At 40.1% G+C, this 144,179-nt stretch overlaps 3 protein-coding genes across 5 annotated transcripts; 1 reads left to right on the top strand and 2 right to left on the bottom strand.

Moving 5' to 3' along the window:
- Positions 1–45,953: 45,953 nt before the first annotated feature.
- Positions 45,954–90,295, bottom strand: VTA1 (vesicle trafficking 1). Of its 3 annotated transcripts, XM_076333733.1 has the most exons (9): positions 90,126–90,186; positions 80,799–81,023; positions 75,295–75,389; positions 72,030–72,157; positions 71,282–71,357; positions 66,259–66,370; positions 56,337–56,510; positions 54,420–54,500; positions 45,954–47,105 (listed from the first exon to the last, which is right to left on the bottom strand). In XM_076333733.1, the coding sequence occupies exons 2-9, from the start codon at positions 80,890–80,892 to the stop codon at positions 46,960–46,962; spliced, it is 906 nt and encodes a 301-aa protein (XP_076189848.1). In that variant the 5' UTR covers positions 80,893–81,023; positions 90,126–90,186; the 3' UTR covers positions 45,954–46,959. The 3 variants fall into 3 exon arrangements, with proteins under 3 accessions (XP_076189848.1, XP_076189846.1, XP_076189847.1); XM_076333731.1 differs by lacking the exon at positions 80,799–81,023 and having other exon boundaries at positions 90,126–90,295; XM_076333732.1 differs by lacking the exon at positions 80,799–81,023 and having other exon boundaries at positions 56,337–56,507; positions 90,126–90,295.
- A 4,201-nt stretch (positions 90,296–94,496) lies between these two features.
- On the bottom strand, positions 94,497–96,466 carry GJE1 (gap junction protein epsilon 1). The gene is made up of 3 exons (XM_076335516.1): positions 96,415–96,466; positions 95,589–95,771; positions 94,497–95,210 (listed from the first exon to the last, which is right to left on the bottom strand). The coding sequence occupies exons 1-3, from the start codon at positions 96,451–96,453 to the stop codon at positions 94,800–94,802; spliced, it is 633 nt and encodes a 210-aa protein (XP_076191631.1). The 5' UTR covers positions 96,454–96,466; the 3' UTR covers positions 94,497–94,799.
- Positions 96,467–104,434: 7,968 nt separating this feature from the next.
- On the top strand, positions 104,435–122,866 carry NMBR (neuromedin B receptor). Its single transcript, XM_076335515.1, has 3 exons — positions 104,435–104,850; positions 119,709–120,057; positions 122,465–122,866. The coding sequence occupies exons 1-3, from the start codon at positions 104,435–104,437 to the stop codon at positions 122,864–122,866; spliced, it is 1,167 nt and encodes a 388-aa protein (XP_076191630.1).
- Positions 122,867–144,179: the final 21,313 nt, after the last annotated feature.

Genomic DNA, 144,179 nt, shown 5'->3' with positions numbered 1-144,179 from the left:
CACCAAAGCTTTATAGACAGCTTTAATTCAGAATTGTAATAGAAGACCTAGTCCACCATCTGAACATGCTTAATTCATTGTGAAAGCTGAGCTAGATGCATATGTTTTCAATTTATTTTATTTTATTTTATTTTATTTTATTTTATTTCTTTTTCAACACTGCTGTGACTCTTATCATAGAAGCAAGACTGCACCTACTTGTACTGCAATGTGAATGTGCAGTGCCATGAATTTCCCATTTAGTGAGGGGTAATTAAGACTATGTGTGTAGGATGTGCTTATAACTTGTCATAGCCCAAGTCACACTTCATCTTTTTAAAATCTTTTAGATCCTTTGTGGAAGTTTATGCGTTTTCTTCAGTTTTTTAGAATAAGACATAGTAAAATATCCTAAAACACAGCCTCAGGAATTGAATTCACTTAATCTTTTAGTGTTAATTCTATGGAGCATGTGTTGGATGGTTATATCTATGTCTTCTTCTTTAATTTAAGGGAGAGTGCATAAAAAAACCAGTTGAGGTTGTATTTCTTCATGATTAATAAATAAGACCTGGAAAATTTTGTGGGGAAGGGGAAAGAAACAAGGAATGTCTACTTCCCTAGCTCGAAATCAGGGCTTCACAAGTCACAGAAAACTGTGCAAGGAGAGCAGAAAATATTTTCCATTTAACCCTGTGTAAAACTTTGGTGTTTCATTCTTACTACTACAAAATTTTTCCTACCCTCCTTTCCCCCTTCTTTCCTTCCTGCCCTGCTTCCCCTCCCTTCCCTCTCCCTTCTCCCCTCACCTCCCTCCCTTACAAGTATTTGATGGTAAAATTGTTTTAATTAGAGATTCTAAACTCAATGTTATTCAACTTAACTCTATATTAAGACCTACTTAAATGAAAAATTATAACATACCTTTTAAAGTATTAAAAATCTATATTTTGCATGTATTTTGAAAAATAGTGAGATTAATATATGTTTGCAGAAAAAAACCCCAAACCACAAACTCCAAGCTTGTATTAACTAGATATATTCAGTCATTTCCCTGAATTGTATTAAAATTTTCAAAACATCATAAAAAGAACAAACTGTATTACAGAACAAAGTCAGACAAAACCTCTTCCTTTAAAAAAAAAAAAAAAAGAAGAAAGAAAAAACTCTACCTCTAACTTTTTCATAATTTTTAAGCACTATTTTCCATTTCTCTTTGGGAAATATGCACCAGTCCTACCCTCAGTAGAGGCGTCTCCTGTAGTCTTTTGCTAGGACGCAGAGACTGTTTAAAGCATTACATTATACGTGGGTATACAAAATAGTCCTGCGGACTGTACCCCTGCCTGCCAGGAGGAGTTTAAGTGCGGATATAGCTGGCAGCGTAATCCCCCCCATACCACAGCCCTCTCCCCAGGGCTGCGGTTAGAAAGGCGCGGGACAGCGTTTCCCAGCGAAGCGACTGCAGCAAGAGCCCAAGGTTTACCCACAGCAAATTCCAGCCGGTGAGAAGAAATCACCCACTACTTACTGAAGCGAGGAGCAAGCTTTGCCCGCGGACCAGGACACAGGAGGAGAGGACAGATCCCACGGCACAGGAATTGTAGCTGCTCCTGTGTTCCTGTGGCTCGCTTCGTATTTCAGGCTTAAGGTCTAGCTAATCATGAGAGCTGCTACTACTTACGTGCTCTATGTGTTACATTATAGCATATATTAGGGTTACTGTGCTTCTAAGGTAAAAGGAATAAGCAAAATCTGCTCTTATTATTAATAACATTAATTACTGACTACTTATATACACTCTTAATCTCTGAAATCTATTACAATAAGCAGTGACAGAGAGAAACCATTGCAAATAATGTAAATACAGATACAAGCATAAATACTAAAGATTCCCAAAGTTTAAAGATGTTTGAATATCATTCCCATTCAACTTTCTTATTTTGCTATTTTAAATTGTTTTCATTAGAAATGGGCAATCATGAGAATGCAGAGGGTTAAAGAACAAATTCCAAATAAATCCCTTGTAATAAAACATCTGAACTTAGTTTAATGATCTTTTTTGATAATCCACAAAGATTAATTAAAAAAATACAGCAATTCTTTTGAAGTTCACCATTCTCATTATGATGTTGCAACGCCTTCCTGCAGCCAACCTTTGTCTAATCTATCCTGAACATACTTATTTATTTTTTCAAATAGCAAAGGAAATTCAGACAGTTGAGTGTTAGTGCTGCTTATTAATTTCACAACATTAATATTGTCAGTAATTTATCAAAGGAGAGGTATTTGGCGGACCAGTTAGTGACTCAGCAGCTCAAATATGTCCCTAAAGCAATGATCTAATATACAGGTTCTTTTATGTCCTAAGTTATTGGAGTCCGGTTCTCAATGACTCGGTTTTACCATCATCACGTCATAACTCTAAACATCTGCCTTGGGATCTTTATTTAAAGTCTCAGCGGAGAAGGGAATGGAACCGTGGTAAGGGCCGACCTCTCTCTTATGGTAAGTATATACCACTCAGTTTATGGACAAGACACGTTAGCTGAATGACCTGGGAAGGCAGCAATATCTACCCTGAACTCCTCCTATGAAAAGCTAGTCTGCAGCACCAGAGTCCCACTTTCAAATAACCGCCTTAGGGCATTTAAAGTAGCATGCTAGAAATATTAACGTATTAGTAGAGTTATTTTGTGTATCATTAAATGATCCTACTGTAAAAGGCTGCATTTAGATATTCAGAGTGGGTGTTCCTATGGGAACTGTCCTTTGTCTCTTCTTGTGAAACTTGCTTCCTCCCCGTCTCATCTCTGCCCTTATTCCCTCACGCGTTTTTGGAGGACGATGAAAAAGGAGACAGCACTGTGTCCACAGACCACAACAACGGCTCCCGAGTCATCTTTCTGCCCTCCAGGCACGCAGCACTCCCCCTCCACCTTCTCCTTGCTCAATAATAGGCAAGGGGATCACCCTGCACTGGAATTTCGCACATCATCTTAGCAAGTAAGGTGCATGTAAACAAAGGAGTGCAAACCCCTAACCACTACTGAGGAAGAAGGGTGGCAGAAGACAGACATCTGTGGGGTGATTAAGAAGATACAGGAAATCTCAGCAGGTGGGAAGTTCGGAAGGAAGATGCTGGGAAAATGGTAGAAGTGTTGAAGATGGATTGGTGGAAGAAGGCTGGAAGAATGAACCAAAGAGGTGATGAAGAGGTAGAGACAGGACCACCTAATGGAGAGAAGAGAAATGGAAATACTGCTACAGAGTGAAAAAAGGGCAAGAGAACTCATGGTAGTGAGAAGAGGAAAGAATGGAAGAAGGTAGAAGGAGGTGCAGAAGGAAAACAACAAATTAAATTGGAAAACTTGAAAAGTATGAAATAAGCATTAAGTTTATTAAAATTAAAATTATTAGATAAAAGGAAATGGGTGTGGAAAAGATGATGCAAAAACTTGGACCTGGAGTTCATACACCGCAAACTAGTGTTTTTGTAAACATTTTAACAATTTAACTGGAAATGCACTTTTCAGAGCACTGTTTTTAGGTATCACACATATTATGTGAGAATGTGTGTGTAGAGATAATGCCCGCTATACTAAATATTATAAGGATGAACAATCTAAATCATTAAAAGCCATGAATTTACAATCATTACATTCTTCCTCCATTTCCCATCCCTTTTTTTATGAACTTGAATGCAGACATCCATTAAGCTAATGAGGAAAATGGAGCTGAATTTGCTCTAGTCTGCCTGGAATGGCTCCCAATGCTGCTTGGTTCAATAGTCAGTAAGATTTAAATCTGACTTTTTGTAGAGCTTCCATAAATAACCAGCTCGGATTCAGAAAGGTCTGAACACCCTAAATTCCTACTGAAGTCAGTAAGAACAGTGTCTATTAAGCTGCTTTCCAAGTTTTGTCCCTTCGTCTTGTATCAGAACTTCCTCTACCATTAAAAACAATCTCCAGACAAAAACTAAGTATTTTTCCTGAGTTATAATGAATAAATTACCTTGTATTATTGACATAAACGTTTCAAAAGACGAGGAATCATTATGATGTCTCCAGTGATGGTTATTAATGACACAGTCTTTAGAAGCTGTACAGTTGTTCTTCATTTCTTTACTCTCAGTAGAGAAGAAAAAAGTCATTTGTCTGTTGTTTTTCTGGCAGCTGTTGCTACTGAAGCTTCTTAAAGCACAACTAAAAGAGTATAATAGTAACTTAAGACATCATCAACTTAGCTGTAGTGTTGGATCTCAGGACAGGTTACTGTTTTCAACCAGTACTTATAATGTAATCAGCAGTGGAAATAATTTGAAACTGCCCTGCCTACACAAGCAGAGCTGATTCCCCCTGAGGTCAAGGGAAAGGTTCCCACTGACTTCAACAGGCTTTGGATTAAGTTGTGAGTAAGGAGCTGCGCAGGGTAAATACTGGTGACAGAATCTGGGGCTCTGCCAGATAAACACAGAAAGAGAAACAGGGAATTTCAGAATGCTTCCTTCCTGGAAGACATGAGACTGTCTATCCTTTGTTTTTTAGCTCTAATTATTCCCCATCCAAAAAAGGTCAGGAGGAAAGAAACAGGAGAAAAGACTGAATTTTTCATTTGCTCTCAAATCTTCAACAGAATGTGAGTACATTCATGAGAAACCAATCTGTTCTAAATAGCCTTTACTCTACTAACAGTGACAACAACCCAAATATAGGAAGGTATGATCTAGGAAAAAAGTCAATGGCATTGGAACCCATGGACAGTTCTTCTAAACAAGGTTTTGGGTTAAATGTCAGAACGTACACTGGAGAATTCCATTGCTAGTCAGCGTCTATTTTGTGCTTGTTTGGAAACAGTCTGACGATTAATACTGGGACATCCTCTTCGATATAATAGATAACATTACCCCCCCCTCCTTTTATCTAATTTGGGAATATTAAGAGCCAAAGAATATCCCTTTTATTGAATGCTCTTTTTATTGAGATTATAGTAAGAAAACCCTCTAAAAGTTGATTTTGTGTGGGGACACAGCAAAAGTTCCAACTTCTATTGAGTAATGTTTCTCTTAATTTTCCATTGGTTTTCATATTTGTAAATTAGTTGTGTTAATGCCTTCTGAATTACAGTAGATTTAAAAATTATTACAAAGGGGGGACAACACCTTGAAAATAAATAATTTCATGACATAGGCTGGACATGTATTAAAATCATCGTATTAGGCACTGCAAGTGCTTAAACATTGTGTTCTTTAGATCATCAATGGATTAATCACTATTTTTGTCTTCAAGCACTTTCTGCTCAAGCAGACGTGCAGACAAAAGCAGCAAATGTGAGCACTGTATTAAATTTATTGCGGCACACTGGTGTTTTTAAGATATAATAAATAGATAATTTCTACCAGAAAACCAGGTTTGAACAAAGACTGGCGTAGGGAAGCAAGTTCATAAAGACTGTGAGCTTCCAGTACGGAGGAAAGCATTTGTCCTTTTCTGAGCCAGAAAGCACATTCACCTTTCCCAGTGTCAGCAGTGCAAATACGTGCAATTTACGCATTATTGTCTAAGCTTCTGAAAAAATGTGGCCCTTGAGGCTTTCTTCTTTAGAAAATACAAGTCTAGGTTCCCACTAACATTTTTTTGGTGGGAATCATGTAAAAGCAGTTGGGAAGCACAACTAAAAAATCCCTTGGCTGTAACCCATTCACCACACCCCCAAGCCCAAACTTAGCAGGAAAATAATGCAGTGATACACTTGGGTTGCCTTACCATGGCATGACTAAAAAAGTCATCTTGACAATTAGATTGTTAAAGCATGGGGTGAAATTCAGTGCAATTTTAGTTAATGATGCAAAAGTTGTTGCAGGCAAGTTGGATGCAATATTTTATACTCTACTTTTGTTAGTTGATGAAACAGGTATATGAATGAGCCTTGATGAGATTGCAGGTCCTCTGACTTGGGTCTCTTTTAGCCTGGAATAGGTTTTGTCTTTAAATGCACAATAGATCCAAATGGCTGAGGTTTTGGTTTTATTTTCCCTTGAGGTAATAGTTCCTTGGCAACTCACCGTGTCATTTCTACAGGCTTTGCATAAGAAACAGCAGGACAGTGTGAGTAGTTAATACAAAAGACTTCCTCTTCAGAGAAAATGTCGTGTGTCATGATCAAGATATATTCATAAATATCCTATATATACAAACACACACATATATATATGTGTGTTGACTAATAACTAATTAATTTATTGTCTGCATAGGGACTGAAAGAAACTGAGAATTCGTAGCTGCATGCTGAAAAAGAAGTGCTGTATTCAGAAAATAACATGGAAAAACAATCAGCTTGCTAATATGTATATTGCTCAAGTAAAATATTACCTTAATAAAGGCGCTAAGAACGCGCTTGTGTCTATATAGATGTAAATATATTCTAGTTTATTATTTTAGCTCTAGCTTATGCTAGAATTCCTCATTTAAATTACTGATGTAATAAAAACAAGTCTTGCACAGCCCAGTGAGTAAAATCACCAAGACAAGTTACCCTGCAAATGAGGGTAACACTGCCTAACCAAAAATCTATGTTCCCTCATCTAATGCTTCACCCATGAATTTCTGCTTGTATTTCAATCTGCTTAAACCATGGCAAATGCAGCCATTCCTCTCACAGCCATGATGCACTAAAATTTCAAAATTGCCTTCTGCTTGACAGATGCTGAACTGGCTCCCCGTGGTGTTGATACCCTAACAATAGAAAGCAGCCGCCTGGGAAAATTTTGGTACCTACAGCATGGTCTTCGCTCCAACGCACATACTGCCCACCTCTTCACAAAAGCCCCTTCCTCTCCTGACCCTCAGTGTGCCGTGGAGACCCCTGCCCTGCAGCTTCCATCACATCCCAACTAACCTCAGCACTGTTCCCTGTGGTGCTCAGGGCAATGCGAGAGGATACCAACCTCGAATCCTTTTCCCAGTCTGCTTTCCTCACCGTTGTGTTCATAAAGCAAATAATTTCCTGTACCGTCTTTTTTTCAAACCACAGCTTTTTACCTACATCCCTTTCCCTTTACACTTCCTCCACCCCAGCCTGCCTCACTGCATCCTCAGATTATAGAAGACCTGTTAAATGAGAGAGACAAACTGGCACGAGTCAGATGAAAGAAAGGTAACTGGCAGAATTTAACTCATCTGTGGGCTGTTCTTAGAGAAGACTGAATTAACCCCTGTGGAAGTGGGAAAGATGTCTGAGCCATTATGGAAATATCCATGTATGTAAAACTCTGAAAATAGCTCTGTGGCTATTCTCAACAGAAAGACAGAAGAAAAACAAATAAGCTAACACCAAGAGAAAAATCTGTGCCACTAAATTATACATTTCCTCACAATACTGATGGATATTTCATCTGTGGAAGCAGCGTGGATTTTATGATTCATTTTATAACTGATAACTGAAAACATAGAGTGGGATTCACTGAGCAGTTAAAAATGAAGCTATCTAGAAGATAGTGTATAGTCTAATACAGGTGTCTATGCTACCTCATTCATTATGGGAGACAGATGTAGAAGAGCCATTCCATGTCTTTTGGACACCGATAATCAGATGGGACAACTTTCTTGCTGAAAGACCACAGGAGTGAAGACAATCAGCTTACCGTGGATGCCTAATGAACTTGACAAATGTCAAATGAGATTAATCCCATACTTCCTCTGCAAATTCATCACGTTCTCCTTTCCCTTTTATCTCACCAATTCTTCAGAATCACCCAGTCAACTATCACATATTCTCCCGTAACTTACGGACCTATTAATTATGATATTTCATATTATTTCTCTATAGAGGATGTATGATATGTTCAAAACCATCATGGCTAATGTATTGGGTATAACTGGCAGGGTTTGGGGCACGTGGCAGCAGGGAAGACCTGTGTAGGACGAGGCCATGAGCTGCTTTGTGGTGTCTACAGCTGGGTCCAGCTGGCTCTGAAACCCACGTGGGCAACCCATCGTACTGGCTCTGAAACCTGTGTGGGTAACCTACTGCACACCACCGCAGGGGAGCACCCAGCACCTTTGCTTGGACATTTAAGAAAGAGCAGTTGGTGCTAGAGGCAGGAGGAACAGAGGAGGAAAGTGTGCTCCACAATGAAGGAGTTACGGCTTTGAGGGACTTTGGCTGTGGATGACCCATGCCAGGGCAGGGACACCCCAGAGGGGCTGTGACTTGTGAGTGACCCACGCTGGGGCAGAGGACAATGAGTAAGAAGTGAAGAGCAGTAGAGGAAAAAGAGTAAGTAAGGAGTGTCAGAAAGTAACCAATATGCACCAACTCCAGTTGCATGCACAGCCCTCTTGTACAGGCTTTGGGGCAGTCTGAGCGTAGCACGTGATGAAAATGAAAGGAGTTGAGACACTTGACTGAAGCTGAGCCTAGGAAAGGGGGAAGGAAAGGTGTTTCCCTTGGTGTTTGTTTAATTGTTTATGTTTTCTTTTTCTGAATCATTGGTTAGAAGTTTATGTTAACTACCAATAAATAAAATAAAATTGACACTGTTTTGCCCACAACAGTTTTAGAGTCCCCTTCTGGTATTTGTAAGCCATTGCAAATAATTTCTTCCCTCTTACCCTGGCTGTGCCTCTGTTATTACTGTGTCATGGCAGGCTGTAGCTACTTCTAAGCAAGAATGCTCCTCCTTATTTCAAAATAAGTCTAAGCATTTTTCAAAAAGTTACAGGTACAGCTGTGACCTTAACTAACATCATTAAAGAGAAATTCCAGGAGGGGCTAACTCACTGCTGATTTTATTAACCGTGTGAATGTCATTGATAAACACGTTGAGTTTCACATACTGAGACAACACAGGCAAAATCCTCCTCCCTGTAAACTGAGGCTTATTTTCATGAAAAGTCAGTTACATTTATATATACATATAACAAATATAACAAATTCCTATTATGCAACAGGCAATTTCATGTTTATTGGCTGTTTCTCAAAATAATGAGAAGCATTTTTAACTGATATGGCACTTTAAATGTAAGATGGTGAGATGTGAAGCAAATAATTAAATTCAGTACCAGAGAACTTGATATATAACTCTTGACATATCCTGTTATAAGCTTTAAGATAGGAAACTGCAATTTCCCAGTGCAAACACTTATTTTAGGCTTAATCTAATCAGAATGAGTGTAAACCAACGATTCACAAGTTTTACGTGTACACCCTTATTATGGTATACACACAAACATACTTAAGAAAAACTTAGAGTACGATGTTACACATTTACAAGAGGAGACTGAGGTAAACTCCAACAGAGTTTGTTCTCAGAGTCACAGAGTTCCTTTTACTCCAGAAGAAACTATTCTAAAATGATTTCCCATTTTGCATGTCAGCTTAGTTGATAGTCAAAAGATTGCCAGTATTTCTTCAGAAGATCCTTTCAGTAGCCAAGGGCGGTTTATGCTGTGTGCACAGAAATAAAGTGACTAGACTTTCCTCAAATGGCCATCAAATGAGTGAAGGAAAACCTTTTTGTAATGGTTGCCATGACCATTGATAATATTTGTTAGTTTGTCATCCACTTCTACTCTTTCCTTTATAGAATTACTAAAAAAGAGAATAGACCACAACTTAATTCAATCACAGCAAGCAAAGGATGGAAACAGACCCCACACAATTGCTGTATTTCCTTTCTCTCTTAAGAATGATACTGGCATCTGAACAAAGAAAATTTGAAGAGGAGAAGGAATCTGGCTTTCATTTTTGGAAAGTATAACAACAAGCCAACAACATGTTTATGGAGACAATCAATAACATATCCATCTCCACAATGGCTTTGGCAGTCATCCTTTGGTCTCAATTTCCCATTACAGTGTCAGAACTCAAGGTACAAATGCTCTCTCCACCTCGTCCAATCTCCCTTCCCCCCTGCCCTCCCAAAGCTTATTGCTTATGGTGAATGAAGTCTCAGCCTTCAGGAAGGTTATTTCCTAAAAGAAGTAATGCATAGTTCAGATTGGGCTATTCTGACTCCTTTCCCCACACTGCTCCTAGGAATCTGAGTGGTTTCCTGAGTTGTCCTCTCATGATCATACCCACTTGTATTAGTCTTAGCACAGCACCAGCTCACTAGATGCCAAGTGAGATCCCATTCCATCCTCCATGGGATTTCATCCACCTCCCTGGCTAACATCTGCTGCTGCAATGCCATCAGGCAGGGGCTGTGACTGGGCTTAAATCTTCACCTTGCCTCTCTTTCTGCTACTGAATCTGAGTTCCTCCTTCAGCTGGAATGAATATCGCTTAATCTTTCTCTCTACCAAGCATTTTTGTAACATGTTGGTTGTAGGTTTTTAACTGCATGTGGTAATCCTGCCACATTTACTGAAAGCTGCATAAGGCCTTTAAGATTTTGGCTGTTGGACTCTATGATGGGATCTCAAGACAGCCCAAACTTTTGTGGTGGATCTGCCTGCACTTCTTCCTGGAAGTGAGTGTACCAAACACCCCAGCAAGACCTTCTACCTATACTGGCATACTCAGAACACAAACTAGAACCAGATGACTCAAAAGAGAGGTCTTTAGATCTGCTAGATAAATCTGACAAAAATCAAAGCATTTGAAAAGAGATTTTCTCTGTTGCCTGCTCTTGTCTTTGAACGGCAAGACCGTTACTTAAGGCCTGATTTCTAGTCCAGCATTTTCCAGCAGCTTTCTGCACAGCACCGAGCACTGCACTGTTCCCCTTGGGTGTCTATGAAAACTACTTTCTTTTTATTATTTGCCTAGTCACTGCTTTCCTCATAGTGCTCCCAGTATCCCATTTGCGCTCTCCTTCACTCTTGTGTTGTGAACTTCTCCCTTGCTAAACTTGCTTGCTTTTAGCAATGTGCAATCTTTACTTCCTTCCGCAGGGTTTTCTGGGCTGAGGCAGCCTTGACAAGACAAGAAGGTAAGCTGCTTCCTTTTCTGCCTTCCAGCCACAGCCCCCTCAAGAAAACACACAGCACTAAGCGCTCTTGGGAAATCAGAACACCTTTCTTATACACAAATGTCTGTACGATCCAACAGTACAGAACGATTTTTTTTTCCCCAAGATCTGAAAGCATTAATGGGACACCGTCCTTACTCTCTGCAGGTCTTTCCAGAGGTAATGGGATGACAGCCACGTGCATATAATCTTCCACCACACGGTTTAAGAAATTAGAGCTATGGCTTTTGAAAGAAAGTCTGTATTACCCTTTCTTCTAGGCTAAACCTTTCGTATTGCCTTTCTCTTGAGATTAATTTTCTTGGCTGTTGCTTCAGGCTCGTTTACTCACAGGAGAGCTTCTAAAACTTTTGGACTTCCTTCCAAAGTCCTTTTGTATTTTGTCAGAATGACAAATAAATTAGCACATGGTAACAGAAAATTTACTTGATTTTGTCCTGTCACTGTGGGAAATTGTGCTCCTATTTTCTCTGTTGTGAGATAAGATTATGCCTTCTATCTGGATGCTCTCTGCATGTATTTGTCAGCAGGACCCGAAGTTTACAACACAACCCTTGCCTTGGTATGAGCTACAGAATACATCTGAGTGCTGTATCAATGAGCATTTCTATCCTGTCTTTTACCAGCCACATCAGCAAGAAACCTCCCTCCAACTTCAACTGGAAATACATTAATGATATAGCTGAGAAATATCTCTGGTTTCCATTATGCAAAGTGGAATAGTCAGGGTTCCAGCTGAAGGACGGTGGGACCAACATGAAAACTCTTTAGAGACCACACGTGCACATTTGTCCACTGAGAGGGCATACACCTAATGAAATGAGTAGAATATTGCAAGGACAAGATACGGAGGCTTGTCTTTGTGGCCTTTTTGAGGACTATGACCTTGTAACGCAAATAGTTCTCTCTGCAGGAAATGTAACTACCACTGAAGTTGGAAGATGCTGGGAGAATATGCCAGAATAAATGTGATTTTTTTCTTGATAGGTACTCAATGCTGAACTTGTCAGAGCAAGTCAGGGTGAGAATCACTGATAGTGGCACTTGGCATTTATATCTGACATAGAACACTCATCAATTAAGCTAAGATTTCAGTTTGTGAATGGGGTAGTAAATGATTGGTTGTCTGGCTGCATTACAGTCCACAGCTAGAAAAGGCCACCTTTCCAAAAATCTATTTACGTCTCTGTTCATGAAATAAAAAAAAAAATTCTTTGCCAACACATAAGTGTTCAGAATTAGAATTTAAGTTTTTAATTCTCCCCTAAAATGGCCCTAGGTGATGGGCCATTTTTCATTTAATGGACATTACAGAGCCATATGAAACAATTTATAAAGTGCACTTAATCACTCAAGCAACAAGTTCTTGAAGGTGACAGTATTTCACTTTTCAATAGATGCTATGCCAAATACAACATTTGTCCTGTAAGTAGCTATCATCCTCCTGTCCACATTTGAAGGCTTCCTTGACTTTTTTGCTCCTAATTGCTCCAAGTCAATGCTTCTGACATTTCTGTTCCTTTCCCTATTGCACACGAGAATTTCAAAGCTGAAGCTTTCCAATCCGAAATATTTTTATACATGGTTTAGTAGTTTGTGGAGCACATTTTAAGATACGGGAAAGGAACTTAACAATCAGCCTATGTAGACATAACCATGTTTTTTACAGTAGGTGGAAAGGGGCAGGGAGAGCACACACAGCGCTCCTTTTCATTAATTCATCTTGACTCATGCTGTCCCTCCTTTTGCTGGAACTCTTTTTAAGAATTGGAATTTCCTTTGGAAGAGCTTGCAGGTGGCTGTAGTCCTCACTAGTTGGCTATACTATTTTAGGCCTTTTTTGTTTACTGAAACTGCTTGCCAATTTGAAAGTGATTTGCAGTTTTTTCCACTATTGAGAATGCCTTGCGCAGTCTATTTCATATGGGCATGTACTGCCTGGCTTCCATTAGAAAAATATTTTATAGAGGACAGCACAATGCTTTAATTATTTTGTTGATTTCATTGCACTCCACTGGACGGATAGGATCCCTGTGCACATCTTATTTTTCATCTACTTCTTTGCTTTGTTGTAAAAGACATCTATTTTGGCTAGATGCAACTATCAGTCTATACCTGTTCATTAATTTGGTAGTTTCAAATTCAAAATGCTACACAGTATTATTCATTAAGATTTGACTAAAAAAAATAGAGAGATTAAATATAAGGATAATTCCAGAGGTAGAGAACACTCCCTAAAAAAATAAAAAAGGACATAGGCCTTCTTTGCACAGAGAGATTGTTGCACTTCATCAACTGAGAAAACTGGTGCAATCATACCCTTGCACTGACCTGTTAATACTGAAATAATTTACATTCATCTGGAGGGAATACTAAACTATGCTAGCAAAAAAGCATACTGATGCTCCCAAAAGGCACTGTATTGATGTAACTCCCTACATAGTTCTACCAAAACAGAAATCATACAGATCCAGCCCTGAGGTGTCACTGAAAGCTGTTACCAAATACTATCTAAACTACCCAAATCAGCTACAGAATTACCGGGTTTGATGTAGCAGCTATTCAATAAAAAACAGAGCCAGGACAACCAAGACACACTGATCCTCCCAATGTTAAAGTCTGAGAAACTGTACATAAAGTGAAGATACTGAAAGAGAAAGCTTTGCTATTGTCTGTCATTAACGACGCTCTAATTGTTACGGCCCTGAGCACCAAGATTTAATTAAACAGATTCAAACAGGCAGTCCCACAGTAGGAAGAGATTTAAGGAGCAGCACAGAGTCAATTTTAAGGAAGGTCTCATTTTTCATGCCTAATCTACTATTTCCAGTTATTGTTTACAATTCTTTCATGTCAGAGCACTGCCGTTAGTGAAACCATTTGTGTTTACTGCTTTTTGCAGGTCCCTCAAAACTTGACGTTAGTTATCTTCTCTAGAACTATTAATTATAATACTAATATACTAGTTATAAAGAGCAGGCTGCAGTCCAGACAAAGCCAGTTAAATTCAACTTTAGTTCAAAGGACAGCAGATAAAGGTTAACAGTGCAATGCTGCGCAACTAGGAAAGTCAGGCTCCCCTGGAAAGTAAAGCACGCGTTTACACAGCCTTAACAGAAGGTGAGCTAAGTGCAGCTGCGAACTACATCACCTAGCAGAGATTTAGGCAGTTCCTTCGAATTTTGTGGTAAAATCCTCTATCTTTCTCACTTTTTCAGGTAACGGTCAAATTATAATTACAATTCATCTTTTCTCACTTAATAAAAAATATCTTTTGCACTAGAATCAACTATGTTCTATATCTAACAGGTATTAGGGTTCCTCCTGCAGACTGGATACAGCTTCAGCAAAGTTTCCAGAATCAAATTGCTGACAGGGAACATATTATTACCTGGAACTGAAGATTAGAAGGGTACTTTAGGAAAGTTCACCTCCCTAGGATAGTTATCCACTTTGGTGGATAACCTTTTCCAGCTGTATATAGAGACGCAAACTAAAAGTCAGTGAGGAAAACATAGTGCAGCTTGTCATGGGAATATTCTGTATGAATTTTGCTAGTGGCTCATTTGGTTTCAGTGAATTTGAGTGGAATTTCAGCTGCACTGTGTTTGAAAATTGCATTTAGCTGTAGTGTGTCTATATGATAAGAAAATTACATTTATTATAATTACTTCTTTAGCACAAGTTCTGCATTGGTATCAAAGTATGAAAGGTCATGAAGACTTTTCTTCCCCCAAGACACGGTTCTTTTAGAAGTACCTTATCTGAAGTGTAGGCAATTCACGTGAAAACCTTACTTTAAAAGTACCTAAATATAAAAAGGAAACACTTTTTCCATTTCTGTTATAGGGATACACTAATGAAGTATAGCTGATGCCAAATACTTCTCTACATCTGATTTGTTAGTAGGGTTTTTGCATGTACCCTTTGAAAAACAGAAAACACTTGGGCAAATTAAATTTGATTTGGTATGGCTCCAAAGGTGTTTCAGTGTACATCAGTTTCAAAATAGAACAATTACTGTATAGCAGTAAAAAAGATCTTCAAAGGCATTTTGATCTGAGGAAAAAAGTAGAACATGATCAGTAGCTAAAGTTTCTGCACTAGTGGAAAATGCAGATTTAACGCATTAGAAATAATATTCCTGAAGTAAGCTCTTCCCCAGTAAAGGGCATCACCAAAATGCTTAATTTGACAGACGAAGGAGGAATTGAGGACACTGTTACTTCACCATTCAGAGGAACCTGTTTAACAGTCTAATTTAATGATTTAAGCATAATCTGAGTACTTAAACAGTAATGTACAGAGACTAATATTTTAATAAACACACGTCCAGAAAGCACCATAAACCACTTGTTGCAACCATCCACAGTACCGATGGCAGCAAAGCACCCCAACACAGGCTTCAGTTGCTGTACTAGCAACTAACTAACCTCAGGCCAGCAGGGACAACCAGCAGCACTGAAATCCAAGCTGCCACAATTTTGCTGTTAGCAGTATTTAAGATAACTTAGATACGGCTACTATTGCTGCAGTAACGCTCCTCACTTGAAGTTAAACAGCCTTCAAAAATATGTCCTTGCTTTGCCCGTGGAAACAAAGAGCTCCCTTTTGGCTTTATCAGTTGGTCTAAATATTCGGGATTTCAACAGCATGGGGAGTGGGAAAAGGATATTTACACTACCCAACTTTAAGCACTTCACATACTTCCTTCCCTCGCCTTGTCTCCAGTGTCTGCCAGGTTTACGTTTGCCGCAGCTATAGCACTTCTGCCTCCTCTGAGAACAAAACACCAGAAACGGCCTAGCACCTCTAGCTTTCTGATAAGCAGCAAGGAAACAGGATTTAAATTCACATGACAGGTACTCAGCTAATAATTTTTCATAAACGGTAGTGCTATTATATTAGATATTAAACAGGGAAAATGTGTTTGTGTGTACAAGCAGAGCCATTCATCTACTTCAAGTCATCCACAGAGAAATACTTTAAGGATCAGTTTCTCATTTACTTCATTGATTTTTTTCTCCACACACATTTACACAAGATTATGATGTAAGACAACAACATCAACGGTTCTGGTGAAATAACAACTGAAGAGAGATGTCAGAAAATACCACTTGGTTTTCAGCTATGCAAAGAATTTATCTACAGAAAACGATTAGTGTCATCAAAACTATCACTGAGATGAGGAATATTAATATCAAACCAGGAGCCTGCCTTTGGAATTAACAATGTTGGACTGGTAACTATGAAGACACCAGAGTTTATAAATATATGTCTTTCCCCAAATTTCCTACATTTACAACTATAGTTCTCATAGACCACACATACCTGAAGCCTCCTCACCTTGTCCCGAGAACCGCAGGGTTATATGGAAGTTGCTGCCTGGAACAGCTCTCCACCCGGGCGGACAGGTAGCTTAAACTGAACTGGCATCTGTCTGGTATTTTGAAAACAGAGAAGTTTTCAATAGTACATGACAATGAAATGCAAAGGTTTTGCATTTCTATGGGCATTTTAGAATGGGATATGATGATTCTAAAGTTTTATTCTATACTGTATCATGTTGTCATACATGGAACTATTAACCCTGCCCACTTGGATATAAGAAGAGCTGGAAATAGGAACAGTGACAAAAATGAAACTTCTAATTCTTGATTGGTGAAAATGTGCAGTAAATTCCACGCAGCCCCATACTGTTCCTTCAGCAGAAGAATTCACACTATGTCCTTACAGTTTATCCTTTTCTTGTACGTGCAGTAAGCTTAATACAGTCCTACTTTATGACATGTCACTTTGTATTTCACTATAGCTACTTCTCCCCAGTGAAGTCTTTAGTCATGAAAGAGAGAAACTAGAGGGCAATTAAAGCTCCTGCTTATTTGGTGTGTTTGAAAATAACTGTTACACTACCTGTGGTTATTCTCAGATTATGTTTCTGTGCATCTGTCCGGAATTTGTGTGTTAAAGAGAGGCGATTTTAATATTGACACTCTGAGACTTAAAAAGATATATTCAGAAATTCGTTACTTCACTTAGACAACACGATCATTCCTATTAAACCCATTTATTTGTTTACATACCATTGTCTGGTTTTCACTGTGATAATTTCCACAGTGTACGGTAGTACCAAGCCTAATTTATAACACCTTGTTCAGTTGTTCTCAGTCTAGGAGTTGTAATCGCCAGGCCGAAAGCACAGCTAAAACTCAAACATCAGCAGAACTGGAGTATGAAATTGGAAGTATGAGCGCTAATGAAAAGAAAGGGTTGGTTTAGACTTTTTAGAACGACCACACTCGTTGAATTCCAGGCATGATTTATTTTCTCTTTCTAGCATTTGGATAACTCGAGTGCCGCGTGGAACCAGCTGTGGGTCTCCTGTGTAGTCCCTTAATGAAGCTAAGTGCTTAGATCTTCTTCTGTAAGATCTAGAACCTGTAACAGGTTATGGAAAGTAGAATTTACCCAGATACCCTCCCTTCAAATTACTTGGACAGAATACATTGTTTCCCAGTTTGTTTCCCTTCTTCACCACTGGTGTCATTTATATTTAAATTATTGCACCAGCACACTTCAGGATCAAAGGTCTTGCATTTATACAAAATACATATTAGAACACGTTTCTTCAAGTTTGGCAGTACTACAGGAAAAAACCAGAAAAACACTGGAAGAGGGGATTAAAACAGAGAAGGCAGATTGGATCGTTCACTGGAGCAATCTATCATAGCGCTGGATACCAGCTCCAGCCAGACAAGCGAAATGGGTGCAGTCACTGCTCCGCTAAACCCAGAAGTCTGGTTAGACACAGAGGGAACGGTCCAAGCAGTATGTGACAGTCCCTGCCCCAACCACTACCTCTCTCATGCCTGCACCGGCATCCCCGCAGCAAGCATGCCAGGAGGGATCCTAAGGAAACACAGCTCTGAAGAACAGAATTTGTGCTGAAAATACTGTTTGCAATAGCACATTCTCATTGTGCATTTTAGGGCTGCTGTTTAAAAATTTATGAATAGCTTTTACTTGCACTGCCAGCCATCTTTGCAGAAAAGCAGAGAGATTGGTTAGGAAGTCAGAACCTCTCCAACACGTACATTCCTTATGGATGATCGAGGAACAGCCACAGTGGTGATCCCTCTTTTCTGGAGACAGATTATTTTAATCTTTTGTACACCAATGGCAAGTTCCTTTGGGGAGACAGTAAAATGTATTAGAACTTTATAATTAATAAATTTTATGATTAATAAATTGCATCAGGTGAAGTAAGAAGCACTTGATTGTTAAACCTTTTATGATTTTGGTTCCCCTCAATAGCAACTTTTCTTAAAATTTATCAGTTTTATTAAGCTTGTGCTATAGAAAACAGAAAACATGCTTAATAGAAGAAGGGCCTCTAGTTGAATGAGACTCATAAGAGTCATAAAAATTTACTTATGACTTTTCAATTCTCATAAGAATTTACTAGTAAAATAAAATAAAAATTAAAGCTCTAAACATTATAATAGAAATCCATCGCTGAATCAAAGTAAAGACTAGGTGTTTTTTTTTTTTTTTCTTTTGGTGCCAGTCCCATGTTAGGGATGGTTCATAAAGTAAGTAATCAAAGTTAAATGTAAAAAATGCACAGCTCTCCCTTTAGAAGTTCAGATTCATTAGGAAGGTAGGGAAGTCAAAGCTCTGTCTGATCCTCTTCCCTGCACGGCTCCTAGTTTTGCCAAGGAAGCAGTACACAATATCTGTTGACTCCAAATAGGCAAGAGTAGGAAGTCTAATAAGTCTGCTAAGAGATGGTTGTTCCTTTGTAGTCTAATTGACACCGGATATACTTCAACACATTAATACACTCCCATTTTTAAAAGAAGAAGGGTGCTTTGTAAAACTCTGGCATGCTTACATCCTGTTTCTTTCGTAATGCATCATACCGTGGTCAGAAGTACTGCTCTTGGATACCCATCAGAGCAGCTTCCAAGACAAAACTAATACATACTTAAATCTTATTTTGTTTTCAGACGGCACTCCTATTTGAAAGAAATTAGGACTAAAGGAAAAAAAAAAACCAGCACACCTGTTGAATAGATAAATCCCCCATACAGAAAACTGGCAGCTGTTATGCAGGGTAATGACAGCTAGTGATGCGAAGCTGAGGGATGCTGTTTGACACAGTGGTCTGCTTCCCACTCTCCTGCCTGGGTTCGTCTGCGTTTGTACCCTAAGGTTTTGTTATTCAAGAATCTTCCAAAAGACAAAGCAAAACTTGATCAAAATAGAGTCTGCACTGCAAAATACTGACTCACGCCCTTTTCCCCCTAAACTAGTCTTGGTTCACTGGACTGTAATTTTGGCAAATCTAGTCAAGTTCCACATCCAAAACTGTAATTAGAGAAAATAAACAGAGATGTATCCTGTTAAGAAATAATATGCTCAAAATTATAATGGAAAGAACAACTGAAAAAACAGTATTTGCCAATGTGGAATAAGGTTATATATTAAAAAATAATCATATAAAGTGATGTAATTTTCTCCTTCCAGTTTACAAATTTTTTGTCTTGTATAAGATGCTCAAGAAAAATACATTCAAGATTATCTCTAAGGAGAAAAAAAAAAAATCTTTTGTTAGTCTGCTGACTTTTAGGAGAGTTGGCAAGATACAGAAACAAGTGAATCCTTCCATCCAGAGCTAGGCTGCTTTGAACAAGAATGCGTATCTAAAACAAAAAGTAAGACATTGTGGAAACCTGTACCCTGGAAGAAAACATAAGGAAATTCTATAGCGTGCTGTGCTGGTTTCGGCAGGGATAGAGTTAATTTCTTTCTTAGTAGCTGGTACAGTGCTGTGTTTTGGATTTAGGGTGAGAACAATGTTGATAACACACCGATGTTTTAGTTGTTGCTAAGTAGTCCTTACACTAGTCAAGGACTTTTCACCTTCCCATGCTCTGCTGACTGAGAGGGCTGCAGGTGCACGGGGGGCTGGGAGGGGGCACAGCCAGGACAGCTGACCCAAACTGGCCAAAGGGATATTCCATACCATGTGACGTCATGCTCAGCATATAAAGCTGGGGGGAAGAAGAAGGAAGGGGGGGACGTTTGGAGTGATGGTGTTTGTCTTCCCAAGTAACCGTTAGGCGTGATGGAGCCCTGCTTTCCTGGAGATGGCTGAACACCCGCCTGCCGATGGGAAGCAGTGAATGGATTCCTTGTTTTGCTTTGCTTGCGTGTGTGGCTTTCGCTTTACCTATTAAACCGTCTTTATCTCAACCCATGAGTTTTCTCACTTTTGCCCTTCCGATTCTCTCCCCCATCCCACCAGGGGGCAGTGAGCGAGCGGCTGTGTGGGGCTTAGTTGCCAGCTGGGGTTAAACCACGACACATGCCAACGATGTCATGGCACAGGCAGAAAACTGCACTCTCCAGGAGTGCCCAGATGGGGGTATGTCAGCTGATAATTACACCTTCCATTCCCAAGCAAATCTTGGAAGTGGCAAATACTATAAAGGTACGAAGCAAAATATTTGAACAAATGTGACACACAAAAGCCTTCTCGTAACATATACATAGTTCTTTTTATACCATGTGCTCTACAGATGCCAGACCCTAGTATTACAAAGCAAATGGATAAAATCATGGTAGCCATTGATGACACTTAGACTGTATAAATTTTGAACCTGTGTTAAAAAACTTTAGGAGCACAGTTCAGTAGCTAAAACCTTCAGAACAAATTAAGCCCTAAACCTCTGAACTGATTCTTAGGAGCATTTTTCTGTTTCAATTATCTTTGCTTCCACCTAGGACAATCTGGATGTAAATTCTCCAGCATCCATGCAATCACATGTCACCAAAGAATATCTATACCTTCTCCAAGAACCTACCATTCCTGTAGCAATTATATGGATTCATGGAAATCACGCTTGCAGCAATGCATAAAATAGCATACGTTATGTACAAACATGCTCCACCTCAGGAGAACAAAGCAAGCCATTCGCCAGCGACTCACGTAATTTTTACAACATAATATTAATAAAAAAAAGCTACTGACAAGTCTAAAGTACCTGCCATTACTGTTGCCACATTGCAGGGGTGGGATTTGGTTTCTTTTAAACCATTTATGTGATTTGTTCATGACTCATGGCAACTCCAGGAACCAACAAGCTGGCTGCATGCATGAAACAGTAACTGAAAGCAGTCAGAGAGGTAAACAGGAAAAAAAAAAAAAGAATACTGTTTCTTGAACATAAATATTCATAATCTTCTCTGCACAGAATTCCACATACTTATTGACAGTTCTGATTTTGTCCCCAGGAAAGTGCTAATTTCATCATTTTAGTGAAAGATCTCTACGGCTCTAGATTCCTCCTCCCATAAGCAGAAAACTTGACATCTGGACATTAAGTTAGATATGATAGAATCAGACATTACTAATCTGGAGACCAATGTTCATATGCTGAATTTTATTAACTTTCCTTTCCTGTAGAATCTGACCAGGTCATTTTCTTCTCTCCCTGCCTTTTTGATGGCACTAATCAAAATGTCTTGTGCTGGGCAAGGGAACCACTGAAGAAATCTTTATTTGCATTCAACAGCTGAATGCTTGCAACAGATTCCAGGATTTAGTGTGATCATGAAGCATGCTGGCTTGTTTGCAAATGCCATAACGCAAGTTATGAACCTCCATTTGGTGGCAAGTGTAGCACTTAAAGAAGTATCAGATAAAAATGGATGTGCCATGCTAACTTTTAAAGTCACCCTTCCCAAGTGTGGAATATGTTTAAATGTCTATGAGGCAAAATACAAATTTGCATCAACATTTCCCAAACTGTTTACTTTGCCTCTATCTGGTCTAAAATACAATTTTAAGTACAGTAGTAGTTAGTTGAACACTTTAATTTAGTAAAAACTCTGGATACAAAATGTCTGCGCAAATCTCTCTCATTCTGGACAATCGAATGAATCTATGGTGTAACTCACTAATAAAAATACTTGAAGGATGAGTGAATTTTGCTGGGGAAGTTTCCTCTCCCACTTTTAGCCTCTCTTACATTTTACTATTTTGAGACTTGAAATACATAAAACCTCTGGTTTCAATTAAATCTGGCCAGAGACAAATATTAATGACATTAAAAACTATAATTTCACTTACACTTACAAGAGTTAAGCACATACTTATCTTATTATGATGTTCACATAGAATAAAAATAGAAGCTTACAGTATTGAAAGCAGAGATTAGCATACATGTCCCCAACCCCCCCACTGCAATAAAGATGTAAGTAGTTTAATTTTCAACATTTGTTTTACTTTAGAATCTGGGTCCATTTTTCTTTTTTCCACCCACTTCTGTGTGGAAATTTTTGTGTGGGATGTGCTTTCCAAATAAAGTCCTTTTACTGGGCACTGTGCAGAGCACAGCTGGAAAGAAGGATAAGTATGAGCGTCCACCCTAAATTTTCAATTATTTTATATTTTGCATGTGCATTAACTATATAATTTACATTGCATCTTCATCAACAATATCTTCTATGGTCACTTTAGTGATGAAAAGATGTCTTAAAAACTTGTATGAAAGAGATTAGTTACCTATAACTAATTCCTTCTAAGATATATTACCTACAGATACAGCAGCATTAGCTAGTGAATTTCCATTTTCAACCATCTCCATCCACTCCTTTACAATGGCACATTTCCAGCAGCATCTGCCCCATTGTCATCCATGGTTCTATCTCTTCCCACGTCACAGTCTACTGAGAGGACCTCCACACCACCTGCCAATTACTTGTAGACACAGACAAGAGGATGACCTGAATAAACCTTTCCTATGAACAGAAAATATGAAGCCAATATAGCATTCAGCTAGCCTCAGTTCTGTGAATAGGCTTACGGATGAAGACAGACAATTCAGAAAAAACTTATGGTGAATCCTCAAAGTAGCCTACTCCTCAAAAGATGTAGAACGTCAGGTCTGTACCCTAGAAACTGACTCTTTCCTACTCTCCCGACCAGATGGATAGCTAGTAGAAAAAGCATTTTTTTACAGGAGACGGAATAGCCCTTGGTCAAAAGACTGGTAAATCAAAAATACAAAGACAAGATTAAGTCACAGTAAGGGTCTTGGCTTTCAATAAAAGGAAAGGCCATCACCAAATGCTTCAAACGTAGTAGGAGAGAATATTCAGAAACCTGCAGCTACAACCACCAGCTGCACCTTGGCTTCTGTATTCAATGCTTGAGGCACTTGATCCATTGACTGACTCCCAGGAAAGTGAAGATGACCACCCTCTGGGACTATGAAGAGGACTCTAATCTGGAATGGTCCTGATCAGGTCGGATTTAACTGAGAAATATGAACCACTGTAGATGACATCTGTGATATTCTTCACTTAAAACTCAATGATATATTCATTTTTGATGACAAGAAATAATTGTAAATTTCCTTTCTCCTAGGCATATTCTAAGCCTGATTATATTAGCAAGTCTAATGAGGTAATGGGAGTCTCATGGGAGGAGTTCTAGAAGAGAAACAAAAGAACAAGAGTTTAAATGCAGTGAAGAAAAACTGTTTCATAATTTTGAGCATGCCTGAGGTTACCAGCTGTCAAACGCTGGAGATAAATGGCATCTAGAATGACATTAGGTCAAAGAGGCCAGTCATAGTACAGAGAGAATGAACAATTTGCATTGCATTCCACAAAAAGATCCCCAAATAATTCCTTTATAGCTAGAATGTGTAACGTCAGAGTTCATGCCGGTACCTCCATGGAGGTTCCTATAGGGAGTCTGCAGGAAGTTGCCTGTGTGGGATTTGGGAGACTGAGGGCAAGTGAGCATAGCATATACAATGGATTTACTCTTTTTTAGAGTGAAGGGATGTCCCCCAGAGACAAAAAGTATCAAGTAGCTATCCTTATCAAAATGACAACCTCACTGTAGAGGTGCTAAACATGGTTTCTTTCAAAGGATGATTTCTCATTGCAGGATAAATTTTCTTCAGGAATCAAGAGAGACACAGCAGACATTAATGTGTGTGCTCTGGTATCCTCCTGGGAGGCCCGGGGAGTCGTATGACAATAGCTTTCTGATACTAATGTATCAGAAACTCAGAAGAAATTATTTAGCAAATCTTCAAATGTTATCAAATTGTCAAGTGGTTGACAGTCTTCTACTATAAACAAAGCCACTCAGTTCTTGTTTGTTCACTCTTTTTGAAGGCTGCAGTAGACACGGTGCCTACTGCGTTTGGTCACATGAACAACACAAGCCTCTTCTGCAGCCTTCTGTACTTTTTGTCAAAGTTCCCAGATATTTGAGTATAATGTCAAGTATTTTGCACTTAGCCACCCAGTGAGTGCCGGTCAGCAAGACCTTTGTTTTGGAGTGATGATGGAGGAACCTACCAAGATGTAGACTGATTCAACATACTATCCCTGCAAAGTACTTCTGCCAGTTGCTTGCCAAAATCTCAAGAAACCACTTTAAACCAAAGCCTTAATAGACAAAGAGTTTCAGAAAAATGGCTGATACTCTCAGGTCTTCTCTAGAGTGCCCTACAAAGAGAAAACCTCTTCAGTCTCTAAAAACATTATGTCTGGAAAACTCAAGGTTCCCACCCTGTGTTTTGCATTTCCCTTTTCTAAAGGCTTGAATGTGAAAGAGCTTTTAAGTCAGGAGGCATAAACAGATGTTTTCTCTTGGGAACTGTCGAGTCCTTACATTTTGCATAGCTGAGGACTAAAAAGACAAGGAAGTTGACTGAAGATCAAGAAATTTCTGGACAGGAGACTAACAGAACACTAGTCATTGAGAGCGAACGCTTGTAGAAAGTCATCTTACTTTTAATCTAAGACTGGAGCTGTGTGAACCAAGGGGAAAAAAAAGTGGGCTGAGTGAGGCTTGTCCTGAAGATTTGCACAGTGCACAGATGTTTGTGGAAACATCTGTGTCTACAGTGACTGGAAAGACTGATCAAAAGGAGTCAAAAGAGGCAAGATGATCTCTGAAATGATGAACTGTGATAGAGGAAGAAGTTGTGGAATTTCAGTACACAGTAATCTTGATAGGTATTTCCATTGTCAGAAACTGAAGAAATTGCAGGTGCAAGGTGTTTAGCATACTACAATGTGCTTAGGTTCAAAGAGCTTAGTGATTTGACCAAATACACATGGATCTGTAAACCTGACATATATAGGTAGAAACACTTGCAAACAGATTACTTCACAGAAAGCTGACTGAACAGTACCAACAAATATTACACAGCTACTATGACAAGTGGCTGTAGAAAGAAACTTTCACATTTTACGCTGTTTGTATCTCATTTGAGCTTCAGCAGGGACAACTGCTAAGTACTCCAAAGAGTCCGTGGGAGAAATATCATAGAATCATAGAATCATAGAAAAGTTTGGGTTGGAAGGGACCTTTAAAGGTCATCTAGTCCAACCCCCCTGCCGTGGGCAGGGACATCTTCAACTACATCAGGTTGCTCAGAGCCCCGGCCAATCCGACCTTGAATGTTTCCAGGGATGGGGCATCCACCACCTCTCTGGGCAACCTCTTCCAGTGTTTCACCACCCTCAGCGTAAAAAAAATCTTCCTTCTATGTAGTCTAAATCTACCCCCCTTTAGTTTAAAGCCATTCCCCCTTGTCCTGTCGCAACAGGCCCTGCTAAAAAGTTTGCTGCCATCTTCTTTATAAGCCCCCTTTAAGTACTGAGAGGCTGCAATAAGGTCTTTCCAAAGCTTTCTCTTCTCTAGGCTGAACAATCCCAACTCCCTCAGCCTTTCTTCACAGGAGAGGTGTTCCATCTCCCTGATCATTTTCGTGAGCCTCCTCTGGACCTGCTCCAACAGGTCCGTGTCTTTCTTATGCTGAGGGCTCCAGAGCTGGACGCAGTACTCCAGCAGGTGGGGTCTCACCAGAGCGGAGCAGAGGGGCAGAATCACCTCCCTCGACCTGCTGGTCACGCTTCTTTTGGCACAGCCCAGGATACGATTGGCCTTCTGGGCTGCGAGCGCACATTGCTGGCTCATGTCCAGCTTTTCATCCACCAGTACCCCCAAGTCCTTCTCGGCAGGGCTGCTCTCAATCCCTTCATCCCCCAGCCTGTATTGATACTGGGGGTTGCCCTGACCCAGGTGCACTTGGCCTTGTTAAACCTCATGAGGTTCACACAGGCCCACTAGTTGGACTTGCAGCAGTCCAACAGAAAACTATTTATGCCCTTTTGGCAGGAAAACATCCAGTCTTTTCTCTCCTCTGGCCCTGAAAAAGCAACTTGCACAAAGTCTCCCCAGATATTGGCATATTCTTTTTTGAATTATCTTGGAACATTAGATGAGCATTTTTCTATTCAGCTTAATGACAGAATAAACACTATTAAATTCTGCTTTGCCTCTAAATGCACACACACACACACACACACACACACACACATACCAGTTTTGTTCCAAAGAGAGCTAGAAAGACAATATTATGTTCCTTCTGTGAGAGCACATTATCATGGCTATGCTATAAAACCGGACCTATGGGAATTAACAAACAAGTGGAGATATGAAGAGAAACACTCGGATAAGACATATTTATTCATTACTTTATCTGTACGTGGTATTGCTGTATTCCATTGGAACTTAACTGTCAGAGGATATGTTTTCATTCAGATCAGGGTTTCTATTTGCCTCCCTTGTACTTAATGAGACCTGCTGCTAACATTTTCCTTGCACCCTCCTTAGTAAATGTCTTCTTTTATCTGTGAAAAACAGAGAATGAAAGTGATTCCAAATTTTAGAACATGACACAATACTGTTTTTAACTTGCTATTTAATTTGTTTTAATTTAAGATAGTTTTTCTTAATAGGCTGGGACAGAATTTAGTAATGTTAACAGAAAGGCTTTCATGAGGACCATGGGACCAATATTGATAGGCCTGAGAAAACTTTACTCATTTAAATTGGAGTTAAAACATTTTCTGATTTTTTAAAATTGCTGGCTCATGGCCAGCTTTTCATCCACCAGCACCCCCAAGTCCTTCTTGGCAGGGCTGCTCTCAATCCCTTCATCCCCCAGCCTGTATTGATACCGGGGGTTGCCCCGACCCAGGTGCAGGACCTTGCACTTGGCCTTGTTAAACCTCATGAGGTTCACACAGGTCCACTTCTCCAGCTTGTCCAGGTCCCTCTGGATGGCATCCTGTCCCTCTGGTGTGACAATCGCACCACTCAGCTTGGTGTCACCTGCAAACTTGCTGAGGGTGCGCTTGATCCCACTATCTATGTCATTGATGAAGATATTAAACAGTACCGGTCCCAGTACGGACCCCTGCAGCACACCACTCATCACCGATCTCCATCTGGACATTGAGCCGTTAACCACTACCCTCTGTATGAGACCATCCAACCAATTCCCCATCCACTGGGCAGTCCACCCATCAAATCCATACCTCTCCAGTTTAGAGAGAAGGATGTTGTGCGGGACCATGTGTCACGACCCAGACTGGGTACCTCAGGGGGTCGTAGTGGTTTCGTGATTCCCTTGGGCTAAATTAAGGTGAAACGACACCAGACGATCGATCAAACGTTTTATTTATGGTAGAAGCAACCTGAACTTGAAAAGCGTCATGGCAGGTGGCATGGGTTCTATTGAGACATTTACAAGAAGAAAAAGGAAAAAGGAAAAGGAAAAAGAAAAAAGAGAGGGGGAGAGAGAGAGAGCTCACCACCCTTGGACCCCACAATGACGACTGCAGACGTGTCAGTCCTCTGGCGGTGGGCGCGCACGTGGCTCCTTGCAGCGGCACCTTTTATAGCCTAGTTCCCGCCTCTCGGCCGCGCTAGTCACGCCCCTCAGGGAGTTACGTAACTCCTGATGTCCTGCGCAGGCGCCACTGGGGGGTGGTCGCGAGAGGGTCTTTTGGGTGGTCGTGAGCCCCTTCCTCAAATGAGCTTGTATGACCTCAGACCATATATGGTGCGTTGTCCTGCCGGACCTGTCAGAACATGGAACTGCACACCCTCCGGCATGCCCTCCGCGTCCCCTACGGTGCCTCTCACCTGCTGTGCAGACCGCAACCTGCTTTGCCACAATGTTTGAGACATTAACTCTTTCAGTCTCTCACACCACGCCGTGGCTCAAACATTGTCCATATAATCTTCATCCAGGATGGTGATTTTCACATAACGGATAGAGGATAGAGAAGATAAAAGTCGTGAAATCATACACCTTACAATGGCAAGGCCAATCATCAAAAACAAGAATCCACAGCCCAACATCATAGCAATATTTAAAAGCCATTCTCCCCAACCTGTTAGTCCCAGTGAATTCAGGAGAGAGTTGAACCAAGATCCAGGGCTCCAGCCGTTAAACCGGTCCTTTGGCTGCATCGCTTGGAAGAGCTCTCCAGTCTGCTCCGACACCTCTCTCATCTCTGTCGCGCTTCTTCTACGGTGGTAGTTGCATTATGTATGGTAAGACAGCATTCTCCATCAGTGAGATTTAACATTCCACATACCCCTTATTTTAACAATAATATATCTAAGGCTAATCTGTTTTGCAAAGTCATTTTAGACACCTGTTGAATCTGTACATTCATTTCCCCAAAGGCCTGATTGGTCCAATTGCTTAGGACATGTACTTGCCAGGTCAGATTTTCTAAGACAAATTGGTGTCTTTTAAGGGTCACATATGGGGTAAATATATTTTCTAACATCAGAGATGTTGTCATGCCCCAGGTATAGTAATCGGGTACTCGGATTCCATGCACTGCCCACTTGGGTCGCGCCTGGGACCCATCACTTTCCCTGCGCCTTCTGTTTTGATGAGGCACTGAGAAACTGAACACTCTAGAAGGACACATTGTAGGAACTCCTATTCCACACTGTAATCCGGCATGTAGTCTCACATTAAGATAGGAATATAATTTTCCATCCGAGCATCCCCACACTGTGCCCCATGGGGACGCGTACCTGGCAGTAGCGCAAGTGTCCATCCTGCCGCTCCCTCCCCCACCGTTCACATATGCGGGATCATGGGAAAGGGGAATTCCACAAGTTGTTAGGGATGTACCTCGACCGGTTTTGTTCATTACTCGCTCACATAGATCTTGTCTTTGTTGTCGGAAACCATATATTGGATAACCCCAACACGTACACATATCCCGAATGCACGTTCTCAACTCTGGGCTATACCAGGTTTCCAGTGGGTCACCAGCCCCCATGGTACAATTTATCATTTGGGTACAATTAAATAATGGGGACTTGGTCCTACTCCTAATCCTCGAGCCAACTTCACCTAGATCATCTGGGTCCCCCTTTTCTCTGCCCAAAATATATCTCCAAGACCAGGCCCAGTGGTGCCAACTATGATTCCAGGTGCTTGTGTTCCCTTCTTGGCCCGGAATATCAATACACCACAATGGGTTCCATGGTATCTTATACTCATATTCAAAATAGCCACCGGTGAGGGTAGGCTTTCCCCAGACTATTTTCGTACAGGTCTGGTTAAATGTCTGAGTTTCATTTCTATATTCATTGCAACTTTGATTCCACAATTTTTTCCAGGAAAAATTGGTCGGAAGTTGATACCTGGTCCCCAAGAGATCAACCACTGTGTCGTTTTGTATTGTTAGGCGATAGCTGTCTAAGTGAAAGCTACTGTTTAAATCAATCATTGCAAATTTAAATCCCCCTTCTGTCGAGTCAGGGAGGGTAATACATACTCCTTGGTCCGTGTGATTCCACATACGTACAAATCCCTGTATCAACTCCCAAGCCAAATTGGGGGTACCACCCCGTGATCCCAGGATCCCAACAGTGATAAAAAGAAAATAGGTTTTCCCGTCCATCTTTCTCAATATAGTCACCAAATAATTTCCAATAAAATCAAGCCAATAACACAAACATCAACAACCCTGCAATTGTGAACGTAGAACCCGCGATGGTTTGTTCACAACCTGCAACATATACATGTATAGATATGCCAAACAGAGTATAACCAAGGAGACAATCACATATGGCTATAAAGGTTTCTGCGACGACCTGCAAATACATAGAACAAGAACAAAGCAGGTTCAAAAGGACGGCACAATCCATCTAGTATTAATTTGATAATCCCTTCTGTGGGTGTCGGTGGCTACCCAGGCATAGAGGTTAAGCGGAGTTTTCAGAGTTAAGGGTACTTCTCCTACCCTTGGTAAGTCTACCAAAACAGGTTGTCCTGGGTAGCGAAGTGCCTCTAACAGGTCCTTCGTTTCCCTCTTCCCCGGGAGCAGGGAGGGGGGTTTGGGGAAAAATGCGGTGAGCCTGGGACATCCATTTACCCCCCAGCGACTGTTCACTTTCGCTACGGCATTGGGGAGTCATGCAGGCCATCTGGAATTGTGGGGGCTAAGTACACGTTTCAGCAATCCATTTGTTCTTTCCCCTATCCCATTAGCTCAAGGATAGTAGCGGGGGTGAAATATCCATTGTATTCCCTCGCCTTTTGCCCATTCCTGAACCACCCGGGCAGTAAAGTGGCTACCATTATCTGATTGGATCGACTGGGGTTTAGGTAGATAACTAAACCATAGCTTCAACCCTTTCACCGTGTTATCCCCAGTTGCTCTTGCAACGGCCTCAGCCTGGGCAAATCCCGATACCACTTCCACCCCAACAAGAACATACTGCTTCCTGTCTCACTTTTTAAAAGGTTCTATGTAATCAACTTGCCAAGTCTCCCAGAGGCCCTTTCCATCCTGTAAGTGGAGAGGGGGTTCTTGTAAGGGATGCCTCTCTAATCTGGTACGGCACTGATTACAAGCAGAAATGATCGCGTTACACAGTTCCCGAGTAACAGGCCAGCCTCTGCCTCCGGCTTCTCTGAAAAGGTCTTTGACCCCCGAATGGCCATGTTTCACATGTAACCACTCTAACAGATATTCCCACTTTTCTTCTTCAGCTTCTGTTGCCATTGTAGCTAAACGGGTTAGCGAATCTACCTGGTTATTCCAAACATGACCTGGGTGATTCCCCCTTTGGTGTGCAACTACCCATCCCACCAAGAAAGTCCCCTGTTTAGCAGCATTTAAGATTTCCTCCCATTTTTCCCTTTGCCACACAGGTACCCGGTTAACTTCCCACTGATTTTGTTCCCAGAAGGGGAGCCACTCAGTACATCTTTTAAATACAGCATATGAATCCGTATAAATAAATGTTGGTTCTTTGCACTCAGCTTCTCTTTTTATCACACTCCAAACCGCTATCAACTCCCCTACCTGAGCACTTCCCTCCCCCTCCATGACAATTCGCTCCCCCAAATCAACATGTAAGGCTACTGCCTGGTATTTCCATACCTTTCCTTCTCTTTTTGAAGATGCATCAGTAAACCACACATTCTTCAAGTGAGGTTCGAACGGGTGAGCTGGTTTTATAAAGGAAGGGGGGGTGTCTCCTGGTTAGATTGGTTATTGGGTGACTCTTGTATCTGAAGTACCTTAGGTGCTCCTTCTATCTTACGTGCATCGCAATAGTGATCCAGTTGTGCATACCATTTTCTGACCGTTTCCCACTGTGCAACCCCTGTGGGGGGTGGGGTCCCAGCCAATACTGGTTTCAGGACCTTAAAGGGCCCTCTCAAAATAATTGATTGCTGCCTTATGATTTTTTCGGCTTCCTGTAGGGCTAGATTAACTATAAAAAGGCTCTTTTCCAAAACTGAGGATCGTTTTTCTGCATCTTTGAAACTGCATGAATAAAACCCAATGGGACGAGTCGGACCCTCAGGTCCACATTGTCACGTGTATTCATAGCCCGTGAATGGCAAAACCCCACTCGATATGGAGGGGATCAGTTGGATGTATCGTCCCTAAGGCCTGATATACCCCAGCCTCAAAAATCAGTAGTTTTAAGGCTTCCTCATGGATGGGGGTCCAATCCCAAGAGGCCTTTTTGCATGTCAGATCGTATAGGGGTCGGGCTATGATGGAAAAATCTGGAATGTGTTTCCTCCAAAATACCAACAGGCCTTAAGGCATGTTGGAGTTCCCTTTTGTTTCCGGGCATTCCCACTTGTTCAAGGGTAGTCAAGGTTTCGGGGGGAATACACACTGTCCCACCCCTCCACCCAGGAATTTTACCTCCGAGGATGGGAGCTGTACCTTCTCTGTCAGGATCTGGAGTTCTATACTCTCCAGGTGAGTGATTATTTTCATCTGGGTCTGTCCCACTACGTTGGTATCAGGGCCGCCAACCAATATATTGGTATATCCTAACTTCCTTCTCAGGGGTAACCCGGGCAAGCTCCTGTGCCAGTGCGTAGTGGGCAATGGTCGGTGAGTGGCGGTATCCCTGAGGAAGATGTGTAAAAGTAAACTGCATCCCTTCCCAGGTAAAAGCAAAACAATCTCTATCTGCTTCCTGCAAGGGAACCATAAAAACCATGTCTTTCACATCAATAGTTGCCAAGATTGGGTGGGCTCGTTCCTGTATGGTTGCAATCAGCTTGGCCATGTTAGGCACTGCAGCTGTTAAGGGACCTGTATTGGCATTCAGGCGCCGATAATCAATTGTTAATCGCCACTTTCTGTTTGGTTTACAGACTGGCCGCACAGGGGAGTTATAAGGTGAGTGAGTTGGGATAATTATCCCCTGTTCCCGCAACTCAGTTATTACAGGGGTAATTCCCTTCCTTGCCCCTAACGGCAAGGCATAGGGTTTCACATTTACTATCTTTGAAGGAGGGAGTGCAGGTGCCGACTGTAACAGTCTCACTGAGGCCGCAGGGAGTCCGAACTTCCATTCCCTTCCCTTTTGAGTCTACCCACGCTCTCCCCTTTAATAAGTCCAATCCTAGAATGTTCGTGGGCAATGAGCCTAATATCATTATGGTTTCAACAGGGGGTGCATCTCCTGGCAGCCAGCACCTGACTCAGGCAGTTGGCTGTGACTTAGAATTTCCAAAAACATCTGTGACGCAAATTTGTTTTTTGTCAGCAACTATTCCATGGTGGTTAGCAACATCCATCTGGAGAGCTGACATCTGAGCCCCTGTGTCTACTAAAAATGTGACTGGAGTCTTGAAGGGGCTTACAGGAAAGGTAATCAACAAGTCCCCTTTGTCACTTTCTGTGAGGCTTCTTAAATAGACCCACCGGCCGTCCCCCAGCTTACTGACTGGGGACAGCGGAGGGGGTTTCCTGACTCAGGGATGCTCAAATCGACTCAGTCTCCTGTGGGGCAGATGGGGTTATTATTCCAGGTTCCCGGGATAGGAGAGGAAGATCCTTGGGGTCCGAGAGAGATAAGGTTCCCTTTATTTTGTCCAGCTTTTCACCAGACTTTCCAGTTTGGAAGTGGGCAACCCGTTCATCACCTCCCTGGGAATCCCTTTTGAAATGCCCTCTGCCCATAGTGTATATGTTCTATTATCAGGGGGTTGCGTCGGCCTTGCCCAGGTGGGTCAAGGATTGCATGAGGGCGTAGCTTTTATTCCCCCATTCCCTTCCACCCTTCTAAGGTCCGCCTTGGATTTTGTCTCTCCCACAGTGGTAAATCCCATTTGTCTCCTGTAATTAATCAATTCCTGTGCTACTTCTCCCCATGTCATCTCCGGGGGACCTCCCCTTCTCCAGGGTCGGGGTGCCCTCAACCGATCTTGTAGTTGCACCGCATATAATTTCAAGGCATCGGGTAGTCCCCTTATAAGAGGGTGCAACCTGTCGGGGTCTGCCACATATTGCATGGGAGAGGGCTGTTGCGGAACCAGTAATGGGCCATGCATCAACTGGAGACACACAGTTTTCTGTATGCTCTCTAAAATGTGACCCACCATAGGTGTTTTAATTGAGAAGGGGTCTCCCCTTTCCATAGGATCTGGTCCACCTGCCCAATATGCTACCCTTTGGGTCAGGGACCAAGGCTCTCTATTGTCATTTGTGGTTATAAAAACCCCCAGTCCCCAATACCCTCTTGCCTCGTCCTCACTCAGCAAGATATGGTCACCCCCGCTAAGAGATACTCTCCGTACATATTCAGTTTCCGTTTCTCAGGGTCCCCGGGAATATTCTTCCTGAATTTTAGCCAAATCAGTAGGGGAATAAGGAACGATGCGGGTAGTAACTTGTGGGACTCCCCCTTGACCACCATCTACAGTCTCAGTCTTAATTAAAGGTCGCATTATAGCTTCCTTCCTTCCAAGGGAAGATATTTCTCTTACATGTTCTAGATCTTTACGAGGGTGTAACAATTTTGATTCTTTTCCTTCATCAGAATCTGCATCCATATTTTCTACACCAATTTGGGAGGGGCTTTCATCTAATTGCTCCCGTAATATTCTCTCCTGCTCCAAAGCCTCTGTCAAAGCAGTATGTAGCCTTTGGTTGGTCACCTGCTCTGCAGCAAGCTGATCGGAGAGACTTTTTGTCTCATTTTCTAGTTGTTCCTTCAGAGCCTTCACTACATCTTGAAGGGATTTTGTTCCCTCCTCTTCTGCTTGTTGGACCACGCATTTATCCTGTGTGCTGCCACCAGGGCAGCTCCCAAAACCGCACATACCAACACTTTCCCCTTTCCTTGCTTCAACCTTCGCTCCTTAGCTAAAGTGGATATTCCGTCCACTACCGCTTGCGAATCATGCCAATTACTATGGGCCTAAGTCATACCAGAGGGAGAAAGTCAGGCATTATAGCCCTCTAATCTCTCCAGGAGAGGGGTACAATCTACAATCGGACCTCCCAGGGAGGCCATAATGAGCCTACAATTATAGGGATCAGATCCCTTATTAGACCTCTGAGGACTCGTCTCCCCTGGTGTATGACTCCTCTCAGAAAGGGGCTGCGCAAAGGCCTGGTCCCAACGATCACTTTAGCACCAGCAAGGGAATCCTGTCCATGACGCCAATAAAAATGTCAGGACCCAGACTGGGTACCTCAGGGGGTCGTAGTGGTTTCGTGATTCCCTTGGGCTAAATTAAGGTGAAACGACACCAGACGATCGATCAAACGTTTTATTTATGGTAGAAGCAACCTGAACTTGAAAAGCATCATGGCAGGTGGCATGGGTTCTATTGAGACATTTATAAGAAGAAAAAGGAAAGAGGAAAAGGAAAAAGAAAAAAGAGAGGGAGAGAGAGAGAGAGCTCACCACCCTTGGACCCCACAATGACGACTGCAGACGTGTCAGTCCTCTGGCGGTGGGCGCGCACGTGGCTCCTTGCAGCGGCACCTTTTATAGCCTAGTTCCCGCCTCTCGGCCGCGCTAGTCACGCCCCTCAGGGAGTTACGTAACTCCTGATGTCCTGCGCAGGCGCCACTGGGGGGTGGTCGCGAGAGGGTCTTTTGGGTGGTCGTGAGCCCCTTCCTCAAATGAGCTTGTATGACCTCAGACCATATATGGTGCGTTGTCCTGCCGGACCTGTCAGAACATGGAACTGCACACCCTCCGGCATGCCCTCCGCGTCCCCTACGGTGCCTCTCACCTGCTGTGCAGACCGCAACCTGCTTTGCCACAATGTTTGAGACATTAACTCTTTCAGTCTCTCACACCGTGTCAAAGGCCTTACAGAGGTCCAGATAGACGACATCTGTAGCCTTTCCCATGTCCACTGATGTAGTCACTCCATCATAGAAGGCCACTAGGTTAGTCAGGCAGGACTTGCCCTTGGTGAAGCCATGCTGGCTGTCTCAAATCACCTCCCTGCGCTCCATGTGCCTCAGCATAGCTTCCAGCAGGATCTGTTCCGTGATCTTCACAGGCACAGACGTGAGACTGACTGGCCTGTAGTCCCCCGGGTCTTCCTTTGTTCCCTTTTTAAAAATGGGGGTTATGTTTCCCCTTTTCCAGTCAGTGGGAACTTTACCAGACTGCCACGACTTCTCAAATACGATGGATAGTGGCTTAGCAACTTCATCTGCCAGTTCCTTCAGGACCCGCGGATGGATCTCATCGGGTCCCATGGACTTCTGCACCTTCAGGTGCCCTAGATGGTCTCACACCTGATCTTCTCCCACAGTGGGCAGCTCTTCATTCTCCCAGTGCCCGCCTTTGCCTTCTGCAGCTTGGGCGGTGAGGCTTGAGCACTTGCTGGTGAAGACCGAGGCAAAAAAGTCATTGAGTACCTCCGCCTTCTCCATATCCCAGGTAACCAGGACTCCCATTTCGTTCCGGAGAGGGCCCACATTTTTCCTCATCTTCCTTTTATCCCCAACATACCTGTAGAAGCTTTTCTTGTTGCCCTTGATGTCCCTGGCCAGATTTAATTCTATCAGGGCTTTAGCTTTCCTAACCTGATCCCAGGCTGCTCGGACAATTTCTCTGTATTCCTCCCAGGCTACCTGTCCTTGCTTCCACCCTCTGTAGGCTTCCTTTTTGTGTTTGAGTTTGTCCAGGAGCTCCTTGTTCATCCATGCAGGCCTCCTGGCATTTTTGCCTAACTTCCTCTTTGTTGGGATGCATCGCTCCTGAGCTTGGAGGAGGTGATCCTTGAATATTACCCAGCTATCTTGGGCCCCTCTTCCCTCCAGGGCTTTGTCCCATGGCACTCTACCAAACAGATCCCTGAAGAGGCCAAAGTCTGCTTTCTTGAAGTCCAGGGTAGTGAGCTTGCTGTGCACCCTCCTCGGTGCCCTAAGGATCTTGAACTCCACCATTTCGTGGTCACTGCAGCCCAGGCTGCCCTTGGGCTTCACATTCCCCACCAGCCCCTCCTTGTTGGGGAGAACAAGGTCCAGCATAGCACCTCTCCTCGTTGGCTCCTCTACCACTTGGAGAAGGAAGTTATCATCGACGCATCCCAGGAACCTCCCGGATTGCTTATGCCCTGCCGTGTTGTCCCTCCAACAGGTATTGGGGTGGTTGAAGTCCCCCATGAGGACCAGGGCTTGTGAGTGTGAGGCTGCTCTTGTCTGTCCATAGAGGGCCTCATCCACTCGGTCTTCCTGGTCACGTGGCCTGTAGCAGACCCCCACCATAATGTCACCTGTCCCTGCCTTCCCTTTAATCCTGACCCACAAGCTCTTGGTCAGTTCCTCATCCATCCCCAGGCAGAGCTCCATGCACTCCAGCTGGTCATTGACATAGAGGGCGACACCCCCTCCTTGTCTCCCCTGCCTGTCCTTCCTAAAGAGCCTGTATCCTTCCATCCCAACACTCCAATCATAGGAGCCATCCCACCACGTCTCCGTGATGCCAATAAGGTCGTAGCCCTGCAGGCGTGCGCACGTCTCCAACTCCTCTTGTTTATTCCCCATGCTACGTGCGTTTGCATAGAGGCATTTAAGTTGGGCCCCCAATGACGCTGTTTTACTGGCTGGAGTTCCTTTGTGCTGCTCTTCAGGCGCTCTCCTGCTGACCTGTGTTCCTTCTCCAGGCTCTGGGCATCTATTGCTGGCCCTGGCATCAAACTAGTAGGAGTGGGCTGGATTGAGGTTCCCCTCCCCTGGCATCTCTAGTTTAAAGCCCTCTTCACCAGCTTGGCAAGCCTATGACTGAAGATGCTCTTCCCCTCCTCTGACAGAGGGACCCCGTCAGCCCTGAGTAGACCAGGTTTCTCAAAGCGAGTCCCATGGTCTAAGTAGCCAAACCCCTGGCTGTGGCACCAGTCCCGTAACCATTTGTTACTCGCCAGATTCGACTGGCCCTTTCAAACCTCTTCCCTTTGCAAGGCAGGATTGATGAGAAAACTACCTGTGCTCCCGAGTCCCTTACTGCCGCTCCCAGGGCTCTGTAGTCCTTCTTGATAGTCCTCAGACTGCTCCTGGCTGTGTCACTGGTGCCCACGTGAAACAGCAGCAGCGGATAATAGTCAGTGGACTGTACGAGGCTTGGCAGCCTCTAAGTGACATCCCTGATGTGAGCCCCTGGTAAGCAGCACACCTCTCTAGAGAGTGCGTCCAGTCGGCAAACGGGTGCCTCCCCACCTCTCAGAAGAGAGTCGCCTACTGCTATCACCCGTCGCCTTTTCTTAGCGGCGCTGGTTGTTATACGGGGGGCAGATCAGGCTGCGTTACTTAGCTCCAGCGCTTCTCCTGGTGTGACAGGACTTTCCTCTTGGGCCTGCAGAGCGGTGAAGCGGTTCTGCAAGGGCACCTCAGGCTTCAGGGGAAGTCTATTCCTCCTGCTGGTCCTTGCCTTTGCAACTGTCCACTCTTCTGCATTATTGGCCCCCCCGCTCTCTTCTGCGTGTGCCAATGGGGGAGTATTTGGCCATGGGCTGCGGGTCCGCTGCAGACTGCACTTGGAACCAGCTATCTAGCTCCTTCTCCGCCTCCCTGATGTTACACAGCCTTCTCACCATCTCCTGCAGCTCAGCCACCTGCTGCAGGAGGTCCTCCACCTGGGCACACCTTTTGTAGGCAGGCCTGCCACCTGTCCCTACCCCAGGAGAGAGGTCTAGGCACTCCCTGCAGCCCGAGGTCTGCACTGCAGCCTCTCTCTTCAGCAGTTCTGTCTGGGTAGAGGCACCGGCCGCCGCTGGGGTAGATGGTGCAGACCCCCCAGCCGCAGCCGCGGCCTTGACCCTCAGACGAGTGCCCACCATTCTGCCTTGAGGGTCAGGCAGGATGAGTGCCCTTGACCTGTGCCCAGTTGCTGGGTTTTGTGCACGCTGAGTCCCCCACTCGGCCCGTGGAATGCCTCTCCTTCCAAGAGGCGCCCTCCCTCGCCAACTGCCGCGCCACGCCCTGTTTGCCCGTCCTGTTGGCAGCACTTCTGGTGGCGGCGCTCCCTGGGGCTGCCTTTAGTGGGGGATGGGGGGTGGCAGTCGTTGCTCCTGGCCCCACCCATGCCTCGCCAGCTGCCCTGGTGAGAGCTGCCGGCTCCCGGCAGGTCTCTGCGCTCCCCTGTGGGTTCCCCGGCTCAGGAAACCCCCTGTACGCCACGATCTGCCGCTCTGCTGCGGGACGCGCCTGCACCGGAGCTGATCGCCTCTGTGATCATCTAAAACCTGACATATGTATATCATCTAAAGCTGTGAGGTAAGGGGAAGAAAGCTTCAACAGCGTTCATAATGCTCTCTTCGAAAGAGAGCTGAATGTTCTGATTGCGGTAGGTGGTTAAGAGTGGACAAGAAGTTGCCCTCTTTCATGACCACCTGCAGTATACGCGGCAGGGCCTGTACTGTGGGGCTTGTGCACGTTCCTGCAGGTGTTGCTGAGAATAAAAATTTCTTAGCTAATAGGAGCTATGTTTAGATGTATCTGTACCATAAAATATACTGATAGAACCTTCAAAGGAGTACTGTCCTTTTCTGCAAGTCTAGTGCAATTAGGTTCAGTAAGGTTTATCATTATTATTTTGTTTAAAGTACAAATAAAACCTCAGCATTTCCCAACACAAAACATAAATGGAAAAAAGTCAAGACTTCTGTCTCAAAATCTGTCAGTATAAAGACTATAAGATTAGACCCCCCACACCGGAGAACTAACAGCATACCACACTTGGATCCATTAAAGCCATTGCCATTGTTCTAGCTATATTTTACTGAACAACAAGCAAAGCTTTCTACCCGAACACAGCAAACACTTAATGTACACGAGTACTCTTATTGCCTCAATAGAACCATTCACATGGGTGAAGTCACTCAGGCAAGTAAGTGTAGGATAAAGACCAGATGTGTGTAAAGCTTCTATTATCAAAGGGCTGCTGAGCTGAAGTGCAGTGGTCGTGAGTACCTGCATGCCTGTTTTACAAATACAGATTTAATATCTACACTGAATAAAGTATTTTTCCCAAGACTGTGCTGATACACTTGATTACCTTCAGCACAAAAGAAATATTTGCTGTTTTCTACAACAGCTTACAGGGATTTCAGTATGGGCTAGTTCCTGCAAAGCTGTATTCACACCAAGAGATATGGCCTCTATTTTGAGCAGTGCCATATCCTGACAATATGCTATACATCTGAATCTTTGATAAGCTTTTCATATTGCAAGTTTAAAAGCTGTCTGCATTCAGAAACATGCAGACTGTGGATATTCTTCCACAGTCACAAGCAAACATACACCAAGTATTGAATTCACACACTGCATAAAAATCTCTTCATTCTGCCCCACACTCACTATTATTCACAAAATGCTTACAATGCATCATAACAAACATTAGACCTAATAAAGACAAAATGATGTGTCACTGAAAGACACTGGGAGAAATCAGGTTATCACAATGTCTCAGGTCCTGCAATACCTTTTTTTACAGTAACATTTCCAGGTATTTTGGGAGAGGGACCATTACTCAACGTTGAGCAGAAGCCAGAAAAACCCTCCCAAAAGCTCACTGACTAACTGAAATTTTTACTCTAGACCCACTTCAATCTTGCAATCCAATCCAATCCATAAATTTATCAAGATGTCTTAAAACAAATTAATGCTTTGTCCCTAATGCCTTAAGAAAACCATTCCATAACTAGACAATCTTTTTTCAATAGGTAAGATTTTCATCATCTCAGTAGCCCTTCTTTGCATCTCTTACTAGTAAATAACTTTCACCAACAATCAGAATCAAACCCGCTATTGTGACAGCGTACTTACTCTCTGTACTGAAACAATCTCAGTCAATACATCCTAAATTTGCATTAGCCCGCTGAACTAGGTGACGCTGATCAGAATTACTTCAGCTTCCAGTATCCTAATTTTTATTTAAAAAATATTCTCGTTAGAACCCAAGTGAGTGACTTTGTATTTTGTGCTTTCAGTTTCACTCCATTCTAGTCCTTCAGTCAAAGTCACAGAATTTTTCCCAGTTCTCTGCAGTACTTGCAATACCTCCCAACTTCATCTCATCCACAAATTACATGTGACTTAGATGGTGACCTCAACTTAAGTCACTGATGTATGAAACAGGATGTCCCCCTAGGCTGATCTCTCTCTGTTTCCATCCTGGAAATAATTTAGAATTTACTGCAATCTCTTTTTCCACCAGCTTTAATCTATCTTTCAATTGTCATGTTAATCTATTTCCACCTAAGTATTTTTAGAGCCTTATGTCAAGCATTACTTCATTTTAAGTAAATTAAATTAATCATATTCATTTTCTAAAAACTTGTGTCAGTTTAAAAACATCTAAAAACAGTGTCCCAAACCACCCGGGGTGAGGGGCAGAATGAAAGGGCTGGGAGAAAACATACTATATGCTATCATACCCATGTTTGAACTTCAAGTCTTGTTCACAATCTGAAGTAAGCTTTTGCTTAATCTTGTGGTTAAACTAACAGGTCTGAAGTTGATCGCAACTTTTTTTTTTTAATACAATTGCTTTATTTGCTGTTCTTCTGCTGTAAAATACTGTGAACTTATAGATCCATTAAAAGTACTTATTTCAGTATTGTAGAATGGAGGTTATGTTGGTCCTCTGATAAAACCAACATTTTAAGATTTGCATTAGGTATTACTAGTCTATAAATTGCTGCCCATGACTTACAACTACATTGTCTCCGTATCTCAGATCTCCTCATTCCTGCCCATTGTCCCCTAAATTATCCTATCAAGTTTTTTTCTATTCCTTCCGCTCTCATTATACATCCTCTCATTACTTATTAAAGCCTTCTCTGCCTCTCCTAAAAACTCTATTTTGGGAACTTGTTACCAAAATCAACCCTTGTCTTGTCATTACTTGTCAGGATTACAAAAATCCTGACTATACTAAGAAGCGTTAAATCTAAAGAAGCCCATTTTTAAGATGGGTTGAGGCAAGTAAAAGTTGACAACTTCACCAACTGCTTAGCTGGAGGTCTCCAAGCTCCTAGAGATCAGTTTGTTGGGCTGTGATCGAGAATACGGCTCTGAGCAGAGTTAATTTCCACATATCCTTCTTTAAATATTGTAGTCCTACTGCTGCCAAAGAGCCTCTGAAGCTCAGGAGGGAACTCCAAACGCTACATTTTTCTCCATAGCACACACCAGGTAAAACCCAGACCCTGTTAATCTTCCCAAATCACCCGAGAATGTCTAAAAATGTGGGCTATCACTCATACTTAGCATTGTATTCAACCACAACCACCTCCCCTCTACCTACAGGAACACCACAGACTAAATACAGACAGAGAAAAAGGGGAGGCAAATCACAACAGGGAGGACAGCACAAAATCAGGAGATAGCATTTTAAGGACAAACGTGGATCTCTGTAGTTCTCTGCAGATACCATGCAGTTATTTATGCAGTTTCCCCAAGTTTTCCAAAAGGGCCACAGCAAACCAATTTTAATTATTTAATAAATATGACATATTTAATGAACGCAAAGGTTCCAAGGATGAGAAGATCTACTTCTCTCCATTTTCAGAATGCTGTCAACTTGTATTTTTTTTTTCTTCCCCTTTAGAGCTAGACTTAGTCTCTGCTATCATTTCCTCAACTAGGTTAACTTTCTCCTGTGCTACAACTCACATTTTTCCCAGTTTGCGGTAAAAAAAAGTGGGTTTCTGTGGTCATTCTTGTGCTCCTCCCCACCTCTCCTATCTTCCTGTAATCTTTTGTCTAAAGCTCAAGTTTCTTTCTCATCTCTTTCAAGGTTCTACAGAAACCAGCCAACAACTCTAACCTCATTCCAGTCACTGCCCTGCTCCCATCCCATGTGGCATTGTAAGGATTTCTTCCATTTTCTTCTGCAATCGTTTCTGTGCCCCCTCCCATTCTGTGGAGAATGTGATTTCTTTTTCTCCCCTGGCATACGTCTCCACTCTCTTTCAAGTTTGTTTTCAATGCTCTTATTTATAAAGTTCCTATTCTGAGATCATTTAGGGCATTACATTCAGGACGATCTCTATGATCTGACTGTTCCAATACTCTTGTAAGCCAAAAAGAGCTCTGCTGGCAACATAATGTTCTTTTCTTGCTGATAGTGAAATATCTAACGCAAATTCATGTTTTCTCCAGTTCTTGTCTCTACAGCTGTGCACTGAAAGGTGGTGATGCAATAAGAAAAGCATTGCTCCTTTCCCCAACAAACTTGGTTAAAATTCCAACATTTAAAAATAGGTACTCTGAGGTGATTGTGAAGAACAGTTGCTGTCAGTATCAGAATGCACTGGTGGTTTAGAAACTTGGCATCAAACTTTAGGTTTTCCTAATCCAGATATCCAGGCTCAGGCTCCAATTCCATAAACCACACAACAAAGGACATTTTAAAAGAAAGCAAGAACTATACTTTATAAGCAAGGGCACTTTCCAATCTCAATCAGAACATTACCACAAAGATTTTACAATACCAGAAACTATCTTTGATCTTCCATAAATCTAACTTCCTCTAAATTTGTGTTCTCATTCTTTTTGTACCAGGCTCCTATTTTACTGTTGACATGAAAAAGGAGAAAAATCAAAGATCATCCATTTGGAATACTGCACAATTAAAAGCTAACTTTTGGCACTATGCTAGTACATTTAAAGTTTAGAATTAAGAACACCATTTGTCAACAGTATCTGTTTACTTGTATCTGACATTTTCCCAGTACTTGTAAACAAGGTACTTATGTTTTTTGGAAGGCATTCTTATAGGCCACCATTGAATTTACATGCATTATATTACAAATGCACAGACACGTGTGTCCGCACACCCCACCATCCTACTTCAGACAGTAAGTTTCTCTGTTGTTAATTTCTCATAGGTAAGTATTATATAGCATCAAATACTACAATTAGAAACACATTCTGGAATATGATCATACTTAAGTCTGTGCTTCTGAAATGTCACTTACAAAGGACATCATTAAAAATTCCACCTGAAATGACTGCAACAATTTAAAAAGAACACCTCCGGTATTAGTAAATCCAATTAGTGCACATTTGAAAAAATCTCCACCATTTCATAAACAATGACCTGCTCTGCAAGACACTTCTCAAAGACTTTCATAGGAATCCTGAAGTATAACATGGAACTTGCCCTGCAGAGAGGTGAAAGTATAAAGAACTGCAAAAACATTAAGTAATACCAAAAGCCTTTTAAGTAACAAACATTGAACAGATTTACTAAAATTCTAGCTTACATAAGTAGCAAAACTGAACATGGAATATCTGACAGAAAACGCTTCTTTCGCCTTTCTTAAGCAAGACAAACTCACAATCCAAAGGAGAAAGGCCAACACGCATGTGGGCTGCAATCATACTGAAGAAGAGAGAGCTGTCGGCTGTAGCATGCAACAAAAATGCCACTCTCCTTTATTTAATACTGTATTCGTATGTGTTGGGAATTGGTTTAAAAGGAGCTATGGGTTGATACTTTATCATTCAGAGCGGCTGTAAAATGAATCAGTCAACACTTAAAGCTCACATGATATTTAACGATGGGGCCCATAAATGCCGGTGCCTACCACAAATTCCAATTTGGAATAATTACAGGCTATCTACCTACTTTCTCCTGACATTTTCAAATGTGTACGCTTTTTGAACTGTTCTGTAACATTGGTTTGTACTTTTGCGCTATCTGCCACACATAAAGCTGTCCCAGAGGCTATACTTAATGGAATGGAAATGTTTTGCTATAATTTACTTTAGGCATCAGTTTCGATGATAAATACTCAGTCTGTTGAATCAAATGTGGCTTAAAGATGTGGCTTCAAACATGGTCTGATGGGCTGTTACAAAACTTCTCAATTAAAAAATAAACGATCGGAGCAAAATAATTTTATGCAAAATTGAACTCGATGTGCTAATTCAGGTATTGTGGTCTGAAGGTCGGTATTAGGATATGTTTAATTTTACAGAATTCATGAGAATTTTATATGATAAATCTTCTAAACACTGATTTATTTTCAGAAAGAATGTCCTGGTAGCTTCTCTAAGAAATTCTTAAACTTTTGTATTAGCATTTTCATCTCCATTCCCCTCAGAGACACTTAATTTTTTTCTAGGCAGAAGGTGGTTACACATTTGTAAATGATCACTCAAAAAAAATTGCTTATGGCTTTTTCATTGCTTATCGCTTTTTCACTGATGATTGCCTGGTTTCCTATAGGAACTTAGAGGTTCAACATAATCATGGACAACAGACAATCTTTTACAGACTTTAAGAAATACTTAAATTTTCGTTTGCAACCTTCTTAGTTATGTACTTCCAGTTCATATCATTCAATCACCCAAAAAAATCAGTTCTAATTGAAAAGCCTCAAATTAATACAGTATTGTATCATAGCTTGCTTATTATTCCATGTGATATAAAATAATTAAAAGAACTTTGGGGCTTTTGTAAATAGAAAGAGGAAAACTGACTTCCCTCCTTCAAGTGCTGGGGACTGAAGCTGCTATTGGTAAATAGCGGCATGATCCCCAAATGAAAAGCAACTTCTGATTTTTTTTATAGCAACGCAATATATATATTTCTACATGGATCAATGTTCTGCATCCTTCTTTCAACTGAAAAGCAGCTTTTCCAATCACAGTGTAGCACCACAATAATATACATGGAATAATTTACAGTAATTCAGTTTGATACTGAAGTGAGGGATCTATCTTGCAGGAATCACTGTACAAAACACATGCTTATTGCCCAGGTCTGTACAGCATTACTGTCAAAAAAGTTTCAGACTGATTTATTCTAAATTTCCCAAAACAATTAAAATCTAATCCAAATCACTGTCCAGATTAGCATGCTATCCCATATCAGAAAGCAACACAAACAATACCAGACATTTTATCTATTAAATCTCAGTCAACTAAAATGTTTAAGCATACATTTACAAGTTTCATACTACCCTTTTCGAACCTGCTATCAAAGACTCTACACTCTTAAAAGGATATGACCAGCTAAACTTTAATGCATGCTTATGTTTGATTTTCTTTTCCTCATCTTTTTGCTTTGAATACCAGACTTATTTTAGTCACTGCAAAACAGAGCAACTATAAAGAATACGTGGATTTGATCCGGCAGTTTGGAAGGAAAGACAGGTCAGATAATATGTCATTAAAATTATTACACAAATCAGACATGCTTTATGGTGTACTCAATTATTATGTCACGTCAGTTAAAAGACTACTTACTCTTTCTTTTAAACAGCATGGATGGATTTTTAACAATCAAGAGTTCTATAATTGCAAAGGCAGACCTCATAAAGACTCAAAATTCAGTTTCCAAGATATTTTAATTAAATCCCAAGTCCAAAAAGTCTCCACAACAAAGCAGACAGGAAGAGTATTAGCTGGAAATACGAAGCTCTATGACACTAATACCAGAGATGAACCTATACTGCTTTAATGGCTGAAGAACAGGCCTTTTTTCAGCCTCTTAAAAAGATGGAACAGCTACGAAGCAAATCTCCCTAACAGTTCATGTTGTTTAGAATCTCTGCCTCCGGTTTCAGGATCATCTCTGATTAATATTAGTACTTTCTCTTAATTACCCATACATATACAAAATTTTAAGTTTTCACACAAAAGGAGCAAGAACCGATAGTCAAGAATACATGTAACAGTCCGTACAGTTGTGGGGGATTAGGTTGAAACACCATCAAAACGACTCTATCTGAAGTATCAAGAAATGTTTTTTCCAGCATGTTTTAAAATGAAATACAAATGTCCTCAGGTCTCCCTCAACTTTGACTTATGTCTCAGATAATACCCAAATAATTTATGTATAGAAAAAAAGTCCTTCCCCTTGTGGATCTGTCAAGCCTTCTCACATGTTCTCATTTCAGGAGGAAAGCGCTAATCTTAGTTACCATGTTAAAGCTATTATACTTATTAAATAATTATTTGAAATAATAAAATCAGAGTAAGAATTTTAACAGAACATTCTTATGCTCAGGTTTTTTACAGATTCAGCATTTTCCCATTCTGATAATCTAAATATTGCAAGATGAATTCTAACCCTTGAGCAGTGTTCACGGTACTTTCTTCAGTATTTTGCTTACATCAAGCCACTGCGTTCATATGTTTCTAGCTCCACTGTTTGTAAAATGAAAGCAGAGATTCCTACTGTACCATTAATTGCTAATCTGACACTGAAACAGTGATTTCATTGTCATGGGTGATGGGATTGAGAACTTCTGTATAACTCCACTCCCCTAACAGGTACAGTAATAAGCTGTTAGTTCTTTAGGCAAAAGACATGAATCTGTTGGATAAAGGCTTCATTCTCTGCCTGTAATCAGTAACTTGAGGGCCTTCTGTAGATTCTGCACAGCAGTGCTCACATCTTCATATTGCAAGGCACTGCCAGCATATTTGCAATATTTTTGAGCTCTGGCAAAGTCCTCTGGAGTCAAACGGACTTCCCCTGCAAAAACATAAGTATTACAAAATTACTATAAAAGAAATCTGACTGAGGCTTCCTTTCACATGATTTCTGTGTTTTACTTATATTTGCAGTAATATTATGAAAACCAGGCTAATATTTGTGGTAATATTACAAAGACCAAGCTACGGTGTTTCTTCTGTTCATTTTTCTTTCCATTCATGTAATGCTTAACTACTTTGCTGCTGGCATTTGAAAAATAAGAGGACCTTTCTAAACACTGGTATTTGTATGACCCAGTGCCTTTCAAAAGTAAGTCAATATCTTTGAGAAAGATCTGCTCTTCATCTAAGGCAGCAAAGTAGAGCTTTTTAACAACAATAAGTTAGCTGTAATCGTATCACAACCTGCAAGAGACAAGGACAGTGTTTTCTGTGTTTACAGTACAATTACTTTGCTCTCTTCTTCAGGAATAATAGATAGTTAGAAACTGTTCCTTCTCAACTGGAATAACTTTTCGAAATGTAAAAGCATTTCTCACTGGCATGTTTTTGCACATTGCATATTTCTGTTATATCCAAGTAATGTTTATGTTTCCAATTTTATGTAAGATGACTGAAAACAAGATTGATCTCATTAAACATGCCCATTTTTGTAATGCTGGAGAACATTAGCAAAAAATATTCTCATAATATAAAATGAGTAACTATTATTTATTAATCAGAATATTTTCTTGACATAAGTTAAAACATTGGGAATTCTGTAATGCTCACACATATGCATTCAGTCTTCTAGCACAGTAGGGACTTATGCCCTAACTGGCAGAAGACTTAATATGTGAACAGTATCACTGATGTGTGCGTAAAATAAAGCACAGTTATGTTACTGTCCCTCCTTCCACCCACAAATTCACTGGGAGTTTTAAGGCTAATCCCATGCCACTCCAATAACCTATGGATAAATTATAAAACCTTTACTCGCGTTCTTTCAGAACAACTTAACTTGTAAAAGATTGATTTTTATGGACATGGATAATTAATTATATGCAATACTAAAGAATTATGTATTTATTTAATAGGTTTCCCCACACAGCATCTTATAAGCAATGAACAGATTTCACAGATTAAGAAAAAAATGCATTTTAAAATGCACCATAGATTTTACATAAAATTGGTTAAACAAAGATTTAGCTCTCTAAGTACAGCTTTCTAATTTTAAGCAAGGACACGCATATACTTAAATGCATTTTTTATGGTACAATTTCAGTTAGCTGGATCCCTTTCTTTCAAAATATAACTGTTAGCAATACTGTGAGAACGTTTACTAAAGAATCTCAGTTCTTATCAGAAAATGTGTATTATATTTGCTTTTCCTTTCCCCCATCTTATTATTTAAGAACAGCTTTTGAACAAATAAAACAGAAAACCTGGGAATATTAAAAACTAGACTGGTCTGCTGGTCTTTAAAACCACCCTACCCCAATGAAAAGCAGCAGGGTTAAGTGCTCTTAAGATTAATTTTATCAGTTTTTAAAATATACTCTAGAAGTCTACTTATTTTCCCTTCAATAAATAAATATAACCACAAAATAACTGTTGAATATTGAGGCACATGACAACTTGGTGGGCTCATTATCATTGCAATGTGTATTAGTCTACTGCTGAATAAATCTCTTAAAATACATACACGTGAGTAAATACGCGTGAGGGAGTGCATAAACACAGGCACACACTTAGGCTATTTTGTAACCTAAATAAAGTCACAGACTAAAAGCAGCTGGGGTCAATCTGCGACCACATTACTGAACATCTTTAAGAAATTAAAAAGACCAAGTTCCCCTCAAAGTGGCTTTATGCTATGATGCCAAAAGAAACTACAAAATCATTCTTTAAAAACTGGCCAAGGCATCAGCCCAGTATTCAACTAATTTATTGGAAGGAGGCCTAAATTCACCAGTCTAATCTTATTTTTACAGTATGAGCTCTATTAATGTTTTGCTGGCATAAAACCTTACTTATTATGAAATCTACTTCAGATGCTATTATGACATAACTTGAGGGAAAAAAGTTAACAATTTCAAATTTATAAACCAAAGTTTACACAGTAAGGGTGTTGATCTTTTGATGTGCTCAGTGGCCTCAGCTCCTACTGAAGTCAGCACCTCACAATGGACAAACAGAATAGAAATAAAACAGCTGTGTTCTTAAGTCCTCAAAATAATGTGAAACTTAACTATAATGTCTGTACTTACATCAAAGGTATAACCACAAAAGTTAGTAACTGACTTCAATTTACATATTCTAAGAGTTAAGCAGCTTTGGAGAAAAGGAAAGCAGCTTTGCAGAAAAGGAGCTGGGGGTCCTGGCGGACAGCAATTTGTCCATGAGCCAACAGTCTGCCCTTGTGGCAAAGAGGGCTAATGGCATCCTGGGCTGCATTAGGAGGAGTGCTGCCAGCAGGTGGAGGGAGGTGATCCTTCCCCTTTATTCAGGGCTAGTGAGGCCACACCTGGAGTACTGTGTCCAATTCTGGGTTCCTCAGTACAAGAGAGAGACTGATATCCTGGAGAGAGTCCAGCAAAGGGCCACAAAGATGATTAAGGGACTGGAGCACCTCTCGTATGAGCAGAGGCTGAGAGAGCCGGGACTGTTCAGCCTGGAGAAAAGAAGGCTCAGGGGGATCTTATCAATGTATATAAATACCCGAAGGGAGGGTGGCACAGAGGACAGAGCCAGGCTCTTCTCAGTGGTGCCCAGTGACAGGACCAGACGTGATGGGCACAAACTGAAACACAGGAGGGCCCTGTCTGAACATCAGGAAACACTCTTTACTGTGAGGGTGACCGAGCACTGGCACAGGTTGCCCGGGGAGGTTGTGGAGTCTCCATCCTTGGAGAGATTCAAAAGCTGTCTTTGAACTAACAGTGCCATTTTTTCTCAACCTTCTTCCTTCATTGCTGCAAATTAAACCATGGGGAGAGTGCAGGGACAGGGGAAGACACAAAGGACACGGTCCTGAGCAACCCATTTTACAGGACCCTTGCTTGAGCAGAGGGGTTGGACCAGATGAACGCCAGAGGTCTCCTCCAACCTCAACCATCCTGTGATTCTGAGCTCTAAAAAAGCCCAACAACATTGAGGTGGGAAAAGTGTACTGCATTTATCCTGAAACAAACCTGCTTCTGTGTTAATCTGAAATTATTAGCACAGTAGTTATATTTATAACTGAAATGTGACAGACATATGGAAGCCGTAACTAATGTCAACAAGCATGATTCTTTTAGTTTAAGAGGAACACAAAACCAAAAGGCAATTTGACTAGAGATGCTGAAAATCACGTTGGGAAAAAAAAGCAGTTTTACAGTGAAAATAATGGGTATTTTACATGATGTATCTGCTTCTCCCTGGTATCCTTTTCTATCCACCAGATATTTTTTCTTTTTATGAAGTTGCCCAAATACAAGTCAGCTGATTTAAGAACATTTTAATAATGCAACTTGGTGTATAAAAACAGTGATGGCAAAGGTAAGTGAAATGATTTTTGAAACAACATGCTCTTTTTCCCCGTTAAAGAACTTAAGATATTCGAAATATAAATCCTCAAAGATTTCTTCTTAAGATCATGAAAACATGTAAAATGTCAAATTATTATTTCTACTTTGTGTGTAGAAAAATCAAACAATATTATACACACAACTAGAATGGACAAATGGTTTCTCTATACTATGCCACCTGTGGAAGGGAGCATGTGGTAATGTAAGAAGATTTTATAAAAACTGTGTAGCACAACCATGAATGCATTTAGTGTTAGCAAATCTAGGGGCGATAAATTTTTTAAGCAAATTACAGCAGAGAAGTGCACGCACACGTTATACAAAGTTGCTGTGTAGCTCTACCTCCTGTTGTCAGAGACATTAACCAATGCTTAATTGCATAAGCTTTAACACTTTCAAAAGCCAATGTTAAACTCTTGAAACCTGTTCCCACAGGACAGGACAATTATTGAAGGATTCACGCTGACTAAAATGAAAGGAATACTGTTACGTTAACTTAATTTTCTTCTGATAAAATATTCCACTCTTCACCACCAAAAGTTTCTCTCCCATCATAGCATTATTCAAATTGCTTCTCCCATGTTATGGGAAGGAAAGAAAATACATAATTTATTTTAAAAATATACATTTGATCTTACTACCAGAAAGAGTCTTGCAGGAATATGTGGAATATCCTGTTTGGCTATGCCTATACTAGTACATTCAACAGTGCCAGGGAATGCATCTCAGCCCTCAAAGTTGACTGTCTACACTGTCAAACTGCTGGAACAGACTCCAGTATGGTTTTGGCCCATGCAAACTAGCACTTTTCCCAAACAATTCCTGGGCACGACTTGTGGTTAGAGCAGGCTAGAGACCATTCAATATTGGCAGCCTTCACAAACTACCTTGTTTAGAAGGTTTAAAAGTTTAATATTATGGATGTGAGTGGTTCTGTGCCAGTTGTTCTCAGTGTCAAATATTTACAGGCATGTTTAATTTATTAGTATAGACACAGACATTGTGTCTAAATTGTGGAGCGAGTGTACTTTGCACTGTGCTAGCTCTATGGATCTACTGGAGGGCAACACTGATCCCTCCTTCCCGTCCAAAGGAAACTTCAGCTTCATAGGAATGGTGCATACCGAAGTCTAACCTCAATACGCAGCCAGGATCTAGCCTGAAAATAAATAAATAAATAAATAAATAAATATATTTTGCAATTCAGGAACGGGGGAGGGCTCCTGGGACCAACAGTTTAGTACTCACTCACTCACGTCCGCTGAGAGATACAGGCATTTCTAAATCTACTTACAGGTCAGGGAACAAGGCTACTGTGGAACAGAGTACTGTTGGCATAAAAAGGACTCCTCAGCAGCATGAGAAGAATGATATCTGCCGTTACTCTTACGCGTATAGCTGAAGGAAGGATGCTTTGGGTAATGACCAGGCACGCATGACAGGATGGTGACAGGCAAGGACAAACACTTTCCATTGCTCTCAAGCTTCTTAATTCTATGCATGCAAACAAAACTGTTACTGTATGTCTGCTGACATATCCCTTATGCCCTCTCAAACTCCTGCATAACTGACAGCATATTTTCTAAGCTTTCAGAACTGAGGATTGGTATGAGCTGTATCACCTCTTCAGGTGATACATTTCACCTTTTATTTATGAATCACCTTTATTTATGAATCACCTTTGATTCACCTTTGCAAAACTCCCTCATAAGAATGTAACGCTTTAAGCTGTTACCAGACCCAAACTTGTAGTGACACAACGGATGTGCAGAGGAGGAATGCAGGCATGCAAATACTCAGGTTAGATCAAGTTAGAGATTCATCACTGTGCTTAGCAAGGGTCCTAATCTCTTAATTACCGGATAGTAGTTATTATGAATCCTCACAAACACAGGGTATCTTAATTAACTCAATTCCTTTTTATTTATATTTATGTACTTATTAAATCAGGTTATCACAGGTAAGTGGCTAAAGGGAGTAATGCACTGATACTATCCAGATATCGAATAATGGAACTTCTAATACTTAATGAAGAATTAAAGTTTAAATCAAAATTATGACATTTTCGACAACTAGAATTAAACATTCAAACCAAGAAACAATGATGACTAAAATTTTCAGAGTAGTTACCCAAAAAACTATTAGAATGACTGTCTAGAGGATCATGATAAGCTGGTTAAATATGAAAGCTTTGCTGCCGAATACCACAAAATCTGCTTTCCAAATAGCAGTTACTAAGGTAAAGCTTCAGTAAAGCCTTCAGCTGTTTTGGTTAAGGAGCTACCGACCCCCCCCTAACAGCCCCCAAAACTCAAAAACTATCACCAAGTTTAAATGGTTCAGCTACATGTCTGAGGTATTGTTTTCAATAAACTGAGTTAACTGTCACATGTAATGTCACAGTTATGTCACAGTAATATTCCAGACAAACAATAGTATGCGCCTTTTGCTCTTCAAGAGAATACTAAAGGTTAGTGTGTGTCTATTAAAGGTAAATTTTGTTATTTTTATCTTTTTAAGACATCTTCTATAAAAATAGCTTCCTAATATATTAAGATGGACACATCCTTAAATGTTCTTATGACAGCAGACTAAAACCAAGCTAAATACTGAATTCCTATTGTAGCATTCCATTGAATCAAAAGTGCTTTTTCAGTAAAGCTGGTATTTTAACATGGACACCCTCTTCAACAACACAATAAACTAAAATATCTAACTAAATATTTGTATGTTACAATACACAAGAATATACCGATCTAAACTCGGTAGTCATAACAGGCAACATTTGACTGTATCTAGTACTGGAACTTAAAACATCAGTTACGTATACTATCAGCTTTCCCTGGTGAGGATAAACTGTAGGGTAGAATGTGAACAGATTTCATACCAGGACTTCTAGACCTCCTCCTCACTCAACACCCATGTTATATTGCCAACAAAAATCTGATTATTACAAACAGATGTAACTTATCTTTTTATTCTCTCTATTCCACAGGCAGAAAAATTCCTAGAAAACAGTTAATAATTTGTCCAAATGCACATCAGTGTTCAAATTATAATCTAGGAGGATTCCAGCTTTGTCAGTCACTACTCTTTCACAGGCCATGGTTTCCCTAAGCTTAGCATTTATGTGTGCACTTCAAAGCATGATATATGCAAGCAGACATAAAATACACATCATACAGGTTATCAGTGATTTTAACATCAAAGACAGTTAGCATTTTAAAAGATAAAAGCCTTGATCAAATGATACATCAAAATGACATCATTAGCAGCACCATATTAAGTGAAATAATTTATAAGGTGCTACTTATAATCAACAAGCACACATAACAATTACGCTGCAACAGAAAACACCACTGGAATGTCATGATTATTTAATGAAGTGAGTAAATAACTTATGTACTGACCCTGTAGAAGAAATTTTAAGTAAAGGGAATGTGTATTAATTACCAAAAATATAATTTAGCAAGGTCATCAGGAATATAGGCTTTGCTAAGTATATCAGAACCTCACCTGAGAAGCAACAACATAAATAATAAGAAGCCTAACACAATGCAAGCTCATTGGTTCAAAAAAAGTCAGATAAGACAACGCTAATCATACACTGTAGCAAAGCTTTCAGAAACTATTAAACACTTAGCAACACAATGTTTAGATGATGTCCATCCTTTTTAAAGTTTCTGAATTAGTAGCATTCAGATAACGATGACATTATTTCTCAAACTTCTTCCTTCAGTGCAGGAGACACACACAGGACACAGCACATCCATGTAGAGACAATACAAATGCCACCACCTTACCTGCAGACTGAGCACTGTAAAGGGAAGGATCGACTAGAGGAATATTCTGAGGAGCAGGCTGAATGGTGTTACTTGTCACTCCTGCAAATCAATGCACAAAATTGGACTTGGGTTATTTTTATTTATAGACTTTAGAAGTAAGCAGACAAAATAAGAAAATAGAACAGGTAAACCTAATGACTCAATGATTTTTAAATTAAGCAGCTGATAGCTTCCCAATTCTGAAAGTTTGTAACAAATAAATTTAAAACCCTCACTTCAGACTATGAATGTTTTATAAAATAATACGGAAGAATTTACAGGCTGTCATTCATTTTATCAGTACAGTATTTCACAGAAATTAAATTTCAAGCATTAAAAAAAAGCAAATACTAGTCCAAAAGACACTGGTTACCCTAAAGTATTGAGGAAAACCTGCTAAAGAAGAGTAGAAGTAAACTTTTATATTTGAAGTTTAAATTCTGCCTTTTAATACCAGAGAGAGAGTCTCCATTATTGTATTTTTAAAGCCCCATGCCTGCCATCTCACGCTTGCAAACTATCTCCTTCCTAATTCCTTCGAAAACAATTGGTGAGAATAAAAAAGCTAGCTAGATTTAAAAGGGAAATGGTGATGCTAGAAGAAACAGCACTTTACACTGTGAAGCATTCTTGTATCTGCATTCACATTTCAGACACTCTCATTTGTGTTGATCCAAAACTGTATTTTTGCAGTATGTCCAGAACATACCAGACTAACATAAAGTTATTTCTACAACACCTGCTATGTAGGAAGATGGTATAATCACTTTTCTAAATTATCTGTTATTTCATGGAATGACTGATGGGATTAAAACTAAGTAATGCAAAGAATTACAACAAGGTACTTATTCCATAATTTTCAGATCTGGTAAAAACAGAGCGCTAAACATTTACCTAGGCTGAATGTAAAAAACAACACTCTCCCCCTCCCAGACCCAAAAAACCCCACCTATCTGAAGGATTTCCCTTTGATAAAGCTGAAAAAAAGAGCATCCTGAACTTTTCATAGGGTGAAGCATTTTTCAAATAAGAAAGTAAAAGAAAAGGAGGGGCTGTGTGACAAAAACATCTCATATGTTCCATAATATAAAAATGTATCTGAACAATCAAATGATGATCAGGATTGAAATCAAGAGCTTTTAATTTTTTAGTCTTATTAAACATCGTTATAAAAAGGTAACATGAGGTGAAAAAGTTGTATTCACAAATCATTTAATACAACCTTTTTTTTTTCATACAGAAACTGGGAAGAACTTCGGATATTTAAGAACTTAGTTTTGGTCCAAAACCGACACAGAATAATAAGAAGGATGTAGGAGCCAGTATGTTTAGCAGTAGGGACAAAATTTCCATTAATAATACTGTTTGAGGTCAATCACACTAAAGTACTTGCATGGGAAAACGAGCATAAAACAAATAGAAGAAAGGTATGAATGGTACATCAGGCATGATCGTTATAGTGGTGTTGTAACAGTTTCAACACTATGTTGGATATGTTCCCACATAAATAACAGCAGTCTATCTGCACAGGGAAAGCTAAATATGAAATGAAGTAATATAATTTCACCTATCAAGTGAAAGATTCAAATGGTGCTTTGCAGTATAGATGTTGCAATGCATGATTCTAGAGAAGGAAAAAAACATTCTTGTCTGCAGGAACACTCACTCTTTCAGTCCGTGTCTCTCTTCTGGCAAAATGCTCCAAAATATGAACTATGTATTTTAAAAACCATAAAAACATAAAAAATACTTCTGATGGCATTTTTACGATGTTAATTTATGAAGTTGCTTCTGCCACAGAATACCTATGTTATTTTACTTTATATGTAAAGGAAAGAGGGCTAGAATTTGCCTCTCAATAAAGGCATGAACTTTTTGGGTATGATTCGGACATACCTGTGTTATGAGGTACTTCAGCTGGAGTGTTGGCTGGTGCATGGGCACCTGGTGGTATATGTATGCCAGTGTAAGTACTAGCTGGTATGTTGTTAGCTTCATACGTAGATGATGTTGGTTGAGTTGTTCCACTATGGAGAGAAGACGACCCTGCTTCTTCCCTTTCAACATCTGCTAAGATGACACAAAATAGGAATTACTGCAACTCTTCTGTACAAACACTTGAAAACTTGGGCTTTCTTTAAAACTTCCTTTCAAATTTTTCTTAGTAGAATATTGCCACCACAGTGTGACATAAAACATTTATCAACCCAAACCACCTACAGTTGATTTGACAAAGTAAAAAAGCAACATACCATAGGATAAAGATCTAGAATCATAGAATCATTAAGGTTGGAAAAGACCTCTAAGATCATAGAGTCCAACCATCAACCCAACACCACCATGCCCACTAAACCATGTCCCGAAGCGCCACATCTACACATCTTTTAAATACTTCCAGGGAGGGGGACTCCACCACTTCCCTGGGCAGCCTGTTCCAATGTTTCACCACTCTTTCAGTAAAGACATTTTTCCTCATGTCCAATCTAAACCTCCCCTGCCGCAACTTGAGGCCATTTCCTCTCATCCTATCGCTAGTTACTTGGGAGAAGAGACCGACACCCACCTCACTACAACCTCCTTTCAGGTAGTTGTAGAGAGCGATGAGGTCTCCCCTGAGCCTCCTGTTCTCCAGGCTAAACAACCCCAGTTCCCTCAGCCGCTCCTCAGAAGACTTGTTCTCCAGACCCCTTACCAGCCTCGTTGCCCTTCTCTGGACACGCTCCAGCACCTCAACGTCCTTCTTGTAGTGAGGGGCCCAAAACTGAACACAGTATTCAAGGTGCGGCCTCACCAGTGCCGAGTACAGGGGCACGATCACTTCCCTACTCCTGCTGGCCACACTATTTCTGATACAGGCCAGGATGCCATTGGCCTTCTTGGCCGCCTGGGCACACTGCCGGCTCATGTTCAGCTGGCTGTCAACCAGCACCCCCAGGTCCTTTTCCGCCAGGCAGCTTTCCAGCCACTCTTCCCCAAGCCTGTAGCGCTGCATGGGGTTGTTGTGGCCGAAGTGCAGGACCCGGCACTTGGCCTTGTTCAATCTCACACAGTTGGCCTCGGCCCATCGATCCAGCCTGTCCAGGTCCCTCTGCAGACCCTTCCTCCCTTGAGCAGATCAACCCTCCCGCCCAACTTGGTGTCGTCTGCAAACTTACTGAGGGTGCACTCGATCCCCTCATCCAGACCATTGATAAAGATATTGAACAAGACTGGCCCCAAAACTGAGCCCTGGGGAACACCGCTCATGACCGGCCGCCAACTAGATTTAACTCCATTCACCACAACTCTCTGGGCCCGGCCGTCCAGCCAGTTTTTTACCCAGCGCAGAGTACACCTGTCTAAGCCAACTCACATACTTTCAAAGATCTCTTCTGTTTAAATTGAAGGATCATCTCATTACTGGTCTGAATATAAGCAACTTGTCTCATTAGTACAATCCCTTATACTTCCGTGTACTGCATCCACAGTAGTTGAACAAGATACTACAAGTATGTAGTAATCTATATTTCAATATATACCTGAACCGGAATATGTAAAACTGTATTTGCCTTACAAACTCTTTGTAAAAAGAAAGACAGTGCCAATCCTTCCACCTCATATGAATTAAACAAACCACAAATAAATAACAAAAAAGGGGAACTTTGGGAAAGTATTAGCAAACAAGAAAACGAAATGCAGCTTAGCCAAGTCATAACTCTATCTAGAACAGTTAGAGTACATAATGCACTATAAGAATAATGAGGTTCAATATATCCCATAGCATGTACAAAGAACATATATATTATTTTTCAATCTAGTCATGTTCTTAAGGTGCTGGTCTAGTTTATTCAATGTTGCTTTGAAGGCTAATGGTCCGATTTTATTATGCTAATGACCTAGTTAATTTAGAATATGGTTGATTTCTGCTCCTTAATTTGAATTCAGTTCAATTTAAAAAAGCTAATTTTCTTTTACTGTGTATGTGTTCATCTGTATCAATAATATCAGGTGGAACAAGCACAGTTTTGGGAATGGCTTTGTTAACAGCCAGTTCTTGAAAGGGAACAAAAGAAATATGGGAGCACCAAACCTCTATGTGTCTAGAGCTGGCAAGAGAGATGTTTTTTCGTTATGAAATCCACACTGATCTTCAACTATATAAGATTATGGGTTATGCAAACGATTATGTTATGCAAACACCTCTACTGCTTAATAATTAAACAGTCTACTATTACAAATATTACTATTACAAATATCAGAATTTTTTCCCATGTAAGATCCTCTTCCTCCCAGAAAAAGTTCATGTACTACCTTTACTAAAAATGACTAAACACCTCCTAATTCACAATACTATTTATTACAACAAAAGGCTATAATGCAGAGTAAAATCAACAGTATTGTCATTAGGACATTTTTACTGGACTTTAATAAATACAAAGTTAAAGAATATATTTTTTGTTTTATATTGCAAAGTTTTAGTAGTTTACTTTCACTCAGAACATCCAAGTACTAATAAACAAATTCACAAATCCCCCAGATCCACAGTCAAATACCAAGAATCTTTATTTAAAAATATTAAAAAGCAAAGAAACCTAGAGGCAAAGTTCTGTCAGGAGCGTGAAGCACTGCTAGCAAAATTCAATATAAAAACACAGAACACAGGTAAAATTTTTGTATGTTACTCTTGTGAAAATTACTTTCACTTGCTGCAACCAGTAATTCAGGCTGTGGTTTTATGAAGCTATTTCTGACATATGCAAACAAACATCTGGCAGATTTCTGGAAGGCAAAGGATATCTTAAGGTGCCAGATTTTTCCTTTGCTGTATTTTTTGCTAGTAACATACTGCAATACCATGTGGCTAACATGCATGGAAGTAAAATTAAACGTGTTAAAACTGGCAAAAAGAAGAGGCAAGATTCAAAACTAAACACCAGATATGCTACCTTTTAAATAATAATGTAATGACAGGAATAAGCCGTTGGTTGAATGCTGTGTTTTTCAGTGTTTCTGGTGTTAACTAAAAAAAAATTATTTTAAAACAGTTTCAGAAAATAAAATTTAGTTTAACAAAATCCCAGAGACGTACTGTACGTAAGATTAAGGAAATAGTTACGCACAACACTCATCATGCTGTCTGAAGGTAAGGCTGCCCAAGTTTACTTGTAACACTGTTATCAGTTATTTATAGCCTGGTCAAATTGTAGCCATAAAGTTGAATTTTCCATGTTGGGTGTCTGCCTGAAGCTAGTATTTTGGGAAAGCTGTTGTAAAAATTACTAAGCCACTTTTGAGAATGAGGGAGTGGGAGAAAACGTGCTTTCATTGTACTTAGTATCTCAGTTAAGAGAAATTACCTGTAAGTTCTTGCCCAGACTTAAACCATTAATGCATTTATTCTGCCCCCTGCAGCTTCCTGTCACCCTTAACTGGCTCTTCAGTCCCATTCTGATTTCCCTCTCTCCGCACCAGGACTTCATATCCCTTACCTGCAACCCCTTGCCCCATACTTGTGTCTGTCTTGCACTACCTCCCAATCTTCTCTCCAAGACATTCCCAGTTTCAGCTTCAAACTTCCTCACTGCATAGTTGATGGTCTCTAGGCACTCCTGTAGAAGTGCAGTGCTTTAGGCAACACTAGTCTTGGAAGATACGAACTCAAATGGTTCAAGTCTGGCAATGTTATAAACAAAAAAATCAACGAAAAAAGTGTTACAAGTGCTGACCACCCTTAATAACAGTGCCTGTAAGAGGCAAATTCACAAAAAGGCGATATACTTTTTGATCAGGCATATGTATCAAGAGATCAAGCTCAACTGTTTGATTTGCTCATTATGCAATTGGCAAATGTTAAACTGTATTAAACATAAAAGCAGCTTTGTTTAAATTAACTCTTCTTAGGCGTTTAAAGTGCCTGAATGTCATCAAAGCACTGTAACTATTCTTTCTGCAAAGTAAATATTTAAAATATTCTTTATCAAATATTAAAGTATTAGAACCATTTTGAGATATGCGCTTGCAGTATTTATGAAGAGTTTTAAAAGTAGTGCTAAATAGAAGGATTTCAAGCTGCTGGAAAAGAACATTTAAGTCAACAAACTGTTTTTAAGTTTTATGGTTAGAACATCCGTAACATTACTGAAAAACAAATCTCTTCCAGGGAATGGGAATGAACGCTAGAAAAATTAGAGAATTAATTTCTCATAAAGCAGTAATAACCTAGAGTTTAAAGTTCCTCACAATTTGCTTAAGGATGCTGAAATTCCAGGCTGTGAAACAGCGACACAATTGTTTCACATTCAGTTTCAGCTCCAGCTGAGTTTCTTGTCTTGGAATCTCATCAAGCCTTTGCGCTTGGATCCCAGCATAATGAATCCATGTGCCCTTTAGATTTTCCTCAGAGCTACAGTATACCCAGACTATCTGTTTGTTTGTTGTTTTACATTATTATTTATTTATTGAAGGCAAGACTTCGTGGAATAAGGCTGATACCCCTGGCCCGATAACCAACTGTCCAAAGATACTTTCATATAAATAGAGGATTCTCAAGGCTTAATGGCATTCCCTTGTCTAGTGTAAGGAAGCACCGATTATGACTTAACTTCAGCAGCCCAGAGCACTAAAATTAAAACTAGCAAAATTTTTATTTTTAAGGAATCCAGACTCCTCCAGTTCTCTGGAGGTAATTAAAAAGGTAATCTATTAATTTTAATTTAAAAACATTTTCTCCCTCTGCTGCACTGTTTCTCTTTAGCTTGAGATGTTGCTAAAAGAGGCACAATGTAAGGTTCTATTGGAACACTGCTTTTTAAAAATATATATATATTTTTTGTCCCCCCACAACATTGAGAAATGGACCAAAAATCCATCAACTTTTCATACACTGTTCTTTCTACTAGTTGGGACTATAAAGGTTTCCTGGAATTCTGCAATATAAATGTAGAATACATATTATATATTGCAATGAAATTGGTGACATTTAATGTATTTTACTATGGCTATACTGTGACCATTTAGGAACTTCTTGATGTCTGAAATTACATTTTTAATTTTCTTCCATTAGTATAAAATCTTGTTGGATGACCTAGGGCTACTGCTAAGTGACCTTTATGTGTACTCTAGGACTTCTATTCCAACTGCATTAATAAATCAAGCATGTAATTTTAAGGTTTCCATAGTGGCATCCTGACAAAAGCATCCATAAATCCAACAGCAGAACCGCATAAAGCATGCCTATGTTACTGTAAAACCATCTCCAAGAGTTACAGTATGGTTTTCAAGAATCACAAAGAAAATAACACTTTGGAAAAAAATGGTAATTTGTCAAGCTACAGAGACCTAGTTTCACTCTGTTTAAACAGACTTTTTCCACTTGCAAGGGGAGGAAGAAAATGAGCAAGCAGAAAGGAATGGGGAAGGTCCAGCCATACATTCAAACAATGCTGCTTTTCTTCTTATGATGCACAAAGCAAGAATTGACACTTTTTTTTACTGATTCTTCTAATAAAAATTGATTTGCATAAAATTTTTGTCTTGGTTGTAAAGCGTTATGGACACCTACACTACAGAGTTTATTTCCAAAAATAAACATCAGAAAGTATTTTTCGTTTCATTGTTCAGAAAACAGTGTGAAAAATTCTCTTACTACATGAAATACAATTCAACAAATAAAAAGATATTGCCCAATTAGAGATATTGCAGGCTCCCTATCAATAAGGATGTTAAAATTTTGGCTCACTCAGCATTTGTGTCCCTTTTAAGTCGTATGTAGACATAACTCGTTAATGAAAGCAACAGTCTTCACCTATTCATGCTACTGTTTGTAATGACCTGCAATGAATAGCAAAGATTTGAGTTAAGTCTGAATTCTACTTTCCCTCCTACAACAGTTTCTTTTGCAGCCTTGAGCAAGTCAGTTACCTTTGCCTCCACATCACTAAAATGAAGAAAGAGTCTATTTGTTGCTGCTGAGGAACAATTATTGTTTCTACACAAGTTGCATACACTGATTTTTAGCAAAAGCTCTGTAATCTTTGCTTAGACGTTCTATTTTTGTAACTGTTTAGAATTCATAATTCATTTCACATAATCAGGTGAGCTTTGTAGACATCACCACACTATGAGCCAGAGCACTAAAAAGCTCATAGTTTAAAGCTAGAAATATTTAATTGGGCTATTCATTGCATTCACTATAACAAAAGGATTTTTTTTCCCCACATGTTGTCTTCTCCATTAAATTATCAAACTGGTGTAATTTGACTAACAAAGATGTGGTGACGTCTGCAGCTGGAGTTGCATCATAAGTCTCTCTCGCTACAGCTGCACCAACAGTTAAGAAAACTGCCTTGAAAAAGATCGTATGTTGAAGAACAAATTAGTTTGCTAATGCTTCACTTCAAATATAGCTGTGCCTAGACTGGAGCGTATTTCAGTGGGTAGAGATAGCCATTCCAGTGTTTAAGTCTGTAGGACATCTTCAGGTAAGGAAAGCATAATAACAAGAATAAACCGGTAGACTGGAAATCAAATTTTATCATACTCATTATTTGTTCACAAATATTTGAATTTACTTATGTTGCAGTGTTTCTAGAGTATTAATACCCAAACAATATTTTATCCAGGAAACTGCAAAGACATTATAATTGGCACCCAGGCTTTTAGACACTTTTGTTTACTTTTAACAAAATGAAGGCTAACAATAAACAGGGATAGATGTTTGGTACACATTCTCATTAAAAAAATGGCGATGATGTATTTTATAATTTTTTAATTTTTTTTTTTTTAATGTAATGGTGGCCAGGAGATATAAATGATAAGAGATTACACTGTGGAGAGCCACTTTTCAGACTTTTTTGGCTAAATTTGAACCTCAGCAGCACTCTTATCTGGCCCTCTCCTTTGCACCCATTGACTCTCTTTTCCATATACAACTGAATGATTTTTTTCAAGAATCATAAAAAGGCTGAAGGATCCCTTGCAGGTTACCTGGTCTAATTCATCACTCATAGCAGCATTAACACAGACCATGCTGCTCTGGGCACAGAATGGCTGAGGTTGGAAGGGACCTCTTGAGATTACCTAGTCCAACCCCCTGTTCAAGCAGGGTCAGCTAGAGCCAGTTGCCCAGGACTGTGTCCAGTCGGGTTTTAAGTATTTCCAAGGATGGAGATTCCATAGCCTCTCTTGGACTCTTTTCAATATCTGACCACATTCATGATGAAAATCATTTTCCTAATAATTAATTCACATTTTCCTTGTTGCAACCTGTGCCCATTGCCTGTTGTCCTATCACTATACACATCCAAGAAGAGTCTGGCTTAGATCTTCTCTACACTCTCCCATTAGGTATGGTTTAAGACAGCAGTAAGAACTCTTAGACCCACTTAACTTCACCTTGTATGCCATGTTCTCCAGTTCACATTTGGAAGACAATAGAAAACTCTCATACTTCAATCAATATACTACTTTCTAACAAAGGTGGGCTTGGAAGGAGTAGGACTGCCTACCTTTTACTTCCTTATACTTTGCTCACTGTCTGATAAAGGTGGTAAGCTAGACAGTTTTTATTCATGCTACTTTGTCACTTTTTATCTGCTGCTGCACATTTGTCTTCTGCTAAATAATCAGCTAGTGGCTGCCAAGTGGAATAGGATGCTATACCTTACAGGAAGGACCACCAGTTTAATCTTTCTATAATAGCAGGTCATGCCCATCCTCCTCTTTCTTCAACAGATTAACAGGAAAAAGCTTCAAAATATGAGATCGCATGATGAAAAGATTGAGAACCAGAGAGAAACCAGTTTTCTACTGTTTTGACGTTTAAAATAAAACCAATGTGCAGAAAATCACAAGTCTATTCATAACATTTGAAATTACAGGTTCAAACTTCAAAATCCACCTAAGACCCAAGTACAGACCCCAAACATGAACGAATGGAAACAAATAAATACTTGTGTGTATATATATGTGTATGCGCGCGCGCACGTGTAGATATATGGATTATATGTATTAATACGTATGAACATAAAACTTTATGTAGCCACCTCTACAACTACCTAACAAGTTAGATTTATCTCTTTTGCATTGTAGATTTGTTTATTGATACTTTTTATTAGAAAAATTTGTATTACTGAATTCAAGCTTAAGTTAAGAGAGAAATGAGCATCAACTTAAGTGACATTTATTCAAGCCACAAAAAGTCTTGTATACTAGCTCAGAGGAAAATTTCAAATCATTTAATGTTCTTACTTGTTTCATTAGGCATGTGACAAATTATACGTAGAGGTTATTGTCATTGTGCAGAATTAGTCTGATTTAATTTGCATAATGAAAATATCCATCCCAAAGACATCCTATTTCCATAAGAGATTCAAATTTAAAATTTGTATTTCAAGCTTCTGCACTGACTGAGGAGGAAAACAGAGACCCCTTATTAATGAAACTGATCGCTATCAAAAGCAACTGCTGAAATGCAAAAAGAATTGAACATTCACGAAGCATTAAGCAGAAAAACTGCAAACAATGGAAAAGTAAATGGGTGAAAATATTTTGAAAGTTAATTTAACAATTACATACCGTTTTTATTTTTATATATTTCAGAAATGTCTCTTTTTTGCATATATTTTGCTTTTATCAATAACTGAAAAGCACGGTCAGTTTATAGAACAGTAATACTATTACCTGTTTCAGCAGTTTAACAAAAAAAGTTTTGTAAGTGATTTCATTCTCGCGTGTATCTGTGAAGCCTCTGGATCTATACTTTAGAAATAGGTTGACATTATAAAGTTTAGAAATAATATGACAGCTCCGTTTTGATTGTTTAGTTATTTTTAGTAAAAATACACATAATGACATAAAAGAATGGAGCTGTCTTTATCAGAATAGGTTAGGATGTGATCAACGTGCTCTTGTAAGACAGAGTCTGCTTAGTATGTGTTCTGTTACTTCATGGAGAGGCTAGCTTGTGTCTGCTCACAGTGGTGGTGTCTGCCTTAAAAAAGCTCTAAATGAGAAAGGTTTGGATGCCCCTAACATTTCTTACTGAAGAACTAAGACTTTTTAATTAGCAGCAGAGTTTAGACATGTCTGAATGCATGAAATAGAAGACATTAAAAGTTACAGTTCGGGAGGTTTTAAACAACCTGTTCTGATAAACATTCATTTTGGTAAGTGGGTGGTCTTGGAAATCACTTTTTATCTAACAGTTAAGGAGGTAACTTCAAGGAATCCTGTACAGGAAAGTCACGGTACAGAAGAACACAGGGAGTAACTAAAAAACCACAAGGAAAGGGGGGATAAGTGAGAAAGCAGCAGGAAATCCTATCGAAAAAGAGTAGGCCATAAACCTATTTTGAAAACCACATTATTATATGGGGAGGAAGGGGTTGTGTCACAATCAGGTGTTTGCTTTGAAGTTGAGTTCATCTACAATCAATCCCTTTTCTATTCCTATTTAACTCCTGAGAGAGGATAAACTGGCAAAGGGATCATAACTTTACAGAACAAATTTAAAAGAAGGACTGTGGGTAGCGCTGAAGAAGTGTAGGGTTCTGGCCCAAAGGCGACAATGCCTTCTTAGAGAGTAGCTATGTTCAAAATAATAATCTCCACTACAAAGGAAAGAAAAAAAAAAATTATTAAGTCAATAAAATAGTAAAGTCCAATAAAAATAACAGTAGGAGAAGCAGAGAAGAAAAAGCAGAAGGCAGCCCATCGTGAATGGAACATTAAACAAGGAAGCTGTGCTTCCTGTGGGGTGCTCCCTGAGGAACTGTGCATACCACCATTTCGGTCTTGGCCCAGCCCTCTGCTCTTTTAAAAAGAAAAGGGAAACACATACCGAAGCTCTCTCCTTCCATTCCAATAGGCCCAGGCTGAGGAGTCTCTCCATTCTTCAAGCAGTTATGAATGTATGCTGCCTTCCACCTGGCGTACTTCCTGTGCTGGATGTTCTGGGGAAGGGAAAAGGCCAGCCATTTTAACCACTCACTTCTGCGAATTGATGCATTCAAAACAGAAATACAAGCAGGTTTTCCACCCTGAGAAGAGATTATAAAACTAAACTGCCTTCTCTGCTATCATTTGACCCCCCTTTAAAGATAAACAACACATGTGAAATTCATTGGTGAATTAAAAAAAGAGAACAGCTCTAACAGGATCTCAGCATGAAAGGAAAATGTGGAGATCTTCAATTAGTGCAGTATGTCAGGAAAAGGAAAAAAATTATACCAGGACCATCTGGTGTGAAAGGCAGAGCACTGTGTAGTAATTACTGATGTGACATAATAAAGAGAACTTCCCATCTCCATAAACTTAGATGAATATTTACTTTAAATATCTGAAACTTAAAATGCTACTCCTGCTGATCAATAATACAAAATCTTAGTTCTAATTACATTATTTTACATTTTAAAAATGTATTTAAAAGCATGAATACAGATAGGCTGCTGTAGTTGCAGATTAATGTGGTATGTGGGATATTCTAGGACATACAATATTTTGATTTAGTATCTTCACAACATAGCTAAAAATCAGATGAAGGACTTTAGCAATACATAAACTACCTGCAGAGCAAGGGGTTATGATAATAATGACTTTAAATAAACTGTTAATGACAAGTTTAATAGTTCAGGTATTAGAAAAAATATTAATACTTCCCAAAAAATTAATTACTATATTGACAGTCAATATAATTTTTTGCCAACTCTCGTCTTCTGAAATGGTGTCAATTTGAAGCAATAGCAGTGAGAAAAGCATCTGCTGCTTGCCTTTCTGATTCCGATTCCATTTCCATTTCCACGGTAACAGTTTGAATTGAAAAAAGGTGGTAGTAACTTCAGTATTTAAAGAAAATCAACATGACTTTTCACTATTTTCAGTTTCTGAGAGAAAGGAATTGAGGAAAACCATTTCACCTGGGGTTTCATAAAGTCTTCTTTTCACAAAACATGAGTGATTGAAATAAATGTCAGAATCTCAACTATTTTGAGATTTTCCATTTAATTTTTTAAAATATACTTTACTGTTCTTAGGTACAACTTTAATATGTCAAAACATTAAATGAAGATTGGGCACTTTATATCTCCTGGGACTGTTACAATAGTGTTTTTTTAATTCAGGAAGAGTTCTCAATTGTTACGAGAAATCTTAAACTGACTATGCAAATCAACTACTTTGTCAAAAGTTGTAAGAGAAATAACCAGTTCTGACAGTTATGAGGTAATATGTTTCAAGGAACAAGGCTGAATATAAACAGAGATGAGAAACGTGGAAGGATGAGCGCAATAATTTGGCCAAGTGAACAATGCAGGTTGATAGTGTGTTTCACATCAACATCACCACCTGCAAGGTACTGGTGAACTCAAATTTCCACAGTAACAATCACAGGTAAAGTGGTTTGGAAACTGAGGTAGACAGAATAATCTCTCTTTAAAAGTCCTGACTGAAATTACATTCAAAGTTTTTGAGAATTAATAAAATTAAATTCAAAATTGTACTTCATAAAGTCTATTGCACTGTCATCTAGAACAGGGTAGAGAGTGACAGTATAATGGATATCTCCAGCAAGCTCCCTTCCTCATATTTAATACATTGTTATCCACCAGGATGCTTACACAGCCCAGGAGAAAGACACGGTCCTCATTTTCGCAAATAAAATGTTCTCCAGAAAAAAGTCTATCCTAATGACAGATTTATTAAAATGCATTCAATATACCTCAGAAAGGAAAAGTACAATTGGAAAACATAGCTTTCTGTTAAATACTTTATTTTAATAATCTTTCCTGGCCAGGTAGTGTTACAGATGAATTCTTTTATCATTCACAAATACACTAGAATCCACAAAATGCAGAAATACACATCCAGAGTATGGTACTTCTAGAAAAGAACATTATGCAAGATTTAACAGCCCGTACATCTCCCCTCTGTTCTAATACCACAATTATTTCCTGATAAAGCGTGAAGATGCTGTTGTATTGAGTGTCCGTGCCCAGGTGCTGGCAACGGGGGTGGCACAGGTGGCATCTATGAGGACAGGCCAGGGCTGCCCTCTGCAAGACACAGCCAGCTCCAGCGGACCCACTGCAGGACACAGCTGAGCCCCTCAGCCAGGCTGGTGGAAGCGTATTTATGAATGAGCCAAAAAAAAAAAAAAAAACACAAACGCCCCACCAAAACACTGGACAGAGAGTGGAGAAGGGAACAAAGAGTGTTTGATGTGTGTCATTATGCATCCCAACTGCAAAGCTTATCATTCCAGAACTGAGAACCTAAATTTTCTTGCTTTTAGTTTGTTTTTAATATGCACTGCTGTCCCTTTTTGGAAGGCTGCCCTGATGTATGAACATTACTACTGAGGTAAATGAAAATAACACTACTATCACACAGCTTCTTACTGATCTGACGTAAGGTGTGTCTTGTAAAACGTGTCTTCCAGAAAATCTTTTTGCCTAGTTCTAATATTGAGATATGGAACATGCACTGCTTCCTGTGACACAATCCATTCATACTACCCAATAATCAACCACTTGCCAATTAAAAATATACATATTATTTACAATACCCATTTTCTGATTTTAGGTGTCAAGTATCTGCCTTCTATGCCTTCCATTGTTGATTTAGAAGCCTTTTAATGGTTGATATTCCATACATATGAAGGCAATTACATACTGAAAAGACACACAGATGGTCTGAATAATATGAATGGATAGAAAATTTAGATGTCTTACCATATAACCAAGTGATGGGCTGAGCTTACTTCAGGCTAACAAAAGCTTCTGCAAAATTCTAAGACAGTCGTATGTCATACTTGTCCCATCATTCCTTCATGTGACACTGGATAAGGACACTGTTGAAATGTAGTGATGCTAGCCAGAAGTGCAAACCTTTTACTTTATTTCTTATACACTCTCTTTTAACAACATCTTCACTGATTAAACAATCAAAATGAGATAATTCTGCTTCTTTCCAATTACAAAGCGCTTCTGTCCTTTCAGTATCAACCCCCACCCCATTCAGTAGAAAACATATGACTGCTAGCATTCCACATTCACATTTATAACAATTTCTTCCACCTACAAGAAGGATTGCTTCAGGACCTCTAAGGAGTCACCGAATCAGTGCACTGTCCTGTGCACTGGATTCTTACAGTCTAATTTGATTTGTCTTTTCAGTCCAATTCAATGTGCATTCACTCTGTGGCTCTAGGAACCGTTATTATTTGGTATCGTAAAAGATGTCAGGGTGCATAGCAGCCAGTTTTAAGAAAACACATGGAAGAGCAATCTCACTTGCGCCTCTTGATAGATGAAAATTGTACGCTGGTATAGTCTCAGGCTATGGAAGATACAGAATCTTGCAAGAACACTTGGCCAGGTGTTCTTCTTGGGCAAGACCTATCTTTAATAGCTACCCTTACATTCCTGTATGTCATAGTATATATGTCATATGTCATCGTGATATTGCACCACTATCAAAACCATTCTTTTACCTTCCTTCCAATATTTATAAATGAAAGCAGCCACAACGACTGCATTTTAAACTGAACAAATATGCCTGCGTGTTAGGCATGCTTATCAGATCAGCAGTTTACATACAGGATGTCAAGTCTGTGAATTCCAAGCAAGATATGGAATAGTTTGGAACCAACACAACCACGGGCTTGTTACAGTCCTGCAAAGCAGCAGAATTTTTGGTTTCTAAGGCACTTTTACTAGTGTAAGCATGGAAGCCTGTAACACTCGAGCATGTGAGAAAAAAAATATTTGTAGATTTCCTATGTGGATTTAGGTGCCCTGAGACATATTCAGCACTTACGTGATCAGCACTTGCTGATTTTGTCTCAGATTGTTTAGCGTCATTGCTGTTTCTTATTTATTTTTCCAGGTATTTCAACCACCCTTTAACAATCTTTGAAACTTGTCTTCATGAGTCAGTAGCAGCTTTCTCTAATTTTTTTTCTTTGCCAGAAGTTATCAACTATCCCACGACATTTTCAAAACGAGCTTCTCATTCAGTTAATTTAGCAAGGAAAGCTCACTTTTAATTTTCAGAACAAGGAATGCTTTATTCAGAGTACCTGCTCCTCTATATCTGAGATTAATTCTTCTGTGGGGTGTGAATAACAGAGAGCAGCTGACTATGCACCTAACAGAAAAGTTTGTTTTAAAACAGACCAAGAGAGATTATTCTGGTGTGCCTTAATAAAAGTAATCATGATCTTGTTCAACCAATTCTGGAATGCTTGTTTGATTAAAAAAATCACCTGCCAAAAAGAGCACTGTGTTAGTTACTTTAGTAGATAATTTTTTGAATTAAAACATTCATGTCCTAATGGCCAGACAGAAAGCCATTTTTTATGAAGTAAGTTCATATTCTTCCAACCTAACATATCACCTTTTAAAAGTGGTGTTTGTTGCAAAACCAAAAACATCTGTTCTAGCTAAACTGTACACAATTTCACCTCAGTTACTAGCACTAAAGTTCTTGCTTGCAGGTTGAAAAAAGTGAAGGTGGAAAAAGCCCGGAACCTTGCATCATTTTTCCCTATAATCATTCCTACTTGCTCAATGTAATGCTATGTGTCCCACAGTAATAATCAGACTTTGCATTTCTAACTGATGCTTAAGTCATGAAGCATCTTCTAACAGGTAACAGTTATCTAATATTTCACATATAATTTATTTGAAATACTTAGCACAATTCCTTATAACTTACTAACATGTATTTGACTACACAATCAGAACCTATGTTCTTTGAAGTTCATATTCATAAATTATAAAAACAACTTTACAGAACTAAAACAGTAATTGGCACCTGTGCTAGGAAAAGCAATCAGATAATACACTGATATCCCTAATACTTACCTCTTCAGAGAGCTCCCCAAACACTGTTAGAACGTCTATCAGGAGACTTGCGGTATAAAAGGACTTTATCATGTTTCTGTAAAAAAGAAAACATTTCACTAACTTGGTAATGTCAGTCTCTTGGGATCACATTTTAGAAGTTGGCATTTTAGATCACACTGGCTTATTTCAACCCAATCATCACTATTTTTTTTTCTTTTAATCCAATGTTACAGAATTTACTTCATAATGTTTAAATGTAGCAGTATATTAGCTAGTCTCCTGACTACTATGCAGAAACTTTTCAGTATTTTTTAAAGCTGGTCATCTGTTCTGCACTTAGTTTCTAGTTTGGAATGTTCAATATAGGACATAGGACATCCTATATTATCTTAGAAAAAGCTTAGCAAAGTCATCAACATGCTGTAGTAATTGCTGTAAATCAAACCACGTAATGTATCATCACAACTATTTTAATATCACTGGACAGTAAAAACTATAACATGCTTGACGCGAAGCTCAAGATTAGGCTGGGGTTTTAGAAGGCTTGCCCATAGGTGAGCAACCTCTTAAAAAGCACAAGGAGGAGGATACCAGTTTATGTGTGAAGTTAGAGACATACAAGGAGTAACAAATCAAGTTTTCTGAAAGAGAAAAGAATGCATTAAAGCACAATTCTTGTTTCCAGTCAAATTAAAAAGAGTTAGGATATTCAAATTTCCTGACCAGGATCTTAATTCAGATAACAAAAACAAAGATTTTCACCTACTTATGAAATCGCCCAGCTCTGTCTTCATTGTCTGCATACAAAAACATTTTCAAAGCATAATTCTCCACATGAGCAGAACCAACAATTTCCTGAGTAATTGCTTCATTATCACCAAATTGCTTTTTCATCTGAAAAAAGTTGAAAAAAATACATTCATTACCTTATTAGACCCTAGCAATTCTGCAATCTAATTCAAACACAAGAAGAAGCTGCTGATTTAGACAAAGCCAAGTACAATTTAAAAAAAGAAACAACACACACTTCCATTTTACAAATCTCCAGCTTCTAACATAACAAACGCTAAAAGTATCATGCTAAAGAGAAAGCACATTCTTTTGGAGGGAGAAGTATGAATAAGTAGCTCCGAATACCATCTTCAATCACAAAATACTTAAAAAAACCCCAAACCAACCAACCAAACAAAAAAAGTTAAAAATAAACACAACTACAACATTGTAAAGTAATAGCTACAGATATTTTTCCCCTTACTATCTGAAAGACCAAGCACTCTGAATCCTGTGTCGGGATTCAACACAGTTCAGTTGATAAAGTAATGCATGCTTTATAAAGGTACTGTAGGTCAGAGTGATCACGTATCTTCTCTCTTGTAAGGTTATGTCACTGAAGTTCATTACATCTTTCAAAGCGTCTGAGCCCTACCTTGACTGGTCTAGTGACCTATGGATTTACTGGAATTTTCAGTGCAAGCAGTGTACTGCAATTCAAAGACCTCTTTTCAAAGACATTAGAGTACAAGAATCCTCAGGCTTCCTAATAAAAATCAGTAATGCAAATAACCCTCTAACAGTTACAACAGGTGGATTTACAGCTTCTGAATAGGCTTACTGTTTGCACATAAGGAAATCTCAGGTTATCCTTAGAGAACAAAAACAGGAACACTGCATGATACTAACCCACAGCCTTTATTTTGCCAAAAGATTTAAAAACAATCTCTGAATGGCAGTTATTTTTCCCTGTGCGTGTAAAGAAAATTTAATCATGCAGGCTGCATTTCCATATTTTTTAGATTGCTGCCAACTTTTTAATACATGGAACGTTGCCAGAAAAGTTACTTGATTTCAGTAGTGAAATCTAAACTTTCCAAACAGAACTTTAAATTTGAAGACTTTTGTCAAACTCATACTCTACATAGTTTTCCAAAAGTATTTGTGTTTTACAAAGTGTAATTGTTTTTCTTGTGAGTGTACCACAATTTGTAAGTTGCAAGGTATGTAACTGAAATGAAACACTGAAGTTAATTGAGGAAGAAAATTATTTGTTTATATATATATATATTTCATCAGCCTATATATGCACCTTACATTCAGAAAATAACTTATTACTATACTTGACCCGATTGAATATTCAATGGAGATGATTTCAAATGCACAAATGACACTCAGTTACACATGCTTCTAAAAATATTAAAGTTAACCAAGTTGTTTACTTTTAAATGAAACAGTTACCTATTGGAAAAGCAAAACAACACAATCGTACGTAAAAATATTTCTGACAGAAACATGCATTTTGGATGCAAATCATTGCATTTAACTAATTCACATCCTTGGAATATTATGAAGTTTCTTGCAAAGAACACATCTGGTGATTTCCATATATATCTACACTGTTTTATTCTTTGCTACTATAAAGTTCAGGATTGTTTGTAAGCTTCTGTCTTAACCTTTAAAATAATCAATTGTGGCAACACACAGAAAGCCGTGAGAAACATTCAGCACAGACCTGCCGCACCCCTTTGTGCCCCCTGCTGGCTACGGGCAGACTGAAAACCGCTGCTATTGAATTACTGCAGAGGTCCAACTTCTCAATATACCCAAGCTTCCCAGCCCCAAAAACGCTGTATTAGATCCGCTTAGAAGTGCTCCCTCCATCCTTCCACCACTTGGCTACGCAGAAGGAACTTCAATACCTGAGCATCAGTTGTCACACAGACAATCTTACCAGCAGCTGAAAGACGAAACCACAGGTTTTTGCTGGTTTTCTAGTCTTTCCAAATTTGAAACAAAAGGGGTAACTGAACACTGCTGGCAGATTAGTTGCTGCAGCACCGCAAGGGATCAAATAAATTTTAACAATTCTTAGGGAATGAAGAGGAAAATCTTTCCAAGTTTTAATCTCATCTCTCCTGCCACCTCTCTTCCCTTTTGAGCATGAAAATCAGACCCATTATAGATGTTAAAATTTGATGAAATAACACACCGAGAAGTCACTGTACACTGGATTTTCCATTGCTAAAAAAATCAGAGATAAAACATAGCAAGAAGCACAAAGTATGAATAAAAGACAAATGGTTCATGTTTCATTTTCTTTCTGAAGAATTGAAGGCTGTTGCACTAGTTTCACACAAACTCTTCAAGCATTGCTATGGCTAGATTTTGGATGGAATCATTAATACTGATCACAAAAATAACCACTGCTTCATTTTTCAATGTTACTTTCTGCTTCCAAATAAGCACTTAAACCTTAAAATCCACACGCCACTTCCTTTGAGACTATTGAAAACTACAGCACGTGAACATAAACAGCTCCTGGAACTTAAACTGACCATCTGTACAATGACTTTACCTTTCTTTGTTTAACTCCGTTCTATGTAAGGTTGTTTGCTTCTTAATACTATCAGGTCTACTCAAAAGAGTGTGGCATAGCTATCCCTTACCCACACAGGTAAGACTGTGCTTACAAAAATTCATAGTATAAGATTCCTAATCTCTAACAGAGGATACAATCAAAAGTATCTTTATCTTTTAGAGAATGTTTTAAAAAACTCCCTGGGCACAACACTTTAGGTCAAAAATTTCAAAAGCACCAAGGACTAGGCTAGCCAGTCCTATAGCAGTGAAAATAACTCTCACAAACTTCAAGGAATCAAAGACAAATCAATAAAAAAGTCTTCTAGAACTCCTGCATTCATTTCATAATGAATTATGACTTCTCATGAGAATATGTATGAATAAAGTATTGTACTTCATGTTGTCTAGACAAAACCTTACAGCAAATGTCTGCTGTATGAAATTTCAGTTATGTTTGTGCATATACACATATAAATATACTTACACATACAGCTTTATCTCCTTTCAATCCTTATGCCAATTTATTACATACACCTTAAATTGATACAGTATACCTGCATACAGCATAGTTGCATCAACAACTGATGACAGAAGAAAGATAGTATTTGCAGAAGCTTAAATAAAAATTAAAGTAACATCATGAATTGTTTTAGAGAAGAGCAATTAATTCTACTTACAGCTTCCAACTGATCCATAAGTTTGGATAAAAATTTACGGCATTCTGGGGTTTTACTATCAATCTTCATCCCTGTTTGCATTGCATACAAACGACCTTTAAAGGAGACAAAAAAATCAGACACACAAAAAAATCAGAAGTGATTAACTAACACAAAACTCATAAGCAAATAAAGCAATGCCCCCCCCCATCTTAAAGACAAACTCATCTTGTGGTTTAACAATGTACTACTACAGTACTAGTGAGCAATGACAGCAAAATCTACATTATGCTCAGTCTTGCAGAGATACTAGGAGATATTTTTCTAAGATTTATGCTTTATTTTTCTCAATGAGTATTTCTGCTGATTTCAGATTGATGCTTGTATCACTGTGACGCAATATTAAGTGCTTTTGTAAATAATCACCATCCTCGTTTGCAACTCTCTCAAATAGGAACTTCCAGTCGACTTTTATCCCTAATTATACATGAATAATTTTCATATGACTTACATATATGTACAGAGTGTATGGATATATCTCAAAAATGAAGCTTCATGTAGCAGGAACTAGCTAGCTTTAAAACTCCACTTTAACAAATGGAATTAAGCATCTATTATACCCATGTATATGCATACTTATCATCAAAGACACAAAACACAAACCTGATCTTTAAATCAGACAAGACAGACTTGATTAAACTTGCCCTGCAAGTAAAGTTGCCAGTTTTTCATATGATCTTGAAAATGAATGATTAACGTCTTCTGATTAAAAATTATCTTTTTACTACCAAAAAAATCTATGAATTTTAGATATGCACATGGCAGAACTTTATATGCTTCAAGAAATTGTGGGTAAAACCAAACAACTATTATTTACCAGGATTAAGACACACAGAGAAGGGAAAATGGACAGAAACATTCAGTAACCAAATACAGAACATTTTTCACAAAAAAACCCCATTCCACTAACTCTCAGTCCTGACCCTCAAGGGAGTCCTACAAAATACCTTCAAATGCAGAGCTTAAGAACTAAAAGTTGTAGCTCTACCAAATATTACCACGAGCTAGTTATTATGGCATACCCCAATGCCCTTCTTCCTGCAGGACACAGAGTTCTGCAAGTGATCCCTACTTGCTTCACAGCTTTACCATCTCTCTCCTTCCCAGCATCTCTTCATGCACTAGAGATAGCCTTTTCCCTTCAAATTATCTCAGTAAACACAAATATAACACAGTTGTTTTCAAACTGCACTTATCCTGATGTTTGCTGCAGAAGGCGGCATTATATGCTCAAAAGTTTGTCTGCCTTTTCCATCTATTATCAGTCTGTCTAATAAAATTAGATCTCTCTCAACAAAACTTACCTAGGTTCTGCTGGTGAGCATCATAATTCAACTCATTTTTCTGGATTTTAAAAGTTGTATTTCATGTTTCATATACAATTGATTATTCAAACCAGACAAAGTGTACATTCCTTATTTGGGACAGCAAAGCTGACAAATTTTAGTGTTAAAGCTGTTGGGCTGCCCAACCATTTAAAGACACACACCCCCCACACACCCCCCAAAAAAAAAACCCAAATAAAGTACTCGTGCCCTCCAATGCCTCTCTACTTCTACATTTACAATTTATAAAATAACCTAGCACCTTTTTATTCAAGTTTTCAGTAAAGAACAACCAAGTAAAAGTCTGCTCTGAGCGAAACTTCAGGAACAAATAAATGCTATGAACAACTACAACAACTGACCATGACAAATGAAAGATGGCAATTTTAACAAAAATTGCTATGTAGGTTCTACGCTATGTAGGTTTCATCAAGTGACAACACTAATATTAAACTAATTACTGATACGTACTCTTAAGCCCACCTTATTTATCTTCAGGATGCTGACACGTTAATATTAAAAATTATGAAACCAGCACATGTAAAGTTGAAATTACATTTCAAAGAAATCCAAACACAGAAAGATACGGAGATTTGTATCTAAGGCCCTCAAATTAATTTAAGTCTACTGCTGATTTAAGTTCCATAATCACATGATGAGGAGTTAATGCTTACAGTCTTCAATTAAACTGATTTTTAAGTACATACTTGATTGTAAGCTTCCCCAAACACATTTCATGGTATGATTTAATAATGTAAAACTCAGGAATTAAAATAATGGATGCTAGACCTGTGGGCCATCTAGATCAGTTATTTCTTTTTGACAGATGCAAATATCAGATGTTTTCAGAGGAAAGTAAATTAATTTTAGACTGATATGAGTTAGGGCAACATAAATTCAGAATATCCTTGGTCATTACTGGATATAGATTTATCTTACCTGCTGAAGCATGCATCTTCATATCTCTTCCAAAATTCATTTACATAAAAAGAACTCCGTTTCCATATAAATGGAAATCTTGCAAATATCTTTAGTCTTGAGGATCAGTTTAATCATTAAAAGATCTGCTTATTTGTAACTGTTATCTTCTATTACCTATATGTGGCTTTCTTTCATATTCATTGCAAATATATCCATTTAAATAGTGAAAGCAAGGTAATTTTTTTTCCTCAATAATATCCAAAGGGGTGTATTTACAAGACTGTGACATCTGTATGCTTTGCAGGCAGCCCTAAAAAGCCAGTCCTCTCCCCTCTTAGGATTTCAGACACTGGGAAAAACTTGAAGACTCCTTCAGGCACTCCAATGAACAAACGCAGAAAAGTGAGTCTTGAACACACAGAGAACGCAGGTCAAAGAACAATAGTTACAGATAAGAAACATGTTTTTCTTGTCTATATATAAATTTACAGATCAGGCAATGTTGCATACCAACACCACTTTCCTGCTAACAAAATACTCTGGGACCAAGGTGCCCAGTAGTCCTCAGGTGATTCAAGATCGAAGGACTATTATCCAAAGCGTACAGGCTATCAAGAAGACATGAAGGTGCTCTAGCAGCAGCTCTACAGATATTAAGAACAGAGACATCCTACAGACAGACTATTAATGTCACCTGAACTAAGATTAAATGTGTTCCACCTGTCACAGCAATTACATCTCTGTACCACACAACTGACTATATGAGACAGTTACCACATCTAGCCATCAAACCCTGATTTGTATCAACATCTATATAAATTGGAAAGGAGATGTCCTGCATGATCTTATTAACCGGTAAAAGGTCAAAGCACACTTAAGTTACCCTAACAAGAGAGTCTACTGCAATCTTTAAGAACTTTCAAAGTTCAGAATTTTTGCATACTCACTTCTTCACGTGCAGCAATACGTTCGAAAGGAGTACTGCATAACAAAACCTGCCCAGAGACAGGCCTCTGATGAGGCCATCATTGAGGTAAGGGCAAAAGCTATTCCTTCTTTCTCGAGTAAGTGGTGATCAAGAAAGAGGATGATATTTGTGAAAACTACTATTGACAGAGCATCACTATTTAGTAGCATTCAGTACTGAAAGGGAGCCTTGACTCAAATACCTTTGATAAAACAACCTGATTGTAATGAAGAACTAGGCAACCTGCAGGTCAGAAAATGCAAGCCATACCCTACCACTCAAAATCTCCTGGAATATCAGTTTCAATCAATGAACTGAAGATACAGAAGGAAAGTATACTCTCCAGTGTTTGAAACACACCAGTGACAGAAAAAATGCTAAGTACATTTAGGCACATTTACTGCTTTGCTCAGTGCTGCTCTAGTCAAAAGTGAGGCTTGGGGGTTGAAAACCTCTATCAACAATCATTAAACTTATGAAGCAGATAGCAAGTGAAGTACTTGAAAAACTGAAAGAACTAGGAATTCCTCTGACAGAAACAGAATAGGATGAAGAGAAATACTCGGCACTGGTGAGGCCGCACCTCGAATACTGTGTTCAGTTTTGGGCCCCTCACTACAAGAAGGACGTTGAGGTGCTGGAGCGTGTCCAGAGAAGGGCAATGAGGCTGGTGAAGGGTCTGGAGAACAAGTCTTCTGAGGAGCGGCTGAGGGAACTGGGGTTGTTTAGCCTGGAGAAAAGGAGGCTCAAGGGGAGACCTCATCGCTCTCTACAACTACCTGAAAGGAGGTTGTAGCGAGGTGGGTGTCGGTCTCTTCTCCCAAGTAACAAGTGATAGGACGAGAGGAAATGGCCTCAAGTTGCACCAGGGGAGGTTTAGATTGGACGTGAGGAAAAATTTCTTTACTGAAAGAGTGGTGAAACATTGGAACAGGCTGCCCAGGGAAGTGGTGGAATCACCATCCCTGGAAGTATTTAAAAGACGTATAGATGAGGCGCTTCGGGACATGGTTTAGTGGGCATGGTGGTGTTGGGTTGATGGTTGGACTCTATGATCTTAGAGGTCTTTTCCAACCTAAACGATTCTATGATTCTATGAAATAATTTGGTATTTGCCTCTACAGACACTACTGAAAAAAAATAAGTCTTCTAATGTTTTGAAATTTTGCTTTTGAAATTACCTGTATGAAGAGCAATATGTGAGTGAATCTGAAAGCAGTAAGCAATCCCTTGCCTTGTTACAGACAACAGGTCAAAGTGTCTACAAGTTCTACTCTTCGCATATTTGTCTATTATTATTACATCTTATTCCTAAGGCAAAGAATCTTAATTTATTTCCAAACACAAGTTTTTTCATGTCTGTGTCTTTTGTCATCCTTCTCTCTGCTCTCTCTAATTTTGAAATGTCCCAAGTATTCTATATGAAGGCTATTTGTAAGACTGTGTTGGTATTGATACTACTACCTTTGCCAATTAAGGTGTCAGAAGCCTCTTCCATATCTTTTACTTTTGTGCGTAGTTTATCACACAAATATTACTTATGGTAAGGTTACATGATAGTAACTGAAAGATATGCTTTGATCTAGTGAAGGAAATCTATTATGTACTTTTCCAGTTTAACTTGCAGCAAATGGGCAAACTCACTTCATTACTGAATTTTCAGCAGCAATGAGCAAAACATAATTTTCCTGCGTTAATATCATTAGTGAAATTTTAAACTGGCAATTAATGGTCAAAGAACTGTCCTCCACGTTTATGTTGGCAGGTAATCTCAGTAGCAAAGAACTCATAAGCAAGAGGCCAAAAGTTTACCACCTCCAACATCTCTGCTGAGAAAGCTAAATGTAACATGAGTTCAGTTCCCCCCCCATCTGAAAGAAAACAGAATAAATATTTACATTCCTTTAAATACAGCTGTTCTGGTTTCTAAAACATTGCAAAAACAGTGGAATTTATTATTACTGTGCTTGCTAAGTCACAAAAATTTTGCTTTAATGCAAGTGGTTCCGTTTCTAATAACTAGAAGTTAATCTCCTGAATGGAATGGACACCACCGAAAGAAGTCCTCTTAGTGTTCTATATTACAGTTGCATTATTTCACCTTTTAAAAATGCTGCACTTGAGATGCCATTTTACATCAAAATTATTTCACTTTTCTCTTCAGAACTTCTCTCTATACATTGAAAAATGTTCAAAGTGCATGTCCCTAATGACCAGAGTAATATACTGTAAAGCTAAACAGCTACACTTACAGGAGCCATTTGCTTGGTAACTTTTGATAAAAAATTTCCTCTGTGAAAAGCCAACTTGCCGAAAATTCTGATATAAAAAGACAACTAAAACCATACATCGTAGCTGCAAAACTTCTCAAGTTTTTAAAGCCTAAACGAAGTATTTGAAGAATGTAGACAATCTTGGAAATAAGTGACTTGTAACTCTCATCTCTCTTCACTATTTGTGATGAAGATCTGGAATACCTGGAAACAAATAAATGAATGCAATTATAGGTTCTTTTTAAGCTTGTTTTATGCACTTGGCTTCATAACAGATACAATATACATTTTTTGCCCCCTTTACCCAAATCAAGTAGCAAAACAGATTCTTCTGTGACCAACAACAGTAGCATATGCATAAAGTAAAGCACTAAAGAGGTAAAGGAGGCTACATGGCACTAATGTCTAAATATTAATTAATATGATAAGTAGAGCTAAAGTCATTTGTAATCTTTTACGCACGAAAACAGAACTGTTTTGCCAATTATTAACTAAAAGAGGGTTTGCTCTCAGTTTGCAGACAGGACATTCATCTTCAAATTCATAAAGACTTGGCAAGCAATCATTCTCAGAAAAATGTTTAGCCAAGACAACTACAAAATTATGTCTTGATTTGTTGCCCTTAATCTTTGTTCAGCAAATACTAAGTGTGGGTGTGCTGGAAGGAATGATACAGTGAGCTTTACAGAAAATTCTCTGCTTTTATTTATGTCACGTAATACCACGTTATTTTTCCTTTGCTAATACACAGCACAATTTCAGAGCGAGTATTTTGTCTTTAGTACGTGCCAGGCATTCATTCCTAACACACAGTAAGTTATTCCAGATTTATGTTTGGATAACAACTGAAACTCCCCTCACTCCCATTTTAAACCAACTCTGTGCCAAGTAAAAATATTGGAGAACAAAAGTTCCAGCCAGCAAGCATGCACAATAGGTTGATTCTATCTTCTAAATTCTGTCCTACTATCCATCTTTCTTTTTCCTGGTCTAACAGGATCAAAAGATTACAGTTCTTTTTCCATGTGCATATTTAGTTCTCTAGTATAGAAAAAAAATTATTAGGAACTGGAATTTCATTTTTCACATTCAATAGTAACAAATTGACATTAAACAGTAACAAAATCCATTGCCGTAACTTTAGCCATATTTTGATTCTGATTAAGAGATGAAAGCTTTCTCAGGCCGTAACGTATTACTCATTCATATTCTACACCTTCCTCTTCCCTTTGTCAAACCACTGACAGAAAAATGTTTGTTAACTCCTTGGTACAGGAAGACAACAGTTGGAATACAAATGTGGGAAGCAAGGGACGCAAAAACATTAAATTGGATTGTACTCAAACTATCGCAAATGTATTTTCATAAAGAACGCATCTGCAAAGAAAAATAAAAATTATTCTTGCTTTCATGAACATTACTGTATCATACTTCATTCATGTAATTTCTGCATGCAGATCATAAATATATGCTATTTCTACATGGCTAAGTCAAAGTTGTCTGAATTCAAAGACTTTTAAAAATAGATTTAATAGATTGACAAACAAAGTTCGAAGGGGCTTACACCTCCTCTTCATCATATGATGCTGAAGGAAACTGACAAAAGACAAGGTAAGTATTAGGCTGGCAGCATCAATTAAAAATCTGAAACACTCCAGAGAAGAAAAATTACTTTAAAATACTTATTTTCAAGTAAAATTAGATTAAGGAGAAATGCAAGGAAAAAAAATCTGAGACTAAAGTGGGGGGAAGGAAGACTACACACAAAGTTAATTAAGAAACTCAAACCAAAAAAAGGGTAGTATCGTGACCCCCTCTTCCCCTCAGATTCTTTTAAAGTATTCTAAAGCCTAGAGAGGAAAATGGATTGGTAACAGCATATTTCAAGGTTATGTTACCTGCTAGACAAACTTTGCCAAGTCAAAACTATCTCAAGTAAAATGTCTCTTACTTAAAATTACTTTAAGTTGTAGTAAATTACATTAGAATTCACTGTTATTTGAAGAATAGCAACCTATAAACAAACTAAATAGGTAAAACAAAATTTGCAATTACAAACAAAAGTGGTAATTATTAAGGTTAGATGACAAAACAAGTAATCTAATAATATCTATTATGAATCCAAGATACCACTCAGTATTCTATACTGCCATTCTTCAGTGTGGTTTAAGGATCAATTTTGGTCTTGTAAAATCTGAGTAAGAGATCTATATGTGGAATTCACAGGTTTCTAAGCTTTTGCACAATATTTAAACTATCAGTATTTTTCAAAGCTTGTCTCTATAGTCTAATAAAGAAAATGAAATTTTTCTAATTAAATCAGAAAAACCACCTTAACTGTAGGATTTATAGTAATTGAGATCTCAAGAAGGCAAAAGGAGAAGGCAGATACTTTGGATTAGTTATGGTCAAGTCATGTGGATAAAACAGCTTGTAGTGATTAGAGCACAAATCTGAAGCACTCCTGTGGAACACCCTCCAGTTTAGTTTACACTGGAAAAAAAACTATTTCATGCTCTCAAACTACTCTGTGAGGTGAATCAAAGCACTCTAGATGGGCATGACCATGAGATAAGTTTCCGAAGTGCACTCCTGACCTTAATTGCTAACAGCATCCAGGGCTGCATTAGGAGAAGCATTGCCAGCAGGTTGAGGGAGGTGATCTTTCCCTTCTACTCAGCACTGGTGTGACACACCTGGAGCACTGGGTCCAGTTCTGGGCTCCCAGTACGAGAGACATGGGAAGGGCCACAAAGATGATGGAGGGCTAGGAACATCCGTGATACCAGGAGAGGCAGAGAGCTGGGACTGTTTAGTCTTGAAAAGAGAAGGCTTAGAGGGTCTTACCAATGTGCATAAATACCTGATGTGGGGACGGGGGCAGTAGGGAGTGAAGACAAAGCCAGACCCTTCTCAGTGGTGCCCAGTGACAGGACAAGAGGCAATGGGCACAAAGTGAAATACAGAAAATCCCACTTAAACATAAGAAGAATCTTCTACTGTGAGGATAATCGCACACTGGAACAGGTTGCTCCCAGCAGCTGTGGAGTCTCCATCCTTGGGGATATTCAAAACCTGCCTGGACACAGTCCTGACCAACCTGCAACAGTTGAGCAGGGGATTGGACTAGGTAACGTACAAAGTTCCCTTCAACCTCAATGATTATGTGATTCTGCAAATTAAAATGCTGATATTGATGCATCCCTTCTTCAGAAGCAGCAGCAAACCTCAGGCAGGAAAAGACAGTTCTTAATTCTACTTCCAGAGGTTCAAGTTGAATAAAGATCCACCAAAAAACTGCGAATTACACGGTGGAAAAATGCATGTTAGTATTTTTACATCGTACAACTGAACTTTAGGAGTTTTATACAAACACACACCTCAGAAATAAAGTTTCAATCTCGAAGTACACTTGTTCTATTTTATGTTCTCATTCCTATCTCTGTCAGAGCAGATTATTTTTAAATATTACCTATGTAATCAAAGCAAATGCCAAAAATACTACACAATGGTTCACATCATCTTTAATTTTTGCTTCTGCCCACAGTTTGTTTTGAGGACTGTGGGGTTTATGTATTTATCTTTGTTATTCCAATCACTTCTGTTTTTCTGTCTCCACAGACAAATCAGAGTTTTAAGAGCACAGTTTTCCCACTTACAAATCTTTGAAACAGATCAGAACAAACAAGCTAAGACTGAAGACAGAAAACATAGAAAGCACAGAGGAAAAAAAAGAAACTGACAAGTATTTTTAGTTTATACTTACAGCACAATCAAAACAAGTCTCGCAGTCCACTATGAAATGGATATCTACTTCTTAAATATTTGACCATTTCAATTAATTTATCCTGAGTAAATAACAGATTAAATCTATTCTTCAGTATGTAATCTCTAATAATAGGCTTTAAATCAGTTGTAGCATTAGTAGCACACAAAACAGTTTTCTGCCACCAGCAATATGAGAATATGGGAAATGTACTTTTACAAATGGATTATATAAAACTAGTACAAAAAATGAATATTTAAACTGGAAAGCTCAGGAATTTGGTCTTATTAGTTAAGGAATAAGAACATTATTTTATGCATTTCAATTCTACAATGTCCCAGTTAAGTGAAATCAGTAAGTATGTGCAGAACCTCTGCAGTGAAATACAGCAAATACCACTTATTTTTATTTCCATTAATACTTCTGAATTACATGCATCTTCTAAATTAGTCATTCAAAATGCATTCAGATACAATAAAAAGTTGAATAAATTAAAAGCTCAATTAAAATATTCGTCTGTTATTAGTCTTCTGCTTTGAGGAAGGATCAGTAAAAAATTAACAGTATTTCAGATGTAAAATTACACAGTAACTGTATTTCCCAAGTTATAAGTCAGGCCATGAACTTTGTTTTTTAATTAAAAAGAAAAAAAAAAGTCTTATAATTGGTATGCAGTGAGAAGCTTGTTTCATGGATGTCTGACTAAACTTGAAAGTAAAAAGCAAGTTACATTTAACAGATGGGTATTTCTTTTAAAAGCTGAATGACTTTTGATTCAAGAGTTTGCCAACTAGTTGTGGAAAAAAAATTCTCTCTTTTGCTTTTCTCTCCTGCTTGATCCCACAAACACAGAAATGTTAACACAACAGTAAGATCCTTCATAAGGATTTCTCTGGTGTTTTTCTATCTCAAGAATTTGAGAATTGTAGGAGATTTTCTTCACATCTTTTTTAAAGAGATCAAGTCTACTGATCTCACATGAATGTTTTCTGATGTTTAGCAGACTGTAAAGCAAAAACCATCACAGCCCTGCTTTTCTGAAGTTACTAGACTATTTTTTCATGTTGCATTCACTGGATATCCAAACACTGTTGTGTGTTAAGATGTTATATATCACGAAACATCAATGCTTTTCTGGCAACTCACTGGCATTCTCCCAATACTTTTGAATTAGAAAAATCAATGGCCTGTAAGTACAGAACTATAAAATAAACTACAAATTATCTTTGAAAAGCGCTTAACAACACTACTGAAAGGCTGAAACAACAGCTATTAAGGAAAATCTTGCTTTAAACACTAAAACATAAGTTTTCAGAAGACAAAACTACCTCTCAAACCTTGCAATTTTTCAGAAAATAACTTTTGAGTCAAATTGCCTATGGCACAGCTAGAGACATAATTTCTTTAGTTACTACACAGGCCAGAGATTTTTTTTTTTTTTAATCAAAGCCTGCCTCCTTGTGTTTGCAGAATAACATCTCAAAGTAGTCAAACAGTCACTTATGCAAGTTTTTACCATAAGAAAGTTATTTTATTGACCACCAATCACTTATTTCCCTTTTGCTAGGCAATCAATGTAGCATTCTTTACTGGTATTCCCTTATACCTATCAAATTAGCTGACCATTACTGAACCTGAAATAGCTACATACTTAATGACAATGATTAACAAAATAATATGAAATATGAGAAAAAGTATCATATGGGGAGACAAGCATTTTAAAAGAAGGTGGTAGATTACCACAGTGCTGAACACTTACATTAGCCATAAAGCATCTAATCTCTTTAAAAGGAGAATTATTTTGTGAGATCATGTCCTGTACAATTTTAAAAAAATAAGCTCGGTTTCTTCATTTCTCTACAGTCTATGTTCTAAGTAGAACAAATTTTACAACCACGTAAATTTACAGTACATACTGTCAGGAAGCAAATGTTTTTATTGCATCAATCAATTATGTCCATCTACTAACAGTGGCTAGGGCTAAAAAAAGTAACAGTTTACAAACAACATATAAAGCTACTGATCATATGCTGCTTTGAATTTGAATACCTAAAAATGGAGTTAAGCATGGAGGCTTTGTAAGGAATATACAGGACTACAAGAAATAAAACCATTTTTTTTAATTTTTGCAGTGTTTCTAGCAAGTACCACAACAAAAAGCACCTGTGATGTGTTATGGTGCACAAGAGCATCAATGTTGTTCTTCAATGTTTTATTTTTCATGTGGAAAATTATGTGGCAGTTGAAAAATACAAATCATCCCTGCTGTAGCTATCCATATTGTGTAAAACAGAGATTAATGTTCATCAAATTTCAGTTTCTTTAAATCAACATATGCCAGCAATATCAAAAAAGCAGGAGTCCTGTCTTCGCCCCAAGCCATTGTGTCTTGTTCCTTGCCTTTGTCTGTGTGGGAGCACAGCTGTTTAAGCGGTAGTGAATTGGCCTGGCTGAAAAACAGCTTATTGTTGTTTTTCATCATACAATTACATCAATGTTTGCTTCTGAAGCACATTAGGGTTGGGAATGAGAGGCCAGAGAAGGACTACTGTATCTTCTTTAGGTGGCAGCGCTGGTTTATGCTAGTTTCAATGTGATTGAAATAATCACACTGAAATAATGCTAGCTTCAAATGAACTATACCCAAAAAACGTAAGAGAAAAAAATTTTAAATGGTGTATGCAAATAAAATGTGTAACTGCCATTCAAATTCCCAGCTTTGAGAGCACACCTCTGGCACCAGTGGATGCTGATGAGAGATGAAAATAATAAAAGAGCAGTAAATAGTGACAATTTTATTGCTGAGCTATAGAAAGTAGTATCTTGTTCACTTGCTTCTGGTATTCAAATTAGTTTATGTAGCAGCTCTTATTATCAGAAATACACAAGCGGAATTGAACTAAAATTCACATAAATCAAAACCTAGCAAACGTATGTCCATACTGAAAACTACTGTGCTGTGGAAACATTCATATTAGGACCAAAGCTTTTGGCTAGGGATGAACCACTCCTGGCAACATTCCAAAGCTATAAACACCTTATTCTTTTCTTCAGACTGACAGTTACATCCATCATACGACCAAAATTCAGGTGTTCCCCCTCATGCAGTGGCTGTGCAAGCAACCTTGTGACAAAACACACAGCATTGTCCCACCACATGAGCTTTCACCGGAGGGCCCCCTCGGCTGGCTGCTGCGCCACACCACCCTCCTGGTCCCACAAAATGCGGTGCCAGGCAGATGCCTGCAGACGAGCCTGGCGGAGGAGCGCCAGCACAGAAAACACCGTATGTTCCAGCACTCACCAAGCTTTCCTCATGCTATTCCTTCCACACAATACATTATAGCAAACGTACAGAGCTCCTCTGAAACACATTCCAAGCACTCAGCAAAGAGATGTTCAGTTTTTTTCAGTGAAGCATCTAATGAGAAACGTTGCTTTAATTCCACATAAAATCTGTGTTGCTTTCAAAACGTTATCTGAAAAGTATCCTGAAAATTTTTTGTATACCCAGACTTACACTTTAAAAAACCCTACCTTTTTAGGAAAACTTTTATTATTCACAGCATGCTAGAAGTATATACAGTACATTTTTTTGACAGTAGCAACATTAATAATTAATACTTTGGGATTCTACGTAATTGTTCCAAACCCACAATGTTCAAAATAAATGGTTCATAAACCTTATTTTTGCTTCAAAGCCAGAATTAAAGTAACAAAAAAATTCCTGTGCAACAGGAATTCTGCATTTTAGTCAATCCAGACAAACTCATCAACCATGGGAGGAAATAACTGTCATCAGTGCAACACTGGTGAAAATTAATTCTTCTCCTTTGTGTATTTAAAAGAACACAGCATCCAAGCAAGACCGATCTTGAAAAAGGGGTGTCACTACTTTTTACTTTATGTAATAATGTAATGGGAAAGATATCTCTAGAATATAGTCTTCACTATACTCAATAACAAATCAGATGTGTTGAAGTACTCAAATGAAAAAAATATGCAAATTTTCAGGCTACTTAGGACAGACAATGCAAAGGACTTTACGGAAAATGTTAATTATTCAACATGGTTATTTTTTTCCTGTACACTAACATTAAGTTTCAGAATGGAAAAGACATTAAGAAAAATAGAGATCAGCCACCAAAACATTTCTGTTCTAAAATAAAAATAGACTTGTATTTTGTTACCTGCACTAAATGTTAGTATTTTTATTATATAGCCAGACAGGATGTAACATCTGACAAAAAAACCCTAAAGAAATAAAGAAAAACAAAACAACAGTGCAACTTGACCTAGCTGGTGCTTCCTGCCACACAAAGTATGATTTGTTCTGTGTTTTTCCAGTAAAAAAAGAGTGAGCACTGTTGAGAACATCCAGTGTTCTATCTCACTTCTGTGGTGGCAGTAGTACACATTAGCACAGTATTCCTACATAACGCAAAACTTAAAACTGAGCTGACAGTTATTTCAGAGCTTTCTGAAGCCTGAATTTCATGAGTTCATCCTTCTAAACTTATGATTGCCTTACAAATTAAAGTACCAGTTCTACCTCTATTTTTTATTTAACTCTTTTTGAAGACAAGCTATTGACAAGTAAACCCCCCACATGACCTCCTCACATCTCCATAAAAAGAAAAAAACAAACAACATAAACATACATTTCTGGTGATCTGCTAGTCTTCGAAATTTTTCAAGTGTGGTGATTAACTGTGACAGGAATTTAAGACTACTAACAACTGCCTTGCATTTCTTAATTAACTGTGGAAAGCCTTTTAGAAAGGCTCACAGACCACCCTGACGACCATTAGCTTAGAAGCCGTAAGTTAGCTTGAAAAATTTACATATTAATTTGAAAGATTTACAGTAAGAGAAAATTATTTTTGCTGTGTTCATTTCAATGAAGCAAACAAAAGAAGAGCCACCAACTCTCCCCCTTAAAGAACCCTGAAGAAGGGACAAAGCCTCACAGAAAATAAAATGAACTATTAAAAGAATTAAAGACTCTCAAACCCAAACTGCTTACTCAGATACAGGACAGAAAGAAGGAGGTCTTTTCAGCAGGTGAAAAACTCCGAAAAGACTCTCCAATGTTAGTTTTTTGCGATACTTATTAGGACTATCCCAACACAGAAGCACAGAAGCCCCGACTTTATACACGTGCGTACAATCACGTATTTAGGCTGCTGCCATATCCGCTACGACTGCAAAGAGGCTTAACTCGCAAAAATAGAGCGCATGAAAGACGGGTTGGGGCTTGCAGTTGAAGCGGCAGACAAGGAGGACCGTGAGCACCCCGTACCGCCCCAAGAGGTGGGGCTTTCCCCCCCTGCCCCCACTTCTCCGTACATCCCACCGGCACTCCGCGCAACCCAACAAGCCAGGCGGACAAGGGGAGGGGCGCGCTCCGCCCGGTGCAGCCACTGGTGGCCGAGGGGGCGGCGGCGGCCCCAGCCGCGGGGAGCGGTGGCGGGGCGGGACGGGACGCGACGGGCCGGGCCGGGCCGGGCCCGGCTCGGGGGCCGGCCGCCTCCACTCACAGTAGTATGCCACCACCGGCTCGCGCTTGTCCAGCTCCTGCGCGGTTCGCAGATGGTGCTGGATGCTCTTGAACTGCGGCGGCAGCGGGGGAAGCACCGTGGCCGCCATCACGCGGGCGGCGATGCGAAGCGGCAACAACGGACGGCCGACAGCGGCTCTCGCTCCCGAGCCTGGCGCCGGCCGCTTCCGCTTCCGGCACGGGACGCCGGGGCGCGTGCGCGGTGGGCGGGCTGCCGCTGGTGGCGGTGCGCCCGGGAAGAGCGCCCCCTGCTGAGCGGGAGGGGCGGGGCACGGAGCGGCCTCCTCGGGCCTCGGCCCGCCGCAGCCGGGCGGCCCCGGGCAGGTTGGCCCGTCCGCCCGCCCGTCCGCCCGCGGGGCCGTACAGCCTCACGCGTTCCCTGCGTGGCTCGTTAGTGTTTGAAACGCGTCCCACCGCCGCCGTGTGGAGGGGCCTGGAGACCCCGGAGCGGCCGGGGCTTCCCCGGGCCCAGCCGGGGGAATGGCGGCCTGGCCCTGGCTCTCCGGGGCCGAGTGGCGACGCCTTCCCCAGCCCTTTCAGCCCCAAGAGCCGTGCAGACCTTCCCCCTGGAGGTACAGCTGCGAGTAAAATTCCTTTTCAGGTTGAAAAACGTTCCCCTCGGGCTGCCTCGAGGCTCACCAGAGGTCCGGGAGGCCCTCGAGTGCTGAACCGCACCTCTGCTCCTGGGCCTCTGCCCGTTGTTCCGCTGCCGCTCGCTGGAGAAGCCTTGTGCGACCAGTGGCCTGGTTAATAGCGCTTCAGCAGGCTGGGCTGCTTCCCGGCAGCTGTCAGCAAGTCCGCCAGCCCTGGAAAGTACATCTCGCAGGATCACCGCTTCCCAGATAACTTTTTCTCGGAGGAACCTCCAGGGTTTTCTCTTTTTGCTGAGAGGGGACAAGAACAGCAAAAGAAGTGGGAGCCATTGAAGCAAAATGGTTTCAAATGGATCTCACAAATTGCAATATAAATTATTTTAGTGTCTGTCATCTTCTTATTCTGACAGCGTAGTTAAATGATTTCTTAATTTCTTTTAAATGGCCCTGATGCCAAACTTCCTCCTGGTCTCAACATGGCTGTCTGCAAGGCAGGAGAATGGCAATGCTCCAGGGCATAAAGAAAGATGCGTGTTGGAGGGAGGCACCGGGTAGGAGAGGTGGCTGCATCGTCTCATTGCTATCAAGGGAGAGTGCTGAAAAGAGAACGGAAGGGAAATGATGGCTGAACAGAAGAAAGGAAAACAAGAAAGGAACAGAACAAGGAGTGGTTATAGGACTGGGATGTTGTGGTGGTGCACTAGAAGTTGGCTGGCCCAGAGCAGCTATACCTTTGATGTAAAGGCAATTGCATGGCTTACTGGGTGTATTTAGCTTGTTTCATTGAAGATGATGGAGGGAACAATTACGGTTCTTTGTTAAGTGAGAACTGAAATGGTCATGACGTCTGGCTAGAGACAAAACGGGCTGCAAACGCATGAGCTGGGGATTGCTTTGAGTGCTGTCTGTGAAAATGAGGCGGCTAGAATATGGTGGAAAACAATGAAAAAGTCAAAGAAGCACTTACAATATGACCCTGATGTAAGCAACAAAAATACTTCCCACTGTGTTCTGGGAGACAGGACTTCATATTCGCTGTGTAAAGAAATAGAATTGAATCAAAGAATCCCCAAGCGTATTATATAATTCCTTTCATAATGGCAAAAAAAGCCTTCAGGATCATCTCAAATATTTGCTAAGCATTTGAGCTAAAATCCGTGCAACACTGAGAAACGGATGCAGGCATGTTACAAATCTCGGAGTAAGGGTGGAAGGAAGCTGATAGAAAGCAATGTAAATAAGGATAAAAGTGGTGGGAGTTCGGAATACTAGGAGAAAGAAAAGTTTAGAGAGACTTGAGAATACAATGAGTGCCAGGAAAACAAATGGCAAATGTAGGAAAAAGCCGTGTTGACAACCATGGGGAAGTGGTTTCTTTACATGGGCATAGTATGTCCATCAACATGTTCCAGAAACTTATGACGGAATCAGTCACAGAAAAACATTTGCACTAAAAGGCGATAATGCACATTTTGGTTTTAAATGAAAAACTGAAAATGGGGAATTTGACAATTTTAATTTCACAGGAAATGCAGAAAAAAATCTGTGTTGTATCTGATTTGGAAGAAGAGCATGTTTTGATATGTTCCAGATTTTGACCACCAAGGGAAAGGGCATGGTGGTGGGTAATCCAGCTCCTAGAGCCCCTCCAGGGGTCCTGAGGCAGTCCTGTGCCAGTCCTGGCTCTGCAAGGCTCTTGACTGTAGCAGGGAAGTCCCCTGAGGGGCTGGGGGTTTTGGCACTCCTCTGACCTGAAGTGTTTTGAAATCTACAGAAGAACAACAAGCAATGGAAACACTAAGCAGCAGGGAAAATACTGACAAGGTTGTGATGAAGTTACTTTATTATTATATAAACATCTGATTAAGTGTGATTTGAGTACAATTGGTCATGAGCGTACCTAGCACATGGAAGTAAATTCTTCTTTTTAGTAGTAATAGATATATTGTATTTTATGTATAAATAAAAAGATTTTTTTTTACCTGAGATTACAAGTTTAAATTGCAAAGAATAATTCCAGATGGATACCGATGGATACAACGAAAAATTAAGCACGTATCGACCAAAGCACGTGGTATATTATGCAAACAGGAAGTTAGCACAGTGATTCTTATTCCACTTGTAATGCTTGCAAATATCAAATAACTAGTATAATATTGCACAAATGTGATACTGTTGACTGGACATATATTTAAGACAACATATAACTTATTTCTGTAGGGGAAAAAATAACATGAATGTTTTAATACAGTGAATGTATTGAAATTTATCATCTGGTTCTTGATCAGCATATTAACAAAATCACACATCTAGTTGTGACCCACTTTGATTTAAATGGCCCAGAAGCAATCAAATCCAAGACAACTAAATAATGCAATTCCATTTATGTAACGAGGACTGCTTTCGTGGGTGAGGATTACAAGGCTCTTATAATCCAACCTTGTTTGGGACTGCTTAACTAACAGCTGGTGCTAAAAGATTTTATAGTAATTTTTCCAGAATTTTCCAAATATTCCTGAAAGGACCCAAACGCTGTGACTGGGATCTCAACTTTTTATGCTTTTATGCTGAATGTTGCCTATACTGCGTTTTTTCACATAGGTTAAACTTAATTCAAGAAGCAAAGACGTTCTTCCCTTCAGCGTTACAGGCCTCAAACTGTGTCCAAAGATGCTGACAGATTCCTTTTGACTTTTCAGGTTCCTGGATCACTGCTCAGTAGTGATGAGTCCGAGCCTCTTGTTTCACTGAGATTCGGAACAGAAATTGTTCAATTTAGTCGCTGTAGAAAATGATGGAAGAGGAAGAAACCTTCCATTTTTTTTCCTAGAAATTCAGGGTATTTGAAAAACAAATGGAAACTAGCTAATTGTTATGGTTGGTATTTGTACATATTTTATACAGGAAACTACCTCCACCTTTCTCTCCAGTTCCAAAATCTGTTTTTTTCTGTCACCTCACTTCAGCACCAGGAATGAAACCGCTTCTAAGTTTAAGATGTCTATTAGTCCTTAAGAAGAAACTGTTGCACACGAAAACATCTGATACCTATATAAAGTTCAAGACCTAACCTATCCCAATACACTTACTGCATGGAATAATTTTAGTATGCAGACTTCTTTTTAACTGTTATTCTAGCAACTTTAGGCAGAGCAATAAGAAGTTAGGTGTGACACTCACAGCAAAAAATTCTGTGGGCCCAATTCTGCAGTCACATGCAAGCAAAACTCTCACTGAAATCAAGGCATGACTGGACCCAGAAAAGGCATTTCTCCGAGATTTTCTTTTGATGCTTTCAAGCCTCTTATGCAAAACTAAGTCATAAAGCCCTTTTATGCTTTCAAAATGTGATCATATGAAATTGGTAAAAATCTTCTACACCGTAAGCCAGAACATAATGAGGGTAAGGCATTCCAGTCAGCAGAAAGAATACCGTGCTAGTCTTTCACTTTTAAAAGGAGATTCACAGCTAGCAGGTGACACTAGCTGGACTGCTGCAAAGTAAGCTGATAGCGATGGATATGTTGTCACCGCAGCCTAACCAGGAGTCTCTGCCCCTGGGGTCTGAGATGCGGGTTGCAACAGCGGCACTGCTTGGGAAAATGTTTGAACACTTTCTGGTACCCAGAGATTATCCACCATTACTGCTTAATTCTCAAGCCATAAGAACACGTAAGAAATTTGGAATAGTTTTTCCCGGCAGGTCAATGACCTTACTAGCTCCAATTGCATGTGTTCAGAAAAGCTGTGAATAAAGATACATACATAAATAACCTCCTCCTCACACAGACACTCCTCTGGAGGCAAAACTATTGTACGTGGCAGGTCATGAAAACACGTTGCTCTTGTGAATCTTACCGCCTTTGGTCTTTACATGGAAACAAAGATTATTCACATAATGCGGTGTTTTTTGGATGAGGAATAAGTGTCAGATGACTACTCTGCAGCAGTAATCATGAGTGCGGTTCTCTTCTGCAACACTGCATAGAGGACAGAAGATGTTGTTTGTTATAGCTTGAAATCATCGTTATAAAACTGCAGGTGGGCAGGGTGGTAAATGACTAGGAGTGATTGACATCACTGAGTTTTAAGAAACCTAGCCTTCTACATGAGATCTCAAAAATTTCGGCCACACACAAGACCACTGTAATCACAGTAAATGTGTACATTGCAATAAGAAAAATTGTCTTTTCGAAGTGCTCTGGCACCATGCACCGGGTAATATTAAAGTTTTTTTCAAGTGCTCCCACATCACACATGTAGATTGCGTTCACTTTGAAACCAAAGAGCTGAATCTGAAGCCAAAAAGCCACAGCTTCAAGGACAATCCTTAAGAAAACAGAGAAGATATAAAAACCAGTGTAGAATGACTTCTGGAGGATATCTTCCTGTTTGATGCTCTTACACGCAGCATAAAGGTGAAAAAAGGCTCCAGGTACCAGTACAATCACCAGCTGTAACGCCCAGAATACCTGAAATGTAGCAGAAACGTAGTTGTCAGATCATTTACAACTGCATCGGGACAGCTAAAACGCGCACATATTTTGTAAGTCTGTTTTTAATATATATCAAATGTATAAAGACTTAGATGACAATAAAGGTAAAAACCACTGTTATGTTTTAATTTGAAAAGTTCAGTTGGTTTCTGAAATGTGAGGGTTGTTGTTATGACAGAGAGAAAGCACAACTCCATATTTAGTCACAGATGAAAGGTTGTTAAAAGGAAAATATTCATGGAAAAGTTAAGTGATAATTAGCCCAATCAGTTACTACTATATGGAACAATTATGTTTAATTTTTGCAGTTTATTTTCTTAACGTTAGATTTCTACAATGAAAGAAGAGAATTACCTGAGGAGTTATAGGCCTGAACTGGTTGTAACAGAAAAGATTAACCTCTCTCTTCTCTGGGTCACAGCTGAAATGCAAGGCCTCATTTCCATAAACAGCAAAGCCCAAAACACCGAGGAAAAACATGCGAACTGAGCCAAAGAAAAGAGTGTGGAATTGGCCAATTACCGTTGGTGGCCTGAGCTGCAAATCACAGGGTTATTCAACATGAAAACAAAAATGAACAGCATTATTGTTGGAGGCCTACTTGCTCTTTTTCATTACCCCACATATTTATTTTATTCTACTTGTTTTAAAAGGAGAGAGTTTGCCTATGAAGGCTGCAGTAGCTTTCTAACAAAATAATTGCTTAGAACACTTTATTGTTGCTAGCAATTTTATACAAACATTCATTTGTCTAGCACTTAGCAGTTAATTTGTTTCACTGCCTTTATCTGTATTCTGCTGTTGCAGAATGCACCAGACGGAGCTGAGCGCTTCGACCGAAAGTCCATTCATTTTGCTGTTGTATCGATTTACGTGATGTCAGGTGATGGCAAAGTAAGGACCGCCGTGACATCATCAAACCTAACGATACTTATTCTTGCAAATTAAATTTCAGCTTCCCCAAAGGGGCATTTCTAGCACCCAGGCAGGGCCTGTTTCGGTGGGCGTCGCGCCCCGGCCGGCAAGCCCTGCCGCCGAGCGGTCCGCGAAGGAAGGCATCCAGCTCCGCTGCTCGGTACTCAGGGGATGGAGGACACGGCACGGCTCCCTCGCGGTTTGGGGCCGGACCCCTCGCTCCCGGCTCCCGGCTCCGGCCCCGGGTGCGCCCCCGCGTACTCACACATCCCTCCGAGAAACTCCGCATGTAGTTGGGGGACATGTCTGGGAAGGCGCCCTGCGCGGGAGGCGGCGGCGGCGGCCGGGGCCAGCCCCCGCCCCGGCTCGCTCCGCCCTTTGCCCCCGGGCGGGCCCCGGCTCTCGGGCAGGGAGCGGGCGCAGCAAAAGCGCGGCCCGCCGGCGCCGGACGGTAATCCCCGGCCAGCACCGTCAGCAGCGCCGGCCGCCACCGCCACGCCGCTGCCGGGTGCCCCCCTGCCCCTGCCCCGCCGCCTGACGCCGGCCTTTCACCCCCGCCTCGGGGTACCCGCTGTAGCGACCATCGCCCGGCGCCGGCAGCGGGGCTCCCCCGCGCTGCCTCTTTCCCGCCCCGGCCCCGGCCCCGGCCGGGGGCTACCCAGCAGCCGCAGCCCCGGCGCGACGCCCTCGGGGCTGCCGCCGGCGGGAGGAGCCGGGACCCCGGCGAGCCGGGGCGCAGCGGCAGCTTCCTGGGCTGCTGACGGGTTCCATTTACACCACCTAGAGCTTCATTTGTTTTTAACTAGGTCCAATAAAAAGTAAGGATGCAACCCAACTTGGAAGCTGTAGGTCCAAGATTCTGAATTCAAAGAAATAACGGGAACTGAATTAAACCAAGTGATATTAACCGCTCCAATATTGCTACAAACAACGGCAGTAATTGCTATTAATAATTAGCCAGCGTAGTCCATGCGCGCAGCTGAAAGAACTCCGGAGGAGCTACGCGTGCGAGCACCAGACACTCCTGCCGGTAAACGGCCGCAGGGACGTACCTCCAGACGTTAGTTTGGACCTAGTGGGACTTTTATGAGGAGGTGGAGAGAGGAAGCGTGGAGATGGGAAACCAGAGGAGGGGAAGAGGTAGCTTGTCATTCGGTCGCTGGTGCTCGGTAGCTTATTCGGCGTTCTGAAGAGGTGCGCAGGGAGGTGAAATCCAGCCACCAAATCCAAAGAGGGGCATTTACTCTTCCGCCTCTACACTCGTGAGAGAGCCTCCCTTGTAACTGGTTGCGGCGGGACTTCGAGCTGATGTAACAAAAAGCGTTGCCCCCTCTGTGATGTATGCTCAGAGGCACGGAAACGTAGGCAGGAGCAGGGAGGAGGTGGGGATCGGGGTTCGTTTTTATGTGTGGATTTGGCTGCTGTGGCTCTAAAAGGTGCCACAACGACTATAGTAATGGCATGATTACAGCAGCTGTTGTAAGACACCGGAACACCCTTCGTGAGGGGAACCTGCATCTGCTGAAGTAGCTAGCTTACGAAGGAGGTGAAAAGCGCTTCAATAAGTGTGTGTTATTTACTACAGCTAATTTTTCACACAGTTAATTAAACGTCCGTTTGTCTCCTGGAGGACTGTAAAAGGTGCTGTATCAGTAGCACTGAGACTGGGTTTCTAAACTTCTTTTTAATGCGATCTGCTGCTCCACTGAGTAGAGGGAGTGCTGAGGTTTGTACATATTGAATGAACTAAAAGGAATAATATCTCACAGTGGTATGTGATCTGCAATAAAATACAGTGGTTCTCAGGATGTGTGACTAACCTCCAAAAAATGCAATAATTGTGATTACAGTGAATTGTTTTTCTTCTGCTCATAATACATATGGCGCTTAATTATCATCCAAAAGCAATTTTTAATGTTGCCACAATACTATAAAATTACTAAATTAGCTCAGCATGCTGTACAGATGTTTAATATCAGTAATATTTTAATCATTTAATTCTCTTAAAACGTGAATTACTATTGAAAACCTACCATTGAAGGTACTTCAGAGAATACTTGTATTGGTATTTCTTACAATCTCTTTAAGCAGAAATGTTTAAAAATGCAATCATGGGAAAACTGAAAAACTAAATTTCTAAATTGAGATAGATCTTTCAATGCTTTTTATTATGCTTGGTATAGTAGCGATTATTTTCACATTATTCGATGAACATCAACCCATGATAATCATTAAGTTTGGTCAGGAAGCGTTTGATTTCGCTATAGATAGAAACAATATTTAAGAACACAGTCTAGGTAAAAAGCTGCACTATACAAATGCTACTTTGTATCTTTTTATTATTAGGTGGGGATAACACAATTACTTACCTGGCTGGATTGTCTAATCTAAGACAGTCAAGTCATTCTCTGTACGACCTCAGTAACATTATGGAAACTTGAATTTCCGTCCTGTGATAAAGATGCTAAAAGAAGAGTTAGCTGGCAATGCTCTGCTTCAGTTCTGGGAACACATAAGGAATACAGCTGCGTTGAAATAAAAAATGAATTCTGGAGAGATTGTCAAATAAACCCAATACAAACCCCATGGGTGTCTGCGCTCAAACCCCACTGAATGTGATGAATGGGCCCACAATAAAACTGTCGGTTTCTCTGAAGTGGCTCAATACGTGTCATGTGAGCTGAAGCACAGGAAGCCCATTATCTTCACACTAGGAGGAACTAATAGCGATGTTTTTCTTTTGTCATGTGTGTTCAATAATGTGCTTCGTAGCACCACATTAAGAGGATGACTTGAGATGGGAGTAGAGTAACCTGGCATTGTGCAGTCCTTTTGAATGCAGTCTGCTAAGGCAACTCAAGCCGTTCCTTGGGACTTTCTTGACAGAAGATCATTATTTGTTCTGAATCTGCAGGAGCGGCTGTCTGTTGGTTGTCTATCATGCACAAATGGGATGGAAGATGTTGATATCATACTTGTTTCTAAGTGAGTCCTAAGCCGGGCTTTCAGCTCAAGGTTGCAACTCAGCAGAATGCTCTTTAACCTTTTAATGAGTTGAAGTCCTACTGAATAACCACAGCTAAACAAATGGAGACTAAATGCATGCATAAAGCTGCACTTGTGCTTAGAGGGATGAACTGCGTGTTTAACATTAAGTGCCCAGTTCATTGCTTTATTAGTGTGGTTAAATGTAATGGCATCTATTATCCTTGTGCCATGAAAAAATGGCGCCATGAAAATGGCACAAAATGAAATGGCACGAAAAATGAACTGGTATCAGTAAGATAAGTTTTTATTTGCCAAAAGAGAGCTTGCATGCCTAAATCTTGGAGAACAGCCTCTTCTGCCAGCTTTCCAGCTTTGCCTAGTGCTGGAAGCACCTGAATTTCCATTTTGGTTTGCAGAGTTCCCCACATTGGAGCTTAAGCCCAGTGGAGGCCTCTACTGGCTGCAGACTGGTGCCTCCACTGCAATTCGGACCTGAGGCAAAGGTTGCCTCACCTTCAGCTAGGGAAAGAGGCTTAGGAGGCAGGTGACTTCCTCAGATCCTCCTGACTGCCTGCTGGTTTATGTTTAGCACGAAGAGTAGCGGGCAGGATGCAAAATCTGGGAGTTGAGAAGGATGGACTAAAGAGAGTCTGGGTTTATTGCACAGGGATATGGGCTCAGCCATGGCGCTCAGTCTGGGGAGATGTGTGTCATACATAAAGCTTCTTCCTCACTTTTTATTTTTTTAATTAATGCAAAGTCTGTTTAATCTAAAAAGCTTATTTTGAAAAATTAAGAAATAGGCATGATGAATCTCTCTAGCATTCTTTTTTACAGTCACCGTGTGCAGTCACGCAGACTTAACAAAGAGGAATTTCCATATCGGTGTTTGTTGCAGCTTTGCCAGGCCCGGGAGGCCACAGACTGCTGCCTGCAGCCCAGTGCTCCAAGGTCATAGTGCTGCCGGCAGACACAGCTTGACTCTGACCACAGAGTGTAGCTACTTCTTCTGTTATCTGGAGTCTTGAAGGGGAAAGGGCTGCATGGCACACATCTGACATCTTTTCTATTAGTTAACTGCTTCTTAGAGCTTATCCCTGAACAGCCATAGTTGAACTCAGCATTTCTCTTTTCAACATATCTAGTTTGCTAGCTTATGCCATTTGTGACATTCTCCACAAATCCACAACAATTCTTCTTTTTAGAGTAATTCTTCTCATATCCATTTGTCCCAGGGAATGCACTGGCATTGCCTATGAGATTATTAACTTTCAGCGCTATTTTACTAGTAAAAGAGTCGCGGAGGTTTGATGTTGTCCAACCTTAGAGTTTGAGGTCTGGCCTTAGAGGTGTGGCCTTAGAAGATGAACGTTTGTCCTCCTTGGAGGCTCCACAACATGGAGTGTTTCATACCCAGGTAGAGAGCCTGTGTCTCCATCCCCTCCTTTCTCCAACTCTGCCTACTCTTCCCAGCTGCTTCTTGGACCCACTTCCAGCTACCCACATAGTAGCAGCAGCAGACCCTATTATCTGTTCTGAAACCTGGAGATAGGGGAAGCGATCTGTTTCTGTATCCTCTTGTCCTTTAAATAGAGTCCCTGACTCAAGAAGCTGAAAGGTAATGGAAGTCTCTGCCAAAAAATCCCTCCACCAAATTAAGAAAGCCTGTATTAAAGTAACAAGAAAGAAGACATGACTTACTTAAGGTTATTGTACATCTGACTGTCTGGGAGAAGCCACTCTGCTACAATGCACGTCTACTTTTTCCAGCTGTATCTGCTGGTCTAATGTGTGATACTACAAAAATTTCTCTAAGGTTTGCTTCCAATACTCAGTGTTTAAAATCAAACCACATTTGTTCCTTGTTTCTTTTTAATGCATGACTGATGATCAGGCCTTCAAACACGAGCACTTCCAGGGTTGCATTTGAACACAGTTCTCATTTAGTTTGCAAGCATGCATACTTAATTCAAGGCTACTTACTGCAGGTAGTTTTGGTGGCAGATATGTTTGGCTGTTCATGGGACTACACAAAGTTTGTTGTGATGTGCAAATCTGGAATCAGCCCTGGAATTATCAAGTGCCTTGAGCTGCACAAACACGTGAAAGGAGCCTTTTTCCCTGTTAGAAGCAGTTCTCGGTAGAGGGCGTTTGTGAGGTGTGTGGAGTTCCTCATTCCTACACGGACTGGCATTGCATCCCTAAGTTTGGGAATTACTGATGAAGCAGATTTGCCTGCCACGTTTCCAAGTTGTTGCAGTCCCTGCCCTGTGGTGTTGCACTCCCGCATGCGCTCTGTCTGCGCTGGCTGATTTCAGCCTATGCACAGTTTCTTTGCCACTAAGGAGACTTACCTGTGGCGCACGCTCTCTCCTTTGCTCTTGTGCTAAGCACTGTGTCATAGCTGCATGATGAGGTTGTCTCTAGACTATAATCTGAAATAACATCCAAAGAGTCGGATGGATTCTTTTGTTTGAAAAGAGAATGATGAACAGTTTGTATGTGGGGATCTGAATTCCGGCTGGTTTATGTCAGGGTTTGTGGGTCTTTTTCCTCTCCTTTTTGCCTCTGCAGGAAATGGTATTCGTGCTGTTTGAGTATATTCCCTTGTCTTTACACAGACATCCGTTGAATGACAGTAGAAGCATAATCTAACTTTCTGTTTCCTTTGAGCTGGAGACACTCACAGTCTCCAAAGCTTATTTCCTTGCTGTTCAGAGTTCTGAAAATATAGAGTAGATAAAATCAAGTAATGACAAAAATCAGGAACATAAATTCCCACTAAATATGTTCCTAATTCCTCAACCTTAGGAATACCATCCTTTGGACTAAAGGACAGGTAAAAATTATTAGGATAGAAGGAATACCCCTGGAGGGCAGCAGTAGGAGTGGTGATGTTGTGCAACAAAAAGCAAGGGGTCTCACCTCTCTCCACGCAAACTGCAAGAAGTTTATGCCAACAGAAGCTTTTAAAGTGTTCTGCTGATATTCATGCAAAAAGAATCGGCTTCTTGATGCCTCAGGTAAATCAATATTAAAGACATGTTGACTTTAAACTATTCTTCCAATGGGAATCATATTGATTGTTCAGATATAAACCCATTTTCAAATAAATTAATGAAAGGACCATACTCGGAGGTCACAGTGTTAAAGACACATATTGGATCCAACCAATGGGAACCAAAAAGACTGATTCAGACTGTTTGCAGAAACCTGAATATTGATGGTCTTAGAAAAGTTGGTGTACACTCAGCAAAGTAGAGGGTATCAGCAATTGTGATAAATATTCAAGCTGACAGTAAGGCTGCCTCAGAGGGAGTGTAGTTGAATTTAACACCGTGTGGAAGAAACTTGATCTATAAGATCTATAAGAACCACTTACAGAGGAACTCTGTGACAATTTCTATCAGCTGCCTAGTGGTAAAGGTGAAGTCTCTAGCCTGATTGTTTCTGAGGACTAGCACTGGCTGGGTTTTCTAATGAACTAATCAGCATTATACGAATCAGTATTTTACACAACTTGAACACATTTATATATTCAGGGAAGTAAGAAGGGTCACAAAGATCAATCAATAGATACAGAGAGGTGTAACTTTTAAGAAGCAGTAATACTTTTTGTTTGCTAATCTTAGTAAAAGGTTATTTATGATAAATCACTGATGTCTTTTAAATTTAATTCCTACACTGGACAGCATGCCATGGACAGGCTATGTATTACTGCACACGTGACACCACGCTTTGCTTCTGGTATTTCAGTGGTCAGACTCTTTCTCCCACTTCAGCAAGTCCCCCGTGCATTCATTTGCTTTCTCATACACCTATCATAAACCCATAAGGCTTCAAGAGATCTGTTTTAATAATATGAACAAGCAAGTTCACTGCAAGGATGCTCATACATCCTCCCTTTTGAGAAGAGGAAGGGAAAGAATCAGTCTGCAGAGAATGTTACTGGCAAATGCTGTTATTCCTCTGCCTTAGCTCTTTACCTTGGAAAATTTCAGGCCAGTAGGTCTGCCTCTCTTTCAGCATATTTTCACTGCTACCTACATTCATGGCTTCTGCTGGAAACAGATGGAGCTGTTCGGAAAGCCTATGCATGGGCAGACACTAGGGAGTAAAAGCTATTACCTCACTGAAAAGCAGGAAACACTAGGGACAGATGCTACACTTTGAAGAGGCAAACGGTGTTTATTCTCCCCTGTGTTATATCCCATTTGCATGGGATAAAACATATCACCTGTCCCCATTTCCATAGTCGAGACTAACGTGAAATGCGACGTCGCAAATCAAACCCTAAAACTTTAAAGGCAGCTGATGTCTTTGAGTAGGGTCTATTCAGAACCTACAGCTGGATGACAGGAATAAATCTCTCCATCTCCAAGTCCCTCGCTCCCTGTCACCCTGTATTTCAAAGCGCCGTGGTTTCACCTGGGTAAGGTGCTGGAAGACGGGTTTCCTGGAGGCGATCGCGCCTTCCGCCCGACGTGGCGGACAGCTCTCTGGTTTGCCGGGCAGCGCTTCTCGGGGGGCTGCTTGCGGAGGGCAGCGGCGGGCGGAGCGGCCCCCCTCGCCCGCCCCCCCAGCCGGATCCATCGCGCTCAGGGGCTGGGACCCCGCGGGACGGCGGCGGCTCCACGCTCCGCGCCTCCCCTCCGCGCAAGATCCGCCTCGGCGCCTCGGGACTGGGGCGAGGGCTCAGGCGCTTGCAGGAGGAGAGGCGGGGCGGCTCCTCCCAGCACCAGGTATAAATCGGGGCTGCGGAGTAAGGAGCGGGCTTGGTCTGCGCCTCGCCCCCGGCTCCGGCTCCGGCGCCCGCAGCCGCGGGGCGAGCAGCACCGGCGCCGCTGGACAGCGCCGGCGGCTCCGCGGCAGCGCGGCCCCGGCACCCGCGGGGCGATCGCTGCGGCCCCGGCGGGCGCGGGGAGGCGGCCGGACCGTGCCTCCGCGGCGGCGGCCCCCCGAGGTTGCTCCCGAGGGCGAGGGCAGGCTGCTGTCCTGATGGCGGTCGCTGCCCCCGAGGCTCAGGATCTGGCCCTGCTGCCCCCCGGGAGAGGGCTCGTCCAAAGAGCTGAAAGGGAGTGGCGCGGGATTTTTTATTTCCCCCCCCGCCCGCTGCGCCGGCGGACGGTGCTTCCTCTGCATTTCTGAAGGGAGAAAACTCGACAGAGAAAAAGGGGGAGGAAGAAAGGCAGGAGGGAAAGGGGAGAAAGTTTGTTGACTCGCAGAGAGGTGAAGCTGTCCAGTGATTCCCACTGCACTTTGCACTTGAAGACCTCCGGTCTGCCTGAAGCTGGAGGATGGAGGCAGAGCTGCCACCCGAGCTCACGGCAATGCCCCTGGGGGGGAATGGGAGCGCCCAGCTGGTGCCAGATACAGCCCTGCTGCCCCCGGCGCAGGGCACGGCCATGTTCACCGTCCGCTGCGTGATCCCTTCGCTTTACCTGCTCATCATCACTGTGGGCTTGCTGGGCAACATCACCCTCATGAAGATCTTCATCTCCAACAGTGCCATGAGGAGCGTGCCCAACATCTTCATCTCCAGCCTCGCCGCTGGCGATCTGCTGCTGCTAGTGACCTGCGTGCCCGTGGATGCCTCCCGGTATTTCTCCGAGGAGTGGCTCTTTGGGGAGGTGGGCTGCAAACTCATCCCTGCCATCCAGCTTACCTCCGTTGGCGTCTCTGTCTTCACCCTCACCGCCCTCAGTGCTGACAGGTAGGAAAGCTTGGCTGCCCCTTCTCAGCCCTCTGCAGCTTGAGCTAAGGCTAGCTGGAGCTGGCATGAAAAGTAAAGCACCCCTCTGATAAGGTAACCCTGGTTTGCAATCCCCTCATTCCAACTTGTGAGTTGCCCATACTTCTCCTTCCCTCACTGACTGATTGCAAGTCTGGTACTAACTTAAGTTAAAGGGTTTCTGGAAATGGGGGCGCCTGGGCGTCCAACTTCCAGGGTGCCAGCTGCAAGAACTGGGTTTAGTCCTGACTTCTGCACCTCTGGGATGGTCCTGTAACAGCCCATGTATTGAAATCTTACTCATTAGAGGAAGGTTTTAGACCCTAAGTATAATCCATGACAAGCCACAGTGATATGTCAACAGGCAGCTTAAACAAAGACAAGCACAGAGGTATTTTTAATAGATTTGTTTCTCTCTGCTGAGAAAGTGTGTGTCTGTGTATTTGTGCCCTAACAGAAGAGCAAGTTACCAGAGGTGACTGCCAGAACTAGTTCAGCATCTGGGAATTTGAAGGCACCAAACTGTTCTATTGTAATTGTCAGTCTTAAAATTTTGGTTCAAACTATTCATTTTGGCTTCTTCTGAACTTACAGGAAAAAAAAGAAAATCCCCCAAAACAAACTGGAAAGTAACACTTCCATCCCCAGTACTTGTCAAATTAGGAAGAAACAGAGAGCTGAACCCCAAGTTTTTCCTCACAATTAGTATAAATGGGTACTTAAGGGATTTATAGCAACTGGGTGGCTGTTGGACTGTGCTTCAGGCTCTGAAAGACAAAATCTTGCAGTGTAATTGGCAACCTGAAATTAAATGAAATTATCCTTCTTCCCTTATCTAAGCAATTTTTTTTTTAAGCCAGAAATGAAAATGTTTAATTCCTTCTCCATGGGAATTACCCCATTTTCTTTTGCTGGATTTTAAGCCGAACAAATGCATTACATGGGTGCATGATGTAAAAGCTTGAGTTTAGTAGCGTATCTTCACACTTACAGTAACGTTTCTTTAAAACTTTTAATCCTTTTTTTATAGAGTATAACTATAATTTATTTCTTTTTTGTAGCCAGTTCAGTAAATCATTTGATTCCACCTGAGAGCAGTCTTCAGTGGCCATCAATTTCAGTGGTGTTTGAATCAGGACCTAAATAAAATACTTGTGTGTAAAGACTGTAACTTATGAAAATGGATTATATTTTTGAAGAAAAGCTTGCAAAACACACCTTAAAGTGAACACCCCTAACTCTCTGATTACCTCAGTTAAAGAGTATGTCAAAAACTGTCCTTGGAGAGCCAAGCAAACCTTGCAGTTTTCTTTCTGTTCTATTTCCACTGTTTAGAAGCACAATTGTGCTATCTTATTTGAAAAGGGAAGAAGTTATTTGCAGAGGACATCATATCCCTAGTGAAATACAATGTAAGGGAATGCTGGTGGTTTAGTGTTTAAGGATTCATTCATTTACTTTTTATATAGCTTTGGAACATTCATTTTTTGCTTTTCCCATATAATTTTATATCCTTCTTTTAATATCAGCAAAGATTCAAGAAGTAATAATGCTGAATCTGTTTACACTGAATGCATTTAGAATTACGCATCCTAGAAAACAGCTACAGATGGTGTGCTGTGACCATATAAGCTTGTAATAAATATGTTCCTCCAGCATTTTGGAGTCCACAGTATACACAAATATCAGGAATGGTTATACTAAAAATTTAACAACTCTGTTTCTTTAACCTCTGCAGTTACATTTTCAGTTACTGAGAACAAAAAACATTTCTTTTTCAGTCAGAGGAGCAGTCACTGACTTCAGAGTCCAGTGTCTTACCTCCTAGGGGCCCGAGTCATCTCTGAGTGAAGCTGGGTGGACTCTCAATGGAGTCTGGGTTGGACTCAGGTCTACTTTTTTGTACAACAGACACTTGTGTTGAACTAAAGGGGAGGCACTGCTGTGGAGGGGTTTTTGTCACACTAACTTGTAGCCAGATCCTAACGTCTGTCGTCTTGACTAGATTCGGTTATGGGGAAACTGTATGTGTAATTACGTCAGCAGACCAAAAGTGGTGGCAGCATCCTGCACCTAAGAGGTGATGAGGAGGCGAGGCCTGGCTGGGGGCAGTGTTATCTCCAGATAAGCAAACCTAGCATAGGATGTTAGCAGTTTGGAAGCAGTGAAATCGCTAAAAAGGCTCCATTGTAATCCAGTACATATTTGGTCTGGTATACAATGTCTTCTCAGTGAACCCTTCCTTCACAGATAATGCTCAAAGTACGTTTCAATATATGATCATAAAGCCTTTCCTGCTTTTTACTCCCCATTACCACAGGACTGAACAGAACTCCAGACATTAATTACACTAAGGAACAGATTTATAAAAATTTACAGTTCTTTACAGTGTGCCTGCATGAATTAGGATAAGGGAGGTTGTCTTGGTTTCCACAGTGTAATTAGTACTTATTGTTAATGTGGAAATTCTGCATAGCAAATTACATATATGTGATACATTTAACAACAATGGCTACAGAAGCAATAAACTCTGAACGATTGTTACCTACAAACTGAAGCTATAAGGAAGAAAAAGTAGTATTCATTGGATATATATCTTTTCTAAACTTGCTTTATTTCTTTATTTATATATGGCTTTTTGTCACAGAAGTCTCTCTCAGCATCACTAGTGCTTTCAGTGTGACAAACGTGCACCTTCTATCTGGAATCTTCGTTGTCTAGAACTGAGATTATTTGGGTTTTGGTTTGTTTGGGTTTTTTTGTGTACAAACATGATATGTAATTTGTAACAATGCTTCCCAGACTTCCCTAGAGCACACTTTCAGATTGAAATTGGCAGCACATAGCAGATCTGCCCAAGGTTGCCCATCCCCATCCCAGGAATAGCAGCTGGTCCTGTCAAACAGCCCTTCCCACCCTTGAGCTCCTGTGGGTCTGGCTGCCAGGGGTGCGTGGTGGTGCCCTGCTGCGGCCCCACACATTTTGGGGCAGAGGGGGGTGGGAGGTCAGTGGCAGTGGTGGGGATGGTGGCAGCAGAGACAACTCAGTGGTGGCACTGGTGGTGCAGTGTGTTGGCATCAGAGGAGAGTGCAGTCTCCCTCTCCTCCGGGGTGCAGAAGGCAGCACAGGAGCAGTGCTGCTGAGCCAGCCATCCCCTCTCACTGCCACGCAGGAGATGTGCAGGGACAGCACCCCTGCCCCTTACGGCCACTGCTCCTATTGATTTTCCTCTATTGCAGAGAAACCAGACCGCCTCTAGAAACCTTAAAACTTCTCTGGTTTAAAAAAAAAAGGAAAAAAACAGAGGGTGGATTACAGAAAGAGAAAACCTAATAATTACAGTGGATGACAAATGGAAAAAAGGAAGGGGATTGAGGGACAAAAGTACAAAACAAAAAAAAATAGGGAACTGAAGGGGCCGTAGGGAAGAAGACCTCCAATAGCACTCAGCACGCCCTGAAAGTGCCCACAGAGCTGGTGCGTGATGGTCAGGGGTGCACTTCCTAGAGGTGTGGATGGACAAGGAAATAAAAACGGGTCCCCTGTCTAGCTTGCTTCTCCAGGGGCCATGGACTGCAGTTTTGGCCAGGGCTAATGGATGTTGATGAGAAAGTCCCAGGACTTGGTGTGGTCTTGGATAAGGAGGGTAAAAATAGAGACGTGAGAGGAGAAGTATAGCCAGGACTGCAGCATGGCACACATGAAGAAAAGGTGTGCCAGCATCTCCTCACTGCAAAAAAGACGGAAGCCAGGAATGAACCTGGCTTGAACTATGCCTGACTTGAACTATCCCATGAACTCGTTCACTCCTTCAGGGAGTGTTTTTCCAATTTACGTCCACGGTGGGCCATGCCATTAGCCTGGAGTGCAAACTGGGCCCATGGGGCTCCTCACCCTTTTCTCAGGGCCGCTTTGTGCCTGGGAAGGACTCTAGGGTAAGGAAGTGGAGCACAAGTACAGAAAGATGTTTCCAAGATGCCTTTCAGAGCTAGAGGGCTGGATGACGCATAAACCTTGGTGTGGAGAGGTGGCTGGAGAAGCTCAGGGGGCAGCGGATTAAGAATGAGTGCTACAGTGTGCACCTCTGGCCATCACTGCATTATTGTGTATGCTGATGAAAAGCAATTGTATCCAAAAAATGCCAAGAGACCCGGGGTGAATAGACTTTGAAGGAATAAATGGCAGCTCCTTACAACAGCTTTAGATTTGTCCCACATAGTCTTTCCTTTTCTCTTTGGCTGTCATTTATGCCTCATTTTTCATGTGATCTGTAAAAATAGGATTAAATTTAATTCTGCTACTTTTTCTAGATTGAATTTTCTTTCTAATGAAGGGTTTAAATGTGTTAGCTCAAATACAGTCCTGCTGCACTCTAATGAAGACAGTGAAGCTGAGCAGTGGAGCAACTGGCCCTACTGCAATTGAAATAGCATCTTCTTTGTATTCTTCCTAAAAAGTGTAACAGAAAGACACCTTTGCTGAGACACATACTTGATTAACCAGGTAAAAAAGTTATTTTTCATTAGTGCCATGACTCCTTTCCTGTATCTTAATAACAAAGGAGTTTGAAAATTTAAATTCATACTTAAATAAGTAAATACAGTGCCTGAGATGCTTAAAATGTATCCTATAGGTTTAATAGCTAAACTATTTGATCCTTTTTTTTGTTTGTTTGTTTTATTTCTTTATTTATTTGCTTTAATTTTGGAAGATTGCAGTCTGTATTTTTAAAAGTGTAAAGAAACTCCAAAACGTTTTGTGCAAGTTTAGTATCTATGTGCTGACTTCTGCCTACAACTGATGACAAAAGCCATTCTGGCTCAGTTTGCATGCCTACTGTCTCCTACTTTTTGGGGGACTCAGGAAATGTTTTGAAGACATTCAGAAGTGTGAAAAGGTGCCCTAGTAACTACTTTAGGATTTTTCATTAGTAAAATCACTCCTAATAAAAATTTCTTTTTACTCTTCTTCAGAATTTATTTAAAGTTTCTTCTTTTGTTATGTCAGGTGCTGATTCAGGCTCAAATATAGTGATTGGAGACCTCTAAAATCCTCATTTCTTATTACATGTAGCGGAGTAGGTGAAGCAGGAAAGTGGACATAATTTCCTTTTGAGCTCTAATAGTTGACATTCAGGGACTAAAGAGCCTTGGCAAGGAAAGTAGTGTTAAATGACATCCTGAAAATTACCTATAATTAACCAAAGAATAAAGAAAAAAATAATCAAAGGTAAAATGAAAGACTATCTGTATAAGAGAAAAAATGCCTTGACTGTATATAGTAGGTGGGAAAACAAAATTATATGGAACCAGTAGAACTATGAAATCTATAAGTATATCTCTTAGAAACCCTAACACTTGAGGTAAATGTATTGAGTGAATGACTTACTGAAGTACATTAAGAGAACTGATGGTCCAGATGTTTCTCTCACTGTAGGCTGTAGTAGTGTGGTTACAATTATGCGATAACAGGCAAAGCAAAAGAAATTTAAGAGAGATTGGGCAAGCTTTGTCTCTCACATTTATTTCAGATCACCCTTTAGTTTATATGTGCAAACTTGATGGACAAAATAAAGCTTGCCAGAACACCTTTGATGAAACTCTAACATATTTTGTCAGGAGCAATCCTTTTTGTCGAGTTAAACAGTGAAGTCTGTCCTCACCTGTCCCCACCCTAAAATGTTCGAGTTCATTTGTATCTGTTCCATACAGCTAAAAGGAATATGATGGAAAATATTTCAAAAGAAAAACGCGATGGGGAAAAAAACCCACGCAACAATGCAGGAGAAATTTTATATCTGGACTAGATTAAGGAATTACCTATTTTAGGGTAAGTTTGTCCAAATCAGGCAATCCAAACCAGCTGTTGGAGAAGTTCCTCTTGTGACCATTTTTACACAGCTGAAAATGATTTCTCAGCAACTAACATTTTCCTCCCAAGCTAGGCAAATTTTTCTCAAGCTTCATACAGACACACGCACGTGTTAAACTCCTGCCTTTGTGCACGCGTCCGGCATGTGCTCTTCAGTTAACACGGAAACAGCTTGGTCCTGAGGATGGCGAAGTGAGAAATGGCTGTGGTGTTTATCCTAGTCGCTGATCAATGCAATGCCTGTGTTGTGCTGGCAGCAGCCAACTCTGCTTTGATGAACGTAAATGCCAGTGCCCGATAGCCTTTCGTAGGTTGCAACCTAAACCCTGAGAAACTGTTACAAAACCATTCCTCCTGTTTCCTGTTTCTTTGATCAGTTCGGTAAAAGCCTGTGCCTGTGGCAGACAAAATAGCTGCTAAACAGCAGACCCAGCTGAATTCTTACCAAGCAGGCCTGAACGTAAATCTTCATAGAAGAACTGGTGTATTTCTCATATAGGTTTTGCTGCAGGACCGTTCTTCCAGACTATATATTCCTAGTGCTAAATTCTTTTTGTCTTTTTTACATGTGCTAATGACACAAGGCATATGCAGTCACAATCCCTGCATACTTCCACTAGTAAATTCTAAATCCATGCTGAGATTCCGCCCAATTTGACAGTGTGATTACAAATAGCAAGTAAGTTCTAACAAGTTCATGAAATTTGTGGAAGGTAAGAGGAAACCTACTTTGGTGTCCATTGAAGAGAAGTCTGTTTTGGAATTAACTTGGCACAACGCGTCAGATGTCAGAGAAAATAACCGAGAGACAAACAATCCATACAAACCTTGGCGTAATTAGTTCTGCTTCACGTAGATTTAATTGTGTATTTCCAGCTTTGTATGAGCATATGTACAAATAACATTGTGGTGTGTGTATGAATATGGAAGAAACAGATTATTCTGATAAGTTATCATTCTATCTCGTGTGATTCTTTTTTGTCCTTCACATGACTATCCCAAATATTGTTTCATTTTTTCCAAATAATTTTCACAGTATTTTTTTTTAGCATAGTGTCACATTTGTGCTTTGGCTCCAAGTTTGTTTGATTGTTTGTATTTTAAGGACTGCTATATTAACTTTTTCCTCTGTGATTTTTTAATGTTCCTTTTTTACTATGGTGTGTATTTGGTTTTTTCCATCTACATTGATTTAAATGCAAAATTACAACAGAAGTTGCAAATGAAACTGAACTGGAAACAAGTTTAAAAGTGACAGAGTGGAGCCTTCCAAATTGTGATACTGGAGCAAATAAATGAAGTTGCAGCTTTCTGAATTTAGAAATTAGAGATTTGGGGTCTAGATTCTCAAATGGTAAAATCTAAGTCTGTTCCAGATACATTAATAGAGGTTTGGTTATTTAATTCTTCCTGGCTTGTAACATTTCTGAAAGTCATCTGACCATGTAATGTTCTCAATAGTTATGTTATCTGCCATGGCATGGACTGTTACTGAATTCATCAAGGAAATGGGAAGAATGATTTTGTAACAGCAACAATTTCATGAAGGTAAACTGGCACTGAGCATATTTTACACTTGGGATTTCTGCTTCCAGGCATTTTGGTTTCTGTAACTGATATTTTTATTGACCTTCTGCTCCAGCAGTGATGATTTTATGAGATCTTCATTCAAGTATGTGTGTATATCATTGCTGGGAGTCATGCAGTAAGCATACGGAGGATATGCAGATAAGCATGCATCTCGTCTCATCAACCTAAAGGCAGGGGTATCAATGGGATTTGGATCAAGCCCCTTTGGGGAAATGTTTCTCTTTCCTCAAACTCCTTTGACCCTTCAAGATTCAGAATATAAACTCTGAAAGAATAGGACAAGATTGGGTGTGGTTTTCTAAGATTTTTTTTCTTACAATAGGATTATAGCGAGGAAGAAGTAATATGACTAGGTGGAGAACAGAGCACTAGGGGACAAAGCCAAACAGTACCTAAGCTCGTCTTGGCTACATATTGCAATGCCTACTCTCTAACCTAGCTGTTGACCTTCCGCTCCTCCTGTTGACCCCTTGTGAGCAGAATCCAAAATCCATAATTCCAAATTAGTGTTGGAATGAGGTAAATGCTCCAGAAAGGCAATAAAAGCCAAGAGAATACACATGCTAAGCTGCCTTGTACTTCCCAGTAGGAAATGCTAAATCCAGGGGTTTGTATGACACAGTTTGGTGAGAATAAGGTTGTCTTCTCATTGATGAAATGTTAATTTTGAGCCACCATCTAGCAGGCCTGGGCAATGACTCCTGGACACCCTGGCTGAATGAATGCTCCATTTTGTTCTTGGAGAGGCAGGTACCAGAGCTGCCTTTGCCACAGCTGTTTTGTGAAGGCTAATGACTTTGGTGTGCTCCAGCCATTATTTAAACACAACTTTGAGATCAGACTCCTCAGCTTTGCTGTGCTTAGTTTCAGGATCCTAATGAAGCTTAGATGCAAACTGAATAGGTCTGGTCAGGGGAGCTCCCGGCATGCACAGCAGGGGAAATACAGCTACTTGCATAATTTAAAAGTCAAAAAAGAAGGGGCACAGCGGGCCACGGTAGGCCAGCCATGGTGCGAGGCTTCTGGGTGGTGTTCTCAGGACCAGGCACCTGAAAGTGTGTGTTTTTGCTATACACATATGTTCATAAGCACATATATATGTGTGTATATATTTATATATATATATGCACACAAACTTATTCAACAGTGCCAAAACATAGGCCTGAGCACTGGAAGTCAACCACTTGTCAAACTGCTAGAGCAGCCCATGGTGTGGTTTTGGCCTGGGTCATTCAGTATTCTCCTAAACATTTTCTAGGCATGATTCAGGATTAAACACAAGCCCAGGGGCCATTACCAACACAAGTGTAAACTGCCTGTCTTGTTTGGATGTAGTTGTCTCATACTGGGACATTGAAAAGTTTGATGGGATGATCATGGGTGTCCAGCCAATGCCACCTGGCCTCCAAGAATAGGCTCTGGCACTGTTTAGTTTGCTAATATAGATGTAGCAGAAGTTTTTGTTAGATTTGGCTCCTGGTTGCCTTCCCTTTCCCCTTTCCCCTTTCCCCTTTCCCCTTTCCCCTTTCCCCTTTCCCCTTTCCCCTTTCCCCTTTCCCCTTTCCCCTTTCCCCTTTCCCCTTTCCCCTTTCCCCTTTCCCCCTTCCCTTCCCTTCCCTTCCCTTCCCTTCCCTTCCCTTCCCTTCCCTTCCCTTCCCTTCCCTTCCCTTCCCTTCCCTTCCCTTCCCTTCCCTTCCCTTCCCTTCCCTTCCCTTCCCTTCCCTTCCCTTCCCTTCCCTTCTCTACATTTTCACAATAGAAACTTACAGAAACTGCAACTCTGCTGAAGACATATTTGTCTATCTTAAGATATGTAAAAATATGTTCATCAGTGACTTGGCATTATCAAACAAATATAAATCTACTGGGAATACTGACATATATGAACTCTTCTGAATAATAGTCAGTGAAACATTTTACTATTACTGCTCTCAGGAGGAGAATTGAACAAATTACTAATGGTACTTTTAACTAGTGCAGTTATAAGTAAATGGGCTTAGACAAGTAGGACTGAAAAGCCAGATTGCAGGCAGTGAGCTAGTATTGCAAGATTTGTACTAGCTTGTAAGAAATATAGTTTGCTAATGTGAAGTGAATAGCAAGAGAAAGAAGTTGCAAGAGAAGAAAAAATGAAAAGGAAAGAGAAAATTTATCCTCTCAAAAGCTGGGTGGACAGGACAGGTAATATATTTCATACAAAAGAAAACCATCCTGGGAAACTTATGTTTTGATTCTTTTTGTGGTGGAGAAATCATCATCCAAAAGACTAAATCAGACTTTTTTGTTGAAACATTATTGATAGTTTTTGGCTCAACAGAGCATATTTCTATAGAGGGAAAAACTTTTTCCACTTAGGAAAATCTTAGGATTTTCCCCCTGAGAAACACAGAACACATGCCATTGACATTCATTTTAATTGTATTTACACATGGTCTGCTAGTCTTCATTTCGAACACTATTCATTATATTCAGCTGTCAGACCTCTGAGATGCTCATTCCTGGTGAATGCAATTCCCTGCACTTAGGTAAGCATAGAACAAAAATATTAGTACTAACTATAAAAAACTTTAAGAAATCTACTTTAAATTGCAAGAATTTAAAAGAACAAAATTGAATAAATGTGAATCTCAGACTGTTTGTGTGTTGTGAAAGAAGTTCCCACAACACTGGACATCAAATGATTCCACATTGTTTTCAGCTAGATAAATTGCTCTCCTCTTAATGATGCAACTGGAGTTGAGACAACGGAACTGCCCATACAAGGAAAAGGGATTTGGCCCCCATCCAAAACTTCATTATACGTTAGTGAAGTGGACTACAACTGGACACAATATTAGTATTTTTAACAAGTATTGACCATACAGCCATGTCTCCTATTCAGATATATTTATATCCTTTTAAATTGTTAGGCTAAAAGCTGTCTTTTTGCGTTTGAAATCTTCATGCAATGACACAATAAAATGCGAACACAGAAATAGTTTTGATAAATTAATCTAGTTTGCAGGAAATGCAGTACTATGACACAGCAACATCACTTAAAACAGGAGCTTTATAATAAAGCCAATGATACCAACCCCTCCAGCCCCAGGATTAAAATGCAAATTAAATCAAAGTAGTATGGATCTGCCCTGCCTGAATTAGGTCTCTGCTTGGTTTATGACGCTTCATTATTATATTTATTTATTTGCATTGGGATGGCATGTAGGAAAATGGGTGATAAATTAGGGTCCTATTTGTGGTAGGTGCTATAGGAACAGAAACAAGAAGAAAATCCCTGACCTGAAGGGTTTTTAAGTAGAGACAACACAAGATACAGAAACAAAAGGACAAGGAAATATTGAGGCAGTTCTGGTTAGAATGGTAGGCTGCAATCATAGCCCAGTGGCTGCCTAAGTATTGTCTAGTTTTCTTTTTAATTTGTTTTTGAAGGTCATCACAACAAAGTACTGTAGAAAAAGAGATAGCACTGCAATGGAGGGACAGCTTGGGACTAATCATGAAGCAGCTTCTTCTGAAGTCAGATGTGTGGGAGGGGAATGGCATTGTGGACTCAGCAGAGACAGGAGTAGAGCTTCCCATATTAATTGGGAGCTGAGAAATACCTTTGCGAAGGCCTTTGAAAACAAAAATGGGGAGAAGTAGATAAGCTATACTGGATTTTAGAAGGTAGCAACATGTTATAACTCTGGAGGAAGAGGTTATTCTTTCTTTCATCAAATTTTTTGGGTTGTGTGGAAGGGAGGAGATTGCTTTATAATGAAAATACAGTATATAAACAAAACCATTATCTGCAGAATGGGCGAGTTTGTGCTTGTGTCTGTTGGCAGAAACCACAGCTCCAAAGAAAGGAAACTTAGTATAAAAGTATTTCCTGAGTTGGGATGCCTTTTTTAGCAGTGATAATGATAGAGGATGTAGGAGGACAGAATTTACATGAAGGCTTTTAATTAAAACCAAATGCTTATTTATAATTATTTCCTGATCTTCATGGCAACCTATAATTTTCTTTTTTCATCAGTGAAGTAAAGGAAAAGATGGATTTTGCTTACTGATTTGACTAAATAATTTGTACCTTTACCCTGATTTACCAGTGTTGTTTTATTGATAGAAAATAGGCACTTTGTAATTTGAATGGTTGGTGGTATGTTTTAGCCTTACACTGGTTTTATACAAAGGAAGAGGCTGGGTATTCATTTTGGAAACACTTCTAATTTCACTTAGTTTACGTTTGATTTTATCTGTAACCTGTCTCTTTCTACTCTATATCTTTTCAGAGATATAAACGAGATGACAGGTTTTGTAAAGCACTTAGGGCCTTTTCCCTCCCGTTGTCGCTGAGTACTGTGCAGGGCTGAGTCCTAGGAAGAAGAGTGCCATCTTGTAGTCAGCTGAAGTAGCAAGTAGAATTTCGATAGGACTAAAGGAGAAGTTTGTTAGGCTGAACCCAGCTGTTTTTGTGAAAAAGGGCACCCTGCTTCAATGCCTTCCAACTTGGAATCAGTCGTAGCTCAGGGGAAGGCACGCTATTTGCTGAAACAGCAATATATGCCAAGGCACAAATATATGCCACATTTTCTGCTAACGTAAAGGCTTCTGAAAAGGTCTCCCGTTTAGATATTAACCAGACCAAATGCTGCTAAAGCAATTAATTTTACACGGTCACTGTCTTGGGGGACAGGACTGTGCTCAAAATAGTTGCAATGGGAAAAGAGAGGGAAAAAAACCCTGTAGTATGAAACACGATTTTTATCCAACATCTTCCCCCCCCCCCAAAGTCCCCAAACCAGCTCTTCCCCAGCAATGTAAAGTTTTAAAGAAATGAGCAGATGTAAGGACTTGACATCACCTCAGCTGAATGAAATGAAATAGAAGGTCTGTCTTCGTGTAATGAAATCAAGGCAGACAGTAATAGGAAGCAAATTATTGAATAATAAGGTCACAGTTTGTGCTGGGGAGCATTCATGCTTTGTGCAGAAGCTTCTATCCTTCCCATGGCAGTATAAAGGATTTCTTTACACCTTGGCGTCCAGGGAGTTTCTCATTGTGTGTTAGAAGAAATGGTAAACATAAATTAACAGAGACAGTTTACTGAGTTTAATTTTCTACTCTGGAATAAGGGTGAAGACACAGTAAAAATCCTCTCTCTGAATTCAGAGAGGATATGAACATAAATAGCCATTATTTTTAATTATTTAGTGATAAGACAATTTATCACAGTCCTGAGAAAGAGGACTCCAAAGCACATTTTGACTCAAATATTCTCTGAAGAAAAAAATTGCTAGGGTACCAAGACAGTGCTCTGCTCCAGACATTTTCATGGCATAGCCATTTCCACTGTTTGTTTCCAGCAAACTCACAACTTGTGGCATGGGGATATAGCTTTTATCCGCAGTTCCTCAAACATCTGCTCAAGGTTTTGAGGGGTTATGATGTACCTCTCGGGACCTGCAAATCAGCCATAAAGGGTATTTGGGATCACAACTCCATTTCTCAGCATTCCCTTCAGCAACTCTGTTATATGTGTATGTATTTAGACACCTGTTCGTACCCATACATATTTATATTTGTATATGCACATATATGTATCTACATGCACGGATAAGGAGTTTCATCACCAAGTAGAGACATTTAAGTTACAGTTCTTCTCACTCTAAGCTCACTGTATAGCTAACAGAGAAAAATAAGCACCTCAGAGGGTGATGTAATGCACCTAAAACCTGATTCACCCTTTGAAAGTACACCTCCACTGACTAGAAAGACCGTAACGTGAATAAAGTTGTGTACCTGGAGTATAGATCTCCCCAGACTCCTTTCTACCGGTTAAACTTTTCTTTAGATGTTAAAGAAAAAGAATTTTTCTAGTTCTCAAAACTTCTGCAGTTTCAAAAAAACCCCTCACCCATCCCAAATCAAATCAAAACTAGAAACAAAAAATTGAAGAAACAACAAAAAAAGAACATTAGATAAAGAAACCTTCCAAATTACCAGAGCTTAGACAAACTGAAATGTTTTGTTCAATGTTCAGTTTTTAATAAAAACATTAAAACATAATTTGCTTAAATTTTGAAAAAAAGCATTTTCAAAATAAATTAAAAATCTAAGCAAAACATTAAGGTATCCTTGAAATATTTTTCTCAAAGTATATTTGTCCTGCTAAACCTGACCTTTTCTTGTGGTAAGTTTCACTTTGTATCACCTTCTGCAACAATTTTTTTTAGTAAAAGAATTCCTGACCAGAGTCTGCTTCTATTCATTTATTTTAGAATCATAGAATCATAGACTCATTAAGGTTGGAAAAGACCTCTAAGATCATCGAGTCCAACCGTCAACCCAACACCACCATGCCCACTAAACCATGTCCCTAAGTGCCTCATCTACTCATCTTTTAAATACCTCCAGGGATGGGGACTCCACCACTTCCCTGGGCAGCCTGTTCCAATGTTTCACCACTCTTTCAGTAAAGACATTTTTCCTCATGTCCAATCTGAACCTCCCCTGGCGCAACCTGAGGCCGTTTCCTCTCATCTCATTTAGTTTGCTGTGGTGTGATATTTCTATTCTCTGCAATACTTCCTGTTTTCATTGTAATGGTTGTGAAATTATCAATTCTGCAAAGGTTTATATGTAATCATATATGATGAGACAGTTTCCCAAAACGCGGTATAGAGCAGCAGCCTCCAATGGTTTATGTGGAAATGTTTACTTTCTTTAAGAGTTTAATACTTCTGCACAGGCCACCGGGCATCGTTCCTGCCTGACTTTATGAAGATGCTTATATTCCAGGCATTACAGTCAGGACAGTATATCTGTGTGCAGAAAGGTGCTGGGGTGGAAAGGCAAGAGCCACCACAGCAGTGGTTGTTGCTGGTCTGGCAGGAGGTGGTTAGCGCTGATTATTGTCCTGCGCTCCCAGGGGGCTGGTGGAGTCTGAGAGCGGGAAAGCCGTGGCGGCAGGCAGGGGGGAGTCCCGGGCCGCGGGAGCCGAGGAAGGAAACAAACTCTAGTGTGCGTGTGCCGGTATGAGAGTGAGGTGGAAGTATGGAGGTAGGATGTGCATTTGTGGATTTGCTGGGAGGATTTGGGGAAAGCAAGAGCGGAGTCATGGCTGCTTCTGCGCTTTCAGCAGGCTGGCACAGAATGGGCAGCTACGGCCACAGGCTGTGTCCAGGGCTCCTTTTGCCACCTCTGGTGGGTATATATGCAGATGAAGCTAGAGATTTAGAGAATGCAAATTTAAGAAAGATTACAAACATGTTGACATTTCAAATAAAAACAAAATATGGCATTATTTTAATCAAAGGTATGAAGAGGCCTTATGAATCACATGTTGAATTTGAAAAGATACCTTTTAATTTTCATCTGCATTTGATCAATTTCAGGTACAAAGCAATTGTAAATCCCATGGACATCCAGACCTCCAGTGCAGTGCTGTGGACCTGTGTTAAAGCCACTGCCATCTGGGTAATCTCCATATTCCTAGCAGTTCCTGAGGTGGTGTTCTCCGAACTGGCCCACATCAATGACGTGAATAATGCCACTTTCACAGCATGCATACCATACCCCATGACGGATGATATGCACCCGAAGATCCATTCTGTGCTGATTTTCCTTGTGTATTTCCTTATCCCTCTTGCCATTATTAGTATCTACTACTATCACATTGCAAAGAGTTTAATAAAAAGTGCTCACAACATCCCTGGAGAATACAGCGAGCATTCCAAAAGACAGGTAAGCAATTTGCTTTTTACATCCCGGTGAAAGATTTGTGTGCTGTATACACTTATAAATGAAAGTACAGGAACTATAACATCCAAATTGTTAGATTTTGCAGAGGATTAGTTCAGTTTCCATATGCATGAATTAAGCTGAGGATTATCTGAAAAATCTCCTTGTTTTCACAATTACTCAGTATTAAGCCCAGTATGTAAATGGATATGAACAAGGAAAAACACAAATTCAATGCCATCAATGCATATTCCTAACAAGAAATAGGTTTGGTATATGTGCTCATATGTGTTGTTAGTGTAACCATTGCTTGTGTTCTTACTGAGGAACAATGTTTTTGTAGTTAATGCTAGTGGCTTCACCTATCTCTACAGGCAGCCATTTTGGGAAGAAATCTTACATGAACTTTTTGAGAATTCTCCCCGGTTTATTTGTGCTTGGAAATGAAAAAAACTGACATAGGCAGGGAAATTTTTGCTTAGGGGATCTAAGGTTCTTCTCAGACCAAGGAGTGCTGAAGATATGAACACAGTGCATGAACTGATTCTTTTTTTGCTTTCTCAGTAGATCTTTCTTGGATACAATCCTGAACTCGTACTTTTCTAATACCCTTTCTATTAGAGATGCTATAAAACTTTCAGTATATGTTCTGTATACCTTTGAGACAAAGCATTTTAAAACACTGGACAAAGCCAGCTTCCCTGTAAGGCACAGGAAGCAGTAAGATAACAACAGGCTGCTCATTAGCAGGAACATTTATATATACAAACAGCTTTTGCAGTGAAAGTGCCTCAACCACTTTACAAAAGCATTAGTATTGATAGAGAAAAATACTTATGCCCATTAAAACTATTTGGAAGTGTTTTCTCTGCCAATATTTTAGAAAATACCTTTATACTCACTGAAATCTCTGCATATATAGCACGTACATATTCTTTTAAAAAGAAAGACCACATTCCCTCATGTCCTTTTTTCTCAGCATTTCATTTCTACTCTAGCCTGTTTCTTGTCAAAAATGCATACATATTAGCACTTCATGTATTATTTTATTTTCCTGTGAAATACAGAGAGCCTTTTGGCTGAACCCTCAGGATGGAAACAATATTTAATTTATATCACATTTCTGAACCCACATGTATTTTCAAAGTAAGATCATATTTTTTTCATTCTACCTAGTTTTTTTCTTTTTGTAAATCTATGAGGCTCAGAAGAATAGAAAATTCCGGTGTACTTACATATCTCCCAGCAAGAGGAATTAAATTCACACTATTCCTGTCAACTCACGTTTCTTTACGCCATAGCACAGAAGTGTAATATTCACCCTATACCTCTGTACCTTTTTATTCTGCCTTTGCGATCTGTCTGAGTGCAAATCCTACCAAATTGGAACGGTAGAGTTTTCCCATCTTTTGTGAATTCCCCACTGGTTTTGGTTTAGACAGAGCCAAGAAAACTACTTACAGATTTATTTCACAGATTTTGAAACCCTGTTAGAATAAATTCACTTGAATCTTTCAGGTTAAAATTGATAGAAAATTGAGCAAAGCCAGAAAACTTTCCTGCCTCTGCAAAACTTTGGTACCTGGTATACATAATAAATCTTTTGGGAGGAATATGTAGAAAGTTTCTGCCTCCCTTTTGTGCCTTCTACGTGGCCAGTTTCCCTCCCTCTTTCAGTTTGGAACCACCGTGTAGGCTCGTTTCCTGTCAACTTTTCAGCCACTCTCAATATCTACATTGTAATCCAATTATACTTTAGCACTCCAATTAAGGTACTTTTTTTTCATGTCATTATTGAAGATTAACTGAACCTTTCACCTTACCCTGGAATTAAGATGCTTCAGACTGTGCAATGCAGTTTTGGTGGTTTGCCTAGGAGAGAGGTGCAAGCTGGGGCATTTCAGGCAAAATAATGGGATGTAAGTACCATTATATAGCTAACATCCTAGCAGTGTCTCTACATTTCACTCACAATGTCTCTACATTTCAAAGCCAATGGTTTCTAAATAGCTTTCTAACTATAGCTAAGTTTCAAGCCAAGCACTGGAATCTCATCAGAAAAGGTTATGTTTCATGGCAGCCTTTGGTGCGTGCTTTCAGGCTAAAAGCCAATGTTTACTTGGGTCATGAATCATGAATCACTCTTTCTGCATACATCATAGAGAAAGAGCAACCTTTTGTGACTGCAAACAGCTAGGGTCTGTCACTGGAAGTAAACTGAAAGTGGGAAAGGGAAGTAAATGAGATAGAAAAAGTAATTCAGACCCTGAAGGAAGCATTTTTACTGGTCTTACTTTTGATGATAGTTGTAAAGTTAATATAAAGCGAAATGCTACATGTTTTAATTAAGCCTGTTATGTGGAGTAGTTCTAATCGTTGTTGTTCATTTGGGTTCTCTTCATATTTTTAGATGGAAACTCGCAAACGTCTGGCAAAAATTGTTCTAGTTTTTGTTGGCTTCTTTGCTATCTGCTGGTTTCCTAACCACGTGCTATACATGTACCGATCTTTTAATTACAATGAGATTGATCCGTCGACAGGACATATGGTTGTTACCTTAGTGGCCCGAGTGCTAAGCTTCTCCAACTCTTGTGTCAACCCATTTGCACTGTATTTTCTCAGTGAGAGTTTTCGAAGACATTTCAACAACCAGCTTCGCTGCAGGAGGAAAGCTCAGCAAGAGAGATCTGCCAGCTACTTGCGCAACTCTTCTGCCATTCAAATGACTTCCCTGAAAAGCAATACCAGGAACACAGTGACTAGCATGACACAACTGAATGGGCACAACTTGAAACAAGAAATGTCATCATGATTTAATAGGTGTGATTTTTGACTGTGGAACAAATTTGAACTTTTTCTTTGCAGTTTGTAACTTACTTTTGGCTCTCATATGCTTAGACCGTCTTAGTCCTCAGCACAGAGAGTCTGTTAAAGTCTGGCCAATCTGAGGTTAATTCACACCTAGTCTTACTTTTAGATAGAAATGAAGAGTATGTTTTATTGAGAAAACAAAACTGACTGGCTTCATAGTGTACTTTAAAGGATATGCTAATATATGTTTAACATAAAAAAAGAAAATAATAAATATTAGTGTAGCTGATCTAACAATGCTTTAAAAAGTATAGATTTTCTCATCTGAAAAATATGTATTTTTAACTGAATATTGATCCAGGCTTATGTCTTACTCTAATAGATTTTGCATGATTTTAGCTATGCTGTCTGTACAAGCATTGCTCATTAAGACTGCTAAGCATTTTTTGAACCAATTAAGGATCCATTGCAATGCATAGATTCTAGTTTCAGATAAAAAAAAATTCAAGTGTCGAGTGCCGGATCTTTACCTCATTTAAATCCACTTTGTTTTTTCACTTTGGCAGACATACAAATGAGAATTTACTTTTTGGGGGTTCTGTTTGCTGTTGAGGTCAGAAATTTATCTGCTAAAATTACATTCTTTTCATGATTAACATCGCAAAAGAAAAATGTTGTGTGCAACGTGCAGGTTTTCTAGAACTCAGTGTCTGAAAGCTCATTTCTCTGATTTGTTAAGTCTGCGACATCATTGGTTTAGAGTGTCTACGTGCTTTGTATTTACTACTACTAACTGATCTTGCTGATACAAGTACACAGCTAAGAAGGATGCTAAGTGTAATGGGATGGATGAACATTCAAGGAGGTGAAGTTCTGAGTGGCTTTTTCAAAGAGGGTCTGCAGCAAGGCTTCCTACAGCTCAGAGCAGTCTCAGAGTGCAGAACCCAGATTACTAGCAGACAAAACCAAACTGAAGGATGCCGTGCAGGAACACACCTAACATACTCTGATCACTAATGATGATCATCCAGCCCATGGGACCAGACAAGCTCTAGCCTGAAGTAACCCCCAAGTGATGAAACACGGGTAGCTCGCATTGGTTGCTCAGTACCAGCTGTTTGCTGTCTAGATCTACTCCTCTTGCACCCACTGTTACTAGTCTAAACAAAGCCTAAGTACTGTTGAAAATCTCATCTTTAAAAGACACTTTTTCTTTTCCTGAAGGCCCTTGTGCATAAACAGTCAATACACTTCTGAAAGTCCTGTCTGGGCTGCCTAAAAGAAGGATTTTCAAATGTTTTTTGTGAGTCATCCCAGTGCCATGGATAGTGCACAGGTCTTTGTCAGTATTCCCAGGAGGACATTTTCAAGGTACGTGGTCAGTGCAGATTTGGGATTAAAACAGCAGGGAATGGTGGGTGAGGCTGTAGTTACCGATTACCATCCTGTCCAGAATAAATTTGCCAGGAGGGCTTACTGCTCTCTCTTTTCATTCACACTCCTCTCCTGGGGATACCTTATGTAAGGCTTGCAAAGATGCCCTTCAGACCACAAGAAAGCAAGCAGTTCAGCTTTAAAACGCCTCATTTTATTTGTTTCTGGATCCTTCTATTTTTTCTTTTCTTTTTTTTTTTTCTTTTTAAAAATCGGTTCACGTGTCAACACAGGTAGTCAAATAGACACAATGGCTGAAGCTTGTTGCTGCAAAAACTCATGTAACGCTACCCATATAAAAGTTTCTAATCTGTCTCAGGGCTGCACCAGCTCTTGCTGAAAAAGCTGATGAGGTAGGAGCTGATTGCCCCCTTACAGAGCTGCATGCTGTCCGACTAATAACCATTCCCCAAGCCAGATGAGAGGTTAGCTGGGACAGGGCCTGCTCTGGGTCTGAGCTCCAGGGAGGAGATGCTCACAACGCCCTTCTTAGGAGAAGGGGCAGTAATGGCAGACAACGGCACCTTGTGGAAGTAGTTTTTTATGGCCAGTTCATGAGCCAAATGTAATTTTATATGGCTTTTTCTTTCAAATTGGGTGGAACTGCTCCAGGACAGGCCTGTCTCTGTCACAACACTGTAGCGTGTACTTCTGCAGTGGCTTCTCTAAGGTGAACAGTAGAAAGTACACTAGAAATTTAGATTGGATTTCAGAATTAGTTGCTAGTCTTATAATTTCAAAAGCTGAAGTGCTAATACAGTGTAGCAGCTTATAGCTCCTTTTGTCCTTAATGCACTCGGTGTTAATTTAGTTCTATTTGTAACTCTGTGGAACCAGCTGAAGTTCAGAAGTTCTTTCCCATCCTCCTTTTTCTCTATTTTGCCTCTTCTCGTCTCTTTCCATGCCTTAATTCCATGTGAGCTGACATATTCTCAGAACTCTTTTTAAATTTTATGCCACTAATTCTTCCTGGATGCCAGCCAGAGTTTTGGATTCCTCTGCTCTGATCAGTCTTGAATCATTTTGACTCCCAGATATTTTACACCCACAAAAAGCTCAAAGCCTTCCTTTCTCAATTCTCAGTGGTGATCATTGACTGTGATCAAGTTTCCTTTTTATTTCTGCATTTTTTTTTCTGGTTCCCTGCTTCTCATTTTGTTTGGCAATCTCTCTACACAGCATAACATTTCATAGGACTTCTAAATTCATTGTATTTTTTATTTCCTGAAGGCATTTGTCTGATGTGGACATTACCAGATGATACAGGTACCCTACCAGAAAAATAATAATCTGATTTATAGTAGATTTGATGCTTGTGTTTGATTTATACTCTTCAATCAGTGTCTTAAATTGCTATGTGTGGTATGGACAGCATGAGTCTGCCTTGTGGCAGAACTGCAAGCTACAGCCTGTTCTTTTTTGTTGTGCAGGGAAGGTATTCCCAGGTAGACTATAACTCCTTCTTGTCAGGAAATCAGCACAATTTTGGTTCATTATTTCCCAGGCCTAATACTCAAAGCCTGTTTTGAGTAAGTAACCTAAATTGTATATGCCTCCTCTCAAATTCTTGTAGCATGGTGTGGGTGAATTAGGAATTAATCTGTCTGGAACTTTAGTAGGCTTATTGCTAACCCAATATGCATATTTTGGAAGTGCCTGTTATTGTGCTTTTGTACCCGTTGTATACAAGTACATCTGTGTGTATGATGCTGCTTCCAGACAACACTGCTTGCTAACAATTAAAAAAATGATTGTAGATGGCATTATATGAAGTATTTTCTTCTAACTCTGTTGTCAAAGAAACAACGGAAATCTAAATTTCTCTGAATGAGATCATGTCAACTTTTCAGGTACTACATTGAGATCTATGCTAAAATGGTTGTTAAAATACCATTTGATTCTTTTTTTCTGTTGTGAAAACTTTCTTATTTCAGAAACATTAGTTCTTTTCTATCTTGCTCTCCTGAATTTTGAGTTGGTTTCTTTCAATAATATTTTTGCAAGGATTGAGAAAACTACCATCCCTTCTCACAGTCTCTGAAAAATGAGCGAATAGAGGTAATTACTGCTTCCTCTGTGTAAGACTTTTTTTTTTCTAGGCTGGAACTAGCACAAAATAAATCTGATAGCATCTTGTCACCCCACCCTGCCCATAATAGAAACATTACAATGCTGAATCCTGAAGTGTCAGTATGTTGAATTCTCAACAGACTTGAGGTACCTCATTTAGCATTACACTGTGAAGTGATAATTGTCTTCAACAAAGCCACTTTGGTTACAATACAGAACAACGTCTTTACTTTTCACAACACACCTGCCCCATAGATATTTTCCTTAACTTAGTCAAAACAGATTCACAGAATTATAAGCACAGGAAGAGACAACTTGGGAGTTTCTTATAATGTTTTCTCATAATTTAAATGGATTCATATTAAGTTGAAGATTTGCAGTGTTGATTTCTTTCTTCACTTATTTCTAAAATAAAAGACTGCTGCACAATAGTCAGCCTTTCAATGAAACCACAACTCAACCACATAAAATCACTGGATGCCCTTGAAAATCCACCTGCATGTTTGCAGTACTTGTAACAATCACAGAGCTCTACATGGATGCTCGGTGTTACCTGCTACTGGCTTCTTCCTTCTGTCTGGTACCATGATGAATCTTCTCATTCTCCTGCCTGTGTAAGGCTAAAGGGGCCCTATCCACTGTGCCAGGAGGAGGTATGGGAGGAGAAAGAATGAGGACAAGGATAGACCAAAAAGATATGTCTTCAAATGGTCTTTGCTGGCTCAAACATTGCCAGCATGACTGCATTTTGGCAAACACAGTCTGAAAACATAAAAATTTTGATAGGGTAGGGGTCCCTTGGGATCTGAATGAAAGACATCTGAAAATGTGCATGCTATAGCTCAAGAGCTGTAGCTTCCCAAAGAAGTTTTATATTTCAAGCTATGGAAATAGACAACAAAGGTAGAACCAAGTACAATTCACAAGTACATTCAGACACTTCTGGGATTGGTCCTGGTCCAGTGGAGGGAAGGGGGAAGCCTGACTGAAGAACTTGACTCCATACTTTACAGCACATTTTGCAGCCACTGAACTGGCAGGTCGGCACCAAAAGTATATTGCTTAGCCAGATCTGCTTTTGATTTCTCATTTAATTTAGATGGTTGTCTAATTCAGTTTTGAGAAGTTGCCTTAATTTCTGATTGTTTCTGACTTATTTCTGACTTCCAATACTACTGCTATCTTAGTGACTAGCAATAATGTAAAAGAATTGTGTTTGCTTTTAACAAACATCCATTAATGACTTTTATGACCTAAGTCAACAGGAAAATGGCAATATACTGGAGATGAGTATGTTCGTTTTTCTTTTAGAGGGTATAGTTGAGGATTGTCAGTATATAAGGTAAATTAAAGAAGTTTGGATTTTGTATTACAACATGATCCAGCTAGTAAATTTCTATAGCATTGATCTTGAACAGAAAAGGTATAATACGTGGCCATGCTTAACTAATCTGGTGAACTGTTTTTAATCTGTCAGGACAGGGATTTTGTTACTTCATTCTTTAAACAAGGGGATTAATTTGTGAGTCGGAGGCTCTGTGTCATTACTGGCTCAGTGCACTACAGATTCACCTTGTAGTGTATGTTTGATTCAGAAAAGACACTTCTGTCGAGTGAACACAAGAAGATATTAATGCTCTCTCCCCAGAGGGATGGTACCGTAGCATAGCTGTTTTTAACCCTTCCCGATTCCGAGCTGCTCCATGAACCAGTCTGTATCACTGTTGCCCAATGCCTACAGACTGCGTTTCCCATGCATCTCCAGCAGTCTACCTCCAGCAGACCCACTGTGTGGAGGTGGGCTGCAACTTTCTGCCTTAGCTCCCGTAGAGCAGGAGGGTCCCATCTGTGTGGCATCAAAGACAAGATATCCTTGTTGACATTAGCAATTTTGCAAGACCTTGCTCTATAGCAGACAGCCCCTCCAGTGTTTGTACCATGTAGTACTTACCTGCCTGTCACATAAGGTCCTTCTCATTTCAGTCCTCTCAGCATCTCATTTCATGCCCAAGGCATGTAGCAGCCAGCTTTTCACAGTAGCTGGGGATTGGAAAGGGAGAACAGGAAAAGGATGAGAAGGAGGTGTTTTAGATGTATCCTATACATGCTCGTCTCCTCCCTATATGCGTAATGGGAAATCAGCTCCACCACAGATGAACACCTTTGGAAAGCTAGCTGTGCTTGATGTAGCTGACTGTGGTCCATCTGAATTACTAACAAAAATGCCATATATATTTTAGGCATAAAAGGTGAGTGCCTGAGAGCCCCTTGTGCCTTCTCTCCGTGCATTGCGACTGTCACTCCTCTCACTGCAAACCCCAGACTTACATGAAACCTATAAGCACATCCCAAGATTTATTTGCTGAAACGTTGCTGAAACTCTTTGCAGCACCTGGCCTGGACAACTAGCCCTTGCCTGAGTGCCATGACTGTTGTTGTCAGAGCACTTCCCAGCAGCACATACTGTCTCTTGGCCTTTTTGCAGTGCTCTGCATAGCTGTGCACAGCCTTTTGCCCGGACTGAGCTGGGGAGTGCATTCCAGCCTTAAGTTATGCATAGCCTAGGACTGCATATATTTCAAGAGTTATGAGAGTCTGGACTTAGAGCTAAGGGTAGATGATCTCAAGACAATGAAATAAAATCAATATGATCTAAAAGCACTGCCAGTTCTAAAATGACAAAGTACCTTACCTTCGAGCATCCCAATATCTGAAACTAAATGCTGCCATCAAAAAAAAAAAGCCGCCATCAGCTTTGCCAGCCTGAGAGCAGAGTTACCTAATTTCTGTAACAGCGCAGCCATTTCAGAAAAGCACAGCGCATCTTTGGGTGGGCTCATGAGTGTACAGCAGCTTCCCTGATCTGATCCTGTAGCTGTGGAGAATGGGCCTGTAAGCAGCAGGGGAAGTATCCGCAGGAGAGAATGCCAGCAACGTCAAATATTATAGCTTTTACTGTGCACCAGCCTCAGTTAAATGCTTCTCCCATGTCTAGACAGTGTTTGCTTTCACTTCCTCTCTAGGCAAAGACAGATGTATTTGCCCTGTTTCATTGTCATCACTTTCCTACAGATTCAGTGAAGAAAACCCAGGGACTGTAGCAGTGCTCCACTCAGTGAAGGAATGACACTGTTCTGAACCACCTTTGTACCCCCAGGAGCTGTATGGGCTCCTGTGCCTCAGTTTAACATGATATCCATGGTTGCTGTAATAGCCTGGCTCAGCTGCTGGACCTGAGCACTGGCGAAGAAGGAAAAGCTGAAATCACTGGTGCCTCTTGCTTCTCTTTTGAGTGAGACATCACTGAGGATGTTGTTACTTCTAGGACCACAAACTCTTCCACTCCCACAGGACTTCTCTATTCATTGCACAGGGCAGGAGCTGAAGATAGCAAGGGTCACTGTGAATCCAGCATTTCCTAATTCTGGAGAGCTTTGCATTGCTACTTAAATAATGACCTTTTACTATGGTTTTCTCGAATGTTGTGTGTGATGTTTACAGAGCAAGACTGTTTTTGTGGGTTTAGCCCTTACTGAAACAAAGTGGCTGGGTCACCCTGACAGCTTGTATCACAAGAAGTCAGGCTGCGTTTTCCAGCATACTGGCCAATACTAACAACAGGCTCAAGAACACATTTCAATTAAACATCAAAGCTTCAAATCAGCTTATACCTGGACCAGAAAAGCAACTAATAAAGATGTATTTCTGCATAATATTATTAAAACCTGAGCAGATGCAAATTCACAGTTTGGCTCTTTTGCTCACAAATGCAATAGAGAACAGGAGTACGTGTGGAGGAGAGGAAATGGTCCTTTTACACAGTATGTACAGGAGGGCCAGTGTGCTGACGATCAAATCCTGCGAGATTCCCAGATGGGCAAGTATGTGCTCAGAAGTTAACCAACTTCTCAACTACTTTTCAAAGATATAAAGATGTTTTATGGTGATTTTATAATGACAGTAGCAGCCTGAATTGGGTTAAAAAAAAGAGCACATTGCTGTAGAGTTTTCTACCTTTCAGCAGTGTGTAATCAAGCATTGAATGCTGCAGATCAATGATCGTTTGCGTGGGAGATCTTAAAGTCCCGCCTCCTCTTTGGGAACACCCATTAGCTTTCTGTGGCAGTGCTTGGATTGTGGATGCAGGTGTGATCTGAGAAGTTACGTGGCGGTGTACAGTATCAGCATTCAGTAACATTTAGCTGCTAACAAGCAGAACTATTGGCAATTCCCATGGCGTTGCCGGTTCTGCAATCAGACTGTGTAACTGGAGAAAACAGATACAAGAAAAGTATTTTTAAGCTTCTTGCATGCAAGAAAATGAGAGGAAGTAAGAGGAGCTTTCCATTACAAGAAAGAAAAGGTTTTTTAGTCTTAACAAAGCACTTATTTAGTACACTAAATCGGTATCTTACTGCCATTTGGCTAGCCTGCAAAACCTGATCATCATGTTGATCATACAGAAAATTGTTTTTTAAAATATAGGTTGCTATCTTACAGGAACCATTCTGGAAATACAGAATGATCTCTGGAGAAAATAGCTTGAGCTTAACAAGCTAGCCTAAGTCCACATCAAAATTATCTTGTAGGAAATGCCAATCGTGGAAGTAACTAATTACCATTTAATCATTAACCTTTCCTCTTGGACATTAAAAGATAAGCAATTGCAGCTATTTCCTACTTGAATTTTGACCTAAAATTATTTAGAGCATGAGTCAAGAAAAGCCATTTCTGCAGACCAACTGTTTCTTCACTGTTTTTTACCCTGCTGATTCTCCATTCTCCTGTACCTTATGTTGTCCCTTACGTAGAGAGAACATGAAGATGCTTTCTGCTCTAAGTTCTGGTTATGTAATTAACTAGTAATCTCAGCTACAAGCCCTTTAAAAGTGTCAGGAATTCCCTGAGAGAAAAATGATGGAGGGTAAGAAAATAGTCTGGCAAAAATATCTCTGGGTGGTTGTTTTTTGTTTTTGTTTTTGTTTTTTTTTTTTAACTTTTATGTTATGGATTGCCATATAGCTTAGAGGTATTTGTTAGACCTCGTTTTAAGTCTGGAATAACTAGAAATCATGAGTTCAGAAACATTATTTTGGGCTAACATTGGTGTAAGTGGGTAGAAAATAGGAAACCTTACTCTGTATTTTCTAGGAAGGACTTTCTGTACTAAAGAATTAAGGTGATACTGATGTTTCTAAAAGATTCACTTACCTTCCTCTTTACCTTTCCAACAGAAACTTTAAGGTCCTGAAATTTGACATGAATTTATGCATGTTTATTCTTGGCAGTGTAAAGCCATAGTAAATATATAGTAAAATAGAGATTCTTATATGACTTTATTTAAAAATTTTCTCAAATATATGCAAAGCAGCCATACAATTCTTATTGATATTAATAGGAAATGCATACGAACATAGAGAGGACAATAAGGTAGTTCTTCAAAGTGCTTATGGATTGTAAATCAGACCATATGGGACCGAGTATTCATTGCACTACCTCAGCAGTTACTTCAATTTCAGTATAATTGGGTTCTAATTAAATTTTACTTTTGGAGAAAGGCTGCTAAAAAATTAAATCTTAAGAGCTTTATTTTTCAAGCTGAGAACATGTTGGCAAGTGTTCATTGTAACAATCCTGTTAAAAATCCATTTATTCATCTCATTTAGCCTCTATAATTCCCACAGAAGCACAAAACCAACAAAGAACAACTGAAAACCAAACTCAGGTATCCTGAGTGATGGTTTTCACTAGAATTGTCTGAAAAATGGAAGTTCTTCCCAAGAAAAGAAATTATACAAAAAATTCCAACAATTTTTTCTTGAAAATGTCCCATTTTATGTGAAAAAAAGTAATTTTAAATCTATTAAGAAAAATGACAGTCCTGTTTAAGCAAAAAGCAGAGAAAAATCAGACTTTATACTTAACACCAGAGATTTTCTGGTTTTGAGGAGCAGAAGAACCCAAACTGCCCAATTCAAACTCTCTGGCAGTAGTTTTAAATCTAGGGAACTGTTTGACAGTCCCCATGCAGCAGTGATATGTGCAAAAGGTCAAGTTTTAAAGGATCTGTCCTGTGTACAGAGAATTTTTACTAGAGAATCCCCTTTATATTTAACTAAATTACATATGACTTTTATTTCATGTGAAAGATATTACGAACAAGCACAACATAGTAATTTGACTGAAAGGCAGAAAACAAAAATGGTTATACCATCATTCTGTCAGGTGAAAATAAAGACATTTTCTGACAAAGTCTCATATCAGTCACTGCACAAGTGAAGCCATGGCACATCAGAACCCTTCAGCATGTTCCCAGAGCTTGCACAATGGCAGAACCAAGAGGAAGTCTTAATGCAAAAGCAGTTTTTCTTTTTACTGAAGCAAAAATGTACACAGCAGATATAGCCCTTGGGTACACCCTTGAGACATGTCAAACAGATTAACATCTTTCCTTTTTTGTAAATTGTCTGTCATGAAATCTTGTTGGATCAATGACTGTGCACAATGCTTATAAAGAACAAGAGAAAACGTCAAGTGTGTGACTTTTTAATTCTCCCATGTTTTCAAAAATATGGCAAATAAAGTGTGGCAAGTGAGCAGAAAATACAATGGGTGGTGTAAACGATGGAAGAATGCTGATTTTGCAGTGCATCTGTTTTGCGCTTTCTTTGCTAAGAGGCAAATAGGTTTAGAAAGATACAAAACCCTCACAAGCCATAGAAATGTAGCAGAGAACCAGAGTAATTCACATAGCTGATGCTGCTGAGTAGACACTCACGTAGGCCTGCTGAGGGCTTCTGTACCCTTCAGAGAGTGTGTTGCCTTATGGCATTGGTCAGAAGTGGGGACAGGTAACAGCACAGGACTCGTCAGGAAAATGGACTGGACAAAACCCCACACAACCAGATCAGTATCAGTCTTTAGATAAATCAATGATGATATTAAATATGAATTTAAAGTTAATAAAGTTAATGTAAATATTAAACATGCGCTTCATCCGGCTGTAAGTATTCATCCAAATATAGGCTAGACACATCTTCCAGAATAGGCGCTCATTTCAATTGCAATCCACTCCTCCTAGCACAGATGTGTAATTCACCTTCTACAGAGTATGTTGCACTGTAGATGTCTATGCCCTCATCCAGAGTAATGCACAGCCTGAATGCCTGGATGTTTATACTCTCCTGCAACTAAAAAGAAGGTGTTTGCTGGGCAGTCACAAATGAGCACACCCTGGTTTCTGTACACAGTTCTCCTTTCTCATCATAATCATCATAACTGTTGCAAAAACAGAGGTGGAAATCCTTCCTGGTTTTCAAGACTTAATAACAGAAGAACCCCATAATCTGCAAATAATGGTGTTCTGCCAGGAGAAAAAGGCATAACCTCTGTAAGACCAGTGCTGAAAGCAGAAGTGGTTGGGTATCTCAGAGAACACTGTACCACGACCGTAGTGCCTGCTTCACTGACTGCCGTAAACAATAGTCCCCCTTCCATGGCTGAAAAAGACAGCTTGATCAGTCCTGCAGACTTTCCTGAACAATTCAATAGCTACTCAGCATGCACAACAAGTTGGGCATTACACATGCTCACCCAGAAGGAGAAGTTCCTCTGATATGGGATGGGGAAATAACAGGGAAGAAGACAATAAGAAGGTACCAGAGAAGAAGCGCCTAAGGTTTCCCAAAACAGGAGACATTACTCTGGAAACCTGACTTGGTTTCATCCTGGGACTTACAGTCCAAGGGGAAGTGGACATGTACTTCAACTACCTCATTGTATTTTCTCAGGGTATGGGGGACTAGAACAGGTCAATGCCATATAGGTATTCATACATCTTCCTGGTAGGGGAGCCCTTTCTATAGGAAGATGCATGGGTACAGTGTGGCATGAACAAAGAGGAGGAATCCAGCAATACATCCCTCATCAGGGATTTTGGACAGAGATAGAGCTTCTCTTGCTCGCCTTCAGTGGGCACTTCTAATTGTGTGTTACAATGTCATGCACACACAAGGATTTTCCATTCTATCAAGTATTCTGATAGTTCGCACCATGAGAAACATCTGGACAATTTTATATGCTGCAGTTTGTGCTATAGCAGTTGAGAGGTATTTTTTCTCTTCCTATTTAAATTCAGTGAGTTTTTCAGCTCCACAAGAGAAAGAAAAAAAAAACCCCAAAGCCAGAAATTAATCTTTCATATAGTAATATCATGATAGAAATGCCTTAAAAGAAAAAAAGGAGGAATATGATATTCTCAGTCTGTTTTTACACCCCTGGGCTACGGTGATAAATAACATTTTGCTTTTCTTCTCCTTCCCCATTCCTGTGGCAGTGTTAGTGTTGTTCCTTCTCAAAAAACTCCATGGTGCAAATAACAAGATAAAACCACTTTCTCCATGGTGTGAGTTGAAGATGGAACATTAACTTGAAAATTCAATGGTCCTCATAAGATTATAGTTTTATGGAGTGGGGAAAGGAGACATCTGAGACCAGCCTTTAAGTCTTCAGAGGTAATATATGAGACTTCACAGACTATGCAGTACTAACTTTACTTACAGAAAGTTTATGGTGCTTAGGAAAGCAAATTACTTAAGCTGTCTGCAGACTACTGTCTATGATGTGCTGGGGATTGTAGCATGTGCCAGGGTCTTGTGCCGATATGAAGCTGGGATATAGGTAGGGCATTCACCCAGACTTGAAAGTTGGAAAGCGTCTAGTAATAGAGACATATCCTTACAGCACCGGTATGCCTTTCAGGAAGAAAGAACACAGCATCATTGAGGCTGGTCTCTAAAACAATTACCACATATATGGAGTTTTAGTAAAAGGAAACTTCTCTTTTTTGTGATTATCTTAAAAAAGAATGGTAGATCTTTGTGGTAGGACCCTTACTGTGATTTGGATGAGCACTTTATTACAAGTACAGCAGAAAGAGAGGAAAGTAGCTAGGAAGGCAGGTAAAAGGACCATAAAATACTATTATTTACTTTTAAAAGTAAATCCCAGCATCCTGTATCGACAGAAGAGATCTTACATTTGTTTTAAAAGCCTTACTGAAATAGGACACTGCTACCTCATCCCAAGCAGATAAAGGAAATTTCAAGGGCAGAATATGTCTGGAATAATTCTCAAACTATTGCGGAGAGCAAAAGCTATCTCAATATCTTCTTTCCAGTCTTTACATTCAAAAACTGCCTGGTATTGAGGCCCCACAAAAGACTGAGAAGCGTCAGGCTCCTGGTGCATGAATGCGCCTTTTGGGCTCACCGAGCGAGACTGACCTTGCTGCAGAAAAACCAGCCTTGGGAGCATCGGTAACCACAGTATGTGCCCCACCGTGGCCACCAGCTGAGCACTCTGGCGTGAGGGGCAGCTTGTGCTCAAGACACTCAGCCACGCAAGATATGAAGACAGCAACGTGCTGGTTCTCTGGGCCCTCCCAGGGCTGTGTGGGCAGGCTGAGTAGACCTTACACTCCCTACAAACATCTTCTATATCTTGTCTTATGCACAGATTGAAAACTGCTGATGGATATGCTACACCTCCCTTAACTCCCTTATATACGTACACCTGACAGTCATGGGCTTCCTTTCCTATCTCTTGGTATAGAACAGGAAAACAGAATCATGGCCCGTGACAAGAATCCAAACACGGCCTTAACACACACAAAGTACTGGTAAGAATTAATACTAAATGGATTGTCCTGGTGAAAATTATGATCAGCAGTAAATCTAATAAGAGATGTTAATTTAAAATCTTTATGTTTTGGCTCTATGTGCTTGTATAACTGCACTCTCCTAGTCATGTATCCAGTCTCAGGCAGGTTTAGGTGCATTACAGTGTAGGTCACTGCTAAGATGTTCCACTGGTCCAGCATGATGAACATGGACATGACAATCACAGTCGTGCAGTCTTTTCCTGGCCACGATGTGTTTTAAGATAAGCGGTCCTCCATTTCATTTCCTCTTCTTTCACTGGCTTATCTATTTATCCTGTAAATATGTGTATACGCAGTACCTTTGAAGGTGCCCACTCTTTATTGGTGTTTTAAGCATTAGCATAATGAAACCAATGCTAATAAAAATAATGTCATGTTATCTATTTCTGAAGTCTGGGTGTAATGTTAGACAAATGTTTTCATTACAGCCTACTCAAAATATCTACTTCATAACTCTTATTCTTCTCTGTAAATGCTGATGTATAAAATGCTTGCTTTTTGTATACTCTGTGACCCTCAGTGGTTTACCATTCGGGACTATAACACTGTGAGGTTTGAGAGCCTGAATTTTACCGGTCTTATGGTTTGTTTCTAAAAGAACATTTTATAAAGTCAGACTTACTGTCTCCTGTACTCAGCAGACAAGTAGATGTATCATTAAATTGTATAGACATTAGTTTACTTTTCTGGTGTGAAATATTTTCCTTTTTTTTCTTTTCTCTATCTCGGCATGATAAATACAATCTCACTTAGAACAAACAATGTTGGTCTGAACTATGCATCTTAGCTCTCATTTGAAAGTAGTTTTGATAAAACTGACAAAAAGTGTGTTGCTTGATTCCTCATTCCATGTCTCTCAAACTGTTTCATCCAGCTGTTAAAAAAGGTAAGAACAATATTGCACAAAGGTGGTTATTATGTGAAAAAGAAGGGGAAAAACCAGGAGCTTCATCACTAGCCTTAGTCCAATACTATGCCTATCCCCTAATGACAATATTCAATACCTAGAACATAAAATAAATAATTTGTCTCGGGTGGATCTCCTATTTCCAAAAACTGTCAGCAGCTGCCTGGTTCCCAGATTTCATGTTCATTCAGCTGTTGGCCTATCTGTAATGGCTGCCAAGAAGAGCGTTGATTAGTACATACTGTGGTAGCTTTTCTAATTAAGGCTTTTCTCTCCAAGGGTGTGAATTTCACATTTTGGTAGTAAGCCACAATGTCTTAGGACTCTTTGTTGACGCAGCTGAATGGAATTTGAGGTTACTTAATCCCCTAAAGACTGGTCCCTCAAACTTTTGCTAGTTCACTTCCCCAGAATAGTATTTCATAATGTGCAACCTCAAAACTCATTTGTTCGGAAGTTTTCAACATAGTACTTTTAGGCAGACTTGTTTCTTTGTACTAGTTATTAGCAGATATTCTGGCTCTACAGAAAATATAATCTGTTTTGATGCAGGATTTCCAAAGGATTTGGGTACTCGGAATTGACCAAATAGGTATCCAAATATATATTTCTCTCTCAAATAATTAATCCTCTAGCTGTTTGCTTAAAGCCAATTATTTTGTTATGCTGATGATGTTTCATCAATATAAACACAGAGAAGACTTAAGCTTCTTGGGAGGAAAAATGAAGCTGAGGAGTCAACCTTGCAAAAAGAGAAAAATTGTCTTCCTTGGGCAAAGGGGTGCTCTTTTGGTGGGTCTACAGCAACGTGACTGACTGTAAGTAGCAATGGCTCAGTCCACCACTCATGAAGTGCCTGCAATTCTGCAAGCCACACACAAAAGGATGGTCTTACTTGAGAGGAAGTATTCCCTGAGTGCCATATTTGGGGTTTAAAAATCAGGAAAGCATCAGAATGGGTACTAATGAGGTAAGTAGACAAGGAGTTGAAACTTATAAGGTGAGTTTCAACATCTAAATCTTATTCACTAGTATACTCTACTGACCCACCACTTCCTCTGGGGATTCACAATGAGTTTAAGTTTGGTAATTCTCCAGTTAGGTTTCTGACTAACATACGTAGGATATGCTCCTATCCTATCTTCCATCTGAGTCCCATCTGGTTTACCTTTTCTAAAGCATGTGTTCCACTAAGGCTGCCAGAGAAGCCAGTAATCCTAGCAGAGTGTGGACCACCAGCAGTTTCCACACACTGTAGTGAATGGTGGATCCTAAATCTGAAACAAGACTTATGTGCCAAAACAAAGGTGACAATCTGCTCATGACCACCTTGGCCTTTAAGTAAATGACGAGAGCGAATGGGAGGAGAAGGAGAGGGAGAAAGTGATTAATTTACTTGCCAGCGTTACCAAGAGCGGAGTAGGTGTTAGAAGACAGACTAGCCGTGGAGAGTAGGGAGATGCCAAGAGGTTGTCATACTACCGTATGGTAGTATGGATGGGGATGTGAGAGGACACACAGGAAAGTCTGGTGTAGGCAGACGAAACCAAGCAGTGACTCGGGATTGGTTAGCTTGGAGATAAGACACTGCAGGGGGAAGAGGCAGCAGGGAACTGGGAAGCAGGTTAGGGGAAGCTGCAGCTACTCAGTATGTTTGTCAGTAGGCTGCTGTCACACATGCCTTTTGGTCATGCAGAAGCTCTCATAGCATCAAGACAGCTGCACTAAGAGATGATGGCTCAGTGATAAAACTGTGCAACACCTGTGGGACTTCTTCTGGCAGCTGCTGTAACAGCTTGATTTGTTTTCAATTTACTGTATATTGTTTTCTGTGAAAAAGGTCTAGCTGAGAAGCAAGGAGGAAGGTTGCTTATTCCTAGGTGATGCTGCCTGGCTCCTGTGGCACTCTCTGGAGGCTTCCTCTCCTGAAAGCCACTGGGTAACGCCAGGAAATAAAATGTTCTGCATGGCAGGATGGGTCAGGCAAGTAGCCTGCAGTTAGAAAGTAACTCCTGGAAGGAGTGTGGGGAGCTTTATGGTAGAAAGCAGACACATAAGTGTCAAAGAGAAAGAAATTCAGGGAACCAGAGGGAATCAATGGACATTGCTGGAGAAAAGATCTTGTCCTTTAAGGAAAGAGTGGGAAGGGAGGATACTTGCAGATTGAGCCCAAGTCACATGATTCCTTAATTGCCCTAAGGTAATTAAGAATGTTGATCTATCATTGGGGATATTGGCTTCTCTCAGTACATGGCCAATGAAAACCAGCCGGTCCAAATCCTCCAGGATCCACACTCCAGGGAACATCCAGGTATTTTCTGCAACAGCTTCCATGGCACAGACAGAGGAAAGTACGCCTGAGAATACCCCTTGGAGAGGCAGGTTCAAATAACTAATTGGATGGAAGCCTTGTGTGCCTTTGCTGAAAGCTCCAGATCCTGGCTCACTGGCAGCTGCTCACTATCACTGCAAGTTGCAAAGTCACTAGTTATTTAGATAGAACTAATTGGTTAGCCTTGTATATGTGTCTGCCTAAAAAACACCTGCCAGGCAGCCAGCTAATTGCTAGCTAATAATTTTTGGACAGTGTGTTACAGGGTCTCTTTTCCATTTCAGCTCATTTTTTGAGGCAGTACAAATTAGCAGAAAGCTACTTCAAATGAAAAACTAGTTTAAAGCGGCTCTAGGTAGCATCCCTGTCACTGCCAGTTGCGGTGAAGGAAGGCTCTGGCACAGAACGGCAGTGTAGTTGTGTCCTCCACGTTCTTACCTGGTATAGCCTTAAGGCCAGCTGAGATCAGCTCACAGCAGCACGAAGCCATAAATGATACCTTACAGTTTCTAGCCATCCTTCCCTGAATAAACACTTTTCTGTGCAAGAGGAAAAAATTGTGCTAAACATAAGTGTCAGAAAATGATTATTACTAAAATATGTAGCGTATACTAACAACAACCCAGCAACAGTTGTTTCCTGTTGCTTAAGCTAAGAGTATGATAAAGGCAGAATTATTTTTAAGGTTCAGCAAAATTCAGTTGACTAATTAAATACCAGGTTATACAAATGATGGTATAAATACTGTGATAATGAAAATTTCTAGCTACCAAGTTCCTAAGTGTTAATAGGAGACTGTTTTCTGTGTATCCATTGTGTTGAAATCATTCAGTCCAAAGCTGGTGAGTGGTGTCATCTGTGACCATGACAGTCTCATAAAGATAGTACGTGGGTACAAAATGATCTAACAAGTTACTTTAATTGTCAATGCATTGATGCTGATATCTCAGACTTCATTATTTCAGTTTTGAAATTTTAACACTTCAGACAAAGGTTCAAATGAAAAAAAAAAATCACGGTATCAAACCTTAGAGAACCAATCTGAAGAGAAGATGGGTAGCTGGTTGACAAAACTAAGGCCACTTACTTACTTATCCCAGAGGAGTATTAATGATTTTGCAAGGAAGTCTTTCTGCCTTCATAGGAGATGGAGTTCATCTTCTAGTAACAGAGAAAATACATTTTCTTGCTTTATTTCAGTCTAGCTATTTTATTTGTTTACCATGGTGGACACTTAGTTGTGACCTAAGGCAAAACCTCCAGTTGTTAATGATGGCCACTGAAAAGCGTGGGATAACACAGGTGTAACATGAATAGTTCTTACCAGAATATCAGCTCAAGGTATATGCTTAGTTTCCTATCATTCTTTACTACGGTCTATTAACTCATACAACAGCTACAAGGCCGCTTTTCCTTCACTAGGATTAGTTGCTGTATTTCAGCTGCCACACTGTGAAAATGCCTTTTTGTCCTGATGAAAACAAGGCCCAAAGATCCAGTAAGTCAAACGAGAGAATTTAGGCATTCTTTCCTCACCAAATTGCTTGCAAATGATGATAGAAGGATGGGCAAACTCATTTTCAGTAATGTGATAAGAAAGAGCTAAATTAATGGATATGCAATTAGAGAAAAGAGGGGATGATTATAAATGAAATATCTTTCATTTAGATCTGAATATGTAGATCTGCTTTGATCAGTTAACAAAATGTATTGCCTTTTCAGCACAATATTTGTTCTTAATAATATTAAAGGCATTTGATTTCTTTGGGAAGAAGGCCAATCCTAATCACAGGCACCGTAAATACTCGTCTAATCCGTTTCTCTGTTTTATCTCCCACATACCAGTTCAACAACATTTCTGCATGTCTAGTCATTTATATGCATTGCTAACACAGCACAGTCTTCTAGAAGGTACGTTATTTTATTCTACAAATGCTCAAAAACGGTTGCTGCAATCACTTTCTTAATCACCTTATTCATCACATGGACACCATGTGGTTTTTGAAAGAGCATGAGTTACTATTACTCACTACAACTATTGTAGCCAAGAGTGAACAGAAAAAGAAGAAAGAAAGGGGAAGAATAGCCAGAAAAAGGATAGAGAGTGAAATAGAGAATCATCATAATGAAAGAAAAATAAAATCAATTTTTAAAATCTGTTTTATCTCTTTTGATAATATCTATTTTATCTATTCATCATAGCTCCTTCACAGGTAATGGACTTATATCATTTTATGGGAATTCAGGCATAAGGTTAAATCACAAGGAAGAATGATTTGCTTAAATACTTTTAATGAACTTTGCTAACTTCCAGAATGATTAGTATTGTCAGGAAATCTCGAATGCAGACTTTTCCCAGGCTGAAATAATACTGTTTTTCTCCCAGGGTGAAAGGAGAGATGGACAGGAGAAGCCTGAAATAATATGAATTGAAAAGTTGTTGTATTTCAGAATTGAAAAGAATTTTAAAGGCCCGTTCAGCCAGTTCTCTATAACAGCCAGTTTAACCACTGATACTTTATCTCTGATAAAGAGTTATGAAGTCTAGCTTGAAATAAAAGGATAATGCAAGTCGCTGTGATCCCATGTTCTGCCTTTCCAATGAGTACCATTGACCTAATATTTGATACACTGGCATTATTGAGCTTTCCTTCTAATATTTAACCTTACTATTTCTTCTGTATATTTAAGAGGACAATAACTTATTTTCTCCTCTGAAGTAACTAAAATAGCTGGTTCCTGTCCTAAAGAGCTGATTTACATGACCTTTGTTAGAATTGTCTCCCATTCCTTTTTTCTCTAATAAAGCATTAAGTCAGAGAAGTGTCACTAAAGAACGCTCTGATCCCTTTGTCACTCCTTAGGAAATTATTGTTAGCCCTCTGAATTATATTCATTAAAATGTTGGCTTAGACTCCTCTTCTATCTTCTTGAATTTAACTGAAAAAAAGAAGGCAGTTCAGAGGAATTTTAAAAAAAATAATCTTATCATGATGTAGTTTGGTTTTCACACTGGAAGATCCCAAAGTGGTTTTCATTTTAATTTCCTAGAAGTCACTCTTACAAGTAACTGAAGTGCTGCTAGGAGCACACTCTAAGCCATTAAACATTTTTACGTGCCGTGGAAAGTGTGTCACCCCATGCCACAGCCTCATGCAGGTCTCCCAGAGGAGATACACCTTTGCAAAGAAAAAAAAGCTTTAAACTGGAAACACCTTACTGCACTGACAGAGGAGTGTCCTGCTGAACGTCCTTCCATTCTCCAGGGCTTCTTTCACTGTAGCTGCAGATACACTTATATCCTGTAAAACCTTATATCTCCTTGTACATATCCGCTGCTGGCTATTTGCGCAATGAATACAAGATCATGAAAATGGGATTCTGAGGAACTACGTGTTCAGGAGAAAAGAAAATTAAAGCACAGGAAGTTATCTAAATTAGTCATTATTTTCTGTCTCTCGGACAGTAAAAGGGAAGTCATCATGGGCTTAACATACATTTGTCATCTCACATTAAACCTAAACAACATTTGTGAGGATCCAAACAGTAACTGCACAGGGGAACACTGCATCCTGTGGTGTTCATGACCCAGGCCAGCCAGTTTCCAGTTGGTTCTGTGATGGCACACATCTAATGCCACCTAAATGAGGTGGGAAATGAAGGTCTCTGTACTAGTACTTAGATTATATTAAAATAAAATATAAGTATTCTGCCCCCTTAGCATAAGAAAGAGGGAAAATTATTTGCCATTTTTTTTTAAGGGATATGGCTTATCTTCTTTTATTCTCAAGTTTTGTTATCTTTTAAAAAGCAAGCTTTGCTCATATCACTGTGTTAAATATGAAGACAGAACAAATTATTTGGGTGCTCTTTCTTCTCTGCTCTTAAAACTTGTGACGTTCTGAGACACTTATGCTGGAGGATGGTAAGGACACCAAAGAGAAGAGAATTACCTCTAACTTTCCTTACTCCAACACATTCAGCATTTGTGTTTGTCTCTATAATGAAAACAACTGTTTTTTATCTCACTAGGAGTCAGTACCTCCAGCAGCAAAATACCTTCTAATCTTTTTTAGAGAATATGTTTGTGTGGAGCTTCTTACAAAATAAAACTGTGAATAATACCTATTGCCAACTCAGACTGCAAGTCTGAATGTTGGATTACACTTAATTACATTAATCAATGCAGTTCTATTACTGTCTCCACTAACGACAAAATCTTGACTTATCTGCTTGAATAATTGCTGGCTGTGATCAGGCATCTGACTGAGCTTTTGAAGAAGAAAGAACGCTGTCATGGTTTAACCTCAGCCAGCAACTGAGCACCACACAGCCACTCACTCACTCCCCCCACCCCGGTGGGTTGGGGGAGAGAATCGGAAGACTAAAAGTGAGAAAACTCGTGGGTTGAGATAAGAACAATTATAAGAATAATTGAAATAAAATAAAGTAAAATAGTAGTAATACCAATACTAATACTAATAATAGAAGAATATAAAAAGCAAGTGATGCATGACGCAATTGCTTACCATCCACTGACCAATGCTCAGCCAGTCCCCGAGCAGTGGTCGCTGCCCACCGGCCAACTCCCCCCAGCTTATATGCTGAACATGGCATCATGTGGTGTGGAATATCCCTTTGGCCAGTTTGGGTCAGCTGTCCTGGCTGTGCCCCCTCCCAGCTTCTTGTGCACCTCTTTGCTGGCAGAGTATGGGAAGCTGAAAAGTCCTTGATGTAGTATAAACACTGCTTAACAACAACTAAAACATTGGTGTGTTATCACATTATTCTCATGCTAAATCCAAAACACAGCACTATGCCAGCTACTAGGAAGAAATTAACTCTATTCC

This window comes from Aptenodytes patagonicus, chromosome 3, assembly GCF_965638725.1.
Source record: "Aptenodytes patagonicus chromosome 3, bAptPat1.pri.cur, whole genome shotgun sequence".
Classification (NCBI taxonomy): domain Eukaryota; kingdom Metazoa; phylum Chordata; class Aves; order Sphenisciformes; family Spheniscidae; genus Aptenodytes; species Aptenodytes patagonicus.
This window is presented reverse-complemented; position numbering and strand designations above follow the sequence as displayed.

What these genes read in the sequence shown, in the direction of transcription:
- VTA1 (XM_076333731.1), bottom strand. Translation starts at nt 90,234, where the DNA reads ATGGCGGCCACGGTGCTTCCCCCGCTGCCGCCGCAGTTCAAGAGCATC. An exon ending in GCCGGTGGTGGCATACTACT is followed by an intron (nt 75,390 to 90,125) that starts GTGAGTGGAGGC and finishes TCTCCTTTAAAG; the next exon opens with GTCGTTTGTATGCAATGCAA. An exon ending in TGAAGTACCTCATAACACAG is followed by an intron (nt 54,501 to 56,336) that starts GTATGTCCGAAT and finishes ATTGATTTGCAG; the next exon opens with GAGTGACAAGTAACACCATT.
- GJE1 (XM_076335516.1), bottom strand. Translation starts at nt 96,453, where the DNA reads ATGTCCCCCAACTACATGCGGAGTTTCTCGGAGGGATGT. An exon ending in GGAGTTTCTCGGAGGGATGT is followed by an intron (nt 95,772 to 96,414) that starts GTGAGTACGCGG and finishes TGTGATTTGCAG; the next exon opens with CTCAGGCCACCAACGGTAAT. An exon ending in TCAGGCCTATAACTCCTCAG is followed by an intron (nt 95,211 to 95,588) that starts GTAATTCTCTTC and finishes GCTACATTTCAG; the next exon opens with GTATTCTGGGCGTTACAGCT.
- NMBR (XM_076335515.1), top strand. Translation starts at nt 104,435, where the DNA reads ATGGAGGCAGAGCTGCCACCCGAGCTCACGGCAATGCCCCTGGGGGGG. An exon ending in ACCGCCCTCAGTGCTGACAG is followed by an intron (nt 104,851 to 119,708) that starts GTAGGAAAGCTT and finishes GATCAATTTCAG; the next exon opens with GTACAAAGCAATTGTAAATC. An exon ending in GCGAGCATTCCAAAAGACAG is followed by an intron (nt 120,058 to 122,464) that starts GTAAGCAATTTG and finishes TCATATTTTTAG; the next exon opens with ATGGAAACTCGCAAACGTCT.